General features: G+C 32.1%; 3 protein-coding genes across 4 annotated transcripts; 1 reads left to right on the top strand and 2 right to left on the bottom strand.

Moving 5' to 3' along the window:
• Positions 1-53,409: 53,409 nt before the first annotated feature.
• LOC127721636 (hepatoma-derived growth factor-related protein 2-like) lies at positions 53,410-88,337 on the bottom strand. The gene is made up of 20 exons (XM_052228409.1): positions 88,008-88,337; positions 86,909-86,985; positions 85,751-85,886; positions 84,818-84,919; positions 81,918-81,974; positions 80,874-80,981; positions 79,854-80,055; positions 77,223-77,304; positions 75,377-75,466; positions 73,868-74,012; positions 71,648-72,010; positions 70,582-70,673; positions 69,980-70,012; positions 67,806-67,879; positions 66,217-66,293; positions 63,435-63,536; positions 62,217-62,327; positions 61,148-61,226; positions 57,645-58,453; positions 53,410-56,276 (listed from the first exon to the last, which is right to left on the bottom strand). Exons 1-20 carry the CDS (start codon positions 88,080-88,082, stop codon positions 56,004-56,006), a joined length of 3,087 nt encoding a protein of 1,028 aa, XP_052084369.1. The 5' UTR covers positions 88,083-88,337; the 3' UTR covers positions 53,410-56,003.
• A 231-nt stretch (positions 88,338-88,568) lies between these two features.
• On the top strand, positions 88,569-100,848 carry LOC127721635 (guanosine-3',5'-bis(diphosphate) 3'-pyrophosphohydrolase MESH1-like). Its single transcript, XM_052228408.1, has 4 exons — positions 88,569-88,690; positions 94,394-94,449; positions 95,037-95,118; positions 97,667-100,848. Exons 1-4 carry the CDS (start codon positions 88,570-88,572, stop codon positions 97,957-97,959), a joined length of 552 nt encoding a protein of 183 aa, XP_052084368.1. The 5' UTR covers position 88,569; the 3' UTR covers positions 97,960-100,848.
• A 19,129-nt stretch (positions 100,849-119,977) lies between these two features.
• Positions 119,978-142,440, bottom strand: LOC127721634 (transmembrane emp24 domain-containing protein 7-like). 2 transcript variants are annotated; one of them, XM_052228406.1, is made up of 3 exons: positions 142,134-142,440; positions 133,330-133,578; positions 119,978-121,690 (listed from the first exon to the last, which is right to left on the bottom strand). In XM_052228406.1, the coding sequence occupies exons 1-3, from the start codon at positions 142,281-142,283 to the stop codon at positions 121,451-121,453; spliced, it is 639 nt and encodes a 212-aa protein (XP_052084366.1). In that variant the 5' UTR covers positions 142,284-142,440; the 3' UTR covers positions 119,978-121,450. The 2 variants fall into 2 exon arrangements, with proteins under 2 accessions (XP_052084366.1, XP_052084367.1); XM_052228407.1 differs by lacking the exon at positions 119,978-121,690 and adding an exon at positions 127,957-130,447.
• Positions 142,441-143,853: the final 1,413 nt, after the last annotated feature.

The raw sequence follows: 143,853 nt of genomic DNA, 5'->3' as shown, positions 1-143,853 counted from the left end.
TTATATATATAACAAACGTGTGATCCCAATTTCATTGACTTTTTTTTTTAATTTTCTTAACAAGTTATACTCTTGACTTATTCTCTAGGTAGCTACATGCGTGAAATATTGAAGGGGTAAACATATATTGTACATAAGTAATCGTTGGAGATCTTTGCATCTAATATCAACACCATTTATTGTCGGTATTCGTGTTGTTCAGTAATCACTGTATTTTAAGGCGCTAATAACACATAAGCAAGTTAACTCTTTAAAAAGCAGCTGAACGTTTTAATCGCATACAATGAGTAAAGAGAAATGAAGCTTCTCAATGATCAAAATTAGTGTTTGCCAAACTGCTATATATTCAATAAAATTATTCCTGTAAATTGTGTGGTTCAAATTTCTACTTTTTTTTTTGTTAACAGTTCAAAGTAAATATTTGTTAAAACTTGATGAAAATTAACGAACCAAATCCATTTTAGTCAAAGTGCTCCCTTGAGGGCGTTTTTTTGTTGTTGTGTGTTTTCATTTTTGCATGGTACTGTCGGGTTTTCTCCGGCTTGTAATTTCTCTATTGTCCCTGAAATTTGTTGTATTCGGCTTCTTTTTAAAACATATATTCTGTTATTTGCAGAACGAACACCTGGTGCTGTGCGGAATACCCAAGCGACTTTTGCGATGTCTGTCTCTATAACAGATACAACGACGGAAGATTTCAACGGCATGTTAACCAGCGACACATCTCCAGCAATTGCAACGCAGAGTACGCCTTATACTAGAAGGGAAATATCCAGTTCAACTTCTACAAATGTTAATTCTGCAATTTCAACTGTGATTACTAAGACCTCAACACGAGCAAAAACAGGTATTGAACATGTTGCAAAAAATAAATACGATATATAACTTATTTAAAAAAAATATCAACGCTTGAATGATCAAACTTCAAGCAAAATAACAGCGCCATCATATGTCTTAATCATATGTTTATAAATTTGTTACAGAGTTCTCCCTTCGCTACAAGATCATGACAAAACCCTACTTAAATATAAGAATATTGTAATGATGATAATAATATTTAATATTATTATTAATAATACATAATGATATTAATATTATTAATAATAATAATAATTATGATTGCAGATATGGCATTACAAAGGAGTACATTTTGGATGTGCTTATTTTAGAAAACGCAAGTCTATTCAGCGCTTATTATGGTCTCACAAATTATGGTACAAATATTGATTTTTTTTATCGGTAAATTTAAATGTTCTGTACTTATGCACATGCATAACACTGCAATCTGTTGATACCTGTATCTTAGCATTCTACAAGGTCATGTTTTCTCTGACTGTTAATGACATTACAGACTAAATGACATTGAAATTAACTAAAGGTCATTTGACGACATTCAAAATTTAAAATAAAACTAGTTATTATTGGTATATACATAGCATACTGGGACATGGTCTGATAAATCATCAGCATTCAAATCATCAACATCCTCTTTGTCTGACATTGGATGTCAGGCATTTATTGGAAGGGGATCATAAACCATGGACTGTTAGGGAAGTTGAATAATGCTACCTGATGGGCCATTTAACAGGTAGTCATCCAGGTGTGATATTTTACTGCCACAGGTTGTCAATTTTCTTTCCTATTTTGTACCTTTATAGGTTCATGCTTACCTTTCTTTTACAGTCAACTTTGAATAGAAAAAAATCATTAAAACATGATGTTAAAAAAACTATATTTTGTATAATTCCAGATGATTTTGATTAATTATAAATTTTCAAAAATTATATGAAGTAAATTGTAGGCACATTGTGTAAAGGCTATCTTTATTTTTTATGACTATCAAAATTATAGCAATTATCATCAATTAAATTATATTCATTTGATCATGTTTATAATATATCTCAAACGAAAGGGTAAGGATAAAGGCAATCAGAGAATTAGCTAAATGCCATAAAAGTTAATCACATATTTAAACACAAATGCTGTTGTCTGTTGTACAACATGAAATTTTTGCAATTCTTGCTATCCTTTTATCTCAAAAAATAATTATATCACATGACAAATGAGAATATTTGAAGTCAAGTTTAGAAACATTTTCATTTTATTTTTTTTTCTTCACTAATGTAAGATAATATACTACTGTTTAATATATGAAGAACAGAAAGTCACAAGACAAAACATCTCTTATCAGAAATTTTTTTTATGGTGAAAAAAAGTCTGTTCCAAATAATATTTCTCGAATAAAAATAGATTATACAATTATCAAAATTTCAAAAAAATATATAATGATCATATTATTTTGTTACAAAACCAGACTATCAACATGTCTTCTAAAAATTTAGAATTTTTGTTTCCCATGTCAATTTACCTTTTATGTATGATTAAAAGTTGATAGTTATCCATTTATTAATGCTATTAAATGAACAGTTTTCCTACAATGGATTTTACAACAACAACAAATATTTCAAGATTTTCTTTTTTATGTACAAACGATAATAAATAAATTAACTGTAACTTTTTTCCTATCAATTCTTAATCAAAACCGTAGTTTTTTGGAAAAAATAAAATTATTTATATAAATTGAAAAACTGAAACAGTATATCAAAAGTTGGTCAACTTTATTTTTACTTTTATCACATGTTTATGTTTGTTTTGGCAAATGTCCCTTTCTATTTATATATATAAATGTATTATAATTTCACTGTTCACTTTTAAACTATTGCAAATAATAAGATAGTTTGATTTATATAACATTGTTAAAGTACCATGTATACCAAAAAAGAGTATGAAATATTAATGCTCACAATGTCAAGTTAGGAAAATAAAATCTAACAAACACATCAAAAACAAAATCATGAAAATATTGGATTTTTATTGAGTGAAATTATAAGCCTTACGGCGTTTTTCATTTTTTGGTGTTTTCATTTTTGCGGTGGTACTGTCTGGTTTTCTCCGGCTTTTAATTTTTCTATTGTCCTTTAATAAAATTTGCTATACTCGGCTTTTTCTGAAACATATATTCCGTTATTTGCAGAGCAAACAACTGAAGCTGTGACTGTGCAAAATACCCGGGCGACTAGTGTAACGTCTGTCTCTAAAAGGGATACAACGACGGCAAATTGTATGAACATGTTAACCAGCGACACATCTTCAGCAATTGTAACGCAGAGTACGCCGAATACTATAAAGAAAATATGCAGTACAACTTCTGAAAGTGTTAATTCTGCCATTTCAACTGTGATGACGGAGACCTCAACACGAGAAAGAACAGGTAAAGAACATGTTGCAAAGATAGATGCGGTATATAACTTATTTAAACAAAATATCACCGCTTTTTCATAGCTTTGTTATCTTAAATTACATGCCTTCAACTCTGATAAAGAGCTTTGACCTCACTGCTGGATCATGACAGAACCTGCTAAAATCTAAACATATAGTTATATTGATAACAATGATAATAATAATAATAATATTGATAAAGATATTAATTATTATAATAAAAATAATGATAATAATTCATAATAATAATCATTATAATACAATTTGAATTGTATTTAATGAATGGTTCTATTAAAGTTCCTTGTTAGACGGAACATAATGAGTTCGTTGCAAGATCTCATATGAGTTGAATCTTGTATGTAATTTGTGTAAATAATTGCAATGTACGACCTGTTGTGTAAGTCGACGATTAAAATCGTACGTTTAAACGATAGTCTTTAATTCTATTGGTCTAGCTTCTCGTTTGATTAAATACTTCGAGTAGTAAGTATACACTTTATAAGGATTACGTTCTTGACTGAACATTTTTTTTGTTGAAAATAATACAGATCTTATGAACATGTTAACAAGCGACACATCTCCAGCAATAGTAACGCAGAGTACGCCGAATACTATAAAGAAAATATCCAGTACAACTTCTGAAAATGTTAATTCTGCCATTTCAACAGTGATGACTGAGACCTCAACACAAGAAAGAACAGGTAAAGAACATGTTGCAAAAATAGATACGGTGTATAACTTATTTAGACAAAATATCACCGCTTTTTTATAGCTTTTCCTTTCTTAAATTACATGCCTTCAACTCTGATAAAGAGCTCTGGCCTCACTGTAAGATCATGACAGAACCTACTAAAATCTAAACACATAGTAATATTGGTAGTCATAATAATAATAATAATAATAATAATAATAATAATAATAACAATAATAATAATAATAATAATGATAATAGTTATAATTATAATAATAATAATAATAATAACAATAATAATGATAATATTGATAAAGATAATAATGATAATAATAAAAATATTAATAATAATTCATAATAATAAGCATTGTAATACAATTTGAATTGTATTTAATGAATGGTTCTATTAAAGTTCCTTGTTAGACGGAACACAAAGAGTTCGTTGCAAGATCTCATATGAGTTGAATCTTGTATGTAATTTGTGTAAATAATTGCAATGTACGACTTGTTGTGTAAGTCGACGATTAAAATCGAACTTTTAAACGATAGTCTTTAATTTTAATTGTCTAGCTGTTCGTTTGATTAAATACTTCGAGAAGTGAGCATACACTTTATAAGGATAACGTTCTGAACTTTGTTTTTGTTAAAAAATAATACTAAACATTGATAAGTACCATATCTGGTTATCTTATTTTGTTTACATAGTTGTGCTAAAAACCAGCGTACCATGCAGGGTATTATTGCTTCTACAACCACTACTCAAATAATAATGATAATAATACTAATTATTAAAAAAATAATATGATAAGAATATTAATAATACCAAAAAATAATATCAAAATTATTAATGAAAAAAAAAATTTCATTTTAAAAATCTAAACAGTTTGGGTTTTAACTGTAAATGACACTATAGTATTATCATACTTAACCATATGTTCTAGTTAGAGTGTTTAGATTCGAACTGAAGCTGAATCTTGTCTTTGGTGCTTCCTAAAAATATAACAACTGCAGAAGCACTCCACCGTGCATGATTCATTGTTTACAACTAGCATATTCCCGAACAGTTAGTTTAGATTGGCTCAATATTAATGATGATGCTGCTGCTGCTGCTGATGGTGATGATGATGATGATGATGATGATGATGATGATGATGATGATGATGATGATGATGATGATGATGATGATGATGATGATGATGATGACGATGACGACGACGACGACGACGACGATGACGATGACGATAACGATGATGATGATGATTTAACTGCAAAACATCTTGTCGACTTTACTTATATAGAGTGTGTTCTTGATGTTACTTGCGACAAAAAACGAAAATTGAAAGTGAATACAAAAATTAGGTTTGAATAGTTATTGGCTTTAATGCAGATAACTTTTTTCAAGACATATTTTACTTTGTTCTTGTTAACAATAAAAATCTAGGTTGATTGCTTACAACGACTCTGACATTTTTAAAACTGTACACACGTTTACGTAAGTATTATTCTAATGAAGTCAGTATACATTTTTGATATCGAAAAATGTATATTTGAAATAGTTTCGTTCGTTTTTGTAAGATTTTGTTTACTTGTGTGTTGTCTCATTGTGATACATCGAAATGTCATTTTATTTATATCGCTTTATTAAGACAGGCTGGTTACGTTATTTGACTATAGGGAACATTGATGTCTTATTGAAAATAAAGAATCATTAATAAAGATTGTTATGAACAGCCTTTGAGTTATCTTCCGAACACATCTCACATGTTTCGGATACGTAAATTCGACTGCGAGACAATCTGTTATAGTATCACTAACAATCGTCGCGTGTTCATTCCAAATGACATCATAAAACATTAAAAAATAAACAAGTAGCAGAAAAGAAATTGGGATTCTAAAACACATCTCCGCATGCACGCTTTTACATACCATTGATATAGTGTTAAGGTTGTACTTAGTTGAAATTAAAAAAAAGATAGAATTTAAAATTGATGCTATAAGTCAGAAGAGCATTAATTTAGGAAATAAATAAGCTAAAAATATTGATAGGTTATGGAGCTTCTTTTTGAGATATTTTTTTTAACGGCGGAAAAATGCTGACTCGGACTTTTACCTTATATTTTCATTGGTATTATTTGGGTCTCAAATCGAGAAAAAAAAAAGAAATCTAGAATATGGTTAAATTTTGGTAAAAAGAGGCGAAAGATTCCAGAGAGACATTCAAACTCATGCGTCGAAAATAAACTGACAACGCCATGGCTAAAAAAGAAAAAAGAACAACAGACAAACAATAGTACACAAACCACAACATAGAAAAACTAAAGTCTGAGCAACACAAACCCCACCAAAAACTGGGGATGTTCTAAGGTGCTCCGGAAGGGTAAGCAGATCCTGCTCCACATGTGGTAAATGACCTTTTATGAGCTATTGAAGTCTTATATGAAAAGAAAAATGGGTGTTATTGGGCAAAATATTTACCCTGTATCGTAGGAAAAAACCAAGAAGTCCAAGCATCTGACAAAATTTCTTCAACCTGACCTAAGTACATCCTTACGAAAAGACTCTTAAGACGAGAACCTTACAGTATTTTTTGTTAGGTTGTTTGTCTGTTTCCGTATTCGTTTTATTTGTTTTTAAAGTAAACAATTCTTGGCTGTTACATCACTTGACCAATATCTCTAATAAATTTATCTTTTGAAACACTAAAATTCATCCGGAATCAGGTATAGTTTTGTAAAATTCTAAGTTATCAGCGTTATGTTTTAGACAACTGTTATTTGCTATATTCGTTTTTAATGAGTACAATTATTGCTTTAACATTGCCATAAAAGCGGGAGATTTGGCTAGCCACAAAACTAGATTCAACCCAACATTTTTTCTTAAAATGTCATGTACCAAGTCGGGAAATGGACAGTGTTATATTATAGTTCGTTTCTGTGTGTGTTGCATTTTAGTGTTCTGTTTCTGTTGTGTCGTTGTTCTCCTCTTATATTTGATGTGTTTCCCTCAGTTTTAGTTTGTAACCCGGATTTGTTTTTTTCACAATCGATTTATGAATTTCGAATAGCGGTATACTACTGTTGCCTTTATTTACATGTACTGTTTTGTAATTTATTTCGTTATCTAGATACATTGTAGATAGAAATATTTTAATTTGATTGTATTTACCAAATAATTCACAACAAAAACTTAAAAGATAAAGATGCATTATATATGTTATTTCAGGTAAAAGACCAAAGAAACTGTTGTGTAGATGTCCAAAGAAATTTTGTAATACCAAATGGCACTTTCTTGACGGATTGGATATAACAGATTCCGAAGTTATGAAAATAATCCTTGAAGATTTTTACAAGAATATACTATCGGAAATCACTATCGATAAAACATCTGTAACAAAAGAAGTGCGAAAGAGGAACTCAGCTGTTAACAAAACAAAATCTGCAAAATCCATTGGATGGGGATGCAGTGTTTTTCTCATTCTCCCAATAGTTTTCTTGATCGCTCTAGACTTACTAAACTGCTGTGTTCAACCCCGGAAACGCTCTCATCACAGAAGACGGGACGACCCATGTTAGAAAAACAGAATGAATCTTTTGTAGTATACGTAACTCATTGGAACTTGTTATCCATGCATATCATATTTGAAACATAAGTCATCAAAATTATATTCAAAGTCAGTACTTTATACCCTGAATGAGTATTACAGAAAACTTATGAACAAAATATATGTAGTGCTTTTTACTAGGAATATTTAATTTAAAAATAATGATTCATTTTTCAAATTTCTATAGACATCTGTCATATCTCTGTAGAATGTGTAGTTAAACCCTGTGTTTGCCATTATCATATATCTGTATCTGTATAATGTGTTGTAGAACCCTGTATTTTGCCATTATCGAATCTCTGTATACTATAGTAATGTTTTGTTGAACCCTGTGTTTTTTGCCACTATCATATCTCTGTATAATGTGTTGTTCAACCTTGTGTTTTGCCATTATCATATTTCTGTAAAATGTGTTTTGAACTCTGTAATTTGCATTATCACATCTCTGTATAATGTGTTGTTGAAGTTTGTGTTTTTGCCATAATTATATATCTGCATAATGTGTTGTTGAACCCTGTGTTTTGCCATTATCATATCATTGTATATTGTGCTGTAGAACCATGTGTTTTGCCATTATTATATGTCTGTATAATGAGTTGCAGAACCATGTGTTTTGCCGTTATCATATCTCTGTATAATATGTTGTTGAAATATGTGTTTTACCCTCTAGAAGGCTTTTTATAATTTTGTTTTCTGTTGCTGTATCACTTGTATATACCTCAAATAAATGATTTAAATGTTCCTGTTCATAGTCATGGTAAGGCGTCTTGCGAAAAGATAACTGATACAACGAATCACAATACTCTAACAAGGAAAGTACGAATGGGTGTGCCATCGTGACAGATGAGTGATGCTTGCATGGTCTGAAAAGCAACAGAATAGACAGTGAAAAATTTAAAAAAAATCACTTTAAAAAAATCACATGATGATAAGTGACTTTGAATTTACCTCCAATATACACGTCACACTTTTATGTGTGTTATCTCATTTGTGCTCTGACGACATAATCCTACAAACAATTGAATTGTTTGATTTACTTATACTATATAAAATGATGGGTTTAATTGAACTTACGTCATACGTCTTCTTCAATCATCTGAGAGAAGTTGATGAAAATTTTAGCGACCGAGGAGCGAAAATCTGCAATTTCATGACTAATTATGCTTTACCATTATAGTGTTTACATCTTTTATCGGATACAGTCGTGCAGAGGTTTATCAAACAATGAATTGAACTGATTATATATGAACAAAAAGGATTATCAGTCAAACTAAATGGAATGTTTTGCTTTCTCCATTATTCATACTTAATACGTTTAGACCAGGTCCAAACATTTAATGTTATCCGGCTTTAATGCCTATGGTACAGCATCCTACGTTATCTTTCATCCACATATCTTTATAAGAACTCATAACTATTGCAGCACATTTTGTTTTATTCAACGTTTGCCTACTATTTATAACACATTATGTGTAAACTGGCTATATTGCTATCTCAGTAAACAGCGTTTCGATGTTTTTGTGTTGAGTTGTGGTGCCTGTAAAGTGATATATATCTTTTGCATAACATAAGGTTATACTTTTCTCAAACTTCTTATTACATCTTTACAATAACTGAGTTTAAAATCTTGATATGTAAGTCTGAAAAACATAGTATATTTATAATTTGAAATTATGTTAAGCGCTAGTTTTCAGCTATTACAAGTACTCTTAAATCGGTTCAATATAGCAATCATACGAGTCAAATCCATTTCAACTTACTTTTTACAGTTTGTTCTGAATAATGCTGTGCTTTAAATCAAGGACTTAAGTGTTTACAAATGTTAAACACCTTCTACCTTCATGTGCTCGCCTTAAATCAGGTTTCCAAATGTATGTATGTCCATGACTGCTGTTGGTTGCAATCTTTGATATCTGCTCTTCGTAAATGTTATTAGTCTAAATTTTTCACTTCATTCTCTTTTTACTGGTTGATACTTTGGTATACAGAAAATCATTTCCAGTTACTTTCAAATGTTTAAAGCCTGGTCATATGAACTTTTTAACCCTTTGTAAGACAGTGCGTATCGTAAACGGACGATACACACAATGCCTCACTTGCATACGGACTTAGTAATGTTTATTTTTTAATCAGCCTATTTGACAGTGAGTGAACTGCGAAAGCTGTTTTGTTTGTTTTATATCTTTAAATTTGCTGAAAGGGAGAAAAGGGGGATATGTTACAAATGTGTTAATAACAGAATTAATTTTACACTGTTCGTAATGTTGGCCTTGTGCATTCCTATCGTTGTTTTGGTTAGTGATGCGCGCACAGACTACGCACAATGGTACGGTAACTTCTTTGATCAATTAATCATTTCGAACTGTTAAAAAACAATATGGATATTTCTTAGGACCGTTCTTTTTTTGTCATTTTTCGTATTTTGCAATGACATTGTCAGTTCTTTTTCGACTTAGGAGGTTAGATATCCTTTTGGTATTTTCCGGATTTCTTTTTCATAATATGATATCATACTGATAAATTCGTAGTAATTATATCTAAACAGTAAATCATCTATATTATTAAAGGAAGAATTTTGTAATACCTCTAACAGGTGTCATCTTAATAAAACAAAACATACAAAAGAAATCAAATCATCCCGTGTCAAGAGAAGTAAGAAGAGATCGTCGGAGGCTTTCGAATGAACAACATTTTTTTATATCTTTAGATCAGCTGGAATACATAATCCCGAATAAATGAAGATCTGACAGAGAGATCCCTGATTTTTTTTCCCATATCATATTTGCCAGCGAAGTTGCAAATGGATGAAAAAATATTCACTGTATTGTGTATTCTGCATTTTAAAAAAAACCGGCATCTGTTTCCAACATATTCTTCATACTTTGAACCTTGTGATCTTAGTTTTTTTTTTTTCATTTTACATAGATATTATATTTTTAACATATAATACAACGACTTTTTTATGTTTTTATTTCCTCTTTTAAAAGTTCAAACATTATCTCGAGTAAGCAAAAACAAATAAGTATGAATTCTTTTGTTATCTGAAATGTGTTTCAGTTGAATGAATATTACTAACTAATATTAGTGGATCTATCACGTAAAGCCTAACATGCCTAAGGAATGAGGAGTTGTTCTGTTTAATCAACCAATCACTGAAGACAATTCGGAATAGTCAACACTTCTGTGCTAACATGAATATCATTGATGCCATAATTTTCTCTGAATTATCAAAATCAAATTTGGAAATACCGGTGCAAAGTCAGGGATATTGTTTTCCATTCGTTTGATGTGTTTTAGCTTTTTATTTTGCCATTTGATAAGGGACTTTCCGTTTTGAACGTCCCTTTGAGTTCGGTATTTTTGATATTTTATCGTTTTACTATTTATGAAATGTTTAATCATACGGAAAGAAAGGCTTTCTAACCCTGGAACATATAGCTTAGCCCAATTCGGCACAACTGTTTGTCCAATGTTTGTATGTATAAGCTCTGCAACTTTGATTTGAGTGTCATTGATTTGTCTTATGTACCTGATAACTTCAGGAGTTCGATTGATTAGGTTTTGAATTGGAATGGAAAGTAGTTATTCATTTTATTAATTTAAACATCTGGACAAATATTAGAACGAAATAAAAGATCACCACAAAAACAAGAAAAACTCGCAAACTTTTTTTGTGAAGGAATCAGTTGAGCTGTGTTGTTATAATTGTTTGAGACAGCATCTAAACGACACAACAAAACAAAATATTGTACAAGGTCAACCTAAATTTGTAAACATTACATTCTTCCCGAGATAAATTGACAATAAATGTAGATAATTGATCGAAAGGAAAAGGAATAATTATTAATATTTATTGTTTGGTCGTCTCTCCTTCACTCGAGTTAACAGTTTTAAAAAATAGTCTATCACTACACTTATTTTGCGTTTCAAAACGTACGTGACCCTTTGTCTTCTGTATTCCTTATCTTAAAGATTATATCAAAATGCTTAAAATAGCTTAAATGGCTTGACCATTTAGAGTTATCGCTCCTTATTCGGAAAATCTTTTTCTGGATTTTGTCTATACTATTATGCATATTCATGGCAATATCAGATTAGTATTTTAAGATTTAATTTTTAATAACTTCCGTTAGATTTTTTTCCCACTTGGCTCGGCTGACAACTGTTGAAGAAATTGCTGTCATAGTTGAAACTAATCTTTCCAATAGTCAATGATAATTATGCAAATTTCATTCAAACCCCTTATGCACTATTTAATATTCACGTGTTGAAATTAAAAATCTGTAACAGGAAATACCGCTGAATAGGATAATTGACATCTAATTGTTTTATCTAATATTTCTAAAATTTGTTCAAAAAATTGAAAACAACACGTTTAATAATTTCATGCGTCCGAAGTTTAATAGATGCAGTTTTAGTGACTTGAGAATTGAGAATTGAGACAAAAAGAAACGAATGAACAATGCTTTTCATGTATATCGCCGAATAAACTACAACATATATACCAAGAACGGCATTATGTTTCAACCAATACATGCAAAAATAGAAAGTAACACATAATAAGGTATTTGTTAAAATAAATCTTCATCTACGGTATTTTGATCTCTGATGGATAGTTGTCGAATTGGCAGTTATGCCATTTTTTTTCTATACTTTTCACTTGTTTTAGAAAACACTATGGCAATAGAAAATCGATTGAAGGTCCATTAAATTATTAATTGTTTGAGTTCTGTTGATCGCAAACGCTGCAAAAAGAGCTAATTACATTTAAATATCTTTAAATCTTTAGAATAAATTTCCCTTGGTACAACTATTTATTAGGAATGGGATTGTGAATACATTTCACCATTTGAAAATAGGTATTTTTCCTTTAATATGTTGAATTTACATATTATGTATTATTACTTTAACACGAAATTGATAGAAAACAGTTTAATAGCAGTTTGATAGTTTTGCTTTTTCATTTTGTACAATTTAATTTCAATTGAAGATTTGAAAAAACAGTTTTAGAAATAAAAGTTGAGTATAAAAATGCATTTCGGTTATCAGAGTAAAATGATTTCACCATTATGGTCCCAAAGTCATGAGACATATTCCCCTCTATACCTGTACTTCTATTAGCGTTCTATAACTTCACGGTTATACGACTCTCAAACGATGAAATAATGAAAGCACAGTACCTCATATTTGATACGACTTTTAGCATTGGCTGTTTAATATTCATGACAAAATTACATTTCTCAAGATATATGCTATTACGATATACTGTATATTTTATATGATCCGTTCATCCTAATTCGACTCTTCAAAATTCAAGAGTCTATCCTCCAATGAGGTAAATTATATGGCCTTTCAAATATCGTTTCGATTCCTAACATCGTTGAAGAGACATTATTTGTCGAATTCCGGTGTACTAATTTTTGCACCTTGTGTTTTCGGTATACCATCTATTTCGCAAGTTTATTGTTTTCTGTTTGATATTAAATTAAAAGTTAAGATCCATTTTGTTACATCTAGTGATCCGTTTATTTGGCAATCGCCAATGGCAGTCAGCAGGGTTTAAGAACATCCGTTCTTCGACCTGCTAGTCAAATGCATTTTGTTAAAATATACTTTTTCACTTTTTCACTTTTTCTGGTCTTTTGGAAAATGTTGTTTGTGCTGTATTTAGACACTCTACCATGAAACTTGTTTTACATGCACACGTACAAAAATTGCGGTTTTTATCCAACGCAATCATAGGTTTGAACGTTGTTTTCAATTTAGACTTGTTTGTATTTTTTCGTTTGGGCTTGTATTATATTTGACTTCGGGTTTATATGATCCGTTCATCCTATTTCGACTCTTCAAAATTCAACAGTCTATCCTAAATTGAGATAAATTATATGGCCTTCCAAATACCGTTTCGATTCCTAACATCAGTGAAGAGACATTAAATGTCGAAATTCGGATATGGTGTTCTAATTTTTGAACCTTTTGTTTGCGGTATACCATTTATTCCTCAAGTTTATTGTTTTCTGTTTGGTATTAAATTAAAAGTTAAGATCCAATTTGTTACATATGGTGATGCGTTTTTTTGGCAATCGCCAATGGCAGTCAACGGGGTTTAAGACATCCGTTGTTCGTCCTGCTAATCAAATGCGTTTTGTTAAAATATACTTTTTCACTTTTTCTGGTACTTTGGAAAATGTTGTTTGTGCTGTATTTAGAACCCTTTACCAAGACATTTGTTTTGCATGCACACGTATAAAAATTGCGGTTTTTATCCAACGCAATCATAGGTTTGAACGTTGTTTTCAATTTAGACTTGTTTATATTATTCGTTTGGGCTTGTATTATATTTGTCTTAGGGTTTATATGATCCGTTCATCCTATTTCGACTCTTCAAAATTCAACAGTCTGTCCTAAATTGAGGTAAATAATATGGCCTTCCAAATACCGTTTCGATTCCTAACATCTCTGAACAGACATTTATTGTCGAAATTCGGATATGGTGTACTAATTTTTGCACCTTTTGTTTGCAGTATACCATCTTTTCCGCAAGTTTATTGTTTTCTGTTTGGTATTAAATTAAAAGTTAATATCCATTTTGTTACATCTGGTGATCGTTTATTTGGCAATCGCCAATAGCAGTCAGCAGGGTTTAAGAATATCTGTTGTTCGACCTGCTAGTCAAATGCGTTTTGTTAAAATATACTTTTTCACTTTTTTGGTCTTCCGGAAAATGTGGTTTGTGCTGTATTTAGACCCCTCTACCAAGGAATTCGTTTTGCATGCACACGTATAAAAATTGCTGTTTTTATCCAACGCAATCATAGGATTGAACGTTGTTTTCAATTTAGACTTATTTATATTTTTTCGTTTGGGCTTGTATTATATTTGCCTTCGGGTTTATATGATCCGTTCATCCTATTTCGACTCTTCAAAATTCAAGAGTCTATCCTAAATTGAGGTAAATTAAATGGCCTTCCAAATACTGTTCGATTCCTAGTATCGGTGAAGAGACATTAATTGTCGAAATCCGGACATGGTGTACTAATTTTTTGGACCTTTTGTTTGCGGTATACAATCTATTCCTCGAGTTTATTGTTTTCTGTTTGGTATTAAATTAAAAGTTAAGATCCATTTTGTTACATCTGGTGAACCGTTTATTTGGCAATCGCCAATGGCAGTCAGCAGGGTTTAAGAACATCTGTTCTTCGACCTGCTAGTCAAATGCATTTTATTAAAATATACTTTTTCACTTTTTTGGTCTTTTGGAAAATGTTGTTTGTGCTGTATTTAGACCCTCTACCAAGAAATTTGTTTTGCATGCGCTAGTACAAAAATGTCGGTTTTTAGCCAACGCAACCATAGGTTTGAACGTTATTTTCAATTTAGACTTATTTATATTTTTTCGTTTAGGCTTGTATTATATTTGTCTTCGGGTTTATATGATCCGTTCATCCTATTTCGACTCTTCAAAATTCAAGAGTCTATCCTAAATTGAGGTAAATAATATGTCCTTCCAAATACCGTTTCGATTCCTAACATCTCTGAACAGACATTTATTGTCGAAATTCGGATATGGTGTACTTATTTTTGCACCTTTTGTTTGCAGTATACCATCTTTTCCGCAAGTTAATTGTTTTCTGTTTGGTATTAAATTAAAAGTTAAGATCCATTTTGTTACATCTGGTGATCCGTTTATTTGACAATCGCCAATACTAGTCAGCAGGGTTTAAGAACATATGTTGTTCGACCTGCTAGTCAAATGCGTTATGTTAAAATATACTTTTTCACTTTTTTGGTCTTATGGAAAATGTTGTTTGTGCTGTATTTAGACCCCTCTACCAAGGAATTCGTTTTCCATGCACACGTATAAACTTTGCTGTTTTTATCCAACGCATTCATAGGTTTGAACGTTGTTTTCAATTCAAACTTGTTTATATTTATTCGTTTTGGGCTTGTATTATATTTGCCTTAAGGTTTATATGATCCGTTCATCCTATTTCGACTCTTCAAAATTTAACAGTCTATCCTAAATTGAGGGTACCGTTTCGATTCCTAGCATCAGTAAAGAGACATTAATTGTCGAAATCCGGACATGGTGTACTAATTTTTTTGACCTTTTGTTTGCGGTATACAATCTATTCCTCAAGTTTATTGTTTTCTGTTTGGTATTAAATTAAAAGTTAAGATCCATTTTGTTACATCTGGTGATCCGTTTATTTGGCAATCACCAATGGTAGTCAGCAGGGTTAAAGAACATCCGTTCTTCGACCTGCTAGTCAAATGCGTTTTGTTATCATTTGTTCTACAATATATTACACCATATTTATGTCGGTCGACTGATAAAACAAGTTCTGATGTTTAAATTTTTTTTTCTGCAACTAAATGCGGGATTAATTTCCTCAAACTGTCAAATTCACGAAAGTATTTTTTAATCCTTTTTTGCATGAAACCAGATGCGACATATTATGTGTTGGTGGTATTACACCTAACAAATGCTTAGTTATCGCTATATTACATGTAGTTGAAACGAAACCTCTTGCCATCAGAAGACATTTTAAGTGCACTATAGATGTTACCCATAGGTTGCCATGCACGTGTCTCTCCTATTTAATGACTTATTGAATATATCTAAATAATTCTGCTCTGATTCATTTTCCTTATTATAGATGAAATTATAGGATAATTTTAAAGTCTTTGTAACATATATGTAATTATCTTAATTCATAAGTCCGGTGGTCTATTTTGTATGTATCATATATCATTATGAATAATTGTCCTTCACAAATACATATTTTATTATCAATGCTTACGACACAAAATATGGAAAATCTTGTCCACTTTTTAAATGACATATAATTACTCAGAATTTAAAAAAGAAATATATAAATCCAAATGGTGTTTCTTATTTTATTTCATATCAAAATCTGAAAACGAAAACACTTCCGCTTTTAATTTTCTTCTTTTAATTGAAAGAAATTAAAAAAGGCTACGTACTTCGGTATTTCAGTTTAAATGTTAAGATATCACAAAAACGAAAAAATAATTTTGTTTTTTGTTTCTGATCCCTTAAAACGAAAAATGAAAAACGAATGGACGCCAATATACACACGTGCTCATTTTGTAAATCTATTATTTCTATACCATGATTTTAATACAATAGGGAACTCTTCAGTTTGTATCAGGCATGGGGCGAATTACATTGCAATGTAATGCATTATATTACAATTTCTTTGACAAAATCATGCATTAAATTACAATTACAATTACATTCATTAATCAAAGTAATGCATTACATTACAATTACTTTTGCAAAGTAATGCATTGAATTACACATTACATTTGTAAATTTTATTATTAGGTGAATAGAAAAATCTAAAATTTTGAAAAACAACACAAAGTCACAAAAGATTCTACCATATGCAGTTACTGTTCCATCCATTGAATTTAAGTATACATGTAAACAGACTATTTAATTCGGCTATTACATTTTTGTCGAGCCTTCGACTTTTGTCTAAAAAGCGAGACATAGCGATCCTATATTGTGTTGTCGTTGTCGTCGTCGGCGGTGTCCACAAATATTCACTCTGTGGTTAAAGTTTTTGAAATTTTAATAACTTTCTTAAACTATCCTGGATTTCTACCAATCTTGAACAGAAGCTTGTTTATGGTCATAAGATAATATCTATCCAGAAGTAAATTTTGTAAAAAAAAATCCATTTTTTCCGTATTTTACTTATAAATGGACTTAGTTTTTCTGCCAGTTAACATAACATTCACTTTGTGGTTAAAGTTTTTAAAATTTTAACAACTTTCTTAAACTATCCTGGATTTGTACCAAACTTGGACAGAAGCTTGTTTATGATTAAAAGCTAGTATCTAGAAGGAAATTTTATTAACATTTTGTCCCATTTGTTCCGTATGTTACTTATTAATGGACTTAATTTTGCTTCCAGTTTACATAACATACAGTCTGCAGTTTAAGTTTTTAAAACATTTATTAGATTCATAAACTATCCTGGATTTTTACCAAACTTGGACAGAAGCTACTTACAATCAAACGATAGTATAGAGAGGAATATTTTTATTTATATTTTTCCTCGTTTTTGTTGAACCTGCGATTAACAGCAAACGTAGGCGAGACACTGGGTTCCGCGGAACCCTTACAAATTTTTAAACTTAATGTTGACTTTACTTGTAAAAATATAATTTTTTTTTTTTTTTTTTTAATTTCAATCAAAATATTTAATTACTGAGAATTTCTTTCCTAATTATATAATAAACATAGAGCTTAATTAATGAACAGTTGTCCAAATAATGAAAATATTGATTGTAAAACAAACTTATTAGTGTTTTATAACAAACTTCAATAATCTTTTATTTAATCAAAACAAGGTATTCTTTGATCTCATGACAACAATATAGTAATGCTTTTCAAATATCAATCTTTTTATGCAGGAAAATGTATGAAATAAAATGAAATAAAGAATATATTCAAATAATTAATATATTCTTAGTTAATCAAGAAATCTTAAATTCTGGTTTAGTTAAATCTCCAACAATATTTTAAAGCTGTAGTATGTGAAAAAAGTAATGCCATGTAATGCAATGTAATGCATGAAATTACACAACTTTTTGCTAAAGTAGTGCATTATATTACAATTACATGTAATGCAAAAATTGCTGCATTACACATTACATGCAATTACTTGGAAAAATGAAATGCATTACCACATGCATTACAATTACATGCCTGGTTTGTATTGTCTCTTTAATTTTTTTTTATTCATGTTTTATTTCATCCATTTGTTTCAGTCAAACAAATGCCTTTGTCGAGAAACACAACCATGGATGGATGACAAATCAGAATTTGAATGCACGAACCCTTTCCAATGTAAAGGTGAAAATTTCGGGAGTTTGTGGAGATGTTTACATGCATATAACCTCGAACACCGTGCACATGGATGTGCTGATTACAATTTCAAAAATAAGTAATTATACCAGAAAACGTACACTGAAGTACATAACAAATGTATGGTCAAAGTAAAAGTAAGAAGATATTTGCCTCCCACTGTTTAGGACTAGGTAATATAACAAATATTGAATATGTGCTGAACTAAACAAAATATTTAGTCCTTTAGACTTTTGGTCAGAATATTTATAATTTCAAAGTAAAACATTACTGGCATTTTTCAATTTGATAGGCATGTTCACTGATTTGACTTAAATTCTCATATTTGATTTATAGCATACTAAAATATATATTGAAATTACAAAAAGTCTCAAATAAACCCTTAACAATGCGTGGATCTATGATATGTATCATCATTTCGTGTGTATTTTTGTTTGGAAGTCATCTAATTAACCATCAAGATGACATCCGAAGACTGTTGACGGTCATATAAGCCAACATAAACATAAATAAAGATATAAACAGATTGCGTTCACGTGCAATTGCAATTTTCTTCGTAATGTAGGCTAAAAAGAAGGTGTATCATTGTTTTCACTATATAAGAATGTTTTTTTGTGGATTGAATCAGTCAACCAAATGGTTCATCCTTGATTCACTTTCAATGTTGAAATGCCTTTAACTATAAAGGTTCAATACAGGCGTAACCTATCTCCAGCTTAGGGTGAAATGGAAGGTCACATGAATACGGATTCAATGATGTCAAATTATTCACTTGCAAGTGAATAATTCATCAGCGATGTTTCATAGGTTAAATTTATTAGAACTTCTTTACATGTATTTCCATTTAAAGAAATGCATGCAAGAAATCTACCATCTTAAAACAAAGGTACATGTTCATGTTCAGACACTTGTCTCTGTTAATTTACTGGAAATGTAAACTTGTATCATAATAACAATGTTAAAAAAAATCTGTTTAAATGCTTTAAAAAATATCTATTAAGACTCCGTAATGGTTCCTCTTTTATGTAGAAATAATAATGAATCAATTAACCGTAACTTTTGTCCTGTCAATTCTTAATCATTTCTTTTTAGATAATAAAATTCAACAATTAACAGAAAACAAAGTCCAAAGAAAAAAATGTATAATGGTAATGAAAAATACAAAGCTAACCAATAATACTTAAACTAATATACGTTGTATTTCATTGTTAAAAAATATTTTAAATTGTACATGTACATGCTGTAATTTTTGTGTTATTATTCATGCTGTACTTTATAACACTTAATCAATACCTGAGGATTTAATTACACTTGTTTTGTCACCTATTTCCCTAATCACAACAGGTGGTCTGATCAAGGACATAAATGACCCAGAATGTCAGGCGAGCATTTTCCAGACTATGTCAAAATATGAACCTGTATCTTAACATTATACAAGATCATCTCTTTCTCTGACTGTTAATGACGTTTTTATACTAATTCAATTGCAAGTTTGATGTGTACTGATTAATATTTTAGTTTAAGATGCATGATTTTTTGTAAGTTGTTATTGACATCGAACTAGTTGTCTATAACTGCAGTTACTCTTCGAACTGTACGTAATGTCTGTTTTGTTGTGGAGGGTTTGGCGTAAGCAAAGTAGTTTAACCCCGGCACATTCTGTGTGTGACTGTCCCAATTAAGGAGCCGATAATTTAGTAGTTGTCGTTCATTGTTGTATATCATTTTTGTTTTTCGTTGATTGTTTTGATCATAGATATGGCAGTTAGTTTTCTCGTTTGTCATTTCGGGCCTTTTCATATCTCACTATGCGGTATGGGCTTTTCTCATTGTTGAGGGACATACGGTGACCTAAAGTTATTAACTTCTATGTCATTTGGTGTCCGAAGGAGAGTTGTCTCAGTGGTAATCATACCACATCTTCTCAGTTTCATATTAACAATAGCACATTGAAATGTAATGCTATTTCATGTAGTTCAAAACGAATTTGTATTTTATTATAGCTAGCCTAAACAATGAAATTGCTACAGCTACTTTTCTATTGCCACTTTGTTTATAATTTGTGTATTTGTTTCATTTTTTACCTGTCCGATTATACAAATAATGTGTTTTCGTCCCGTTATATACCGGTCTGATTATACAGATCAGTGTGTATTTGTCTCGTTATATACCGGTCGGATTATACAGATCAGTGTGTATCTTCTTCGAACATTAACCTGAATGATGTATTCCACCTCGTGTCTTTATTGAAGTCGTTATTGAACTGGCGTTTATATATATAACAAACCTATGATCCCGATTTCATTAACCTTTTTCTTGAATTTTCTAAAAAAGTTATACTCTTGACTTATTCTTACGGTAGCTTCATGCGTGAAATATTGAAGGGGTAAACATATATTGTACATAAGTAATTGTTGGAGATCGTTGATGCATCTCATATCAACAGCGGTTATTGTTGGGATTCGTGTTGTTCAGTCACTATCGTGTTTAAGGCGTGCATTACACATAAGGAAGATAACTCTGTAAAAACAGCTGAACGTTTTAATCGCATACAATGAGTAATGAGAAATCAAGTTCTCAATGACAAAAATATAAGTGTTTGTCAAACTGCTATATATTCCTAATTAAACTATTCCTGTAAATTGTGTTGTTCAAATTTCTTGTTTGCATTTTTTCTTTTTTTTTTTTCTTTTTTTTTTTGTGAACTGGTCAATTTAAATAATTTTGCCAAACTTTGATTAAAATTATCGAACCTATTTCATTTTAGTCAAAGTTTTCCTCAAGGGCGTTTTTTTTAATGTATTTTCATTTTTGCCTTGCGGGTTTTTTTTTCAGGCTCATATTTTTTCTATTGTCTATTCGGCTTTTTTTTAAACATATATTCCGTTATTACAGAACAAATAACTGAAGCTGTGACAGTGCCTGATATCCAAGCGACTAGTGCAACTTCTATCTCTATAAATGATACAACGACGGCAGATTTTAACGGCATGTTAACCAGCGACACATCTCCAGCAATAGTAACGCAGAGTACGCCTTATACTAGAACGGAACTATCCAGTAGATCTTCTAAAAATGTTATTTCAGTTATTTCAACAGTGATGACTGAGACCTCGACACGAGAAAGAACAGGTGAAGAACATGTTGCAAAAATAGATACGGTGTATAACTTATTTAAACACAATATCAAAACTTTTTCATAGATTTTCTTATCATAAATTACATGACTTCAACTCTGACAAAGAGCTTTGGCCTCACTGCAAGATCAGTCAGTATACTTTTTTTATATCGGAAAACTTATTATTGTTTCGTTCGTTTTTATTTTTTTTTTTTGGGGGGGGGGGGGGGGGGGGGAGGGAGGGGATTTTGTTTACTTGTGTGTTGTCTTATTGCGATACACCAAATTTTCATTTTATTAGCATCGCTTCATTGACAGGCTGGTTACGTTATTTGACTTTAAAGAACATTGATGTCTTATTGAAAAGAAAGAATAATTTATAATTTATCATGTTTATAAAAATTGTTATGAACAGCATTTGAGATATTTTTCGAACACATCTCACAAGTTTCAGATATGTAAATTCGACTGCGAGACAATCAGTAACAGAAAAGAAATTGGTATTCTACAACGTATCTCCGCAAGCACGCTTTCACATACCATTGATATAGTGTTAAGTATGTACTTAGGTGAAATTAATAAAAAAAATGAATTAAAAGTTGATATTATAAGTCAGAGGAGCATTAGTTAAGGAAGTAAAAAACTAAAAATATTGGTAGGTTATGGATCAGCTCCTTTTCGAGATATTTATTTTTTTGAAATGGCAGATAAAGGCTGATTCGGACTTTGACCTAATATTAGCAATGGATTTATTTGGGTCTCAAATCGAAAAAAAAAAGAAATCTAGAATCTGTTAAAATTTTGGTAAATGACCTTTTATGAGCTTGGCAAGAAAAATGGGGTTTAAGGGGCAAAATAGTTTACCCTGTATCGTAAGAAAAAAACCACGGAGTCCGAACATCTGACAAAAATTCCGAAACCTGATATAAGTAAATCCCTAAGAAAAGACTATAAGACGAAAAAAAGCTGACAGTATTTTCTTGTTAGGTTGTTTATCTGTTGCCGTATTCGTTTTACTTTGATTTTACATCATTTGACCAATAACTTTCATAACTGTATGTTTTGAAACACTAAAATTCAGCCGGAAGCAAGTTTAATTTTGATTAATTTTAAGTTATCTTCGTTGTTTTAAACAACTATTATTTGCCTTATTTGTTTTTTAAATGAGTACAGTTATTGCTTTATCTCACTTACATGTACTGTTTTTCCATTGATTTCGTTATCTAGATAGCTAGAAATATTTAAATTTGATTGTATTTACCAAATAATTCACAACAAAAACTTAAAATTCAAAGATAAAGATGCATTATATATGTAATTTCAGGTAAAAGACCAAAGAAACTGTTGTGCAGATGTCCAAAGAAATTTTGTAATACTAAATGGCACTTTTTTGACGGATTGGATATAACAGATTCCGAAGTAATGAAGATAATCCTTGAAGATTTTTACCAGAATGAATTGTCGGAAATCACTATCGACAAAAAATCTGTAACAAAAGAAGTACGAAAGAGGAACTCGGCTATTAACAAAACCAAATCTGCAAAATTCATTGGATTGGGGTACATTGTTTTTCTCATTGTTCCAATGGTTATCATGATCGCCATAGACTTACTCAACTGCTGTTTTTATTTCCGGACGCGGTCTCGTCGCATTCATGGTAAACGTAATCGAATTAATGCCATTTCTGGCACTAAATATCATGGAGATAGCGATATGCCTCTGCAAGAAAATGTTCTATTACGCCAGTAGATGCGGCAATAATTTCCATCCAGACGAAATGAAACAAAAGACGGGAAGACCCCTGTTAGAAAAACAGAATGAAACGTTTGTAGTATACGAATCTCAGTAGAGCTTGTTATCCATGAATATCATATGTGAAACAGAATTATGTTCAAAGTCATTACTTTAAAAATATAGTTTAAAGATAATGATTTACTTTCAAATTTATATAAACATCTGTCATATGTTGTGTTTTGCTATTAGCTTATATCAGCATAATGAGTTGTTGAACCTTATGTTTTGCCATTATCATAGCTCTGTAACCCCATAGTTTTGCCATTATCATAAATCTGTATAATGTGTTGTTGATCTCTGTGCTTTGCCATTATCATATCTCTGCATAATGTATTGTTAAATCCTTTGTTTTGCCATTATCATATCTCTGTATAATGTGTTGTTGTACCCTTTGTTTTGCCATAAATACGTCTTTGTATATTGTGTTGTTATACCCTGTGATTTTTATTATCATGTCTCTCTATGATGTGTTGTTGAACCCAGTGTTTTTTATCATCATGTCTCTGTATGATGTGTTGTTAAACTCTGTGTTTTGCCATTAGCATATATCTGTATTTTGTGTTTTTGATCACTGTGTTTTGCCATTATCCTAATTCTATGTTGTGTGTTGATGGACCTTTTGTTTTTCTATTATCATATCTCTTTATAATGTGCTGTGGAACCCAGTGTTTTGTCATTGTTATAATTCTGTATAACGTGGTGTTGAACTTTGTGTTTTGCCATTATCATATCTCTGTGTAATGTGTTGTTGAAACCTGTGTTTTGCCATTATCATACATCTGTATGATGTGTTGCAGAACCATGTGTTTTGTCATTATCATACCTTTGTATAATGTGTTGTTGAACTTTGTGTTTTGTCCTCTAGAAGGCGTTTTATCATTTTTGTGTTTGTGTTGCTGTATCACTTATAATAAACGGGGGAAATATATTTTTGTCTTACGTTTATATTGAAACAATAAAAACAAACCGGAAATTATCAAAAATGGATACAACATAATATATCAGAATCAAATATCATTAAAGCTGAAGGGGGTATCAATATATCACTGTTGTAAATAGTACATGTATTCATGTCTATCTAATGTCAGTAATGAAATTCTGGTTACAAAATGAAATATTAGATAAGAAACTAATAGAAAAATGGCGGAAGACACCAAAGTGATAATGAAACTGTAAGTCTAAAACAAACTGACAGCTACATTACCAAACAACAATACAGCGAGACGAAAAGACAAAATACAGGGTACAAAACACAACATAGAAAACAAACTATGCAACACAAACCAAATTACAAAAAGTTCTAATGTGATCCTGGAATGGGAAGCAGGTCTTGCTCAAAACGTGGCACCCGTTGTTTCATTCACACAAGTACACATTTTGTGATAAGTCTCTTTCGTTGATGACACATTCGGTGATGACACATACGGGAAAAGGGGACGGGGTTATGATTATCACAACTGAAACATATCTATCGTCATTTATAAAAAAAACAGTTATTCCATTACTGTCAGCCAATTTGTGATGGGTTCTGAAAAATGTCCTCCAAAGAGACGACTTCATCTGTACCACTTATAACCATGGTTTAATTACTGTTGCTTTTATTAAACAGCTTTCATTTGTGCAGCAACCATGATTATAGGAAAGGAAAACTCTGGAATATCGTTTTAACTGGTAGATAAAAAAAAATACACGCTGTTGAAAAAATTAGCTACATACACACAAAAAGTTCACAATTGGGTTCTGAAATCATCTTTTTGTCTAAATTTCTGTTAACTGACACTTAGAAATTCAGCAATTAGTATTTATGAATAATAAACGTACCGACCGAGAACAGGTAAATACATGCATGGAGTCAGTCAACAATTTCCAAAGTTTTGAGATGAATGCATCAGTGTACTTCGTGTCTATCACAATGAGGCTTCACCGTTGTCTTTGTTTTCAGTTTTTGGTTCATGTACATTTATAAGACTTCTAAATTTGATAGTTTTTTTTTTTTGTTTACATAACTTCTGATTACCATGAGGAATGTTCTGAATCTGTTATTCTCCTTTTGACCATCTGAGAAGGTTTACACTTACCTGAATACGTAACTGTGTTCGTTCTACTTTTTGAATTTAATTGGGGTTTTTTTTTGTCATTGTGGTAAAATCTATAAGGGTAATTATTAGAGCCTAAATGATGACCTCCCTTAAAATCAATTTATATAGATAAGTATTGATTGATATTTTTATGACCGAGTGGTCAATACGACATGCATGTTTATAATATAACACAATGATAATTGATATATATCTAGATATGTTCATTATTATAAAGTATATATTGATTTTCTAATTCAAAATATAAAAAATAATTATTTGGTTATATTTTTCCATATCCAAGTTTAAACTTTACATATTTACGAGAACATTTTAAATTATTCATCAATCAATAGAGTCGTTATAACCGTTCTCATATAAGAAAAAAGGCAATTAAACTGGATGAGAGTTGAACAGAGAATAAAATGTGGCAAGTTTGTGATGACATTTAAGTCCATAAAAATTGATGCCCAATCATTTTTACTAGGAATTATATATCAGACAGAAATCCATACCCCTTGCGAAATGCTGTTCAGGGAAACTTCATACTCCCTAAACCAAATATCGAATTGTTCAATAAATATATCATGTGTTTATATCAATTATTTCATCATGTTTGGATTTTTTCATAAAATTTTATGTCGTTGTATTGAACATTATAATTAAATTTTGTATGCTTTGCATATTGTTGCATTTTTGTTGTACGATTTTTGTTTGTTTACCTTTATGCTTTTTCATAATGTGTGCCTCAGGAAAGATTAGTGATATAGCTAACTGTGTAACTCTATTTAAAATAAAGTATTTGTGTTGTTGTTGTTGTTGTTGTTGTTGTTGTTGTTGTTGGCCAATAACATAAACGATTAAAATTTTAAAGCACATGATGCGCATTTTGACGATTTATGTGACTTCAATAATGCTCGTGGGCGAAATATTTGTATATTCAAAATCTTATACAAAATATTGAAAACCGGATCAAACCATAAAAAGACATAAAATAAATCAAAATCCGGACAAGGAATCAGAGCTTTGCAACAGAGAGATATATTCCTAAATTTAAAATAATTCCAACAATTTTATAACAGGTAAATTTAATAAACAATTTCTCCATTTTCATGCCAGTATCGATGTTCTTGCTACTGGGTTTGTGAAACCATCAGGGAATAACAGTCCACCAGCAGAGGCATTGACCTAGTGGTAGTAATAACATAAAAGGTACCAATTTTAAGGCACCAGATGCGCATTTCGACAATTAATGCCAACATTAAATGGGAAATTGTAGTTCGATTTTAAAATAATGAGGAACTTTCTAAATATGAGGCTCGTTCTTATGTTTCTGTTGACAAGTAAAACTTTAAATGTACAATGCAATAATATCTGTGGTATCTGATTCTCAGTTATTGACTTTACAACACCAATCTTTATTAACTCAAACAACTTCTGGCGAGTAAAAGATAGAAACAGAAAGGACTATGCTTTTCACAACTTTTTAAAACACAAACACAATTTCAATAATTTACACACTACACGAGTATCATCAGATATTCTTCTTATAAGGTGTGTTTTTGTCATCATCTGTATTGCTTATTGCATATAATATGTATGGCTTCTAACATTTTTTATATCCCTTACTTTCAAACGTTAGGCGTTAAGCATTTCTGGTGAAAGTAAATCCAGAATAGTACCTCAAACTAATGTTATAATACAGTTTTCTTTTCACAGATGATCCTTAGTGTACTTTCTTGTTCCTAAAACCAAACCGCTAGTGAGAGGACTCCCAATATGCATTTCCGCGATAACTACCAGGAACGAGAAAAAAAGCAAGGGCTAATCAAAAACCATAGGTCAGATAACAGAATACAACACAATAATAAGAAAAAAACACAACGAACTAATAAAAAACCAAAAATGACACAATACATCATAGAATAAAGAATATTAAGCAGAAACTCAATTAAAACTGGGGGTTGACTAAGATTCTCCGGGCTTTTAGTGATACAAAAGGAAACGATTTTGGTGAAGGTCATGATATACTATATTAAACGTATTCACATTAGGTGAACACATGTGTGAAGAATTTATAGGATACAACCAATCCTTGGAGGCGTAACTGTTTGACGTGACTTTTACTGATCGGTGAAGGATCGGTGTCGCAAACTTGGGAGGTTCTTGAATGATCGATGATCGATACAATATAGTTGTTTAACTTATCAGACGGATTCATGTGAGAGTTACTGTGACAACCGTAATCGATCGATCATTCAATTAAGTATATGCACGGATTCGATCGATAAATATATAATTAAAATTGGTATATGTAACGTACTCCACAATATTTATAAGCGCGCGGACCTTGACGATGATATTTTTACCGATCAGTTGTAAACAACTTAGTCGCAATGATGTATGACAAAAAATATAAATTACTTTTCACGCTTCAAATGTCTTTGATAACTGCATCTATATGACAAGTTCAGATTGTTTTCTGCATCAATCAATAGCGCCAAAATGTTATCATTTGAAATCAGCACTCTAAGTATCTCGGTTTTTTAGTGAGTCTTTTTAATACAAATGTACAAACATTTCTTCACATTGCTCGAGATTACAAACATGTCTTCACTCTAATTGAAATCGGCAATCGTCATGTGGGGCCTCGTTGGACAAGTGGTATAAGTAGTCAAACTACGGGCCTGTCAACACTGAGGTTTTCAGTTAAATATTGCTTGTGGCAAGTGTGCTCGACTCCAATCTTATTTGACTAGGATTGTCAGTTTTCCTACTGAATATATGTGATTCTTTCCGGGCTCTACAAATTCCTCCATCAATACAAACTGATTTCCTAGAAATACCACAATAGTGCTGAAGGTGGCGTTAAACACCCATTCATTCAATCAACCAATCAATATGCCGTCATGATATATGTGTACTGTGTTACTTATGATAGAGAAGTGGTTTCATTTAATAATGATCACATGGATCGAGAACATTGTTCAAAAAAGTAAAACAAAACCGAATTACATCATGTACATGGCAAATTCAAAAAATGGAAATCAATAAACAATGACAAAATCGAAAGCTATCAATCAACAAAACAAGTGAAAAACTGACTTATTCCTTACTTGGTTACGGCATTTTGTGACGACAATGATGGGTTTAACCTGGTTTTATGGTTGGCTTAAAGTCTCACGCGTATGACAGTTGTATATATAGTCCCGTTATATTGCTAAACGCACTAGTTACAGAAGTTCATTTAATCAAACCATGGTGCAGATTTTGTATATAATAATCCTATTCGGTTCTGTTTGAATTTGCTACTAAACATTGAACATCCGTCTTACATCAGGTTTGAAAAATCCATGGTAGGATCAAATCTCCATGTGATGCATTTCTCTGTCAATATCTTTTCAGATGCTACACGTTTAGATCAACATTATAAAACATTTATTTTTCAATTACCAAATATATAAAGTACATCACGAGAGTTCATTTAAAAATAGGAAAACAAGACTTTTAAAATGGTTTCTATTTACTATCTGGACAGAAGATTACACAGTAAAACACTTTTAGAGAAACGAAATAGTTGAGGTTATAAAGTCTTTAAAATATTACTTGATAGGTTTACTGTATATGTTTAAAAAAAAAAAAAGAAGAAAAGAAATGAGAAATTTTTAAAATATTTTTATGAAAATCTTGAAAATAGAAAAGACAAATTGTTATACATTTTCTATTTTCATAAGTTTACTGACATTATTTCTTGCTTTTCTGTGGTAAAAATTCATGAAACAATAGAAAAAAACTGGGCACCCCTATTGTTAAGTAAATATACTGAATTACCAAGCAATTTGTATTTTTCATACACAGAAACATTTCATTTGTTTCTTGCTTATTGTAATGTTGTTTTTTAGTGTATTTCGACATTTGTTACTAATGTTTATATCTAGATAACTGAGTTTAATTCCATATTTGAGACGTTGTGCGTGGTTATACAATAACAGATTATCCCATTTTAATGTCATCGGTAAAATGGGATACATTTTTCAAATCTTTGCAGAAAATAATTTGGTTTACGGAATATATGTTAGCAAATGCAGATTTTAAGGTTTGCATTTTCGTATAACACACCATGTGGTGTCAGATTTGTTCAAAGAACGGTATCCCCAGATTTTGTATATCATTTTGTCAATCCTGATACCCCTTCGATATGTTATACGATAAGAAAGACCTTAAAATATGCCTTATCAATCACTGAATGTAATAAATGTAAAAGGGTCAATCTAAATAATTTAAGAAAAATATGATTTTAAACAATAAATGATTTACTTCAAAGTAGATATAATGAATTTCTTTAGTGTTGACTACAAGAATCGATAATAACAAATCAGTTGTAGAATGTATTAATGGGTCGAAACAGTCAAAGCACGTGGCATTATAGATGATGATATACTTTTTTCTGGTAAGCATGTCTATAATTTGCAGAAAGTTATGAGAATATTTATCACATTTCATATTACTTTTTATATTTCATGGTTAGATACAGATGTATTAATAAAATATATATCATTTATTTTTGTTATAATTTTACTTTTTAATTATGAAATAAAAGCAAAATGTATAAACCTTTTTCAAATGTCATTCCTAATCAACCATGCACTCGTCAATCTGTTTACCAGTATATCAATTCCGCGCATATTATTTGTGATGTCCACTGTCATTTTTCCTTCTTTTTTTTCTTTTTTTTGCTATTGACAGAGGTTAAGTTAACTTTAGAATGATTTGGGTTTCATTTTATGCCCCTTTTCGTCATATAGCTAGTCGAGTGTTTAGGTATGTATGAATCCTTAGCTTTAAAATCAAGGGGTATGATCATTTGTTATTAGACTAGATTCAAGCAATACTAACAATTAAGCATGCAATATGTATTAAAATGAAATGTAATAAATCAAGAATTCATCTGTGATTCCAAAATACAAATATACGACACATGTTTCAGAATATTGATTGAAAGTCCATTAAGTCTATTTGTTTTAGTTCTTTTAATAGCAAACGATGCAAAAAGAGCTAATTGCATTTAACCAATATATTCTTTAATTATGTATTACCTTTTATAATATATTTCCCTTGGTATATCTGCTAATAAACGATGGTATTATTTATTTCCACATGACTTTGTCTTTTTTAATAAAGTTTGTTCGCATTTTAAAATTATTGTTTAATGTGCTTACACTATCTATTCAATTTTACCAATTATACATCATAATCATTTATTGACAAATTTCAAGAATCTAATTCAAGTTTGTTTTAGTTTTCTCTTTTACATATTAATTTGAACTTGAGATATAAACATTTTCATACTTAGCAATATAGCTAGCATGTTTGAAAATGTATATTCATTTTAGGTTTATCGGTTATTTGTCCTGAGGTTAGATGTATTTCAATTTTACTAACAATACAAAACAACATCCCGCACATTTAACGTTTTTAAACTTGGTATTATCATTGGTGCATTACGTGTCTTCAATATGTTGAAATTTTATAAAAAAAAAAACACACACTTTTAGTTGTATATTGTTTTATTTATTTCATAGTAAGTATTCGCTTGCAAATGTGTTGTATACAGGGAAATATTTGTTTTATTTTTCCTTCATGGTTTTCTTTGAAGTACCTGGGAAATGCGCTTCGACGTTGAAACGAACATACCAAAACGAAGCGAAGAATTACATGCGGGCATGCAGACATACTTTTAAATGAAAATATTGAGTTTTTGTATGATTCGCCGGCCTCACTCAGAAATTGTGTGTCGAATAACAATTAAGGGTTTGTTTTTTGTTTGTTTAAATGAATAACTTTTATAATCATTAAGTTGGGCACTATCAAAAATAAAATAAACGATAGAATTATACACTTATAATATACATTCTCACTAACCATAAAATCAATTGTTGGTTCAAACCAACCAGGAGGTAATTTGAATGTTAATACTCATAACACTTTATGTAAGTAAAACAGTGATTGTCATTTACTTAAAGAAAATTACAAAAGAAACCAAGGAAAAAATGTTCCTTTGTTAAAAACAAATTTCAATTAAAGAAAGGACAAGTATTGCAAATAATAGTTTTTTTTTACATTCACATTACTTGAAATGGACCAGGAATATTCCGTATAAACTTATAAACGAAAGATAATCATTTGTCTACAAGTTCATGATATATGATTACGATATTAAAATCAATTCTTTACCCCAGCATTATTGTATGGCTTCCTGTGTAATTGTGTTATATCATCTATAATATTGGTTGGATAATTTTTATTTTTAAAATGTTTTACCATATTTTTTTCGGGGATTATGCGGTACATTAAGGCTTAGGTATTCTGTGCTTAAGTTCTGAATTTTTATCATAGGTAGAATATATTTATTTATTCCTCAATTAACATGATTAATGAAGACTGTTAATGCATTGAACGGCGGAGAGTCCATTATTAATTGCTGCATGTTATCAAAAGTTATTTATGTTTATTTTTGTTGAATTTTTCAACACTTTTTGTTCGGTTCACTTTGTTTTTCTTCTTTTTGTCAACCGTAATTAGAGTCCTTTTTAAATAATTTAACGAAAGAAGGAAATTAACAAAATGTCATAGAAATTGTATAGATATATATCAAAATGAATACATATATATATTCAGATAGTGCAGTTTTTTATAACTGTTATTACTACAGCAGAGCATATTGGGACAATGGTATTCAGAGTAATGCCGTTACTAACATTTGGTGTGAAAATCATTGTACAGCTGCTGATGCTGTATACAAATTTTCAGGGACAATTGTAAGTTCGTTTTTAATTATTATAAAAGTTTGATAGCGATTTTCAAGCGTCTTTGCGAAATAAACTTTTCTAATTATCCAATTTTTGACAGTCAAAACAAGCAAAACAGAATAGCCAGAAGATATAACGTCATAATTAATTAAAACTATAGAAATGGATAAGGACCTTTTACGCAAACATTAGTTCTACAGTTTCTCAAAATTGTTTTTTATCTGAATTCTTTGAAATTCAACGAGGTTGTAGACAAGGGTATACTTTATCACCATACATCTTTCTTTTATGTGCAGAATTCTTGGAATATTAATTAGGAAAAAAAGGAAATCAAGGTAATTAAAATAGATGATATTGAATATTTGATCTCTCAATATGCAGATGACACGTCAATTATTCTTTACGGTACGCTAGAATCTCTAGATGCATCTCTCCGTTTATTACATGAATATGCTGAAATGTCTGGTCTCCATGTGAACTTGGACAAGACAAAGGTGGTGTGGATAGGTAAGAAAAAATATAGTCAAGACACAATGTGTGTAAAGTGGGGATTTGAATGGGGTTCCAGTAGGTTTACACTACTAGGTATAAACTTTTCGGTGTGAAGAAATGGAATTCTTAAATTATTATCATAAAATACAAGAAATTGAAAATATAATTAAAATTTGGTCTAAAAAACACTTACTCCAGTGGGAAAAATAACAATAATCAAGACACATATAATTTCAAAATTCAATCATCTGTTTTTAACATTACAAGCACGATGCTACACTACTCTTACACAACTTATCAGTACAATATATTCATTTATTTGGGGAAACAAGCCTGACAAGATTAGAAGAGAAATATTATGTCTGGATCATAAATACGGAGGACTGAAAATGCTAGATATTGAAGAATATATTAAAGGATTAAAAGTAACATGGGTCAGACGGTTGTTAAAAAACAATACAAAACTCAAAAAGCTAGTAGAAAGCACAGAAAATATAAGAATTGAAAACCTATTATTTTTAGGTCCATCAAACAGATGTAAAGAGGTTTTTAAAGCATGGACAGAATTACAAAATAAACTTATACCAAAAAATGAAGAAGAATTTGTACCAGACTGTCTTTGGAATAATGCAAATATTAAAATAAGAAACACATCTGTTTTCTATAAAGGTGTAATACCACCATTGATTTTCCCCTATTAGTCTTTGTTAAATTTGCACTTTTCAAAACATTGTGCAGAATATATCTTTGTTTCAAATAAAGAAATACTTGGCATGAGTAAAGTTTTATCCTGTCCAGTAATATAGAAAAAATTTCACATAACATTTCATTGCATATAAGAAAATAACCATCACTGGAAGTTAACCAATCAAATTTTCCCCCTTTTTTAACCTGTGTACAAGCTTTAGTAACCATGTAACCTCAAGTTTCCAAAATATTTTATAGAAACCCCAAATAAAAAAATAATGGTGCTTTGAAATACCCAAGATATATGTTTATGACCCAGAAATGTTTTACTGCAATGAAATGTAGGATCAATTACCTACAACTGTCAAATTCAAGGGAATATTGTTTTAGACCTATTTTCGTATGCAACCGGATGTGACGTACTATGATTTGGTGGTATTACACCTAAAGAAGACTTTTTTGTTAAATAAACTGAATGTGACTTTTTTCCTTTGTAATACGGATTATTTCAAGCATTCCTGTCAAGTTTTGTCATAATCAGTTCAATAATTTGAGAAAAATCTAGTATAATGTTAGACGACATCAACAGCGATTCGAGCAAAATTTCTTCTAAAAATCCAAACCCAGCCGCATCATGATAGAATATAGTGTGGACCAATAAATGATCAAATATTTATCTCATCTGCCTACAAACAGTTGAATATGATACAAAAGATGACTTTAGGATGATAAATAGTACTAATGGACCTCTTTGTCTTCCTCATAAGGTCTCTTTTGGTCCATTTATACCTCTCATTTCCTCAAAATTTCTACTTTTTAGGCCAATAAATAAAAATTCTGGGGTAACTTTCACTCATTTATGATAGAAATGTTATAATAAATGATTAATTGAAGTATTCAAGCTGAATGAACTATCCGTATAAAAGTTTGCTGTCTCCAAGGAGGTTTCAATAAGTCCTTACGTAAAACTTAAATTTACGCCGCGTCCCAGAGAGGGACATAAAAACTTCTCTTTTGGTGAATAATTTGTTGTTACTGCTTTAAAAATAATTTCATTTACTTAAAACTATATATTTATTTAAGTATTTCCTAGGAAAAAATTTCTAGTATAGCAGAATATAATAAATAAGGAGAAAAAGCTCACCCAAACTCTAAGTATGGCTTGTTCTGTCAACTAATATTCATGGTAAAGTCCTATTTCAAGGAAATTTTCTTATAAAATGTGTTTTGGAGACTCAATCCACTCAGAATATTTCATTATTTGTAATATTTCACTTAAATAGCAAGAAATTTTAACACATGAGAGTAATCACAAGGTCAAAAGTGCATGTACAGCTTCCCATATTAGGTGTAATACCACCATTGATTTTCCCCTATTAGTCTTTGTTAAATTTGCACTTTTCAAAACATTGTGCAGAATATATCTTTGTTTCAAATAAAGAAATACTTGGCATGAGTAAAGTTTTATCCTGTCCAGTACTATAGAAAAAATTTCACATAACATTTCATTGCATATAAGAAAATAACCATCACTGGAAGTTAACCAATCAAATTTTCCCCCTTTTTTAACCTGTGTACAAGCTTTAGTAACCATGTAACCTCAAGTTTCCAAAATATTTTATAGAAACCCCAAATAAAAAAATAATGGTGCTTTGAAATACCCAAGATATATGTTTATGACCCAGAAATGTTTTACTGCAATGAAATGTAGGATCAATTACCTACAACTGTCAAATTCAAGGGAATATTGTTTTAGACCTATTTTCGTATGCAACCGGATGTGACGTACTATGATTTGGTGGTATTACACCTACATACTGGGCTGAGAAAGGTATCTTATGAAAAATTGATCAGCTACACAATGAGAGTAAATTAATGACTATTGAGCAGTGCCAAAATATTAAAGAAATTAAATCTAACTTTCTTGTTTATAATGGGGTTATATCAGCATTAAAATCATACCAAAAATCTCTTAAACATAATATCTCTCTAGTCATACTGTATTCAATTCATGGACCAATTCTTCCAAATAAAAATAGAACATTTTTTTATCAAATAAAGGCTCAAAGGATATGTATAATGTTTTATTAGAAAAAAAGGTACAAGGCAAAACTGTGAAGATAAATGGACTCTGAGATTAAATAAAAATTTGGATAGGAAACAAATTACAGTATGTCTTTTTACATCACAAAAAGCTCAAAACTTCATTGGTTCCAATATCGAATAATACACAGAATCATAGGCAGAAATTAATTGTTATTCAAAATTAAGATAAAACAAACAGATAAATGTACTTTTTGTAATGAAGCTGTGGAAGATATTGAGCACATACTTTGGACATATAATGAAATATCAGATTTATGGTTTAAACTTAGTTATTGGATTTATAACCAAACACAAATAATAATTCCGTTTAATATTGATACTATTTTATTTGGAAATTTAGGAAAAAATCAAATAACAAAAATAACGAACTCCGAGGAAAATTCAAAACGGAAAGTCCGTAGTCAAATGGCAAAATCAAAAGCTCAAACACATCAAATGAATGGATAACAACTGTCATATTCCTGACTTGGTACAGGCATTTTCTTATGTAGAAAACGGTGATTTAAACCTGGTTGTATAGCTAGCTAAACCTCTCACTTGAATGACAGTCGCAGGAAACACAGGAAATAATAAGATAAAAAACTTAATAATACTCCTGACAAAATTCTATATTTATAGAACAAAACTTTTTCAAAATAAGGTTAATATTACAGGACTAAAAAATTACCTCAAATAATCTCTTACACTAAAGAAGAATATATTTTTTTAAAGTAACCCTTTTATCATGGCCAATATCTGCTGGGACCCCTGGCTTCCAATACTAGAATAATTTCTATTTAATATCATAGGTACTTTTATACCTATTTTTTTTTCTCTTCTTTTTCAAATATACGGTTCATTCTATATTGATATATGTATTATTTGGATATATTATAATGTAGAAATGTGTATATTTCAGAAATAAGTAAACTAAAAAGTTCTAACAAAATTATTATATTCTACTCACGGTTAACGAGCCCGGGATAAGGTACCGATATTTTCTGTATCCAACTAACAAATGTTAAATTTATCAAATATGATACACATTTACACAAAAAAATAAAATGAAAAAATATATAGAAATCTATTTACATGATTTAAGCTAAAAGCAAAGTGTTGAAAATTATTTTGAAACATACAGCATCTTCATTTTCTGCATTTGAAGCATTTTCTGGATTACCGTTCACAAGAAACACTGATAGACAAACGTTTTAGGTATTTGAGATACACATTTTCTGTTTTTTTCTAATCTTAATCTTAAATACAATCTCAACAAAAATCTGCAGGGTTTGTTACTCGTGCAGTGTTGGTGCAGTAGAATGTGTCCCCGTGCCTGTAGTTTATGCCCTTATATTTTTACAGTTATGGTTTTTTGCTTGTGAGAGAGCTGTCTACATATTCCATTATATTAATGTTCTATTAGGTCGCTCGTGGAGAGTTGTCTCATTGGCAATCATACCACATCTTCTTTTTTATAACTCAATACTGAATTCACATATTAATTGTTCATTTAGTTATCTTCATTTATTTTTTTTTTAATTAATTCAAATATAATTTTTTAGTTATCTTGAAATATGTGAATATATGCCTATCAGGAGTCTTTAATCTCGACAGTTGTTAGTATTAAATATGTTTTCTTCTTGTTTTTTGTTTGTTGTCTTTTTTTAATGATGCTGATAGTAAGAGTTAGGAAGTTCGTTTTAAATTGTGTGTATTCTGTCTTGACTCTGAAAGATGTGTGGCTTGACGTATGATATACACAGATATACATTGACTCTTATTATACCTTCAAGAATAAAACATACAGCAATCATACACAGTAATGTTACTTGAACTATTGAACTTTAAAAAATGCACCCTTAAAGGGCCGTTTATTTGGGTTACTGGTTCTACTCCTTTGAAAAGAGATAAAATTCTTTACCTAAAGAAACGACCCGACACTTTTAGTTAGTGAAAATGATTCCTAACATTATGTTCGCCGAATTTGAATGACTTCACTTGAATTGTTAAATTAATAACTAACGATGTCAGCCTCTGGTTTCCACGGCATTATATTCTATCGTTAGTAACTGAGGTTGTCACTGTATAGGTTATTTTAGGAATAAATATTCAAATCATATGTTAAATATTGGAAATTAGAAAAAACCAAAAATGCTTTAAAAGATAAATATAAAACACATGTGTCATTCAATCCTAATTTACAAATTCTTACTTTTAATCCTTAACGAATATTTCGGGCCTCTTTTCTAAAACCTGTAAAGAATTTGTATAATAGGGACAATGTAGTTGCTAAACATTACGGGTATGTTTTAGATTTATAATACAGTTTAAGAAATTTTTTAATATTATCGGCTCACATAAACACAAAGTTGGAATTAAATTTTTGCAAAGGCCCTCAATTGGTTTTACTGTCCTTTTTAATATGAACGGAAACCTTAATCAATGTTTTGTTTTTTGTCAGTCAGACGTTTGTTATTGTCGAAAAACGACTCCCCATCCGAGTTCCAATTATCAGTATTCAGATAATGAATGTACTAGGATAGGAACTGTCCAGGTAGTTCCTTAGAAAGATGTGGAAGGGACTTCGACCGGATTACAGTTTCTACAATAGGTAATTATAAATATGTAAGTCCATTAACGTAAGTAAGTAAATAATTAAATAAGTGAATGGTAAAATTAAGAGGTATGATGACAAAATATGAAGGTCAATTGGAAGCCGAGCATGGCCATTTATTGCAAAACACGTCGTTTATGATATGCCGATGACGGCACAATGAAATTAAGTAATGCATCTATATAAAAGCTGGTCAAATCGCTTAACCCTATACATTTGTCAATAAAAATCTTAATGTCCAATTGATTAAAGATTGATACAGTTTTTTGCTAATTCAGAGAAACCAAAAATAATATATTGTAATAAACACGTCTATTTTGTGTTCTAGTGGTTAAATTACCCATTAATCATTAATAGCATCGTTGCACATTGTCACGTTTAGATAGCAATGGAAATGGTAATCTTGTCGTTTTAGAACGATTTTTTGATAATACTAATGGCATCTTAATTGTTTTGTAATGGTGGTCGAATGGTACATTTCACATTCTATAAGTATTGATCTGGTATGTCTGTAGTATATAATAATCTAATGCGCATGACAGGTAGTGTGATAACCTTAAATCATTCATACCTAGACAAAACGTTTCAGGAGCTAAAAACAGAAAAATAGTGAATAAAAAGAAATGAAAAGAGCGTTATTAAGTCAGCATTATCGGTGTTTGAAGTCAACCTTCATAACGAAGTTGCAACCTTAGATTTAATATATATTTCTGTTTTCACAAATTTTGCCGAGGAACGACTATAAAGTTTCCATAATTATCGTCCAATTGCAGCTACGATTTATAGTACAATTTTTAGTGGTTAATGAGCGCAACAATAATGGTTGTTTAATCGTATTCTTAAATGCACACCTTTCAGTAAATTGGCAAATTATTCTTTCTAAACTAATTTAACTCATAATTCCTTAATTTCAAGGAAATGTGATGTTTAACTTGTTTGTTTATTAAATGAAAATTTAAATCTTGACAGATCGCTTAACTTTTTATAATATGCTGGTAATCAATTATACCTTTTCACAGAACGGATTCCTGACAAAGTTACTACTAGAATTACGCAAATGACTAGTGTGATGTCTGTTAGGGAATTGCCTACTGCAACATTCATGGACATTATAACCAGCGACACGTCTCCAACAATAGTAACGAGCAGTAAGCATTTTTAAAACTATAACTAAATGTTCCAGTACAATGTCTGAAAATGCACAAAACCATATTTCTATTCAAATGTTTGAGATTCAACAAGCAAAAACTGTTATAGCCACTGACAGTAAGTTACTTATTAAAAAATATGGAATATGTCGTATCGATTGTTCATAGAAAATGTCTTCACAGTTTTTGTTATTATTTTGTACAGTTCAAATAATTAGATACATTCACTTATTATGCCTTTTTCCTATTTTATTTTATGTTAATGTTTTTATTACGAGGTAAAACTATGATTCAACCAGGTGGAAGCGCAGTTAAGTTAGAAAAGGTAGCTGGGCATACAGTTTGTTTTTCAATAGGTCTCTTAAAAGAGCCATCCACATTTTTATTCTATGCTAACAGGGGTTGCATCTTCTCTTCACAAGGCATTAGTTTCACGTTCTTCTTATGACTTTGGTACGGATTTAAGAATATTGTACCACATATTTTAAAATTTTCATCGGCATAATTCTTCCTGCAGGTCAGGGAATTACGCGTTATAACATAAATATCAATTTTTAATGCACCAGATGCACATTTCGACCCATTATGTCTCTTTAGTGTTGATCGAAGCAAAATAAGTTTGAATATCTAAAATCTGATATAAATGTTGAGGAGCGGATCAAACCAAAAAGGACCTAATGTATAGCCAAATCCGGACATGGTATCAGGAGCAACCTGGTTGTTTGTGATGTGCTTATTATGTTAATTTAACACAGTATGATTTGAAAATATCAAAACGAATATTGTAATATCAAAATATTTCCTTCTCTTTAATTTTCAATAGTTTTTCCTGAATTGACATGAAATTACAACATAATCTAACAGAATCCCCATGTTTACACAATAATTCTTGGAATGCCAACATTAATTTCCTCGATAGTTTACCTAATATATATAAGATGCAAAGTGTTGGAATGGCCAGAATAAATTATCCAATATAAGGTGTTAATTGTTTGGTTAAATATAATTGTCACTTGTCACTTAAACGAGTTGTTTTTACAACTTTATAAAATAAATGATCTGAACAAATTGAAATGTGTGCTTTGCGATTGTTTTACGACCTTGTGTTAAGCAAACTTTAACTTTAAAATTCAACTTTGAATGATAGACTGGATAATAAAGCTGTTTATCTTAACTAAACATCTAAACAAATAAGAAAACGAATTCCAACCTTCTGATGTTTTGAATACTAATATATTTACAAAACTTCGAAATCCACAGTAAGGGGACGCTAACTTAAAAGAGAGGCGAAAGATACCAAAGGAACATTCAAACTCAGAAGTCAAAAATAAACTGACAACGTCATGGCTAAAAAAGAAAGTTAATATTCTATGGATGACGGCTAGTATGAACACAGAGAAAATACTAAGAAAATTGGGTTTTATGTTCTCCATTTTTTCTTGGTTTTTTGTTTTTTCGGAGGACGGGGTATTTTTGCTCGATGTTTTTCAAAAGTATGTACAGACATTTACTTATACTCGAATAAGGCAGTTTCTTGAACGTAAATGTACATGTATAACAAAATTTGGGGCTTTGTAGTAAATAGAGAATGGAGAAAGTGGAGTGGATGGACAAACTGTGAGGTTAATTGCATTCGAGAGGATACAACCGATGGTAAGCAGTGGAGATGACGAATATGTACAGATGCAGCTACAAACGATACTGGTTATAATTGTCCAGGCAATTATAAGGAAGAACGATCATGTTCAGTTCCGGGAATCTGCAAAGGTATATTTCATTATTCGATAAACATTGTACTTAATTTCATTCCTGGTATTAATACAGCAGCCCAATGAAACACTTTGATTTATATACCTTGTCATACGCCAATGCAACTAAGCCTTGCACCAGCATTTTGACTTCTCTTTTCAAACGCAGTAACATTAAAAAAATGTTCATACCGAGTCAGAATTATTAGGGATTGACTTGCTAGATTGTTATTTACTTCTGTCGTTAGGTATATGTGTGTCTTTCTTCTGTTCCAATCATTTTGTTGCCAGTCTTTTGATGCTGTAGGATTTTTGTATCATCAGCATGGTATATCTTAGTTAATTCTAAACATTTCAAACACTTTTTTTGGCTCCAATAAGCATATGTCTATTTATCTGTATCCTTATTTATCAGTACATTTAATAATTGTAGGCTATACCTACTGTACAATCGTTACTTCAAATAATTATGTGATTTTCAGTGTTTTTACTCAATTAATTAAAACAATAAGATATATATCACATATAGAGTCAACCACTGCATTAATGTGGTACGATATCTCACCACGAGAGACAATTACATTTCAAAATTTAAAAGGCAGTGGGAAAATGTCGTATAGCACGATATTTGGTGGTAGAATCTGTTTTTCATATGATTTAAAGACGATGTCTGATGGTCACTTTTTTGTGACGTTACAGAATAAAATTCAGAGAAAAGAGAGAAAGTTTTACCTCATAATAGAATTTTGACCAATGAAGAACTCAGACCAAACGAATCACACGTTAATTCATTAAAAATAATCAAAAAGTCAGAAAAAGGATAAATCGACTTAGAATCAGAGAAACAAAAATACAGAGTCTTTCATTTTGTTATTTTAGGAATGAGATCAAGGAAACTTTTATGTAATTGTCCAAAGAGATTCATCAATACGAAATGGCACTCCCTTGATGGAAAGAATATATCGGAGGCAGAGGTAAAAGAAAAGATTCTCGAAGATTTCAAACAGAATATAAAATCAGAGATCTCTGTAGACAAGAAGATTGTTTCAAAGGAGGTACGAAAGAAAAACTCGTCGGTAAAACAAGACAACATCTGCCCAGTCTATCGGATGGGGTTTTATAGTATTTCTTGTTCTTCCAGTGGTCTTCTTGATTGCCATAGACATACTGAACTGTTACAATCACTTCCGGACTCGTCTTGGTCAAAGAAAACGAATTACGGCAAATTCTGGCATCCAAGATCACGGAGATACTGCAAAGTCTATGCAAGAAAATGTCAAAATCACCGAAGAATATTACGCAAGCAGAAGACTCTTCCAGCACATCAATTCCTTCAACATTGTTTGTTCTTATGATTGCATAAAAATATAAAATACAATGACTTGTTTGTGTCTCAATTTTCTCCATTTAAGATTAAAATCATATCTCAAGTCAGCAAAAACAGCAAAGTAATTATTTTGTTATTTAGATCATTTTCCCTGACTTTCATACAAGTGAGAGGTTTAGCTAGCTATATAACCAGGGTTTTAATCCACCATTTCTACATAAAAAATGCCTGTACAAAATCAGGAATATGACAGTTGATATCCATTCGTTTGATGTATTTGAGCTTTTGATTTTGCCATTTGATAAAGGACTTTTCGTTTTGAATTTTCCTCGGAGTTCGGTATTTTCTTTTATTTTACTTTTTTCATATATGTTTGTCAGTTTTATTGTGAATTTACTATGCGTGTCTGGTGTATCAAAAATATAAGCGTTTGATTTGAAGTTTGATTAGGTTTTCCAACCACTAGGTTGATGCAACTGTTTATTACCTTTTATCTCCGAGGGTGTTACAAGTCCGGTATTTAGCACTACTGTGCTGATGATATTAAATCATCGAAACAAAAAGACTTTCTAACCCGTGCATAGACATGGCCTAAGCCAGATTCGGCAAAACTTTCTGGCAATTTAGTTTAATCAAAAAGGTCTTAAAATATGTTTATTTGAGTGCTTTTGATTTGTCTTGTGTACTTCAAGAGTAACTTTCAAGAGTTTTCATGCATTAGGCTTCGGATGGTAATGTTAAGTACTTTTTTTCAACTATATCAATTTAAACATCTGAAAAAATATGTGAACGAAATAAAAAAAAAGGGATTAAAGGAAAAACAAGAAATCCCGCATACAAATATTTTATGTAGGAATCAAATGAGATGTTTTAGTATATAATTTATTGAGGCAGCAACTAAAAGACACAACAACAAAGATATATTACGAGTCCAACATCAATTTGTAAATAGTTAAATCATCCCGAGATAGATTGACAATAAATGTAGATAATTGATTGAAAGGAAACGAGAAAATTATAATATGTATTGTTTCGTCGTCTCTCCTTTACAGTTTTAAAAAGAGTATATCACTGCACTTGCTTTGTGTTCCAAAACTCACGCGAACCTTCTCTTCTGTATAGTTTATTTTAAAGTTTATAACAAAATACTACAGCTTATCTGGCTTGATCGTTTAGAGTTATCGCTCTTTTTTTCGGAAAATCATTATTTGGATTTAGTCTATACTATTATGGATAGTTGTTTCCATGGCAATACCCGAGTAGTATTTGATGATTTCATTAGTAACTTAGATTTTATGTTTTTCTATTTGTCTGGGCTGAAAACTGTTGATTACGAAGTTGAAACTAATATTTCCATGGTCATTGAGTATGCAAATTTTATTCAAACCCCTTAAAAAGTATTCAATATTTACCTGTTGAAATAAAATATCTTCAGGAAATACCGCGGAATATGATCATTGACATCCGATCGTCTTATCTAATATTTCAAACATTTCTTCAGTTGATGCAGTTTTAATGACTTGAGAATTGAGAATAAAGACAGAAAGAAACGAAGAATGCTTTTTGTGTATATCGCCGAATGAACTACAAATTATATACCAACATTGGCATTATGTCATAAACAATACATGCGAAAATAGAAAGTAACACATACGAATGTATTTGGTAAAATGAATCTCTATCTACGTCATGTTGGTATCTGATAGATAGTTGTCCAATTGGTAATAATGCCATATTGTTTTATACTGTTCACTTGTTTTAGAAAACACTAAAAAAATAGAAAATCGATTGAAGGTCCATTGAGTTATTAATTGTTTGAGTTCTGTTGATCGCAAATGCTGCAAAAAGAGCTAATTGCATGTAAATATCATTAATTATTTATAACCTTTCATAATAAATTTCCCTTGGTACAACTATTTATAAGTAATGGCATTGTGAATACATTTCACCATTTGAAAATAGTTATTTTTCCTTTAATACTGTGGATTCATTATTATTCGTTGGATACCAATTTTCGTGGATTTCGTGGTTATATGTTAACCACGAAATTAAAAGTTCAACGAATGGCAAATTTACTAAAGGCTTGTATGCAGACATTGTCAAAAACCACGAAATTAAATATCCACGAACATGTAAGTTTTCCTTAATACACCGAAAATTGGTACCCACGAAAATAAATGAATCCACAGTATGTTGAATTTACATATTATGTATTATTACTTTTTAACTAGAAATTGATAAAAAGCAGTTTGATAGTTTTCCTTTTTTTCATTTTGTACAATGTAATTTCAATTGGAGATTTAGATGAACAGTTTTAAAAATAAAAGTTGAGTAAAAAAATGCATTTCGGTTATAAGTGCTGAGCTTTGAGGTATTTAGATTTAATAAACATAAAATCCCAAAGCATTGTTTACATTGTATACTTCGAATGCATAGAGTATTATTTGTTCATAAGGCGACTTGAAGATGTTAATTTTTAAAAGATTACTCCATTTGTAGATACATATTTCTCTAATATTTCAAATTTCATTGCAATTGTTAAGTTAGGTATCTACTACAAATAGCCATGGGCAAATAACGTGGCAAATTTTATAAGCAAGTTTTGGTACGCTAACTCCAAACGAAAAGTCCGACTACATTCGTGCATGCCTTTTAATAAAAACATTATTGAACATTATTATTTCTTCAATTATTTGTAAACGAGAGTGCACATGCTGAAATGTCTCAACTTTCTTACTTATTATTGAATTCCTGTTGAAGGTCTGTAGTATGAAAGTATAACTACAAGTATCTCATACACTTATCAATACCAATATTCTTTGAAAATGAGGTCACGGTCAGATGAACCATGCCAGACAGACATGTACACCTTACAATCATTCCATTCACCAAATATAATTGACCAATTACTTATAATATCTGATAAACTGATAACATTACAAAAACTTATCATTGACCAATGTACCATGAAAATGAGGTCAAGGTCATATGAACCCTGTCATGCACACCTTACAATCGTTCCATACACTAAATATAATTGACTTATTGCTTATAATATCTGATGAATAGACCAAACCATAAAAACTAACCCATTGTCCTATAAACCATGAAAATGACGTCAAGGTCAGAAAAGTGGCCCTTTTCATTATAGTATCTGAGGAATAAACCAAACCACAAAAACTAAACATTGTTCAATGAACCATGAAATTGAGGTCAAGGTCAGATGAAACCTGCCAGTCGTTCAATACACCAAATATAGTTGACCGTATGCTTATAGTATCTGAGATACGGACTTGATCACTGATCCATGAAACTACCCTGCTTTGTACTAGACCGACACGCTGAGCTGGATTTTTAATGTACTAAGGTAACAGTCCGCAGGAAGACATGTCACCTTACCCGGACACATTATTCTGACTCCGAGCCGACCAGTCTTTGCTCTTACTTCTTAATGCCGCGGTTGGCGGAAGAGCAGCAAATACCAATTTTAAAGTCTTTGGTTTGAACAGGCCGGGGTAAGAACCCACGACCTCCAACACTCGAGGCGAACACGCTACCACGAGACCACCGAGGCGGTCGACGTTGTAAGGAACCCATAGATCAAATATAATTATCCTATTACTATATTACTCATTCACAAAAAAAGTGCATTTTTTTTTCAAGCCGTCATGAACCATGGAAATGAGGTCAAGATAAATAGAAATATGACAGACAGAAACTTCGTAACATAAGGTATATGTATACAAGGAATGAAGCATCCAGGTTTTCTACTGTCTGAAATATAAAGCTTAGTACAAATAGTTTACCCCGTCGCAGCTGCCGCTGGATTGTAATACATATGTCTCGCATTCTGCGACTTTCATCGCAGGCGACACAAAAATTGCAAAATGTTTAAATCAATATATCTCAAAATGTACGGAAACCTTTTTTCATTTTCTTTTCAATGTGTACATATTTCTATTAATTCATAAAAAAAGTTTGTGTACTTACATGAGAAATACTTTTTTGTAATATTTAGAAAATTACGCCACCGAACGATCAATTAATAACCATTTCTAATTAACTGAATCAAATATAAGATGTTAATATTTTAGTTCACTTTTGTACTTTTCAGTTCTACAAAAAATGAATTTGACTGGATCAACCGGTACCGAAATCAGAGTAAAAGGATTTCACCAGGATCCCCAAGACATGAGACATATTTCCCTCTATACCTGTACTTTTATTAGTGTTCTATATCTTCACCGTTATACGACTCCCAAACGATGAAATAATGAAAGCACAGTACATCATATGTGATACGACTTTTAGCAATGGCTGTTCAATAATCACGACAAAATTACTTTTCTCAAGATATATGCTATTACGATATACTGTTTATATATATATATACTATTGCGATATACTGTAAAGTGAACATTTTGGCAATATTACAGCCTAGACTTCTCCCATATAAAGAGTTTTCAACATCGTAATTTATTTGCTTTTGTAAGTATTTGTATTCAAGAGCCATTGGTGAGGGTTATGTAGACGAAGTATGCATCTAACTTCTGTTTTTTTTTGTTTTTTTTTTTTTATATAGAAATCTCATTTTTAAGACGTATAAGCATAAGTTATTGTGTGTTATCCTATTTGTGAAATGAAATCAAACATAGATGCATCATATTATTTTTTTAAACACAGCAAAATTTAAACATTTGAAAAATATATTATTTGGACATCATAATTTGACATGTAACGTCTAATAATTTTTTCATCTAAAGTATGTGAAAGGAAAATACCGAAATGAAAAGAAATAGTATACCATTGTTGCTCAACATCCAGTTAAATGATATAATTCTCAAACATTCTAGCAAATTAAATAAACCATGGAATGAATATAGACATAATATATTAGCACGTATGTGTACCTTTTGGATTTGGTAGTGTCTACCTAATTATCAAGTTTTTGGCCTCTTTATGTACTTATTCAAGGTTTTTTGTGGTCAATAACGAACGGCAAGCTTTGCAGGTTATGGCTAACTGTTTCATTTGGTTTGATGGAAATAATGACTTGGTACTGGCATGTTCCAGTTCATATTGTTATTGAACCAAAACTAAGTTTGCAACTCCCTCAGACATAGTTTATATAGATGATGTTCTCTCACTAAATAATACAAAATTTGGTGACTATGTTGAACGAATCTATCCCATCGAACTAGAGATAAAGGATACTACAGATGCAGTTAAGTCTGCCTCATATCTTGACTTAAATCTAGAAATTGACAATGAGGGTCGGTTGAAAACAAAACTTTACGACAAAAGAGATGATTTCATCTTCCCAATTGTGAACTTTCCATTTCTATGTAGCAACATTCCAGCAGCGCCAGCATACGGAGTATATATCTCCCAATTGATACGATATTCCCGGGCTTGTGTTTCCTATCATGATTTCCTTGATAGAGGATTGCTGCTAACAAGGAAGCTATTAAACCAAGAGTTCCAAATGGTGAAAATGAAATCATCCCTTCGTAAATTTTACGGACGCCATCACGAGTTGGTTGACCGTTATGGAATAACCGTTTCACAGATGATATCGGATATGTTCCTTATGTCGTAACTACAATACTCTTCCCTTTTCACGAATGTGACTTACCGAATTAGATTATTTACCGGATTTGTAATAACATAAGCAACACGACGGGTGCCACATGTGGAGCAGGATCTACTTACCCTTCCGGAGCACCTGAGATCACCCCCAGTTTTTGGTGGGGTTCGTGTTGCTTAGTCTTTAGTTTTCTATGTTGTGTCATCTGTACTATTATTTGTCTGTTTGTCTTTTTATTTTTGGCCATGGCGTTGTCAGTTTGTTTTCGATCTATGAGTTTGACGGTCCCTCTGGTATCTTTCGTCCCTCTTTTTTTACCTTCAGCAGTTTTAATTGTTACATTATGTCCTTGGTTTTCTTGATTTATTTACATTTTAATAATTATATGTATATGTTTGTTACATATATGTTTTCATTAAATATGTGTTATGGTATTATCAAGCACTGCTGGACAATTTTGGCCTTACATACAGAATAGACTTTAAAAGCTAATTCTTTTCCAATACAAGATACGAATTACATTGGACACCAAAGACTTACCATGCTTATAGAATGTATGCATCAAAACTATTTTTAAACTTTATTTTAAAACCTCGTTGCTTTGTGACAGTCTGGTGCCACTTTCTCAGTTCTTAATTTTCCAGTTGGTTTCCTATATTCTACCTCAAGTTTTAAAATTTACTGCAAGTATTTAAATTAGAATGAAAGGCTTGTCTTGCAAAGCAAAACCAATTCCTTATTCAAAGTATTGGAAAACAGAAAATAGGTTTCTGACATATCTGAAATGCTCACACATTACAATTCCATCACTATCAATAACATAAATGGTACCACTTTTACTGCACCAGATGCACATTTCAGCAATTCGTGTCTCGTCAGTGAAGCTGGGAGCCAAAATATTTAAAAATCCAAAAATTAATACAAACTTAAAGAGTTGATGAAACCAAAACAGACCAAAAGAAAACCCTGTATCCCGGACGAAAACATCAGAACTATGCATGAGGGAGGCACATTCCTTAATTTCAAATCACCAATTATACTACACCAGATGTGCATTTCGACAATAAATGTGTCTTTGCCAGGCTATTGACTAAATATGAAGGTTTTCTGTTCCGTAGTACTTGCCTAGAGACTGTTTCGCTAACCTTGGTCTATTTGAATACTCAACAAAGGACACTCTCCAACATTGTCAACAAGAATAGAATATATGACATAATTAATCTGTGTTTTGTTGATCTTGTATTCCTGGTCATTTAATCGTTTTAATTTTTCTCTATCTTCTTTAGTTTTTGCTCAAAACACAAAAGAGGGAAAAAAAACTCATTTAAGGGCAACCACTCCTATAAAGAGTGACAGTCTACTAACTATATCAACGAAATTTTACTTGTTAGTAGATCTTGCCTTGCTGATCATTTTTGTGTCTAATTATCTATTATAATTTTTGTCATATTAGGCAAAACACAAAACAAGAGTGCACATGCTGAAATGTCTTGCCTTCTTTACTAACCATTGATTTTATGTTGATAGTCCTAAATATAAAGCTTTACTACAACTATCACATAAACTTAACATGATCCAAGAAAATGAGGTCAAGGTAAGATAAACCAAACTGGTTAATACATGTACACCTTACAATCATTCCATATACCAAATACGCTTTAAACATAGTTGACCTATTGCACATCTAAGAAACAAACTTAACCAGGAAAACTTAAGATTGACCAATGAACCATGAAAATAAGGTCATGGTCAGATGAAAATTATACACCTTACAATCATTCCATACACCAAATATAGTTGACCTATTACTTATGGTATTAGAAAAACAGACCAAAAAACAAAAACGTAACACTGAGCAATGAACTGTAAAAATGAGATCAAGGTCAAATAAAACAAACCAGATTGACATATGTACATCGTCAAATATTTGCATACACCAAATATAGTTGACCTATTGCATACAGTATTAGAAAAACACAAAAACTTCGCTTTAACCACTGAACCATGAAAATGAGGTCAAGTTCAGATGACACCTCCCAGTTAGACATGTACACCTTACAATCATTCCATACACCAAATATAGATCTATTGCTTATAGTATCTGAGATATGGACTTGACCATGAAAACTTAACCTTGTTCACTGATCCATGAAATGAGGTTGAGGTCAAGTGAAAACTGTCTGATGGACATAAAGACCTTGCAAGGTACGCACATACCAAATATAGTTATCCTGTTACAAATAATAAGAGAGAAATTATGAATACTAAAAATCTTAACTTTTTTTTCAAGAAGTCACTGAACCTTGAAAATGAAGTCAAGGACAATGGACATATGACAGACGGAAACTTCATAACATAATGCATCTATATACAAAGTATGAGGGATCCAGGTCTTCTACCTTCTGAAATATTAAGCTTTTTAGAAGTCTGTTAACGCCGCCCTGGCAACCACCGCAGGATCACTATCCCTATGTCAAGTTTTCTGCGACAAAAGTTGCAGGCTTGATAAAAATGGTAAAAATCGTCATTAGATAGCAATAATTCCAATAAGGACTCGTCGGACAATTTCCTCCATGTAGACTTATTTGTAGATCTCGCTTGCTGATGATTTTTGCTTCTTTCAGTTTCTATCTATATATTATAATTTTTAAGCTTTTCAGAAGTTTGTTAACGCCGTCGTGGCTGCCACCACCGGATCACAATCCCTATGTCAAGCTTTCTGCGACAAAAGTTGCAGGCTTGATAAAAATGGTAAAAAACGTCGTTAAATAGCAATAATTCCAATAAGGACTCGTCAGACAGTTTCCTCCATGTGGACTTATTTGTAGATCTCGTCTTGCTGATGATTTTTGCTTCTTTCAGTTTCTAACTATCTATTATAGTTTTTAAGACCTAAGGCAAAAATGCAAAAATTAGTAAAAATCTTCATCAAAGGGCAATAACTCTTATAAGGAGTCGACTGAAGATTTCGGTCAAGTAATATTTGTAGAACTTGACTTGCAGGTCATTTTTGTAATTTAAAGTTTCTCTTTATCTATTACAGTTTTCAAGATAAAAGGCAAAAATGAGAAAAAAATGGTAAAATTTGTCATTTAAGGACAATAACTACTATATGAAGTCGTCTGACAGTTTTGAAGTATGTGAACAATTGGTAGAGCTCCACATTCGGAACATTTTTGTTTCTGTCAGATTTTCTCTATTTATAATGGTTTTCAAAATAATAGACAAATATTGTATTTTACGCCTATGTTTTATTTTTAGCCATGTCGGCCATCTTGGTTGGCAGGTGGGGTCATCAGACACATTTTTATAAACAATATACCCCAATGATGATTGTGGCCAAGTTTGGTTAAATTTGGCCTAGTATTTTCAGAGAAGATTTTTGTAAAGTTTAACAACAACGGACGACAGATGCCAAGTGATGAAAAAAGCTCACTTAGCCCTTTGGGCCAGGTGAGCTAAAAAGGAAATTTTTTTAAAGGTAATTCATCATATTTAAAAATTCAAAGTACCTGCATATAGGAAACAGGTATCTGACAGATTTGAACAGTGCTCACATTACAAGAATTCATTGCCACGTTTCAGACAAAAATATGGTGTCATTCTATTCAGTAGAATAAACATCTGTCAAACAAACAGATAGAAGGAGAGACCCCGTGGAATCAATATTACAGGGGAACTTGTTCCTTGTGATTTTTTTCCAAATATTGTAACAAGGCTATAGGGTCTACTAATTTGAGTCTTTCGTGATTTGTGACTTTTTTCTAAATATTGTAATAAGACTATGAAACTAAATTTGACTTTTAAAAAGATGTGACTTTATTTCATCAACATCTACAAAATACAACGTCATTGACTGACACAGATAATAATATACAGCAATATGATCTACAACCAGTTCACATTCACATATATTCCTCATTACGATTATGATACAACCAGTCATACAAAACTTTTAGATTTCAGAATCACAAAACAGACATGTATAGTATATTGTTGAAACGTGATAATTTTAGTCTGGTTTGGAAAAAAGTATTTCAATTGGTCTTACAATTGCAGAGGTTATTTATTTAATATCAGAAGAAACATTTTAAAAACTTGAGAATATTTAACAAATAACAGATGACAGATGATTACACAATTATTCATAGTAGCTAATAGACATAACATTCTTTTTAAATGTAAAACAATGAATATAAATCTAGATCAAGATATTGGAATAAAAATTCTATTGTTGTGCCCACTTCTTTTAATTTAGCTAATTGATGAATAAGTTCTTCTCATTGATTACTGTTATACAACTTATTTTCGTGGATATTCTAGCATTTAAATCCTCTTGCCAAATTAATGATGATATATTGTTAGTTCTCCTAAATTTGTTGATGTATTCTTATAAGAGAACACCTTGTTTTGTTATATTTGCTACAATTGTTTCCATTGTTTTTCTACTTGCAAAAAATTTAGTTGGTTTACAAAATATAGCAACAAGAGTAATAATCAAAGATAAACTATTAACACAGAGAAATGTCTCACCTATTTGTTATTTTGACAATGCAATGTTGAAATTAAAATAGGAATACTTTAACATGTAAGTTATGCAAATATTTAAAGTCAATTAACCATGACTGAAGGTACAGGGCTAAACAATCTCCATAGAAATGAGATGTGCCAATGCTATTACAACTGCATACCAAATACCTTTGACTTTTCATAAGTAGTTCCCTTTAAACAAACCTAAACACAAACATTAACTTGTAAACTATGTAAAAGTTTCAAAGTCAATAAACCATAATGAGGGGGTGGGGTTATATAATCTCCATGGAAATGAAACTTGCAAATGTCAAATATCATTGACTTAACATTAGTTGTTCATCTTAAACTAACCTAATCACAAACTAATACATGAAAACTAAGCAAAAAGTTTCAAAGTCAATAGAACATGACTGAAGGGGCAGGGCTAAATAATCTCCATGAAAATGAGATATGCAAATGTATATACAACTGCATACCAAATATCATTGACCTACCACTAGTGGTTCCCCATAAACTGACCTAATCACAAACTAATATATGTAAACTAAGCAAAGTTTCAAAGTCAATAGACCATATGACTAAAAGGGGGCGGGCAAAATAATCTCCCATGTTAATGAGATGTGCCAATTCTAATACAACTGCATACCAAATATCACTTACCTACCACTTGTGGTTCATCATAAACTAGACCTAATCACAAACTAGTACATTGTTGATGCCGCCGGACACAGCATTCCTATGTCTGGCTTTTTGACTCTGTCAAGGCGAGACAAATATTAGAATAATTAACCTCTCAAAGAATGATTTTTTGTTCAAAAAGAATTTAACTTTTAAAGATTTGTTTTCTCCTTTTTCTGTTTTCCCAGTATCAAATTTGTAACTGTTTTCCTTTTTGGAGATTGGAAACTTTAATATATAGTCTATGGCAGTAATAATTTGTGGCCAGCTCTTTAGAGTACATTTAATAAACACATTTGGACACTGCTATTAGCAAAAATTCAGTTATAACATATGATACATGAACAATTCATAACTCTTGATAAGATAGTATGGGAGTGTTCTGCTATTTTGGATTTCTATTCACTACAAAAGATCAGTTCAGATTTTTACTGAAAATAGCAAATGTTCATGCAGAAATGTAATTCACTGAACGTTTTCTTTTGAATGAAAAACAAAATATATGATTCATCTCAAAGAAATAGTTTGATTCAAAATTTTAAAAGATTGCTTTATAAGCATGCAAAAAATTTACAAAAAAAATTATTAAAAATTTCACTTTAACTTATGTAATTTTGATCATCAGATCTTTTTATGAAGAGTCACAGGCCTTGCCTGTTCTTAAATTAAAATTAAGGTAGTATAGATGTTTTTCCATAGGTAGTTTATTCTAACACTAAGATGTTCCTCCTTGTGGAGATAAATTTGACTGTACTCCTTAATTACTAAGACATCTCTGTACTCCTTAATTACTAAGACATCTCTGATTAATTCACTATCAAATGTACAGTCACACAGCTAATAAAAAATAATGGTTAATGAAATGGTTATGTACAAATGGATGAAAAATCTAACCATTGCATGAACTTCTGATAAAAGCAACAGCATTTTACTCACAGACACATCACATTCTAATTAATGAAGCAATTTTGGAAGCAAGCAGAAAATGTTAAGTAAATTGAAGCAAAGACATTCTATGGTCAATATATTGTGCTAATAGTATAAAACAGTATGCTCCATTTACAAAGTTATTCACAAAAATGCAATTTAATTTTATGGAACCTTCAAAACAAAATAAAATTGATAAGAAACTCAATCACACACCCTCAACACTTAAGTTATTTTCTTAGATTTACAAATCATTTCCCCTTAAACGATTTAAATACATAACAAAAAGATCCATAAATCCTCCAGTTCAGCTTCAGATAGACAGCTGTGAAACTGATGAGTTCAGCATGCAACTAAAATTCATTATTATATTTGATAGGTCAATCTCTTAAATTTTTATGGATATCCAGGACTACTAAAAGCAAATAAAAGGATAGAGTTCCAATGTTCCACTGCATTGCACATGTTCTATCTGTCCACGGGCAATAACTACACTGGTGAGGAGTGTTTTTTTTTTTTTTTTTTTCTCAATATAACATCTATATCAACCTGAGACATCATTATAATCCCAAGAGCTCTGCTCCAGTGATTATATAGGTTGACAGTTGATACAGGTCTGATATTGGAAAAAGCCATATCATATAAACCATCATATACCTCAAGTAGATTTATTTCTAGTGACATGACGTCTTTCAGATTTAGGGTTTAAGCCTTTGAAACAGTGACTGATATATATGATGTGACGTCATACAGATTAGGGGTTTCATAAAGCCATTGCAACCGTGACTGAGACCGATGACGTGATGTCAAACAGATTAGGGGTGTGATAAAGTATTTGCAACAGCGACTGTTATCGATGATGTGACGTCATACAGAGAAGGGGTTTGAGAAAGCTTTTCCTATCATGACTGATATCAATATCATAAAGGATGGCTGATACAGCAAGATTACCATTGATTGTATTACATATATAATTTACTTGTATTTTCTACTAAAGTATCTAATAAAAGAAATATAACAGTAATGTACCCAAGGAATCATAGATAATAAGGAGAAAGAACTACTAACTCCTGGTTCTTAAGGTTACAATACATTATTGAGTATCATGAGAGTAACAAAATGGCATGGATTGTAACTACTTATACAAAGGGCTTGTGACATCCCTATTCACATGAAGTCCCAAAAAGTAAACGTCAACTCAGTGGTAGTCATACAGTAAGATATCAGTCAATTTTTAAATACAATAAATTGTAAACACACATACAAATCAACTTTAACAATTTCTTAAACAACAATTATCACTTAATCAATAGGTTTTCTCATCTTCACTTTCATATAACACTTTAAAAATTTTGAACACAATGAAAAATTAAGAAAGCTTTGATTTGGTCCATTGTCATGATTATTGACAACCATTATTCCCATGCATCACATTCTCCCACAAATTCATCATGCTCAAACCATTATTGCAGATATTTTACAGTAATGGCATTTGTTTACGATTTAATCCCATCAATATACAACAGATAAAGTATACAGACATGACAGACAATTAAGTAATGGTTTTCTATTATGAATCCATCTGCACCATTTGGATTGTTCAGATCATTTTATTTTTTTTTTCAAATCAATAGTTGTAATACTTCAGTAATTAAAAAAAACATCTCTCTCTCATCACACACAATCTAATACATTCAAGAAAATTCCCACCAATCAGCTTTAAGCACTAAAATTATCCACCAATGAGATCCATCATACATTATCATTTTTTATCATCCTCCTTATATTATTCAGTGCTGAAAAATCAGTTCATGATGAAAACATCATATCATATCAGCTGTCTACAATTATTTACTGCACATATCTTGTTTTTATCCAATCAAAAGATTTACAATTATTCACTACTACACTCCAAGTAAATTATGCAGTTCATCATCTGACATAACCCCATCTGAATCTGACTCTTGATGTGGGGATTCCAATACAGCTGCAGGAGGCGGTACTGGGGCAGGTACAGGGGCGGGGACAGGCTTGGGTTCCTCCTCTTCTTTTACTGGTTTGATGGGTGACGAGTCCTTGTCAAAAACCTCCTGTTCAGGATCATAGGCTGCTACAGCAGAAAATGAATCCTGACTTTCTATAATAGCTTTAATCCTAGCATCTAAGTCTATTCTTTCCTGAAAAAATATGAGATCATTTACTACCTAAACAAGGTTTGTCTATGGTCTTATACAAGAAAATAATTTTCATAAGTACTGGGAATTCATAAATTATTAACATAACTTGATATAAGATAGGTGTTGCATTAGCTGCGAACCTTAGCTCTTATGGTCCTTTTTACAATTTTCAGATCTATGGTCTGCAAATTGTCAAAAAAAAAATCACAAGGTCCATAAGGGCTATGAGTTCCGCAGCTAGAGTTACCTGTGAAAGGGGACATAGTCTGTATTATTTACATGATTCTTTTTGGTAATTATAATCAGATATACAAATTTACTTGAAATCGTATGCTTTACAACATGTAGCATCTTTCAACAAGACAATGTGCAAGTTGCAAAAACAAATTTAACGATTCTAGATTCAGTAGTATGTTGATTAATTTCTATATTGAGTTTTCTCTGTGTCAATTTGCTTGCTGTTATTGAGGACTTCGTCCTTATACTAACTGAATGAATTGGTACAATGAATAGAAAGTCGAGTGAAAAGCAGTCAAATTTGTGAAAACCAGGCCTTGCGGTCATAAAACTTTCGAGCAAGATTATTGTTCTCAGTCTCAGAAATCAACCACTCAAAATACTGGATTTGGTGTTTCCAGCACAAATTTTATACTCTGAGTACTGAGCAAAGTTTTATGACCGAGGGCTCAGAAATGTGAGTTTTCATTCTTCCGTTCTTTTTTCTTCAATCATCTGGATCAAAAAGCCAAAATGAGCTTATGTGGTCTTAATAGCTGACTATACAGTATCTGTTTGCTAATTGTTGAAAGTGGAACAGTGGCCTATTGTTGCTTACATCTAGGACATTTTGTTTCTGGGTGACAGTTGTCTTGTTGGCCATTATACCACATCTTCTAATATATTGCCATCATTTGGTGTCTGACTTCTGTTGTAAACTTTTTAAAAAATTATCTCTTCTGAAATCACTCTGCCAATTGGGTTCACATTTGGCCAAGGCCTACATTACATCTAAAAATCATTATAAAGCAAACAAAAATGGCTAACAATTTATTGGTAAACAGAGTGCTTTCTGTATGATACAGACTATGGATTCATTTATTTTCATTAGCCCCAATTTCGTGGATTGAGGAAAATCATGTTTTCTAGGATATTTGAATTGAGGATTTTGTCAAAGTCTGCATTTAAGCCTATAGAAAATGTGTACTTTGTTGAACATTCAAAATTCATGATTCATCCAGACCTACGAAACCCATGAAAATTAGTATCCTACAATTAACAAAGAATCCAAAGTACAGAATTTCTGATTTAAAAGTCCCACCATATGACCATCCCTTCATTTATTTTTTCAATCTAGCAGTCAAGTAGTACCTGATCTTCCTGGTCCTCAACATCATCCACAAATTCTGGTTGTGCTTCATACTTAGCCACTTCCTGTGCTGCTTGCTGTAATGACTTGGATAGGTCATCCCCGGCTTCACTATCTACATCCATGTCCTCTTCCTTGGATTTATTACCATCTCCTCCCTTGGAAGGATTACCATCCCCTTCCTGGGAATGATTCCCATCTCCTTCCTGGGATTTATTACCCTCCTCTTCCTGGGAATTATTCCCAGAGGAATAAGGATTATATTCGGAATCATTACTAGTCACTTTCACATTAGAATCCATTTTTGAATTGCCATGGAAATTTTTGATGATTTCTAATTCCTCGTTGGTCATATCCACTTCGTTATCCTCATCTTCAGTATCTTGTTTCTCAGAGTCAGTCTCACCAGTTTTAACTGGTTTTTCCAACTCTTTCTCGCCAATTTTAACCTCTTTTTCTGAAGCCTTATCCTCTGTTTTTGTATCTTGATCTGACTGTTCGTTTTCACTTTTTTTCAATTCCAACTGATCCAAGTCTCCAAGTCCAGGAATTTGTGGCTCTCCTAAACCAGGGATTTGCGTATCACTCTGTAGACTTGGCAGTGATGGCCAGTCTGGGTGACTCTCTGCAGTCCGATTTGGTAATTTGTTATTTGGTATATTTGCCGAATCGACTGTGTCCTGCTTATTGTCTACATTGTCAGTTTTATCGTCAGATTTATCATTATTTATAACAGCCTGCTCTAAAACACTCGTTTCCATTGTAGAATCTAAATTCAATGAAACGTTTACATCTTCTATTGGTCCATTTTCTGAAAAGAATCGAATCAACAAAAATTACAGTAAAAGTAGAGATAAATAACTAGTATCTGTTAATTTACATAAAATTAAATAATTGTTCAAACAAAGGTATATTGATAGGTTTGGAAAAAAATCTGTGTAATGAAACCTATATAACCTTTAATGTCAATGAGACAGCAACTGAACTACACAAATAAAACAAAATACATTTAGAGCTAAAATTGGTACCAACAAAAACAAGAGGTTGTCAGAGTGACAGCAAACCGGATTTTCCTGCAGAGGTCGAACCCTGAACAGTTGAGCAAGTATGGACACTACATTTAAGCTTAAAACTGCTCTGAATTTGGATTGTGGTTGAATATTTGACACAGCATAGGTTTGTGATGCAAAATGAATGTGGTCAAAGAACTGAAATATTTGAAATTGGACATTTACCTATTATGGTCCAATATCCAAAATATAAGTACATTGTCAGAATCAGCATATCAAAGAACTCCAAAAATTCAATTTTTGATGAAATCAAACAAAAGTTTAAGGACCCTTTGGACCACAATGTGGACCAATTTGATAAAGGAGCTCACAATCCAAAATCTCTCAATACATGGTAAGATTCAGCATTTCAAGGAACCACATAAATTCAATTTTTGTGAATCAAACAAAGTTTAATTTTGTACCCTGATTTGGACCAACTTGAAAACTGGGCCCATAAATCTAATATTTAAATACAGGTTTAGATTCAGCATTTATAAGAACCCTATATATATTTAATTTAAGTTGAAATGAAACACAATTTAATGTTATCCATATATTTTCTATGCAAAGGGAAATAACTCAAACTGGATAAATAGATATGATTATAATCAATAAACCAGTGAAGTGATGACTAAGTTCTCTAAAGTTAGATATGATTTAACAATCAAACATTGTTAAAATCAGCATATCAAAGAACTCAAGAATTCAATTGTTGATTAAACAAAAGTTTAATTAAGGACCCTTTGTACCTCGATGTGGTATTATCTAACTAATAATGAAAATAAATACAGGTTTAGATTCAGCATTTCAAAGAACCCTATATATATTCAATTTATGTTGAAATCAAACACAGTTTAATTTTGGACCAACTTGAAAACTGGGCCCAAAATCAGAAATTCTTAGTATATGTTTATTAATAGACAATATAAGCTAAGTTTTGATAGTTCACCTAATCAAAAATATATATATATAGCATTCAGAAAACTAGTTTTAACAGAATAACAAACAATTTACAATTTACCAAAGAAAAGAAAAAGAAAAAAAATCAAAAATTTTATTTATCATTAATACAATGTCTTAAAAATCGATAAAACTAATCTGTAATTATCTTCAAAATGTCTAATAATGAACTGTAAATTTCTAACTATATCTACTCCTATATAGCTTTTAATCATCAACACTTAGAAAACAGAACATTTTCAAATAAATATGTCACTCAAGATAAGACATTAACCATATGTTTAGTAAACTGATAACAGGACATATAAACAGGTGAAAATTATCTTTAAAGGCTTAGTGTAATCAAACTTTATGTATATAATTAACAATTTCTGTTCAAAAGAAAATAACTCAATCACAAAAAAATACCACTTATGGATATTAAAAAGGGTGATAACTCACAAATGAGAAAAGCTAAAATTGTGAAAATTGAACTCGACCTTCATTTAGTCGCAGGAAACAACATAATATCTAAATTTGAAAAAAATTTGTCAAAGGGTTTTCATGTTATTGAAGATACAATGTTAGGCAGCTGCCCGTCCTCCCACCCACTGTACATCCCCAAATCAATAACCGATTTTTACTTCGAAAATCTGGTTAATAAATCAATCACAGTAGTATAATTCCATCAAAATGCTTGTGAGCACTGAAGGGTAAAGATTGCATTCATTTTGCAATGGAAACTAAAAATTACATTTATTAATTAGCATTGGAAGGCATTACTATGAATTGGAGATATAATTGGACTTGTTTCAACTTCAATTATGAATAAAGGAAGATATCTCCAATTTTAAATATTAGTTTGACAATGAAATCATTGATATTTTTTAGAACAGATACTAGATTATAAATGCATCATGCATTATTTAAGTAATTTTCTTGACATCATTTTGTATCCGAGTATATTTTTCGCTGTTAAATGTTCATTGGTAGGATGTGTATATCAAAAGCAGTGATAAAATCTGGAAAATTGACAACTATAAAGGTTTTGATTGCATGAATGCAATCTTTACCCCAATAAGGACTTAAATGTAGAAGCATTTAACATGCAGAAACAAAATACCTTGATGCATAAGATTCATGTATTTACGATTGACCTAATTCCAAGTATTCTGGAGGTCAGTAAAATTCAGCAGATTCATGTTCTTTTAAGTCTTATAATTTTCTTGAGTATGAGATTCCCGAAAGGTAAACTAAATAAAAGTGGTTCAGTCTCGCCTGTATGTAATTCTGATAGAAAAATTATGATTAAATTAGAATAGCAGTTCTTTAACAAGTAAACTGCAAAAAAAAAATTTAGGTCAATGAACCATGACTGAAAACGATAGGCTGTACAACAGTTAGACAAACACACAAACAGATGGAAGCACAGACAAGAAAATATATAGCCTCACTATTAGTCAAGTCATAGCAAAGGTCACTTTACCTGCTGTCAATCACTAACAAACATATACCTGAGGTTTGTTGTATCTCATTTTCTTTATTCTCTCTTTTCTTATTTTCCAAGTTTTTATCTTTATGCTTTTCTTTTATCTAAAATAAACATTACCTTGAATATAAAGTCAGTGAAAGTTATAATGAGTGACAAATGATGAAATACATAGAAAATTAGTTTTGGTAGGTAGGTAAAAACATTTTTTTTAAATATACTATATAGGGAAATGTTCTAAGACTTAATAAGTGCTGAAGGTATATCAGGTGTCTTTTTCTGAGCATCCTTTCTGGGTATGTTTACCAAGCATCATTCAATATACAACAAAAACATCTACATATGCCTCGTATACAAATTTGGCAAGCCAGAAAAATAATAAAAGGAAAAGATTATATTTTCACAAAACTGAAGTGAAAATCAGTTATCACCATCAGCCTATCTAAAATAAAATTGCAATAAACAAGAATGTGTCCATAGTACATGGATGCCCCACTCACACTATCATTTTCTATGTTCAGTGGACCGTGAAATTGGGGTCAAAACTCTAATTTGGCATTAAAATTAGAAAGATCATATCATAGGGAACATGTGTACTAAGTTTCAAGTTGATTGGACTTCATCTTCATCAAAAATTACCTAAGACCAAAAACTTTAACCAAACACTTTAACCTGAAGCGGGACAGACGGACGGACGGACGGACGGATGAACGGACGGACAAACGGAGGTACAGACCGAAAAAACATAATGTGCCCCTAGGTGGGGCATAAAAATTACTAAGAACATAGTTTGTCATGACAGTACATGGGTTTTGCTCATTTTTGAATGCTGTTTATTTACCTATGGCTGCTTCCATCCACATTATTTGGTCTCTGGTGTATAGTTGTCTTATTGGCAATCATACCACAACTCCTTATCTTTATATGAAGAATTCTGTAGTTCTGTCCACAAAATATGTTATAAAAATAAGGAGATGTGGTATGATTGCCAATAAGACAACTATCCACCCAAGTTCAAAAGAAGTGGATGTTAGCAATTATAGGCAACCATATGACTTTCAACAATGAGAAAATGACTATATTTGACAACATACCACTGGTGGAGTTGAGCCAAAGTCTTCTCCTGACAGAAAGAAACCTTTGAACTTGTGGTAGATTACTTCTGCTTTCTGTTTAATTCTCTCACTGCCTTTATACTTCCTCAACTACAAAGTCAACATTTAAGGTTAAAGTTCAAAACTCATTAAAAGGACACATACAAATACTGGACCATTTGATTTTCAAATGGTTAACATACACAGTACAAATTGTTTGCAAGCAATAGATTTTTTTACCTTCATAATTACTTATAATTCATAATGAGTATTAAACTTGCAAAAGAATTAACAAATTATCTTTTCAAAGGAGTAGGCCCCGTAAGACCCCTTTTTGGCCCCAAAATATAGCATTTTTACAAATTTGTTGAAATTTAAACTTTTAGCTATTTGTATTATCATAGGAAAGTAGAACACTTTTGTTCCATAAATATGGACTGATTTTACCAATGCAATGCACATGCACCACATACTAGCAAATTAAATTCATGAAAAATTAATGAAATCTTCACAATTTTAGCTTTTGTGCTAATTTTAAGACGGTCTTTGTCTAAATTGGAAGTGGGCGCATTTGTGTTCAGTCTGAATATTCAAATATATGTTGTATTTGATGATAATACATAATATATATAAAGGTTGAGATTGATCACAAATGCGGCCACTTACATTTTAGACAAAAACCATCTGAAAAGTGACGTTTTATGGCATATTTGATAGATTTTTCATATTTAAGCTTGAATTTGAGTGTCTGTCATGACCAAATCAGTTCAAATCTTTTACATAAACTTATTGAATCAACTGAAGTAGACACTTAAGTGTTTAAAAAAGGTCAAAAATCTTTCATCAGATGTACTTCAAATTTTAGGCCAAAACAAGCCCTTACCGAACCGAACCTTCTCCTTTGTATGATTGTTGCTAACATTTACAAAAGAATTACAGAATCCATCTTTTTCTACTTCAAGACTTAGTAGTTTCTACTTGAGACAATAATGATTTTCTATGTGTTTTTTTTAATTGTACTTGATTGTCTCCTATTCTAGTTTTTATTGCATAGCCCATGATTATTTATAAATTTCTTTTCTTTAATTGTTCCATTTACTCTTTTCAACATACCAAATAAAGTGTTATTTTAAAATTGTTCTATTGAAGGTTTTTTTCAGTCAGACAGAGAGTTCGTTCTTTCAATATTATATCTCATGATAGTACAATAAGACTTACCATTTTAATTGTCTTTAAAATGTCTGGATTTTTCTTTAACATGATCTGATTGACAGGTAGAGCTTCTAAATCTTCCATAATGGCTATACATTTGTCTACATCCTTTACAAATACAAGTAAACATGTATGATAGTGTCATTCAGTGGGACTAAAATTCTCTAAATCAAAAACCACATAATTAAATATCAATTTACAACAAAATATTTCCATTGACATGTTCTTTTCTAATTTTTATACAAACAAGAAATGATTGTAACAGGATGCTGTTACGAAGTCTCCCAAACGAAGCTCCCATAATTCGTAATTCCCAGGGTCGCCTTGACATTTGACAAAGTCCAGTGAAAATTGGTTTGGTCCAGTAAAGTTATATGCATTAGTGATGCCTGGGGACTAACCCTGTATATCATTCAAATCATCTTGGCATGACAAACCAGAATATATATGGTTTAGGGGTGGGATCTCGACCATTACCAAGATACTAGAACATTGGGGGTGGGGGGAACCCCTGGGGACTGACCCTATACGTCATTCAAATGTTCGAGACATGACGAACAGGAATATATATGGTTTAGGGGTGGGGATCTCGACCATTTACAAGATATTAGAACTTTCTTAAATGGCAGGGGGTCGGGATGACCCCTGGTGACTAACCCTGTATATCATTCAAACCATCTTTGCATGACAAACCAGAATATATATGGTTTAGGGGTGGGGATCTCGACCATTTACAAGATATTAGAACTTTCTTAAATGGTAGGGGGTGGGGTGACCCCTGGGGAATAACCCTGTATTTCAATTGATGTGCTTTTATCATGACAAACCAGAATATATATGGTTTAGGGGTGGGGATCTCGACCATTTACAAGATATCAGAACTTTCTCAAATGGCAGGGGGTCGGGATGACCCCTGGGGACTAACCCTGTATATCATTCAAACCATCTTAGCATGACAAACCAGAATATATATGGTTTAGGGGTGGGGATCTTGACCACTTACAAGATATTAGAACTTTCTTAAATGGCAGGGGGCTGGGGTGACCCCTGGGGACTAACCCTGTATTTCATTTGATGTGGTTTATCATGACAAACCAGAATATATATGGTTTAGGGGTGGGGATCTCGACCATTTACAAGATATTAGAATTTTCTCAAATGGCAGGGGGTCGGGATGACCCCTGTGGACTAACCCTGTATATCATTCAAACCATCTTAGCATGACAAACCAGAATATATATGGTTTAGGGGTGGGGATCTCGACCATTTACAAGATATTAGAACTTTCTTAAATGGCAGGGGGTGGGGGTGACCCCTGGGGACTAACCTTTTGTTTCATATAATGTGCTTTATCATTTAGAACATTTTCAATTAAAAAGATTGTGTCTATCACAAACGGTTTTCAATTTATAATCATTTGAAAATTTTAAAAAATAAAATCCCATAGGGTTCTATAGTAAAACCCTCTTTTCTTTTTGCCCCTCAAAGTACCCCTTTATGTACCCCATTGCACAAACAAAACCCTGATTGCACCACTAGACATGTTAGTCTAACATATTGTGAAACCCTAAGTTAATCTGACAAGCGGTTTTGGAGAACGGGTGCGGACAAGTTCAAATTTAAAAGCGGCGGAAGAAGAAGAAGAAGAAGAATAATAATAATAATAATAAGAACTGAGCAAAACCAATAAGACTTCGTTTGGGAGACTTAAAAAGAAGGTGAAATAAAAAGACCCATTACCGGTATAGTGAAAGGGTTCAAATATACTTTAAAATATGAAAAGTCAAGGACCATTTGAATTTTCACGAGAAAGTCCGCTTTAAGAAAGTCATAGGTCCTGTAAAAAACCATCAATATAAATGATGGAGGGTCCTGGACTTTTGCAATTCAAGTTCTTAGAACAGACAGACCCAGATCTTGGACCCACACTAATCTCAATCCCATAAATGGCCTCTAATTTTTTTTAAAAATGCAAGTAAAAATGTAAGCTATTGCTTCAAGTATTCAGTAAACAGAGATGAAGTCTAAGGAATCTGTAAGTCATGTTCACATGAACATGATGAAGCTTGATAGCAAATATCTGATAGTTCTTATTTGTAGTTCAGTAGAATAATTCATACATGGCCAGTATGTGTTAGAATAATTTATAAATATTCGGTAAACAGGAAGTTGATTAATTATGAATCTGAAACCGTGTCACATGGTAGAAGATGCTGACATAAAGCCTGATAACAAATTTCAAGATGCTATTATTTGTAATTATTTCGAAAAAGTTAAAGGCATTTTAATAAAAGAACAGAAATCCAATGTCCCCTGCATTGCACATAATTTATCTATCCAAGGTACAAGGGCAATAACTAAACAAAGCACTTTTTTTTTGTTCTTTAAAACTCTTAATTAATATCTTTGAGAAATGATGGATCCAGAGCAAATGCAATGAGATTTCCATTATAATTAATATTTCCAAGGGGAATGACTCGTTAAAAATATTTGATCAGCACTTATTTTCGAAAGTGTCAAAGACATTGCAGACATTAACCTATGATATAAGTTTTATAAAATTCTGGCAATAATTGTACACATGAGAGCCGTGACAATGCAATTTTCCATATGATCAATATTTCCAAGGGGCATAGCTCTTTTAACAATAATTGTCTTTAAGCAACGCGCTGCGCAAGGGACAAAAACATAAATAAGAGGTGGTTGTATTTCTTATAGTTTTTTCAATGATTGAGGAAAAATTGTGGGAGATGTATTTAAATGTATCAATAACCTACGAAATACATACAGTTGCTTCATGGTCTTTCTGTATACATTTCTTTATTTCTTTGTCCATCTGCATTAATTTAGTTTCTGTCTGTACAACTGTTAATATAGAACAGAAGAAATTTTAGGAATCAAAAATATGTTGTTTCTTAAGAAGGTTGGTAGTTCTCCCAGGCTTCGTCAAAAAAATAAAAGCGGAAGGCAGTGATAGAGCCAATAGTGCTGAAAGTGGTGTTAAACACCAACAATCAATCAATCAAAATCTTCATGTTTTTGTCATTTTTGGAATTAAGTATTCATTCTCTTCAGATACTCTTTATTTACACCTTTTCTACAGTCCAGGTGATTTAAGAGCGTACTATATTATATCGAGAACTGCCTTTGTTTGAATATTGATGTTGAAGTTTAAGTCTTTATGGGTATTTTGTTGATGGGTTGATGTATAATTGATGTTTACCAAACATTTTATACTCGTATGTACTACATTTGCACCAAGAAAATTTCTACCCATAGGTAATACTAAGAAACACATGTCATAATACTCCAAAGCATGACAAATATTCATTCAAAACCACACAAGTACAATTTTTCCACATTCCATGAAAATAAAGGAATCCAGAGAGTCAGGGGTAATACAAGTCATGTTAAATTACTTGAAGATGTAAGTAATATTTACTTATATAAGTAGATTTTTTCCGGGCCTTTTATAGCTGACTAGTATGCAGTATGGTTTTGCTCATTATTGAAGGCCATAAAGCGACCTATAGTTGTAAACTTCTATGTCATTTGGTCTCTGGTGGAGAGTTGTCTCATTGGCAATCATACCACATCTTCTTATGTTTATATTGTAAGATTTTTATCTTATTTTCAAGGTTTGAATATTCTCCCCTTAATCTTCTCAATAAATTTACTTTGCATATACAAGTAATCTTTTATTACAACCCCTTAAATTCTAAAGTTTTGGGAGGTCAAAACAAGCTTAAACAGAATTTTTCTAGTTTGCTAAATATTTTTTTACAAGAGTTCAACCTTTTATCTCAAAAACTAAACGAAGAGATCTATTACACCCAGATGTTAAGTAACTGCCAAAAATTTCTCCTTGTAAATGAGCAGTATTTTGAAGATAACAAAGGAGATTTTCATTGTCCATGAAATTACTGTAAACCAACTAATTTTCGCGGGCGATTTATTTTCGCGACTTTCGTGAGTAAAGAAAATATCGCGAATATAAGTCATCATGAATATGTAAAACTTGGATTTTCCCTTACTTAACTACATCAAGTAAATCCGAGAATCGTGAAATTAAATCGCCGCAAAACAGGCTAGAAAGGGCTAAACGTGAAATAAAGTATCCGCGAAAATAAGTTAGTTTACAGTATACTTTTATAAATAGTAAAGACAACTAAAAATGACAGACAATAAAACACTCTATTAGAGTTATGTAGTCAAGATAAATTCAAGAAAAGAAGAAAATAAACTTTTTTATTTAAAAACGTAAAAAACATCTCACTGTCTAAGGGAAATAACTCTATCTCCAAAATAATTTACCTGTACTAGTTAATAAAAAACACTTGTATAAGTATTACCGTGACTGACAGAACATACACTTACAGCTTATTTTGTCTTTTTTCTTCTGTTCATACTTTTCTCTCTTCTTTCGCTCCTTTTCTTCCTCTTTTTCTCGACTAAAATAGAAATAACATATTTATGGCTTTCATAAATTGCCATTAAAATGTGTGCATCCATCTAATTTTTCATAATTTTTCAAAATCAATAACGCTTTAAATTTTTATCATTGAACTGTATTTAAATTCACTTTTAATTGACAATGTTAAGTCTTCTTTTTATGTATCATTTTATTTGTATATAACCATGTTGGTTTTAAAACAATATTTGCTTTAATCTCAGTAATAGACCTGGCAGAGCTCCAGATAAGAATTCACAAATTGGGGTTTTTACCCACCATTTTTTTATGTAATTGGGTGATAAAGTTTTTTAATTGCATTATCAATTCCAATTCACCCCTCAAGCAAATATCAAATTGGGTTTTTCACCACCAAGCTCCTTAATGTATTGGGTTTTTTCATCAACACAATATTGAATATTTAGGCATGTTATAATCACATTATATCAACCCCAGATGTGTTTCCATCTTAAATGTGTTTCTTTCTTTGTAGAATATGTGCTAGCTGTTTTATTTGGTTTATTCACTGACGAGCAATTGTACATTTAATTTGTGTCCCGTTTTAAACGTTCTGTCAGTTTTGTATTTTCTCAAAACTTATGTAAACTGCAGCTGGTGTCACTAGTTGGACAGGAACTAATTGCCTTTCTAGATCCCATATGATCACCCTACAGTTTAATTATAGTTGGGGTAGGTGTGGCTAAGTGTTTAGATTTTTGTGTAATATATGTGAAATTTAGGTGCTGTAAGAAAGTTTTGCCAGTCCTTTCACCTATTTGCCAGATATTCTTTTTAATAAAAATAAAAAGTAGTTTCCAGATTTAAGATATACCCCCAAAACCTTGAGGTTTATAGGGTGGTTTATAATGACGGAGACCACATTCAACTTAAATTTACAAATAATTCTGCAACATCAAGTAAATAAATGACAATGTTATACTGCACTTGCCAATAAGACATCTATCTTAAACATCTAGAACAATTAGACCAAAAACAAAGAAAGTGTCAAGCTGCATTGACGTAAAAAACGGATATATGTGTATTCACTCATCAACTAAAATGAAAAAAAATAATATATAAACTGTTTTCGTTTAATTCAATTTTCATAAATCTGGGTTAAGTTGTCCCTTATCAGAACTTTTGGTTTCTGATGCTTTCAAACTACATATCATGTCATAATTGATTTGGCCTTTCACTTTTTCCAACTGATTTCGTTTTTGACGGAACCCCGTGTTTATCGCTCTAGCAATGTTCTCGTTATGGTACGCAAACACGCCCGTGCGTTCAATGGCTTCCTAAAATCACTAGCTGAGTCTTGTTATCATCATAACTTTCCCTCAGCTATCAAAAAGAAGCCGAAAACATGCTTCTATTCAATATTTTTACCGGACATTTACTTTCGTTTTAATTCATTGTATATTAAGATAAATCCCGAGCAATCCGAAAAAATATGACAGCATGTCACACGCTAATTGGATAAACGCCGAGAAGATCGAAATGTTTTCAGAAACACGTGTACCTTTTGAGCAACGGAAAATTCCAACAGGGACCCATTACAGCTACTTGATGCAGGGCTCTATTTTTTAGAACAAAAGGACATTTCCAATTATAAATATTATAAAAATAGATTTACGCGACGACTGTAATCAAGTAAGGGTAAATAACGCAAACGATAGCGAATAAAAGCGTTAAGAACCCATGTTTTTGGCATATAATTGGGTTTTCCTTTGAATTAATTGGGTTATTGAACCCTGCAATGGGCAATTGCATTGGGTTTTTAATTATTTTTATTGCGTGATCACGCAAATACGCAGCTTATCTGGAGCTCTGGACCTGGTCTAATTATATCTTGCTCTCAAACTTTCTATTTAGTCCATTGTCAACTGCAGAATAGCACTGATTCTCAGTAATCTCCCTTGAATTCATTCACCACTTCAGGTTTGCAGTGATTTAGAACTGATTGCAAAGATTGTCCTCAATATAGATTGGTGTATGATGAACTTTAGACGTTTAATATTCTGTATGCTTTTAGTTTGTTATTTAACTCTAATATCATGAATATATCTTGTGATATAAAAAAAAATATTATTCAAATACTCACAATTTCCTCTCTTTTTCTTCTTCTTTTTCTCTTCTGTAATAAACAATTTTCTATATTCATAAGAAGTCTATAAATGCATTGAATAAATCAACCTTCTGATAATATACATTTAATAATTAATTCAAATACATATTAGAATCCATTTTTGTTTGCTAGGACATTAAAACAACTACAAGGTGACACAGTTGGTGCATATTAAGCATCTGAAGATAAATCTTAGGCAATTGTCTTATATCATGTATATATTCTTTTTTATAATGAAAACCCAAGGTCTACTTTTTAAATGTGCTCCCTGCCTGCTTAGCCCTCTTTCAAAAATGCCTTCCCCATGTACAATCAACATTTATCTGAATCATATTGAACTGTTACAGTCTTCACACTTGACCCCAGGCTTGTTACACTTATATAGGACCTGTAAGAACATATATACAAAATTTTATACTCGGGTGTCAAAAGTTGGTAATATGAAAATAGTCTATTCTAAATCGGCAACACTTGACCTAGAGATTTTGCAACACTTTGATGTCAAAATTGTACAGGTACATCTGTGATGGCCAGTATTGGGAACAAATAAAAATAAGGTGTTTTAAGCACCGACTTACTGTTTTCTAACCCTTTCTATCCGTCGTTGTCGCTCTGCCTCCCTTTCTGTCTCCTGTGCCTCCTTATCTAATACTGTATGACTACTCTCCTCCTAAAACAAAGCAATAATTCTTAAAATTTTGGGGATTCATAATTTTCATGGATTGAGGAAAAACGTATTTTCCTGGATATGACAATTAGTGGTTTTGCCAATGTATGCATTCAAGCCTTTAGAAAATTTATGATTCCTTGAATTAAATTCATGTGTTGATTTAGATTATACCCACAAAAAACCATGAAAATTGGTATTCCAAAAATAATAATAAATCTGCAGCATTAATTTTTCGCCATCTTACGACTGAAGTAATAGGGAACGTGGGGTATGGGGAAAACACTTAGTCTATTAAAGAAGGGTTGCTGAGGGGGTTAATTAATGTACAGAGTATTCCCTTTTTGAAAAGTTATTTTATAGTAAATTTGACTTGCAATTGAATAATTATTTTCTTGAATTCTGCTCCATTATCTTAAAACTTTCCTAGTGCCTCTTAAAAGATTTAACATTTTACTAATTTGGGAGTACTTGTACATGAGAATCAACAGGTTTACTAGTATCAGACTGATCCCCATGTGTTAATCTCATCATTCTTACATGAGAATTAACAGGTTTACCCGAATCAAATTGATCACTATGTGTTAATTTAATCATACTTACATGAGAATTAACAGGTTTACTAGTATCAGATTGACCATTGTTAATCTCATCATACTTGCATGAGAATTAACAGGTTTACCCATATCAGATTGATCACTATGTGTTAATTTCATCATACTAACATAAGAATTAAAAGGTTTACTAGTATCAGATTGATCACTATGTGTTAATTTCATCATACTTACATGAGAATTAACAGGTTTACTAGTATCAGATTGATCACTGTTTGTTAATCTCATCATACTTACATGAGAATTAACAGGTTAACCAGTATCAAATTGATCACTATGTGTTAATCTCATCATACTTACATGAGAATTAACAGGTTTACCTGTATCAGATTGATCACTATGTGTTAATTTCATAATACTTACATGAGAATTAACAGGTTTACTAGTATCAGAATGATCACTATGTTTTAAATTTTTAGAAATGTCATTATCACTTTCATCTTTGATCGTCTCTTCTTCTTCACGGTTTTCTTTTATAAATTCTTCTATCGTTTTACTCGGCTCTTTCTTTTTCACTTTACTTTCAGATTCATTATTTGATTTTTCTATATTGTCTTTTTTTAATTTGTCCTTCTCATGTTTTGTATCTGTTTTGTCCTCTGGATCTTTCCTCTCCGTTTTTATATGGTCCTTTTTATCCGATTTCTTAGAATGTTTTGATACACTGTCTTTCGGAGAATGGGATTCTCTCCTTTCTTTGACTAATTCAGACTTATCTTTGTTTACCTATAAATAAATGAAATGAATTAAAGAAAAGCAAACAATTTCTATGTATATTTAATTTTTAACAGAAACAAATAATGGTTTGTGAAGACAAAAAATTAATAAGATCTTGTTCACTGTAAGCTGAAAAGTCAGCACATGTTTAATAATTAAACATACTAAAACATAAGATAAACCATCTATGTGACACTATTCTACCATGCTTTAGTTGGAGTGAAGTTATTTCAGTCTGTAGAGACAATACTTTAAACCAACTTATTTTCACTAGCCATTTATATGAAAAATCAAGCTAAATTAAATTGTTGTAAATATGTAAAAATTGGATCTTCCCTCATATAAATACATTAAGAAAATGAAAAAATTGTAATAACAAGTGAAACTGAGAGCTACTGCTCACTGATGATACCCCCGCCGCAACTGGATAATTTTAATAGTGTAAAAATATGTAAGTGTTCAGTAAACAGGAAGTTGTTGAGTGATGAATCTAAAAACACATCACACGGTATAGCTGACTTATATAAACCCTGAAACCAAATTTCAGAAATCCTTATGATGTAGTTCCTGAGAAAGATGTGACAAAAAATATTCATGGGACGGATGGACGGACTGACGGATGGACGGGAAGACAGACAGACAGAGGTAAAACATTGTTGATATATACTCAGATGTCCTTTAATTCATATCTGTTAAGAAAATATTCTTTATAGGGACTAAAATTCTATCACAATTCTACTCATTTTCCAAATTTGAGATTTATTTTGCCTCTACAAATTTTGGTGAATTATTGATGTAAATAATGTTAACTATGCAAGATCTAACAAGTTTTAAGGGCTGTACAATAAATTCATTGGGTGGGGGATGGGAGAATTTCTGATTAAAGAATTTTAAGTAAAATGAAAATTTAAATATTATGGGTGGTCTGGTCATAAAAAAGTGCCTCCCATACCCCAATGCATTTAATAGAAATAAGAAGATGTGGTATGAGTGCCAATGAGACAACTCTCCATCCAAGTCAAATTGTGTAAAAAGTAAACAATTATAGATCAAAGTATGGCCTTCAATACGGAGCCTTGACTCACACCAAACCCTGGAACAGCCCTATACAGATTTTGGGTGTAAATCTAGGCTTTTTACATGTATGATGTACTATGCAGTGAAAATTGAAACTTCCATGTTTCAATTTGAGGTTTATCTCCACATAATATACATTAAACAATAATCCAAACTATTATCAGTAACTGCTGCTAAATCAAAACAAAGCAGAATTAAAATGAAATCACTTCAAGGTTAATACATTTTGTAATTGAGCAGGAAAAATATTAAAGCTTGTAAAGCACTGTTACATAGCAATGTCAACACCAAGCACAGGTCAGGACAGACATGTTATACCTGTAGCTTTGCAACTGGTAATTTCTTTTTCTCATCACCATGCTAAACAATGTATAATAACAATAATGTTTTTTAGGGGTATTCCATAAAAACATACATGGGACCAAGGGAAGGCACTTTGAAATCTCAACTATGGGTGGGTGTGAAAATTGAAGAGTAAAAATGTAAAGAGAAATTCTAAATTTCCTCTACAGTTGGTTACACCATTTTCAAAGTGCCTTCCCTGGGTACCATGTATGTTTTAATGGAACAGCCCTTATGTACTTTTGGTAAAAATTCTCAAAAAAAATAATATCTACGTTTATGGTTTACTTAATATATTTTTGATAAAAATGCGGAATAAATTCATAATTTTACCTTTTCCTAATGGATATTGTAAATTCTGAATTTTTGTATGAATTAAATAATGTGATTTCAGTTAATGCTGCATACAAATAATGCTATCATAATTCAAACTTCCCCCCCACTTACACCATCTTCATCAAAAAACTTTTTTCTCTTTCTTTCACGTTTTGGGGAAGTACCATCATCACTCTCAGAATCCTCTTTTTCAGCTTCGGCTTTTAATCTTTCTTCATGGATTTTCCTGATTCTCTCTTCCTCTTCCTTATGGGCTCTAAAAGAGAAATGATAACATTTACTTTAACCTTCATTATAACCAGTTGAAAATTCTTACTTCTATGATGAATGTCACATTTAAGTGTTTCAGTAGGCCATAAAAAAAAATTTTAGATTCTCATCCCCTTCAAGGACTTTTTCAGAGCTCCAATCTTCCTCCCCCAACAAAAAAAAAGTTTTGATTTTGGGGTATTTTTTGGCATTTAATAATTAGTTTTCACACAAAAAAATGGAAAACACATAATTAAGATATAAAAGTTGGATGAGAAACTAGATTTTTTTTTAATGGCCTAATACAAACTAACTGCAACTTATGGCTCTATTAGGTGCCTATGATATATTATGCTGTACAAGTTTAAAATGCATACATTTCTCCAAATTGTTTCCGAGGGTGGGTACACTGCATAGATGCCAACCCTCTTTTGTTGCAATCAGTTAAAAAAGTATTAAGATTTCCGTAATATGTGATTTTTTTCAGTCATAATAATTTTTTCATAAAATTTTATAATAATCTTACAAACTAGGCACACAGTAAAAAATAAATGACGTGCTTTATTTATGACAACTATGATTCAAAGTTGATGAGCAAGTGAGGAACACCAAACATCACGCTGAATAAAAGTCTTGTTCACTATATTTGCAAAAGGCATAATTTTCTGGTTTATGATTTTCTTGTCTAAATTTTCTTTCCTTACTGCAGAAATTCAATTGATTCATAAGATATCGTCAGACTTCCTGCATTCATTAATTATTCAGAATTACACAAGAAATGGATAGATTTTTTTCTACTATATATAGTCCAAAGAAACCAGAAAGAATTTAATAATCCAAATCACTCAAGCGCTTATTGTTAATAAATTATAACCAAAATTGAAGCGAAACAATGACCAAAATGATATCTAAACAGGGTAATGAAAGAAAATCCGTAACATGTAGAATGTTAATTGGAAATTACGGAAAAAAATCGTAACGGTTGGCATCTATAACCCTGCTTTTGAAGTACCTTTCCTGGGTACTATGTACGCTTCAATTTAACAGTCCTTATTAAAAATATGCATGAATTTCAATTTCCCATTTGACAAAGACGAAAAATCTATTTGACATGTACAAATTAATGTGGCTACAAAACAGTTACCAAAATAAGGGCCTACGGTCACAAAACTTTACTCAGTACTCACAGTACAATATCTGTACTAGAAACACCAAAACCAGTATTTAGATTGGTTGAATTCTGAGTCTGACTACGATAGCCGTACTCCAAATTTTTATAACTGCAAGGCCGGGTAGTGTTTGTTTTTTATGTATTGAAATGGTTTAAAATTCCGTTATGATACTATTTCCTATACTGCAACATGTACAAACCGTTCCTCTGCCTCTTTTATTTTTCTTTCCATTTCTTTCTTTTTCTCTAAATCTCTCTTTTTCCAGCTACTCAAACCATCTTCAGAGTCACTTTAAAGAAATACGAAACAATTACAAAAGATATACCAACATTAGTTGTGATTGATTGATTGTTGGTTGCTTAAAGTCCAGTGGCAAATATTTCATGCATGTTCAGGATAAGAACAAATTGTGTTTTAATTGATTTTATTCTCTGATGCATGATTTTTTATTATTTTTTTTTGGCTTTTAACTAGCTTTCAGTAACAGCAAGTACTCTCAAATTGTACTTTTGTATTAATTTGACCTGTTGACAAAGTTTGTAATGCATTTCTGTTATTCAATGTTTACATATTTTGTGTTATATCTTGTATTACTATTTTTAATATGTGCCACCTTTGATAAGTATTTAGTATGACGAAAAAAATTTCACTTCTGTACTCGTACTATGAATAACAAATTTATTTTGTAAAAAATGTTTCTGTACTCCTAACAGCAATATTATTATATTTAAATTTACTTGTGTACATTACTTTATTTAATGCTATTTTGTCCTAGTTTAAAGTTGTCTTTTTGACATTGATACATCTTTTTTATTTATATTTTGTCATAGATCAAACTTATTTGTTCAGTGTATATTTACTTGTTTTTGTGTATTGTCTTTTTGATCGAATTAAGCCATTTCAATTGTTATTTTATTGTGTGTCTTTTTATGTTGTAATGTTATACCGCTGTTTCAGGTTAGGGCGAAGGTTGGCACCTGTTAAAACCCGCTGCATTTTTATGCACCTGTCCTTAGTCAGGAGCCTGTTTTCAGTGGTTGTTGTTTGTTGGTGTGGTTCATAAGTGTTTCTTGTTTTTTATATAGATTAGACCGTTGGTTTTCCTGTTTGAATTTTACTTTTTTTGGGCCCTTTATAGCTTGCTGTTCGGTGTGAGCCAAGGCTCAGTGTTGAAGGCCGTACTTTGACCTATAATTGTTTACTTTTTACACATTGTGACTTGGATGGATAGTTGTCTCATTGGCACTCATACCACATCTTCTTATTTAAACTAACAATAATTACAATAGGTATTAAGTACTATAATAGTGGTTGCCCGAGTAGAAGGCCTGCCTCTGGAAAATGAAGGCATATTGAATAGGGACAGAATTTTGCCTGCAACAGGCCACCTACTGAACCTTTTTTTTCTGGACTGAAATCCCAAATTCCTTTTCAATCATTGGCCTTTCAGAACCATTTAGTCCGACAAATATGACTTTTTTCGGAACCTAGTCCATCACCCATAATGTGTATGTTCATTTTTAAAAGAATTGTATTTGCTTCCACTGTTTTTATCCACTTGTGCTTCTGAGCACTGAAGGGTAAAGATTGCTTTCATTTTGCAATTTTGTGAATTTCGAAACAAAACATTGATTTTGCTAGGCAAGTTAAAAATTTGAGTTGGAGTTATCTTCCTTTGTTCATGATTGTACATTTGTAGTTTTGAACCCATTTTTATAACATGGGATTCATGCATTACTTTTGTAATTTTTCATAAAAAAATGTTTTCTTAACAAGTATGGTAATTCAAATACACATCATATTGTAACATAAATATCAAAGTATAACATATCATCAATAAATTACATGACATTGACTAGATAGGGTCTTAATAATGATCACTTCACTGAACTATTTTGTTTTAACTATCAAAATTAGTGATCAACCTTGGAAGATATAGACCATAGGGTTTTGATTACATTTCATGCAATCTTTACCCCAAAAACTACATCATGTGATGTCCAATCCTCCCAAACCTTTTTCCTGCTGATTATACTATTATTTACCTGTCACTAGATAGACTGCTGATATCGCTGGATGCAAGCTTGGAAACACTTTTATTCTTTCCTCCAGTCGATGGTCTTGAACCTAAAATTTATAAAAATTAATATCAAAGTCATTTCAACTTGACCTTTCAATTCCCTACTTCATATTTTATTTGGAGTATGAATCTTATGTTTGTATTTTGATTGAATGAAGTAAAAATATTCAGACGGTAATAGGATGTACATGACTGATTCGCAGACATCATTTCTTATGAATGAAAAATCATTTTAATTGATAAATTCAGTCATCTTCATCAAATCATAAATTCTGTACTGATCTAAATACTGATTCATTCATCTATTTTTATTGGTGCTGATATTTGTGGATTGAGAAAAATTAAAGTATTTTGTTGAAAAGTGATTTCATGGTTTTGCAAAAGTCAGCATATAAGTTTAAAATATAATATTTACTTTGCTGAACATTTGAAATTCATGGTTGACTAAGCCTGTACCAATACAATCTGTGAAAATTGGTCCCACATGAATAAATAGGAATCCTAAGTATTTGCTTTCAATCTTCATTCACAGTTGCAAATATCAGTTATGTAACATTGAAAACTTCATTTTCCAGGGATCAATCTGTACTCATTCATCGTCTGAATGGCAAATTGAGATTTTTGTGTAAAAATTACAACCTGCTATTATTTTCTTTATCATGACAATAAGATAAGAAAATCTACCAGCATAAGCTTTAAAATATTTGTAAAACATCACAGCAATTAAAGCATTAGTGTGGGTGAAATTGTTTTTATTATATCAACGTTGATGGTCTGTGGACAAAGTAAAACCAATAAACCTTCCAACATTGTCCAAGTCGTGTATGTAGGACAATTTCAGATGTTCATATTTAAAAAATAGATCAGAGACTCCTATGGCCAGGTTGTGAGGAAGTTTCTTAAACACAGGAGAACGTTTTATACTGAATATTTAAATATTTGAAAAATGACTAATTCCCAATACCAAAAGTACCCACTTTTCCCTGCCCACACACCCATCAGCCAAACATCACCATATCATAAACCTGTTTTAAACTTCGTCTTAACTAGCAAGACGTTTGTAATTCTGGTTGGATATTGTGTTATGTCTTATCATTTTTGGTTTGAATTCTATTTTTATTTTCTACATGTATGTAAAAGTTAAGATATTTAATCAGCTAGTTCATTTATATGATTTTAGTTTAAAGCTACTATATTCACAGGATTTATTTGTTTTTACAGTTTTGATTTAGAAGAAAAACCAACATGGTTAGAAAATACAAATAGTTACACCATTACAAACACAATTCTATATTAATATCCTTGTAATGGTAAGATTTGATTTGATTTTTGGTGTTTTAACGCCACTTTTAAGCACCGCTTTTGGGCACAAGCGGGGTTGTACTCACAACCTTAGTGTTGACTGGCTAGTGATAGTAACTACTTAGACCACTCGGCCACCGAGGCCCCCTGTAATGGTTAGAAAATACATAAAATAACACCATTACAAACTCAATCCCAATTTTATATTCTATTTTTAGAAATTTACCTGTGACGTCACTTTTTGTGTTGTTGATTCATTCATGTGACGCGCAGTTCATAATTCTATTGTGGTGTACTTGTGTACTGTCGTAAATTAATTAGGTGTCCGTTGTTATTCTGTGGTTTACATGTTGTAATGTACTGTTATATTATTTATTTATGTATGTCTCTGTCCTGAGTGTTCTTGGGTTTAGTTGTAATGTATTCCTGTCACGTAATGTTGTCATTTTAGCAGTATTTTTAACATTGCCATATAAGTGGGAGGTTTGGCTAGCCATAAAACCAGGTTCAACCCACCATTTTGCCTTAAAATGTCCTGTACCAAGTCAGGAATATGGCAGTTGTTATCAAATAGTCGGTTTCTATGTATGTTGGCGTTTGTTTTTATAGCAGTTCAGTGTTTATGTTGTTCAGTTGTTTTCCTCTTGTAGTTGATGTGTTTCCCTTGGTTTTGGTTTGTGACCCGGATCGATTTATGACTATTGAACAGCAGTATACTACTGTTGCCTTTATCTAGCAAAAATGATACCATACATATGAAATAAGTATTATCATATGATAATCTTTAGACACAGAGATATGTCTCACCTGTCGGCATAAAATTCAGAAAAAGACAATCTGATGAACAGCAACATGATTTACTAATTCAGTCGCTGGACCATTATCTAGTAGATCGGATCAAACTGACATAAGCAGAAAACTCAACATGCTAATTAATTTTAAGTTGCTGGACAATGACCTAGGGGACAGGGCCTCGAAATAGTCGTCAAACTGATATGTACTGATAGTAATGCAACTTTGTATTAAATGTCATTGATCTATCACAAGTATTTCCTATCAAAATAATTTAAGGAGATAACTTAACATTGAAAATTGCTAATTAATTTAAAGTTGCTGGACAATGACCTAGGAGACAGGGCCACGAAATAGTCGTCAAACTGATATTTACTGATAGTAATGCAACTTTATATTAAATATCAATGATCTATCAGTTCCTATCAAGCTAACTTAAGCAGAAAACTTAATTTTCGTCACAGATGAGACAAAAATATATTGTGACATCCCTGATTTATACCTTTGCTTTGTCGCTTTTGTGCTGGTTTGGCTGGTGTTTTCTTTTTCTTCTTTTCCTGTTTCTCCTCATTTGATTTTTCTTTCTCCACTTCGTCTTTATCACTTTCATCTGAATCAACTGATTTTCTCTTTGATTTTGTTTTATTTGTCTTTCCTGGTGTTTTCTTCTTGCTTTTCTTTGCAGGTTCATCCATTTCAAAGTCCTGGAAAAAAATGTGGCATTAATTCTTGCCTTGATTACAATCCCTCCAAAAATACAAGCAACATTTATTTGCCATGTAAATGATGAGACAACAAAACAAGCTATCCTTGAAATAGCAAATTTTTGTTCCACCACAAAAATTGATACAAAAAAAAAATATAAACATCCACAGTATCTAGGAAGGCTGTTGGGAATTAAATGAATTTATTTTATCCAAAATTCATGATAAATATTCAATCTTTCATTACCACCCAATGTTACTTCTACCTAAAACTCAGATTACAATTATACCCTGCATGTTCCTTATGTTCAATTTTATACTAAAAGAAGGTCTTGTATCTAGCTCATATTTCACCAAACTGGTTAGATTCAAACACAAATAAGTCTTATATAGACATGTGCACAAAATTAAAAGCCTGGTGTTTTTTTTTTCTTCTTTAACCTACTTTAACTATTTACTGAAAATTCGGAGATTTTTGTGATGTTTGTGAAAAATTGCAATGAGATTGGCGTCACAAAAATAAAACCTTGCATTTTAAATTTTGATACCTTTACTTGTATTCATTTTCAAAAAATCACATTATGTATCTTGGTCATAAATGAGGGTGTTAAATGGATAATTTTGTACAACGTGTTTGCAATTCTTATTTCATGTGTGTTTTGGGCATGAAACTCACTATTCATTGTGTCTCATGTAAATTGTTGATGTGCAAGCTATTTCTTTTTTTTTTAGTTCATCATGAATTGGCTATTTAATTTCAAGTTTGTCAGTGCATATACCCCCCTTTCGGACCCTCTTAAATTAAGGCCTGTGTTTACCTCATCCCCTTCATCATCATTGTCAGGTGATTCTTCATCCTCTTCTTCTTCGTTTTCCACCTCTTGATCAGAATGTTCTTCTTTCCTTGCTTTCTTTGCTGGTTTACCCTGGATAAAGAGTTAGGTTGAAAAATAACAAGAAAACAAAAACTACATAATGATATCAAAATTACTAAAGTAAATGCAGTCGTCATAAATCAGGCCCTTGGTTTTCTTTCTTTAATTGTTTTAAATTTTGTTATGTTAGGTAGAAAAGAATATCAAGAAAACAACCACAAACATAATGATTTGTGAAAATTACTGAGGTAAATGCAGTCTTCATAAATCAGGCCCTTGGTTTTCTTGCTTTAACAGACAACTTTCAAGTTCGTTGCATTTCCATCAAAAACTTTGGTTTAAGTGAACATCATTTGTGCGTTTAGGGGCATCGTCACTTCATTTCCATGTTGAGTGGTTGAAAAAATATAATAATGTATTGCACGAATTTTTCGGCAAATTAAATTCTTATAATTGATAATCAGCACTGCTGTCGTTTTGGAATTGTGATTAAATACCTACGGAACAAACATTATTTCTAGTTTATCTTGCATAATGACAATCACGAATACGCTTGATGAACTATAATAGTGCAGGGATACAGGCAATCCCCTCTATCTGGTAAATGACATCATAAAGGTGCACATAATTGACAAACTTTTCCTGTGAAGGACACAACTGGAAAGTGGTATATTGTTTTACATTTTATAGCGAACTACGTGGTATGGGTTTTGCTTATCAAAGACCATACAATGATCGATAGTAATTTTTAATCTTTGTCCTTTATTAGGATTTGTCTGACAGAACGACATATTTTGAGAAGTCTTGCTACATGATCTATTTTTGTTTTTTACGCATTTGCTTGTATTTTTAACAAAAACTGGTGTTATTCTTTATTTAAACAAATATTTAAAACCAGATTTTTAAAATTATGGTTGACATGAACTTTTAGTATGTCTCATCCTTATTTTCTCCCTTTTAAAGCAAGAACGTTAAAGTGCCACTCACCCCTGATGTAGACTTTTTTCTTTTCTGTGATTCTTTTTTCTTCTGTGTCTGCGGTGTCTGAAGAAAAAAAAAATGAAATAAATATTATGTCAAATCATAACAAGAATGTGTCCATAGTACACATATGCCCAACTCACACTATCATTTTCTATGTTCAGTGGACCGTGACATTGGGGTCAAAACTCTAATTTGGCATTAAAATAAGAAAGATCATATCATAGGGAACATGTGTACTAAGTTTCAAGTTGATTGGACTTCAACTTCATCAAAAACTACCTTTACCAAAAACTTTAACCTGCCCACTCGCACTATCATTTTCTATGTTCAGTGGACCAAGAAATTGGGGTCAAAACTCTAATTTGTAATTAAAATTAGAAAGATCATATCATAAGGAACATGTGTACTAAGTTTCAAGTTGATTGGACTTCAAATATATCAAAAACTACCTTGACCAAAAACTTGAACCTGATGCGGGACAGATGGACGGACGGAGGGACGCACAGACCGAACAACGTAATGCCCCTCTACAATCGTAGGTGGGGCATAAAAATCTCACAAATCCCAATTCATTTAGTCTGAAGTTAATTCTTAAAGGTTTATTACTAGTTTTCAAAATCAAATATCGTTTCTGTTCTATAAAAATATTAATAATTTCAACCCCTTTCTTCTTTTTAAAATGATATGATCATGGAAATTTTTTTTGTCTACTAATTATCCAAGTTTTTCGTGTCCCTTTGCACAAATTGTGCCTTTTCAATTTTTATTTCATGTATAAAGAGAAAGGAGAAAGGCAGAATTTTGTTTATCAAACGGAAGCCATCAGGATACATGTGCTCTGTTTAGCGAGAACAGGAAATCCATTGGGAACAACTCTAATATGGGTATTTGTCAAATGAATTTCAGATGGTCTTATTCGGTGGCCTGATATGGGAAGTATTGATTCAAGAGCTTCTTCTTCAAGGATTTTCTTGTGCATTTTTTCTGTTCTTTTTTGTTACTTTGATCCGACAATCACATAAGTAAAGTATTTAGTACTAATAAACCTAAATCAATAAAAATACATGATAAATAGCCCTGTAAAAAAAAATCATCAAAGAAACCAGGCTTACAATCTTGTATGCCACATCATCCGACTCCCATTTCACTACAGTGACACTCAAATCAAAAAATCAAATAGCCAAAAAAAGAACCAAGCTAAAGGGCATTGATGACCCAAAATTCTATGGGTAACTCACCATAAGGTAAAAGTTAGAAGCTTCATCAATGATTTAATTTGTGTTTTGTCTTGTTTTTTTTCCACTTTCAAAATTAAAGAACCTTAGTGAGCGCGCTCACATACCCCACGTCCCCACATTGTCACTGGAGAAATAAAATAACTGTAAGAAAAAAAAATTGTATAAGAAAAAAAAAATTGAATCATAATTTCCTGTCGATATGCACATCTACATAGTATGTCCTTATTATCTACAAAGTTTCATGAAATTCTGTTGTGTGGTTTCAGAGGAGTTGCGATGACAAACTGTTGCAGAGGTATATTGAAGCAAATAAGTTCAAAGGGGCGTAACTCCTAGAAAAAAAATTGAATCATAATTTCCTGTCGATATGCACATCTACCTAGTATGTCCTTATTATCTACAAAGTTTCATGAAATTCTATTGTGTGGTTTCAGAGGAGTTGCGATGACAAACTGTTGCAGAGGTATATTGAAGCAAATAAGTTCAAAGGGGCGTAACTCCTAGAAAAAAAATTGAATCGTAATTTCCTGTGGATATGCACATCTACGTAGTATGTCCTTATTATCTGAAAAGGTTTCATGAAATTCTGTTGTGTGGTTTGAGAGGAGTTGCGATGACAAAAGGTTGCAGTAGTATATTGGGCAAATAAGTTCAAAGGAGCTTAACTCCTGGAAAAAAAATTGAATCTTAATTTCCTGTCGATATGCACATCTTTGTAGTATGTCCTTATTATCTACAAATTTCATGAAATTTTGTTGTGTGGTTTCAGAGGAGTTGAGATGACAAATTTTGCAGTAGTACATTAAGGTAAATAAGTTCAAAGGGGCGTAACTCCTAGAAAAAAAATTGAATCGTAATTTCCTGTCGATATGCACAACAACATAGTATGTCCTTATTATCTAAAAAGGTTTCGTGAAATTCTGTTGTGTGGTTTGAGAGGAGATGCGATGACAAAAGGTTGCAGTAGTATATTGGGCAAATAAGTTCAAAGGGGCGTAACTCCTGAAAAAAAAATTGAATCGTAATTTCCTGTCGATATGCACATCTACGTAGTATGTCCTTATTATCTGAAAAGGTTTCATGAAATTCTGTTGTGTGGTTTGAGAGGAGTTGCGATGACAAACTGTTGCAGTAGAATATTGGGCAAATAAGTTCAAAGGGGCGTAACTCCTGGAAAAAAAATTGAATCGTAATTTCCTGTCGATATGCACAACTACATAGTATGTCCTTATTATCTAAAAAGGTTTCGTGAAATTCTGTTGTGTGGTTTGAGAGGAGTTGCGATGACAAGAAACAGGACTGACGGACGGACAGACTCGTTGCGTGGGGTATAATAACTTTGAAATATTGGAAGATATTTAGATGCCTCTGTCACTCAATCCGTCTACAACAGTAACAACAATTTAGATCATGATTGATTGGTGTTTATTGTCACTTTCAGCACTATTGTGCTATTTCATGGCAGTGAGTTTTTATTGGTGAAGGAAAACTGAAAATCCTGGTCAATTAAGACTGGAGTCAAGTGCACCTGCCACATGTGGGATTCGAACTCGTAGTTTAAGACATCTCGACAGCCTTCTTTTGTGTTTTATTATGCTGTTAGATGCCGCTACAAAATGATGTATCCCCTCTCCCCCCTGTCATCTATTATTTTGATTTTTTAACCTTTTTTGGAGTTTTCTTCGTGGCTTTAACCTGATCTTCAGTCTCTGACTCCGGTTGTTCTTCTTGTTCTTCCTCCTCTAGTTCTTCGTCAGAACTTGGTTGCTAAAAAAGTAAAAACGGAAAAAATTAGTTTATTCATATTACATATTAATCACATTTTTATTTATATCTGGCCTTCTGTAACAATTGACAAATATCTAGTATTGTAATTATATCTAAGTGTAAGGATTGTTTTAGAATTAAACACATTGGGATCACGAGAGACACTTTGTAAAGATTGCAACCACCCATAAAATAAAAATTTACATTTGACTTATAATTTTCACAAAATTCTAAGGAAATGCAACCACCCATATTTTATTAATCTGAGTGCCTTCTATTCCCACACCCAATTAATTCTAGAACAGCCCTTATGAATCTGATACTCTTTTTTGCCTCAATTTCTGTTAATAGCAGCAGACATCTTGGTTGGCATATTTTAATTGAATTGGGAGTTTTATTATTACCATATTGGTGATTTGGTTGAAAAAAACCCACATATTAATCAAACAAGATATATAAATACAATTTGGCTTAACTATCACATATTTTTTCTTCAGATAGACAAATTCTTTTAATGAATTTTCTTATACAACATGTACAAAGTTGGTAGAATTAATTTTATAAAAAAAATGTGAAAAAGTCATCTTTTTGATGTAAATTGGAAATAAAACTTTTCAACAACATATCTTTTTGAAAAAAAGTTTAGTATAATATTTTTTTTCAAAATCAACATTCATTTTCTGCTAGTTTTGTTTAGTGTCTAACTTAACTCATTAGTCATTGTTAGTCACAATACTAATCATCATAATACAAATTCATCATTAGTTGTCATTAAAGTCATGTCCCTCTTTGTGTCAGGTTGATTTAAGATATCAATTGTTTTTTACTTACCGCACCGGAGAATTTAACTTTTGGATTATTTTCTATTTCCCAGAGTCCTTCATTAAAACCTATCCGTTTCTGGGGCTTGGCATACTTGTGTTTCCACTTTTCGTATAAAAATATATCTTTAGTGGCAAGGAATGCTCTGAAAAATAAATAATATTCAAAGATGCAAATGTGATGTTTAATGACATCCCTGTTATTGTTCAATCACTATGTCTTGTATTGTTGCGATAATATCAATTCAAAATCTTACAATATGCAGCCATACTAAAATGTTTCTTTTGTTTTTCTGTATACTTTGTTTTGACCATTGCACAATACTCTGTCTTTATGTACTGAAATTACTGTATGATATCATCTATGGAGTACAGCAACCAGTGTCAAGTGTAGGACCTCATGTTTTCTAATCAGCACAAGCAGTAGGTTATGTACTTTGAACTTGTATTGAGTACAGTGGGATGAACATAATCAGGAAGGATATGCATTTCATATTTGCATTTGTTCATTTGTTATTGGTTATTTCCTTTTGTTCTTTTTAAGTACTATTTATTCCCTTGGAACCTGTTTCTCATTTTCACTTTGGCCTTTCCTTTTAATTGATTATTTCATGTAATTGTTAAAGCTATCTGTCTAGATAAACCACCACCCATCAAATTTTTAATAAAAGAGCCTTCCGACACCCCTCCTATTCCAGCTATTAAATTTTGTAAAAAATGTTGAATTCCAAAACCTCAATTGTTCACATTTACAATGTATGAAGGGTTAAGTTTGTTTAAATCTTTATGATCATAGAAATGAAATGGTATTTCACTGGATATAGTGGGCTTGGTTTAATAAGTTTTGTCCACTCTGTGTCAACTCAAATCCTGGATGGTTGGAAATATCAAAATCCTGATGAGCTGTATTCTATACTTGAGAACCTGATATTTGATTTAGACAACAGTTTTAGCACTCAACCACAGGCCCACCAGCCCAGGCTTATAAAAATGCTGTTGGGCCTGTAAAAATCATTTCTACAGGCCAACAGAATCTAACTAAAAAATTTTGTAAAATTCAGCTTCAGGCCTGTAGATTCAAAAGTTTATCGTGAAAACTGAGACAATGAACATGATGAACAGAACATGGAAACAATATGGATATATTTGTCTCAATCTCTGTACATACGTTTCATGAGTCCCATAGAAAAAGATTGGAAACTTTCCTTTCGGTGCTTGCTTTCCACCCTCTGGAACTTCATCAATCTGAAAAATAAAAAAAAAACATTATAGTTACACAGGGCTCAAAATTTTCATTCTGTGGTTAATTCCCTGAGGAAGCCAATTAATTACATTACTTACACAGGGTTTTCAATAAGCACAGACACCCAGCGAAATTTCCGTTTAAAATTAAGGAAATCGCTGGTTCAAATTGTGTTTCCTATTAAAATGAAATAAATATAACTGTGCTATCGTTGGGTAAAACAAGTTGTTATCGATTGAATTGACTTTTGTCTTCGCTTGCGCTTTGTTTAAGTGTTCACGTCAAGGTCCGCAATATAATATATTTTATTTTGGTTGCATGTATATTTTAAATTATGTACTATATTAACCAGACTATTTTAGTCTTAGATGCATGATTTTTTTATTAGATGTTATTGGCTTTGAACTGCTGTCAGTAACGGCGAGTCCTCTCAGATCTGTACTTAGCGTCTTAAACTGTCTTTTTGTTGTGTGTATGTTTGAGTACCCTCTAGTGATTTTTTTAATGCTACAATGTACCACCAGAAAATAATTAGTCAGTCATACAGCCTGGAATACTCATGTAGCACCATCCCTGCACGTTAAAACTGGTAACGACCAGGGAACATCAGGTGTGTACATGTAGCACCTGCCAAATATACATATTTTGGTTTTTTGTCAGCCATTTGTAGACATAACAACTACACCGATGCACCAGACCAATAAGTAACATTTAATTTAGACACAGAAGAAAAATATCAGAATATTGGTCTTTGGACTAGTAGTCAGGAAAGATTTTGGTTAAGTCTGCATCACTGATGTAAAATTTTGTCCTGTCAACCAAGAAAGGACTTGCATCACACAATAAATTGATTGTTGTACGATGTCAATTGTTCAAGTGACACAAATTTAATTATTGGGTAAGGTATTGCAGTTTAAGAAACAGCAATCAGGCAATTAAGGTTTACAAGTGACTAAATTTACATAAAGATTAAAATGTGCATGCCAGACCAGACAACATGACATGGGACAAAAAATCTGCATACCCTTGCTGGCCAATGTGGATATCCTTTCATCTTGGCGAATATTTTATCAAATGGTTTGTAATCTTGCTGTGCCATTGTTTTTTAAACGTTGTCAGATACGAACGTGAACCTCTTTTAGATGTAAATGGCGACGACAATGCCTACACCTCAACTTTGTATTAGATTTGCTCCTTTTTAGATCTTTGAGTCGAATACTAGAGAGCAGATTCCACAGTTTGACAATGTTATGCAATTGTTAATCTGTATAAACACGATCGTCTTGTAATTCTATTCATGTTGCAAGGATTTTTTCTTCCGCTAATTTTTGGTCGTGTAGGCTGCCATATTAGATTGTAGTATCGTAATTTCTCGCGAGCATTAAAATTTGGCGGGAATTCAAATTTACGACTTTGCTTTCAAATTTATTTTGGCTTTAGCTTCTATTTTCTTCAGATATGTATTAAATAACATTGAAGGTTCTATTTGTATGCTTATTATTATATGCTTATTATTATTTATTTGTTGATTAAAACCATTATCAAACTCATTTTACGCCAGTCGTAGTTCGCTATAAACAAAAAAAATGGCTTCCGATGAAGCCTTACTCTCAGAAATTATTAAATGCTCCAATTTTGCGGCAATAAAACACAAGAATCAAAGAAGAAAAGACCCTGAAAGCACCCCTTACATAAATCATCCAATAGGTTCTTAACATTGCTTTGTACAGAGTAGCTAATTAAATATAAATAATGATGAACGGGTCCCGTGCGAGACAACTCGGACCTTCAACAAATAGACAGTTCGGACCTTCAACAAAAAAATCAACTCAGACGTCTATAAGACAACTCGGAAGGTCGATAATGCCAACTTTTCAACAAAGTATTAATAGTAGAATATTGACTATATATCAATGATTTAATATTGTCTTTGACCTAAAATAAGCGAGATAGGGCTCTTCACGGTTAGTTCGGCCATATTGGATAGGGGGCAGATTTTCATAATGGAGGTAAAAATGGTGTGAAAAATTCGGGAAAACCACATTAAAACAGAGCAGTTGCTTGGAAACATGCATAGGGCTCTTAATATACTTTCATACTATTTCAACCTCTTTCAAAAAAATCTGCCCCCTATCCAATATGGCCGAACTAACCGTGTATTGGTACAGTATCTTCAATGTATATATACAGGAATCCATGATATCTCGGCCTTTAACAAAATCGGACTATAACAAACTCGGCCTATAACATAATCGGCCTCCCAAAATCGGACTATAACAAACTCGGACTATACCAAACTCGGACTACTAGAAGAATATAAGTATGATGTTTTATTTTGTTTTTATTTGAAATTATTTATCAATACTTAATTTGAAATTAATAATGATTTACAATTAATTAAGTAATTTATTTTGAACATTTTAGAAGCGAGTAATATAAATGACATTAACAAGATATGTATAAAAAGAAAATTAAGAATACATTCATTTAATAATGAAAATCTACCACTGATTTGTATTTCTGTATTATAATTTGTAATAATGTCCCTCTCAAAATAATTTATCATATGCATATCTTAATTGATTCAACTGGAAATATGACATCATGCCACGTGTATTGTTGACACCTTTTTAATCACCATAATTTAAACTAACAACTGACACGTGTACTATTGACACCTATGTAATCACCCAAGTGAGAACAAAACTACCTGTAATTACATGAAATTGAATTTGTGAATAACTAAATATCCAATATCCAGTATTTTCGCAGTAACAGCTTGTATATAACTGATGTTTTCAGGTTCCTTTTTTTTTTGTTTGATTACAAATTTTATGTGATTATAGGACAGTGCAGTGAATTGTATGTTTCTGATCATACTTTGTTTGGTTGAATCTCAGTGTGATTTATCTGTACAATGTAACACTATATATATATATATATAATAAAGAAAACATAAGGTTTACAAATTTTATTTCAGCAGATGTCAACAAACATATATATAACAATGATTTCGTCATTCATACATACTTTGAAAAAAAAAACAACAAACACTCCATATATAAATTAAACCCTTATAAGCCTGTCTATAGGAAGCTTATACAAAGAAGAAGTATGCAAAATCATGCAATCAACTTTATTTTCCAAATGGTAATAAATGAATAATGAAGCAATACTTTTCTATCCATAGCAAGTAAAATATTTATCAATATCATTATGAAGAAGAACAATATATAGAAGCACTTACCAGTATTACAAACTCTGTGTTGCCATAAACTACACGAATCACACTGTAAGGCATGTTGCTTTGTTGTCACTTTTCTGGAACACTCGACGCAGTGGTCGGTACCCATGTTGAGAATGATATGGGAATTTTTTTTCCATGTTATTTTATAGAACTATATGGTAAGATCAAAGAAATCTCTGTTGTTTTTTTAATTTTACTCCACATCTATTTTTAGATATATGTATAATAAATGTTTGCCTCGGCTTGCATTTCTAAAAACATTGTATCTGTTTGATGTGACCATTTAAATATAATTACTTTTCAATTGGTGAACCCATTAATAAAGAATTACAGATTAGTGAAATTGTTAAGAAGCCATTCACTGTCAATCAAATTTCTCTTTGTTTGTATACTAATTATGAACACCAAGGATTAAACATAATACAAACACGCACACACGCCAATCATTAAAACATCTTTTGTCAATAAAAATAATAAACGAGAAAATCACAATAATATTTCAAAAAGAAGTTAATTATCCTCATTCAAACATATCAAATTCAACTCATATAACACATATCTAATATGATGGAGCTAAGTTTTATTTTAATACATTTATATACAATGTTTTTTTCAAAAATATTTATCATAATCTCAAAATTCGTATATAATTCTTATATATAAAGTTTGTTTTTTATTAAAGTGAGAAAAAAAACCCACAAAACAATCTACTAATCGTAGTCCGAGTTTGTGCAATATATTTCCGCATATAAATAATGGTAGGCCGAGTTTGTTATAGTCCGAGTTTGTGATAGTCCGAGTTTGTGATAGGCCGATTTTGTTTTAGTCCGAGTTATCCAGCAGCGATATACAGATACTAAACTTTGGTTGAATTAGTCAAAATAATTATGACATCTTGAAAGCCTATTTAATTTTTTTGCTGTGACGCCATCGTAGAAAAATAGAATAGGCTTTCAAGACGTCATAATTATTTGGACTATGGTTGAATAGAAGGTGGCCCAACTATAATGCATAGAATAAAGGGAGGGTTTTGACATCTGTTTTTACTTTATATAAATGACGAAAAAGACAACTTGGACAGTCTATGAAGAGACATCTATATAGACAATTCAAGTTCACAACTTATAGGCTTTGGACAATATTGAAGTCAACTTGAAGATTGAATGATGCTCCCTAGGAATATTTTTATTTCTGTTGTTTGAAAGCTGTATACATGGTATAAGTAAATAATGTTTGTAATGTTTTGGTACATGTAGATTCTTACATGTCTTAGTTTAAACAATATTTATTCAGATAAATCATCACAAAACAATATGATACAATATATTAATTGAAATAAATATTAAGGATTCAGAAACAAGCAAATTTGCTTTTACAAATCTGTCTCCTAGTAGATTCTTAATTTTTTTTTTTTTGATATATATTATATCCTCAATTATATTAAAGTGCTGTGCTATAAGTCCTAACATATTCCAACTTTAGAATGAAACAATAACTATAATATTATATTATATTATACATACATGTATCTTTTAATTCACCAAAGAAATAATTTCAAGTCAAATAACAAATATCTCATTTACATAAGAATTTTTGGAAACATATAATTTGAGCACTAAGTTTTTACAAAATGAAGTAAAACTCTAGACATATATGCTAAGGAAAAGTTATCTCATAAAATTCATATTTTAAAAGCACTGAAGTTAAACAGTATGATTCATCTCATAAACTAGAAATTAATAATTCATATAGCCATGCGCGTGCAAGCACTATAATTATTACTAAGCACAATGTAAAGTTAATCTCAGAACACCGACAAAACCTGTATTCAAATGGATGGTCAAAAAAATGAGGGAAGGAATGCCCTTTATCAGCAAGCCTCAAATTTCCAATTGTCTGATGACAAAATGGATGAGCCTGAATTTTTTATCGTCATTTGTCAAAAGCTACCATTAGCGTCAAATGGAGTAAAATGTTAATCGTTAACGTTATTTTAACAAATATTTACATCATTTGTCATGTGGGGTACCCCATTCCGTACCCTCATAAATAGTTGCACACTTTGACTGTCATGTCTGGTGGCATACTGGCGCCATGTGGTAAACAGCATCCCTTGTGTCTGTGTTGTGTGTTTCCTTTGATATCTACAGAGCTTGCCTTTGTTGACTAGCTTGCAGTCCATTGGTGTTTTCTTTGCTTGCTACAAGTACATGAGGTGATGGGGAATGTATAATTGGAGTTACCTTTCATAACCATGATAACATTTAATCATTTAAAAAGCTCAAATTCTCTTTTAATACTTTGTCTGAGTTGTCATCATAAATGTCATCATCGTTATACTGAAATGTTCATGACTTACAAGTCTTTTTATGCCTCTGCCGTAGCGGACATGGCATCAAGTTTTCCCTTGTCCGTCTGTACGTACGTCCGTACTTCCCAAAATTTGTTTCCTTTCTCTAACTTAAGTTTGCCTCAACCAAATGTTATGAAACGTATACACAATGCTTATCACCACAAAAAACAGATTAAGTTTGAATTTTGGTGGCGTCACTTTTACCGTTCTAGATTTATGCCCCTTTACAAATGGAAAAATTTCTGAATTTTTCGTTTCCGTTCTCTAACTTTAGTTTGCCTCAACCAAATGTTGTGAAACTTATACACAATGCTTATTAGCACAAAACTCAGATCAAGTACAAATTTGGATAGCGTCACTTTTACAGTTCTTGAGTTATGTCCCTTTAGAACGTTATATGCAAGTGGGGGTATCATCTGTGTCCCATGGACACATTCCCCATTTATTTCTCATAAAATCTTTTGTAAAATCAGTCACCTGCCTGCATTTCACAAAAAATCTTATGACGTTGAACTAATCATATTATGGAAAGGGTGATTATTTTTTTTTCTTTGATATTATACAATTTGCTCATTTTACCTGCAAATTTCAACTTGAAAGATGTATGATATCCATTTAATTTGGTAATTGAATTCTTTCTTAACATATGTGTCAGTTAATGATAAAGTTGTAAATGAAATACATAAATAGTCTATTAGTCAAACAACTAAAAGTAAAAATAGATATACCTACTGTGCTACTTACTTACTTTAAAAAAAGGGAGGGGGTGGTAATTAAATCAAATTATTTAAATTATATAGAAATTTTAAGCTTTAATGCTAAACAAGAAAAACGATCCAAGATAACTTTACACATATTATAGGTAGTGGGAGATGACTTTATAGACGATCAGAGTTGACTTATCATTCGGTCAGAGTTGTCTTTGGGATGAGTTGTCCTGCATTCACTGTCGTTATGGGGTTCTTCACAAAATATCTTACGACTGAAATTGATTGAAAGTTATACAAAAATGTTCATAACATTCAAGTATTTTTTCTTGGAAAATCTTTATAAAATCAGTCACTGTAACTATTTCTCCTGAGATCAGCCATGTAAATATTCTTGTTGGGTTAATTCCTAGTTCTTGAACATGTTTGCTATCCAGGCTTGGCTTGTTGTCCCTAGGAGCTATAAATATGATGTCACTCACCGGGTTCAGGGAAGTCTACTGCCTAGGACTTGAAATGAACAGATGCTCATACTTTGGCTCTAAGATATGGAACATTTTTCATTTGTTTTAAGGCAAAAAGTAGACTAGCCACCACCGTAGTTTTATATTTATTGTATGTAAACTTATGTTCAACCATATATATATCTTCTAAATAAACATCTTGTTTGTACATCTCTGTCATGTCTGTAGTTAGTCCACTATCCCAGAACTTGGGTAGACAACAGGAAGATAGCCAATTCAAGCAGTAGGAAATCACACTTGTACTTCACTTAATATCATTACTTTTAGTCATAAGATTTTTTTTGAAATGCAGGCCTTGTGATTATAGAATACACCTTATGTCTATTTGTTTGACATTGACTACTACAGTAGTTGACCAGAAATGGAGTGATTTTGATAGTAATGGTCGCTAAACATTTCAATAGACCAGTATTTCCCAGTACTTATACGGTAAATTCAGACCTTGTCATGCTTGTGGATGTGAAATATAGATATTTATTTTTTTCAATTTTCAGATAAATTTATTTTGCCAATTGTTTTCAGATGAGAAAAACCTGAAAATTTTAAGGATTGTATTGAATGATTTGTATGTATTTACAGGCGTAGCTTATATACTGACAAATGAAGGAAAGATTACAGACTTAAGTGTAGTACAGGTATGTACATAATAATTTTATAACAAACCATTGCATATTTTAGTAATAAAAACGCAAGTGTTACCATACACTTACAGGTAGAGTGAGTGGATCCCATACATGCCATACTCCTAACACTTCTAAATTCTAGGTAAATTCTCAATATAACGCCAGCAAAATTGAATATTCCTCCTTAATATTTTGAAATGATCTCTTGCACTGAAGAGACTTTATTGTAAAAATGTGCATCTGGTGCAGAAAAATTGGTACTGTTAATGTTATTTGATTACAGCTTAAAATCTTTAGATTTTTTTTATTATGATAGCAACTTCTCTCCCAGCACACAGAATTAATTAGCTTAGTTCCACAATCAGGGTATGGATGATCATGGGTAATAATCAGTTTTATTTCTGTGCGATATGGTAAGTTTTCAGCAACATCCAATTACTGTAAACACAGGTATAAAAATTATATTGTATATTTTTATATGTTCAATATTTAATTCAGGTAAACTTTTATTGAAAACCTTTCTTTGATTCAGTACTCATTCTTTCTTGTCACATATGTATGGAATAATAAAGTGTATAAAACATGTTATAAAATTTTAGGCTGCATTGTTACATGACACCGTAGAAGACACAGATACAACATTGGATGAAATCAGTGAACAGTTCGGAGATGAAGTGGCAGGTTGGTTTTATGGTCTCCAGGTGATAAGAGTCACAAAAGACAAATACATTGCCAATCTGATTAAAATACAGATCCTGTGTCTACACTTTACTTACAAGTATCTGACAACATTCCTTTCTACTTTTTGTTCTGGTAATTTTTACATCAGCAAATGAAATTTCAGCCTTCAATTTGATAGTTTGCATATTACAACAAAACCAGTGGATCGCTTAAGGTGTCTAAAACATAAAGTAGAATGGGGCATTGTCAGATCCCTGTATGGAAAGATCTTTATTTCAATCCCATTGATATATATTGCACTCATATATTTCTTTAACCAATGTTTAGCCTTAAAACTGTAAATTCTGCAATTTTGCATGCATTTATTATTAGGATTGATTATACTGATTTAAGGAAATTCTGCATAGAAATTCTGCTTTAAAATTTTAACTGCAAGTTTTTATTTTTACCAAACCTAACCCGTCAGTTTAACAATAATTAAACATTGTTGAAATTTTAGAATTTGAAATATTCAGCTTTAGAACCTAAAAATTTCATCTGTATAATTATTCTGTAAATTCAGAAATTAATGTGTACATTTATTATTGTGAATACTTGATCACTGTCAAAAATTCAAAATCTTATTAATGCGATTGCTAAAAGTTTTATGAAGGAAAATCACTACTGAATTATGAATGCAAGTTTTCATTATTACGAACCTGGTATTGTCACATTTTTTGCATTAATAAAAACATCGCAAAACTTTCTGAATTTACAGTAATTGAGTTATGCTTCTTTATCATCATAAATAGTATTAAATGTAATATATTGCAAAAAATATTTCAGATTTTTGTCTCGCTTTGACGGAGTCAAAAAGCGAGACATAGGTATGCTGTTTCCTGCGTCGGCGGCGGCGTCAACAATGTATTTGTTTGTGATTAGGTCTAGTTCATGGTGGACTACTAGTGGTAGGTCAATGATATTTGGTATGCAGTTGTATTAGCATTGGCATATCTCATTACCATGGAGATTATTTGGCCCCACCCCTCAGTCAAGGTCTATTGACTTTGAAAATTTTGCTAAGTTTACATGTATTAGTTTGTGATTAGGTCAATGATATTTGGTATGCAGTTGAATAGGCATTGGCATATCTCATTTCCATGGAGATTATTTGGCTCCGCCCCCTTAGTCATCGTCTGTAGACTTTGAAAATTTTGCTAAGTTAACATGTATTAGTTTGTGATTAGGTCAGTTCAAGGGGAACCATTAGTGGTAGGCCAATGTTAATTGGTGTTCAGTTGTATAAGCATTAACACATCTCAGTTCCATGGAGAATATTTGACCCCACCCCCTCAGTCATGGTCTATTGACCTTGAAACTTTTGCTTAGTTTACATGTATTAGTTTGTGATTAGATCAGTTTAAGATGAACTGTTAATGTTAAGTCAATGATATTTGGTATGCAAATTTATTGGCATTTGCAAGTACTGTTTCCATGGAGATTATATAGCCCCACCCCTGATCATGGTTCATTGACTTTGAAACTTTTACATAGACATAGTTTACAAGTTAATGGTTTTTTTTTGTGTTTATGTTTGTTTTAAGGGAACGACTTATAATAAGTCAATGGTATTTGGTATGCAGTTGTATTAGCATTGGCACATCTCATTCCATGGAGATTGTTTAGCCATGTACCTTCAGTCATGGTTCATTGACTTTGAATATTTGCATAACTTACATGTTAAAGTATTGCTATTTTAATTTCAACATTTGCATTATCAAAATTACAAAAAGGCGAGACATATCTCTGTGATAACAGTTTATTTAATTAGTTTGTTGTAAATTAGACTTTGATTATTTTCAACACAAACATATAAGTCAATCCTAAAGTAAAGTTTTTCACAACTCAAAGAATTGTTTTTATTGAAGGACATGTGATTTTGAATCTGTTGCTTTGTGGATTAGAACGTTGAAATTGTATCTAAGTGCATGGGTCTAGTACAAGGCAATCTTCATATTCCTATTCATTTCAGTGACCAATCATGTGATATTTGCCACTGGACATTGCTTAGATACCCATCCATCTAATATTAGGTGATAAAGATTTTTTTTTTCTGTTACTCTTTAATCATTCCTCACTAAATCTAGCAAAGTTCATTTGTAATCAAACCTGAAAATAAACACACACACATATATACTCTGAAACATATAAATGAACATAAAATTAAATAAACATACAAGACTAACAAAAGCCAGAGGTTCCTGACTTGGGACAGGTGCAAAAATGTGGCGGGGTTAAACATGTTTTGTGAGATCTCAACCCTCCCCCTATACACTTCTATAAGCTAAAAAAAATTGGTAGAAAGTAATATTCAAATTTGATATAGTAGATATATACTAAAATGTTATACTGTGTTCCTTGTGGACTAGCACATTGAAAATGCATTTTAAATGTGTGAGTCTAGAACAAAGCAATGTTCATATTTGTATTCATATCAGTGACAAAGCATGTGATATTTGCCACTGGACAAGTGATAAATTGTTTTGTTGCACATTCTTCTTTTTTACAGGTCTAGTTGATGAAGTTTCAGATGATAAAAGTTTATCCAAGATTGAAAGGAAAAATCTACAGATAAAGAATGCACCTCATAAAAGTTACAAAGCCAAACTGATCAAGTTAGCAGACAAATTGTACAATCTACGAGATCTGAAGAGAGCTACACCAGAAGGCTGGAGTGAAGAACGAGTCCAGGAATATTTTGTTTTTGCCTTTGGAGTTGTGGCTGGACTTAGAGGAATAAATGATGCTATGGAAAGAGAATTAGATAAATTGTTCAAAGAAAGGAGTTTATCAGATTCATAGTTCAATAATCTCAGTATTAGATACTATTATAAAATACAATTATCTCAGATTCTTTTTTCTCACCTAAGATGATTGTTGGGATGAAAGACTTACTGCTATTTGTTTGTCAACACCTGGGATATCGGTCATAAATCTAGTAAGCAATCGAGTACAAAATTTGTGCTTGAAACAACAAATCCAGTATTTGGATTGGTTAAATATTGAGTCTGAGTATGATAATTAAGTCTCCCAAACGAAGTTTGGGAAGACTTATTGTTTTTGCTCAGTTCTTATTATTATTATTATTCTTCTTCTTCTTCTTCTTCTTCTTCTTCTTCTTCTTCTTCTTCTTCTTCTTCTTCTTCTTCTTCTTCTTCTTCTTCTTCTTCTTCTTCCGCCGCTTTTAAATTTGAACTTGTCCGCACCCGTTCTCCAAAACCGCTTGTCGGATTAACTTAGGGTTTCACAATATGTTAGACTAACATGTCTAGTGGTGCAATCAGGGTTTTGTTTTTGCAATGGGGTTTATAAAGGGGTACTTTGAGGGGCAAAAAGAAAAGAGGGTTTTACTATAGAACCCTATGGGATTTTATTTTTTAAAATTTTAAAATGATTATAAATTGAAAACCGTTCGTGATAGACACAAACTTTTTAATTGAAAATGTTCTAAATGATAAAGCCCATTAAATGAAATACAGGGTTAGTCCCCAGGGGTCACCCCCACCCCCTGCCATTTGAGAAAGTTCTAATACCTTGTAAGTGGTCAAGATCCCCACCCCTAAACCATATATATTCTTGTTTGTCATGCTAAGATGGTTTGAATGATATACAGGGTTAGTCCCCAGGGGTCATCCCCACCCCCTGTCATTTGAGAAAGTTCTAATATCTTGTAAATGGTCGAGATCCCCACCCCTAAACCATATATATTCTGGTTTGTCATGATAAAGCACATCAAATGTAATACAGGGTTAGTCCCCAGGGGTCACCCCCACCCCCTGCCATTTAAGAAAGTTCTAATATCTTCTAAGTTGTCAAGATCCCCACCCCTAAACCATATATATTCTGGTTTGTCATGCTAAGATGGTTTGAATGATATACAGGGTTAGTCCCCAGGGGTCATCCCGACCCCCTGCCATTTTAGAAAGTTCTAATATCTTGTAAATGGTCGAGATCCCCACCCCTAAACCATATATATTCTGGTTTGTCATGATAAAGCACATCAAATGTTATACAGGGTAAGTCCCCAGGGGTCACCCCCACCCCCTGCCATTTAAGAAAGTTCTAATATCTTCTAAGTGGTCAAGATCCCCACCCCTAAACCATATATATTCTGGTTTGTCATGCTGAGATGGTTTGAATGATATACAGGGTAAGTCCCCAGGGGTCATCCCGACCCCCTGCCATTTGAGAAAGTTTTAATATCTTGTAAATGGTCGAGATCCCCACCCCTAAACCATATATATTCTGGTTTGTCATGATAAAGCACATCAAATGTTATACAGGGTTAGTCCCCAGCGGTCACCCCCACCCCTTGCCATTTGAGAAAGTTCTAATATCTTGTAAATGGTCGAGATCCCCACCCCTAAACCATATATATTCTGGTTTGTCATGATAAAGCACATCAAATGAAATACAGGGGTAGTCTCCAGGGGTCACCCCCACCCCTTGCCATTTAAGAAAGTTCTAATATCTTGTAAATGGTCGAGATCCCCACCCCTAAACCATATATATTCTGGTTTGTCATGATAAAGCACATCAAATGTTATACAGGGTAAGTCCCCAGGGGTCACCCCCATCCCCTGCCATTTAAGAAAGTTCTAATATCTTCTAAGTGGTCAAGATCCCCACCCCTAAACCATATATATTCTGGTTTGTCATGCTGAGATGGTTTGAATGATATACAGGGTAAGTCCCCAGGGGTCATCCCGACCCCCTGCCATTTGAGAAAGTTCTAATATCTTGTAAATGGTCGCGATCCCCACCCCTAAACCATATATATTCTGGTTTGTCATGATAAAGCACATCAAATGTTATACAGGGTTAGTCCCCAGCGGTCACCCCCACCCCTTGCCATTTGAGAAAGTTCTAATATCTTGTAAATGGTCGAGATCCCCACCCCTAAACCATATATATTCTGGTTTGTCATGATAAAGCACATCAAATGAAATACAGGGTTAGTCTCCAGGGGTCACCCCCACCCCCTGCCATTTAAGAAAGTTCTAATATCTTCTAAGTGGTCAAGATCCCCACCCCTAAACCATATATATTCTGGTTTGTCATGCGAAGATGGTTTGAATGATAGACAGGGTTAGTCCCCAGGGGTCATCCCGACCCCCTGTCATTTGAGAAAGTTTTAATATCTTGTAAATGGTCGAGATCCCCACCCCTAAACCATATATATTCCTATTTGTCATGTCTCGAACATTTGAATGACGTATACGGTCAGTCCCCAGGGGTTCCCCCCACCCCCAATGTTCTAATATCTTGTAAATGGTTGAGATCGCCACCCCTAAACCATATATATTCCTGTTCGTCATGTAATGAACATTTGAATGACATATAGGACCAGTCCCCAGGGGTTCCTCCCCACCCCCAATATTCTAGTATCTTGTAAATGGTTGAGATCCCCACCCCTAAACCATATATATTCTTGTTTGTCATGCCAAGATGATTTGAATGATATACAAGGTTAGTCCCCAGGCATCACTAATGCATATAACTTTACTGGACCAAACCAATTTTCAATGGATGTTGCCCAATGTCAGGCGACCCTGGGAATTACGAATTATGGGAGCTTCGTTTGGGAGACTTCGTAACAGCATCCTGTTACATTCATTTCTTGTTGAAATCGAAATTTTTACGATTATAACTTGGAAGTATATTCCAAACAGCTTATGTAGCAGTGGCGTTTATAAAATTGGGATGATATAAGAACTACTTGTTGTGATATAGATATTTGGTATAGAAATTCATACATGGATTGGGGCATTAGCTAGGAATGAGTCAAAAAATAAAAATATGAATATTTTTTGGTTTCAAACATTACAATTAAAGAGGAATATTGAAATAATATTTTGCTATTAGCAGTCAGTTTGGTTCAATTTCGCCAAAATAAGTTATAAAACATTGCTGATGTTTTATTAACTTTGTCAGTTTGTATTTCCAATACATGTATACCTTTTAGTATGTTATAAATCAAATATGAGAATTTTGGTCAAATCAATGAACATGAATAATGCTAATGCCCCTTTAATGATATTAAGTGGATACTGTAAACAAAATAATTTGTGTTCGCATTTTATTAATGTCTTTTTTAATAAGAAAAATAATAGGAATAAAATTAGTTGCGAATATCTTAAAATACTCTGAAGATAAAAGTTGTACAGCATTATTTTTTTTAGATTATATATTTTTATCGAGATGATCATGAAATATTTGCCACTGGACATTCAGCAAGCAACAATCAATTATTATATGAAGAAGAACTTGCTCAAAAGAAATAATATTTGTTATGCAGTTGTATTTCATTCATAAATCCTATTTGCTTGCAGCCAATTAAGCAAGTGACCTGAAATGATTTTTGTCCCGCCTTGACTAATGATAAGTCAATGTTATTTGGTATGCAGTTGTATTAGCATGAGCACATCTCATTTCCATGGAGATTGTTTAGCCATGTACCTTCAGTCATGGTTCATTGACTTTGAATATTTGCATAACTTACATGTTAAAGTATTGCTATTTTAATTTCAACATTTGCATTATCAAAATTACAAAAAGGCGAGACATATCTCTGTGTTAACAGTTTATTATACATATCCACTTATAATATTTTCACCATTTTTCTATCACCCTGCATAAAAACTATTGTCAAGCAACATTACTCCAAAGCACTGTAAATATAGAAATGTTTGCAATGTTTTTATTAAATAAAAAATTGTTCCAGAATAGGTATTGCTAAAATAAAAAAATGCATTTTAAATAATGATAGCAATATTTGTATACTGCATTTACTGAATACACATTAATAGTATACATGTATCTCACGTTTTTCTGTATTAGATTCAAATATATATATATGCACACCTAAATTTCAATTAACAAAAAAAAAATGAAAATAAAACATCATTAAACAAACAGATTGGAAATTACTGAGAAAATGAATTATTATTTAAGCTTGTCCTTAGGACTCTTCTCAATAATTAATGTCTGTTCAGTTTATTTGGCGATTCTAATTTATGTATTATTAAACAATTGGGGTAAGGGGTTCAATGGTATTTTAAATAAAATTTGATAAGTGGTTATATATTTTTAAAGCTTTATCATCTGTAAGAATCACGTAGAATTAAATGAAAGTCACTGTTGGTTGTTGGTGTAATAAGTGGTGCCTCCAATCCCTGCACAGATTAAATTCTGGAGAAGCATTCATTTTACTGCTGTTCATTTTACATACAAACCATTATAATAATATAATTTTTATATGAACTTTTTTTTGACAATTATTATATATTGAAGGTTGGAATTTATAATTATTAATAAAGTTTTGAAAATAAATTTGTTAAATAAGCTATTCAAACAAACATCAGTTCCTGCAATATTAGATCTTCCACTGATTGATCATATACTAAATCACTAGCCTGTCAACTTTGAGTTCGTGAGTTCAAACCTTGCACATGGCAGGTGCATTTAAATTTCAATCTTACAGCCGATTTCATTGAGCATGTGGGCAAATGTAATATCTTTGGTTAGCTTGCTTGTTAGCTGAACCGTGAAGTCATTATTAGGTCAGGTATACTACCCTCCTTTCGAAGTAGCCTAGTCCAACAGACAGATAGATTGGTTAGCTGTCGGACTAGTCTACACTTAAAGGAGGGTAGTTTACCTAACCTAATGATGACTTCACAGTTCAGCTAGCAAGCAAACTAACCAAAGATATTACCTTTGCCTACACACTCAATAAAATCGGCTGTAATTGACTAGGATTGTCATTTTTACTGCCGAAGGTTGGTGGTTCTCTCCTGGCACTCTGGCTCCTACCACCAATAAAATTGACCTCTACAATATAGCCAATAGAGCTGAAAGTGGCATTAAATACCAACAATCAATCAAGCCTCTGATTGATACGCATTCTGATTCAATTTGATTTTCTAGTCCTTGTATTTGAAGTGAAGATAGATTCTCTGAATTAAATATTTTGAAATTTCTTTGGATTTAAAAAATCATACATAGATATAAGAAGATGTGGTATGAGTGCCAATGAGACAACTCTCCATCCAAGTCAAAATTTATAAAAGTAAACCATTATAGGTCACAGTACGGTCTTCAACACGGAGCCTTGGCTCACACCGAACAGTAAGCTATAAAGGGCCCCAAAAAATTACTAGTGTAAAACCATTCAAACGGGAAAACCAACGGTCTAATCTATATAAAAAACGAGAAACGAGAAACACTTATGAACCACATCAACAAACGACAACTACTGAACATCAGATTCCTGACTTAGGACAGGTGCAAACAAATGCAGCGGGTTTAAACGTTTTAATGGTACCAAACCTTCACCCTTTTTCTGAAACAATAGTGTAACATCACAACATAGAAAGACACACTATAAAATAAAAGTACAGTTAATGTTATATCATGATAAAGACATAGCTATACATTTATAATCGGGAAAGTAGCACAGGAAAAATTAAAAACATATATACAGATCTCCATTAAATAGTTATTAAGAGTGAGCAAATCCTTCTTCTATGATTGAATATATCTAACAATACAATAAAGAGGAGCTATCCACCACAGAGTCACAGACCAAAGGATGATGATGTAAACAACTATAGGGTAGCTAGTGTAAGGCCTTCAACAATGAGCAAAACTCATACCATATAGAAAGCTATAAAAGATTCTGGCATGAAAAAATGAAAAACAAATCAAAAGAGCACACCAACAACCTGATTTATGCCAAAAAACAAACAAACGAAAAATAATATGGAATCCAGCCACCCACGACAAACACTGAATTACTATAAAATGACTAATTTTGTCAAACATGCTTGCCACTCTGTCGTAACTTGGTGTCTGTTGTCACCATACATTTGTTAATTTTTAAGCTGACATTGCCCATTACCTGGTTGCTGTAGACTATGTTGTGGGATGTCTATTTTTTGTTGTGGCTTTAATCGTTAAGAAACTAGAGGCCAAATAGGGGCCAAAAACAAGACTTTTCTAATACTGGCTAAGCTGGTTCTAACATAAGTTATTTCTGATCTATATAAAGAAACATCAAATACTGATATGACAGGAGATACACATCAAACGGGGTGTAAATTATTATACTTAGTTTGTAAACAGATTTACTAAGTATTGCGCAACAGCAAAGTATTGCACAACAGCAAGAAATCTTCAATTGAAAATAAATACAAATCTTTTAACTAATTTCAATGAGGATTAATTGAAAGTCTTGAATTGTTTGAGGTTTTCACCATGTATTACTATATTGGATATTTGGACATTTTTGAATAGGTCTACATTGAGGTCCAAAGGGTCCAAAATAAGGCTTTGTTTGATTTCATCAAAAACTGAATTCTTGTGGTTCTATATGCTGAATCTAACTGTGCATTCAGATTTTAATTTTGGGCCCTGTTTTCAAATTAGTCCATATTAAGGTCCAAAGGATCCACAATTAAACTTTTGAATTTTTACTAGATAACATTTTTGTTCGCTTTGGAGATTCCGTATATCGTCAGGTTATCGGAATTCCAATGGGGACTAACTGTGCACCACTTATTGCGGACCTTTTTTTGTATTGCTATGAGTTACAATTTATGACAAAAATCAGTAAAGACCCATCGAAACAACATCTGATACACAAATTTAATAATACTTTTAGATATTTGGATGATATTTTGGCTCTCAATAATGACGACTTCAGTATGTATACTAAAGAAATTTATCCTGTTGAACTTACTTTAAATAAAGCTAATACTAACAATGACCACTGCCCTTTCCTCGATCTTGATATCTATATCATTAACGGAAAGCTTAATACTAAAATATATGATAAAAGAGATGATTTTTCATTTCCTATCGTTAATTATCCATTTTTAGATGGTGACGTTCCCTTGTCACCATCTTACGGTGTTTATATATCTCAACTTGTACGATTCGCTCGTGTATGTAATAATGTTTTAGATTTTAACGAGAGAAATTTATGTATTACTGAAAAATTATTACACCAGGGTTTTCGATATCACAAACTAGTCAAAACATTTACTAAATTTTATCATCGGTATAAGGACATCATTCGTAAATATAGCTCAACATGCAGACTTCTTATACGTTCAGGTATTTCACATCCAATTTTTTATGAAAATATTCTTTATAAAGCACAAAAATGTCAGTATTCACCTCTGAAACTAACAAAACCTTTAAATAGACTTATTAAGAAGGGATATAGTTACGATACTGTTGTCAGGTCATTAAAGATTGCATATTTTGGCGTTAATATTGATTCACTTATAGAACACATTTATTTAAAAACCAGTTGTTGGCATGACACGGGTTATGTTCTTCTCGGTAACAAGACATTTCGGCACCCAGACAAATCGGCACCCAAGTCCAAAGACATTTCGGCATCCATTTTGGACATTTCGGGATCCGGACATTTCGGGACCAAGACAATTCGGCACCTCATTTTTTTAAATATATATATTAGGAAAAATAAAAGAATTGTTACAGTAATATTATAATCCGTAGATAAAATATGCAATACAAAATTTGAAATCATCATTGAATTAAATCCTAAATGATTGTGTAATAGTAAAACATCATTTAATTAAATCATAATTGATTGTAAGATATGACGGTGTTTGAATAAACATCATTTAATTAAATCATAATTAATTGTAGTTATGTATTAATCAGTATTTTATGTATAAATCTGAAAATTTCTCAATAGAGACAAATGAGAGATCAAAAGTGTATAGCTTGTGTTTCAGCTTGTGTTCTTGTTTGATCCTTACATCTGTAAAGACAACACAATACCTGAAAACTATATTTTATTGTTTTCATATAAAAAGCCATAAACATAAAAGCGCGTGCAAGCCATAATGAGTAAAAACCCAGAAACATATATAAGGGTCAAAACTTTTGAATATCCTTTTCTTACACAATGTCAGACGACAGTTGTATACAGTGCCACAATGTTGTCCGCCCTAGACAGGAAGCTTTACAATGTGGTGGCTGTCAAAAGTGGCAACATAGAACATGCAACACTGGTAGGTGGCTTTTAGAAATTTTTAATTATTATATAAATTGTTATAAAATAGTTAGCCCCAATTCTCCTTTCATACTTTTCATTTCCATACAGGAGCCAATTCCGATAGAGCTAGTAGCATTTGTACATAAGGGAGTATAAGGAAATTTTTCATCATTGCCAAATTAACAGTAGTATTAGAAATCCCCTTATAAATGCAATTAAATTATGTGTTGTATTGTTATAAATGTCTTGTATGTCGGTTAAAAGCTCATTAGAGCTTATGTTGTCCTTGTTTGTATACTTTGCCGACTCTTAATAAAGCTTATTTATTATTATTTATTATAATTATTATCTATAAACTGTTGAAAATATTTATAATAAATATAATAAATAAATATTATTAATATGCTACATGTATTTTATTGATTTAGAATAATATCGAAATAGAACTATGCATTACATTAAAACTAGTACATGAATGGTGAAATCTATAAAATAAATGTTCATGTATCAGAAAAAAGAATACACACAAATAAGACAGCTATCCAAATGACTAAGCTGCAATACAGTCTTCACAAATAAACAACAAAAAGAATAAACCACTTCATAAGATACTTCTTTGAAGATACCATATACAATATTGACAATAATGTCATAAATAGTGCAGGAATTAAATTGGTAATTTGTAAAAACAGTCCTACATAATCGCTATATTAACACTAAACTTGTAAATTGAGTTCATACCTATACATATATCAGTCCCAGGTAATTTTAATTTTTGGTTCACCATATTTTGATCAAGGATAAAATAATTGATTTTATCTTTATAAGGTGCCGATTTGTCTATGTTAGATGCCGATTTGTCTAGGTGCCGATTTGTCTGGGTGCCGAAGTGTCTTTCTCGGGTACCGATTTGTCCGGATGCCGATTTGTCTGGGTACCGAACTGTCTAGTTATATATATGTTATGATGGTATGATACTAAACCCCTAACGGGAGGATTGTGCCTGATATTCATATGATGAAGACATAATCTTTCATTCAGTTTAATTGAAGTCTGGAGCTGGCATGTCAGTTAACTGCTAGTAGTCTGTTATTATTTATGTATTATTGTCATTTTGTTTATTTTCTTTGGTTACATCTTCTGACATCAGACTCGGACTTCTCTTGAACTGAATTTTAATGTGCGTATTGTTATGCGTTTACTTTTCTACATTGGCTAGAGGTATAGGGGGAGGGTTGAGATCTCATAAACATGTTTAACCCCGCCGCATTTTTGCGCCTGTCCCAAGTCAGGAGCCTCTAGCCTTTGTTAGTCTTGTATTATTTTTAATTTTAGTTTCTTGTGTACAATTTGGAGTTTAGTATGGCGTTCATTATCACTGAACTAGTATATATATTTGTTTAGGGGCCAGCTGAAGGACGCCTCCGGGTGCGGGAATTTCTCGCTGCATTGAAGACCTGTTGGTGGCCTTCTGCTGTTGTCTGTTCTGTGGTCGGGTTGTTGTCTCTTTGACACATTCCCCATTTCCATTCTCAATTTTATTTGTTTGAATTCATGTTTTTTTTTTATATGCTGAATCTAAACATGGAATTAGATTTTGGATATTGGACCATTAAGTAGAATAAATGTCCCAATTCAAATTTTTAAGTTATATATCTGACCACATTTATTCTGTGTCAGAAATCTATAATTTGTCAAATACTTAATCACTATCCAAATTCAGAGCTGTATCAAGCTTGAATATTGTGTCCATACTTGCCCCAACTGTTCAGAGTTTGACCTCTGCGTTCGTATCCAGCTGCTACAGGCGGAGCGCATTTTTACTATTTTTTTTGCGTTTTTGACTTAGATCTGAAATATAATAGATAGATAGAAACTAAATAGGCAGAAATGATCAGCAAGACAAGATCTACAAATAATTTGAATAGTTGAAATCGTCTGACGACCCCACATTGGAGTTATTGCCCATTAATGATGGTTCTGACCATTTTTTTGCATTTTTACCTTATATTAGAAACTTAAATAAGTAAAAATGATCAGCAAAACAAGATCTACAAATAAGTCAAACATGGTTAAAATCGTCTGATGACCCCCTTATTGGAGTTGTTCTCTTTAATAACGTTTTTTATCATTTATTTTTTGCGTTGTATGCCTACTATCTAAAAAACTATACTAGATAGATAGAAATTTAGATAAGCAAAAATTATCAGCAAGACTAGATCAATAAAGAAGAGATTTTTTTAATGAATTCTATTCTAGTCCACAAAGATGGAGGTATCCATTGTCGAAGATGCACATAGACCTAGGTGAGCGACAAAGGCTCTTTAGAGCCATTTTTTGTTCTTGCCAATCAACCAATATGACTCCATTAAAAAAGGATTGAAAGTGAACTTCAGTTTGACAGTGTTTTGAATGACAGGATCGAATTTCTTTCAAATGTAGTTACAAAATATAGTACATTGCACATAACTGTTCGGTAGAAAATTCACCTAGTTGACTTACATCTAGAAATTGATAATGAGGGTCAATTAAAAACAAAACTTTATGACAAACGAGATGATTTCAGCTTCCCAATTGTTAACTTTCCGTTTCTATGTAGCAACATTCCAGCAGTGCCTGCATATACAGTCCCGATATTCTGACACCCTATTGGTTCGATACCCAATGGTTCGACATTCCATTAGTTTGACATCGAAATGTTCAAAAGAAAATTTTTTTACATTAGAAAGCCAAATAAGAGGTTCGTTCAATATTAAGAAGAGGGCAGTGTCCTTCGTTGGAACAGGTGATGCAAGCTAGGTTAAAGTATTAGTACTAAAGTAGCAGAATTTCATCACCACTAACTAAAAGCACAACATATTTAGTTAAGTCTTGACGAATTGCTTAGCAAATACCTCTAGATACAGGTTAAAAATGACGCAGTAAGAAAACAAAGGAACCAATGAAGCTTTGATGCGTACACGATTATATATGTGAATATGGCTTGATTGAATAAGACTGTTACGTTTTTCTGGTATAACTCTTACGACAAAAAGTAATAACGGTGCTGTAACTCAACTAAAACTTCTAATTTAATATTTTTTTTTAAAAGGGGAGCTACAATGTAACAGTATAATGCCATTAGCTGAAGAAGAACACCAGTTTAGTTTGCATATATGGCACCAATATTTAAGAAAGAGTGATATTAGGACAGAACACTCTGTTTTTCAAATAGTGGATAAGCTGGTTCAGTGATTACATTTCTTCCAAATAATACGCTTCAGTTATTGCCCTTATATAGAACTGAATTATTTGCCGCAAACTTGCGGTAGACCTGCTGCAAGTTTGTAGGAAAACAGAAAATAGTGTTTGCAGATGTTTGCCGCTAGCTGCAAACTTCCAGCAAACATTGCAGTTTTTTGCTGCAAGCTTGCGACAAGTTTGCAGAAACACCAATGTTTGCAAGAGAGTTAAGATGATAAATAATGTTTGCCGCAAGATTGCAGAAATCTTTGACCATTCTATATGTTTGCAAGAACATTGCAAGAATTACACAATATTGACTGGGCATTCCTAGTTGTCACTTCCTGGAAGCTAACAATTTGAAATTTTGGGCTAGGTCAGGTTGATTGTGTTGAGGCATTTTGGTTCATTGATATTGGATATTCAATATGTAATTTTGTAAGTACAAATTATTCATAGAACTGTAGATTTAATAAAATAATTAATGTCACCATCATACATAATTAAGTTAACTATGTTTGAAATACTCTAGCTATTATAAGTTTGGATTTTGTAACAGTTGCTGATTTAATATATATAATATTTAATATATATTTCATTTCAATTATGTAATGAAATTATTACCTAGCTAAATGCTTAATACACATTTGAGATTTGTCTGTTTTTATTTCTTTATATATATATTTACATTTGAGCATGAACCCCATTCAAAAATGAAATAGATGTATGTATTTCTTTAAATATATTCACTAAATCATAGATACGTTTGCAATTAAGTATTCTGTCAATAGCTGTATATGTGCAGGAAGTTCTTTTTTGAGGATTTTGATGTGTCATTTGAAAGAGATAAATTGAATGTGTGTAGGCACATACCATTGGTATATATGTGCAGTTCCTGCAAGTTTGCTGCAAACACGCAGCAGAAAAAAATAACTAGTATATTAAAAAGTTTGCGGCAAGTTTGCAGCAAATCTAATCTGCATAATTATGTTTGCCGCAAGCTTCATTTGCATGGTAAAATGGTTGCGGCAAGATTGCAGCAATTAAACATTTGCTGCAAAATTGCGGCAATGTTTGCAGCTAGTTTGCAACAAATGTTTGCCACAAAGCTTATTTTTCGGTAAGGGTGACGCGTTCGCCGCACAGGATCTCGGTATGCAGATCAACATTTGTTTGCCCCCTCCGTTATCAGGGGCGGATTCAGGCGGGGGCGTGGCGGGCTTGCGCCCCTCTAAAATTTGCAAAGCATGGGTTGTCCTCAGCTTTATAAAGAATATTTCGATAATTTTACCTCAAAAATTTAAACATTTAAATTTGCGCCCCCTAACCTAAAATCCTGGATCCGCCCCTGGTTATATAAGACAAGGGGGCATTAAGCATCCGTACATCCGTCCGTACGTACGTTCGTCCCAAAATTGGTTTCCGTTCTCTAACTTTAGTTTGCCTTAACCAAATGTTATGAAACTAATACCCAATGCATATTACCATAAAACCCAGATCAAGTTCGAATGGGGGTGGTGTCACTTTTACAGTTCTCTAGTTATATCCCTTTATAACGTTATATGCAAGCGGGGGCACCATAGATCAACATATGTGTCCCATGGACACATCCTCCATTTATTTTAATCAGGCATCAATATTTCGTTGTTTTCTAGCAATGTGTAGTTTACTATCCACATCAATATACTGAAAAGCCCTAAAGGGATCTAAGTCGCCATTTCGAATAGCCTACCCTTCATTAAAAATATGTCTATGTATAAATAAGAAGATGTGGTATGAGTGCCAATGAGACAACTCTCCATCCAAGTCACAATGTATAAAAAGTTAACAATTATAGGTAAAAGTACGGCCTTCAACACGGAGCCTTGGCTCACACCGAACAGCAAGCTATAAAGGGTCTCAAAATGACTAGTGTAAAACAATTCAAACAGGAAAACCAACTGTCTAATTTATATAAAAACGAGAAACGAGAAACACCGATGAACCACATCAACAAACGGTAACCACTGAACACTTTATAAAGGCATTCATTTACTTCCTAAATGATTCTTCGATCAGAAGCATGTATATTGTTTTCCCGATCAACGACTACCTTACTCCGCTATTGTTTCAATCAGGTCAAAAATTTCAAATTTCCCGGCGAAAGCAACGTAACTGGCAAACATGTCGTTTTTCAACAATATAGACGCAATGGGAGATACATCTGTCATTACATCCAGTGGCAAATATTTCACGCATGTTCAGGATAAAAACTAATTAACAATAAATCCAGTAATAGGAGTCCTCCAGAATGAAAAGCGGTAATATGAAGCAGTAATATTCACCGCAAGTCCATTCGGACGGCAAATGCCATCCGTTTTAATTAAGTTCAACAACCGTAATAAAGTATTCAATAAAGAACCAAATATTATCGATTGTTCAATTTTACTATGGATATTTTGACTTTTTTTTTTTTTTTTTTGTTATAAAGTTTCGATTTTTAATAAATTCAAGTTCGGTGGAGATGGAAACCAACATGCTTGGATAAAATCAGTTTTTGTTTGTTTGATAATGAAATCTTTTTAGTTTGAAGTTTCGGAGAGTATATCGCAGACTAGACATTTTCTTTACGACGAGAGACTGTTCTTCAAATTCAAAATTCTCCTCACCCCAAGGATGACTGGGGTATAAAACATGTCAATTTTTGGTTTTTTTTTCGATAAAGTAAACCCCTTGCAAAGTGGGGCGTCCTTTGGTTATGCTGGATGTATCAATATGCTGCCACGTTCGGTCTGAAAAAGGACATTAAAACCGATGCCTCGTGTTAAGAAAGTGACATGCTCTCTTCACTTTAAGAAACCTTGCAACAATATGGTAGGTCCGTAGGTGGTACCCAGACTTGTTTACCTATATTTGTTCCTCCTAATAGAAGTTCCCCTGGAAACTTTGTTATAAGCAATCCTATAATATCTCTTCTTTTTGCCAGGAACAAGTAACGTAATATTTTTTCCAGTGAAAATAATATTCCATATTTAGAACATATATAATAAAGATCGTCTATTCCATGACAGCCTATTGTCAGGCCAAATGTATATGCCTATCCAATATACCCTGATTTTCCCGTGGCAGTCCAAATTGTCCGCCCTCAATCCCGATCGATTCCTTATTACAGTACATACCTTTTGTATTAATTAGTTTTCGTCTTTAACATGCATGAATTATTTGAAACTGGACGTAAAGAAAACAGCAATCAATCAATCAAATTCCTTTTTTAGCGTAGCTAGGTAACACTTTGTATTTGTAAAGCAAAATATTGCAAGGTTGTCGATTGCCTTATAATTAGGATAATGGTATTTCTTACATACATGTACCAGTTGGGAAGTGCTGTCTTTTCCGTTTGTTTGAATGAAGTAGATTTTCAATTACAGCTTGTGTCGAACTATTAGGGTGTCGGACCAATGGGGTGTCGGACTATAGGGGTGTCGGACCAATGGGGTGTCGGACTAATGCGGTGTCGCACCAATGGGGTGTCGGAATAGCGGGGCGACCCCTATATAGTATATACGATATTCCAGAGATTGCATGATGATTTCCTTGATATAGGGTTACTAAATACAAAAAAAAAAACCAAACAAAAAAACCATTAAACCATGAGTTCCAAGTTGTGAAGTTGAAGTCATCCCTTCGAAAATTCTACCATGGTTATGTTCGTTCAAAGTTTTTATATTTTTGTTGTTGTCCATATCTGTTGTTATTCTGGCTTTGCAATTTGTTTTGGTTCCCCTAGACGACTTGTCACACAGTCTATTTTTCAGAACATTAGATAACCTATATATGTGGTCATCATAATTACAGACTAATTTTCTCTGTTTGTCCCGAATTGACAATGTCCATCTTGACACATCAAACATGTGAACACTATATTGTTTTAAACCAAAGTGACTCTCAGTGTTGTATAAGAAATGAGTATAAACTCAACTGATTACCCAGGGAGAATAGTATAAAAACAAATTGTATTCACGTTTTAGCAATGAATATTTAAACTTTTCCGTTATTTTACATGTAAAATGGAACAAATGTAGTTTTTAATTTTTGGCGCAAATGAAATATAACCCTGTGGCGCAAATGAAATATAACCCTGTGGCGCAAATGAAAGATTGGATTTTGTAAAAATTGGCGCAAATGCAATGCGCCCGCTACATCAGTACCAACATCCACAAGCAGCGGTATCGATCTGGGGCGCTTTTTTTTATTAACCTTCATCAGGAATGTTCATACCCAAACAACTAAAGCCAATGCTATAATTCATGTCAGTACATAAGAAGCGAGTACTGAGCTAATGTTACCTACAGGTATCACTACACAGTTGGTAGTTTGGTTTCGAGTTTTTGCCCCGGTGAATTTTTCAAGTATGCATGAAAGTTATTGTGCAATAAAATTGTGCAAAGTGGGTTTATATTAATACCAAAATTGTTTTTGCATGTTTTATAGGTCCTTTTCTGTTTTACAGTCCGTATTTTCTTATCTTATTATATCATATATACCCATAGGTTCAGAAATTATTGTAGTGTTTTCCAACAAATATTTTCCGCTCGAACTTTTCAACTTTTTTTTTTTGGAAAAATGAGGTGAAATGCATACGATTGTTATTTGACTTAATTCTTGATAGATAAATGACAATGGTTTCATGCAGAAAAGGTATCACTCAATATTTTGCAATATTTTGTACTAAATGGATGCAGATTGTTGCCATGGTTTCATCATACAAGGATTATATTTCACCATTTTAACTATTGGAAATCAAATCTATGAAAATTTTCCATGCATATACTCATAGTTACAGGACACAAACAGTAAACCTCATTAGCAAGGGAAAGAGGTGGTTAAAATTATGAGTTGTCTTTTTTCATTTTTTTCCGAGTTGTATATTGCTACATCAGTACTAACAGTCCACCAGCAGCGGTATCGACCCAGTGGTAGACAAATGAAAATAACACTTTATAAATGTGTTCCGTCCGGAGTAACTTTATAATTTATAAATTTATCAATAAACTCATCATAGATACCAGGATCAAAAATTGTACGTCAGACGCCCGTTTCGTCTACAATAGACTAATCACTAAACTGACAATTTACGAAATGTTATCTTAAATCATGCCAGTACCGAAGTACTGACTTACTGAGCTGATGTTGCCTATTTTTATTGACAAAATATTTGTTAGCTTTTTCAGGACGGATTTTCAACAAACAATCGGCATTTCTATGATAACCAACTTGTGCCCCTCTTTTTTACCGACTTGTTCCTGTATTCATATGTTAACTCTACATACAGGAGCTAGCATTAGCCTCTGACTTTTAGTTCCGCTATAAACATGATAAAGATGATTTTTTTTCTAACCGAATAACACTCAAGTTTGGGGACAGTATTGAACGCGTCTACGCCATTTAACCTGACTTGAAATGAAAGTGACCATGGATACAGTTATTATAAAAAGAGGATGTGGTATGATTGCCAATGAGACAACTCTCCACAAGAGACAAAATGACACAGATATTAACAGCTATAGGTCACCATACGGCCTTCAACAATGAGCAAAGCCCATACCGTATAGTCAGCTCTTAAAAAAACATAGTATTAAAACATTTGACTTTTCTACACTTTACTCAAGTATTCCCCATTCCAAACTAAAAGACAAATTGAAAAAGTTGGTCCTGCTTTGTTTCATAAAAAAGAATGGCAAACGTAAATACAAGTATCTTGTCTTAGGCAGGAATAAATCCTACTTTGTAAAAAATCACTCTGATTCTAACAAAAAATTGAAACTGAAACTGACATGATCAAGATGTTTGATTTCTTGATTGACAACATATTTGTTACGTTTGGAGGATGTGTTTTTCAACAAACAATCGGCATTCCCATGGGAACCAACTGTGCCCCTCTTCTTATCGACTTGTTCCTTAATTCATATGAGGATGACTTTATACAGAAACTTCTTAGAAAGAAAGAAAAGAAGTTAGCAGTATCCTTTAACTTTACTTTCCGCTACATAGATGATGTTCTCTCACTAAATAATTCAAAATTCGGTGACTATGTTGAACGCACCTATCCCATAGAACTTGAGATAAAGGATACAACAGATACAGTTAAGTCTGCCTCATATCTTGACTTACATCTAGAAATTGACAATGAGAGTCGGTTGATAACAAAACTTTATGACAAAAGAGATGATTTCAGCTTCCCAATTGTGAACTTTCCATTTTTATGTAGCAACATTCTAGTAGCGCCTACATACGGAGTATTTATCTCCCAGTTGATACGATACTCCAGGGCTTGTATTTTCTGTTATGATTTCATTGATAGAGGGTTGCTGCTCACAAGGAAGCTATTAAACCAGAGTTCCAAGTGGTGAAGTTGAATTCATCCCTTCGTAAATTTTACGGCCGCCATCACGAGCTGGTTAACCGTTACGGAATATCCGTTTCATAGATGATAGCGGATATGTTCCTAATGTCGTAACTACAATCACGTCCCCTTTTCCCGAATGTGACCTACCGAATTAGACTTATTACCGGGTTTGTACTAACATAAGCAACACGACGGGTGCCACATGTGGAGCAGGCAGGGGCGGGTCTAGGTGAGGGCGTAATGGGCGTACGCTCCCCCTTTAAAAAAAACACAAAACTATCGTAATCTGCTAATATTGTATTGATTATGGCAATTTATCATATTTTTTATTTTTTAGCAAAAAAAAAGGTTAAAAAAAGATTTGATTCTACGCCCCCTCTTTCAAATATCCTAGAAACACCCCTGAATATTACCGTGAGGGGGGTGCATGAGCGCTCACGAACACGTTTTACCCAGCCACATTCTTTATGTGCATGTCCAAAGTCAGAATCGAGCCTGTAACGCAGTGGTTGTCGTTGGTCCGTGTCTGTCATATTTGGTTTTTTTTTTCATAAATTTTATTGTTATAGATTAGGCCGTTAGTTTTCTCGTTTGAACTGTTTCGCATTTTTTGTTCAATTCGGGGCCTTTTATATCTGATTATACATATGGGTTTTTCTCATTGTTGAAAACCGTACGGTGACCTATAATTGCTTGCATCCATGTCATTTGAACTTTTGTGGATAGTTGCCTCATTGGCAATCATACATTCTCTACTTTATTTTATATTGAGTATCAAAAGATCTGCGAGCAGCACCAAATTCCTTATTATATACATATAGTTAGCATATTTTTTTGTTACAAAATTGTATGACGATCTGCTCTGCCGTTGTACGAGTACTTGTAAAAATGACTTAACTTTACTCAATTCAGATATAAAACGAAATTTGTGATGAATGATTAAAGAAGAGACGGAAGATACCAAATAGACATTCAAAACTCATGTAACATGTATAAGTCGATGTGAAACTATCAACGCCATAGCAAACAACGAAAAACACTACATAAAAAAATGAAGACTGAACAACATGAACCCCATCAAAAGCCGTCAGTGCACCGCCATGTTGATCCCGAAAAGTATAAATTCGGTGATAAATGAAAATAACACTGAATTTCGTGCGTTAGTCTATGTCGGGGATGTGTCACAATCGAGAAAATATGACAGGATTGTGGTTACGATAATTGGAACATTTGCGTTGCATGTCATTTTCGAAACAGATACTCCTTCATGGTGAACCAATTGATAGTGTCCGTAACATTTTCGAAATGATTTCAGCTTTACCAAGATATCTTCCATGGAAGCAACAACCCTCTTTCATGTAAATCGTGATAAGAAACGTAAGCTATGGAATGTCGAATCAATTGGAAGATATATATTCCATATGCAGGCGCTGCTAAAATATTGCTACATAGAAATAGAAAGTTCACTATTGTCGTGACGTTTTGTTTTCAACCCCTCATTGTCAATTTTTATAGCTAAAAGTCAAGATATGAGTCAGACTTTTAGTCTTAGATGCAGGACTTTTTTATAAGTTGTTATTGGCTTTGAACTAGCTGTCAGTAACTGCAAGTACTCTCATATCTGTACTTAGTGTATTTTTGATGTTAAGTACCCATCCACGTCTATTCTGTGTTTTTGTTAGATATATTTCTATTTGTATCCATCTGATGAGTTGAGCCTTTTTCAACTGATTTTATATAGTTTGTTCTTATGTTTTACTGTTACACCATGCACTGTCCCAGGTTAGGGGGAGGGTTTGCCTGTCCCAAGTCAAGAGCCTGTTATTGAGTGGTCATTTTTTTCTGTTTCTCATATTTGTTTTTGCATAGTTTGTTCTTCTGTTGTGTCGTTACACCACTGTCCCAGGTAAGGTGGAGAGTTTGGCTCCATCAAACTAGTTTAACCCCGCCACATTCTGTATGCGCCTTTCCCAAGTCAGGAGCCTGTAGTTCAGTGGTTGTCGTTTGTTGCTGTGTAACATACTTGTTTTTCGTTATATTGTACATAAATTTGGCAGTTAGTTTCTCTCGTTTGAATTGTTTTACAGTTGTCATTTCGGGGCCTTTTATAGGATAGAGGCGAACGATACCAAAGAGACATTCAAACGCGTAAGTCGAAAATATACTGACAACGCCATGGCTAAAAAAGAAAAAGACCAACAGAAAAACTATAGTACACAAAACACAACATAGAAAACTAAAGACTGATCAACACGAACCCACCAAAAACTTGGGTGATCTTATGTGCTCCGGAAGGTTAGGCAGATCCTGGATTATTGTAAAATTAGATACGATCTATGTGTTTCTTTTAAAGGTTATCAATTTAACACTGTAGTGAGATCTTTGAATATTGTTTTATCGTTACTAACATTTATTTTGTTTTTGATAAATTAAAACACAACTAAATATATATTGCTATATACGAACAACTATGGTCCTACGTCCTGTCGGTACTGTTTACTTATAGTTTGGCATTGTAATAGGTCATGCGTATCTCAGACTATTTATGACGTCATCACACTAATGTACTTGTAATACTTGATACTTTAGTCAAGGAACATAATTTATTAGTTGTAATTGGCATTGAAATAACTTTATATCGATGCATTTTGTCTTTATGCTAGTTGGTTTATTTGTGCTTCTTACCAGTTTATTGTGTTTAGCCATTTGAAAACCGATTTTTACAGTTTGATCGTATGTTGTGCTGTAACACCACTGTCACATTTTAAGGGGAGGGTTTATCGCCTTCAAACATGCTAAACCCCATTCTTTATGTACATGTCCCAAGTAAGGAGTCTGTAGTCGAGTGGATGTCGTTGGTTCATGTCATATTTGTTTTTGTAAATTGTATTGTATAAATTAGGCCGTTAGTTTTCTTGTTTGTATTGTTTCACATTTTCAATGTCGGGGTCTTTAAATTTAAAGCAGACTATACGGTATAGGGTTTCCCCATTGTTGAACATGTTGAAGTCCGTACGGTGACCTATATTGAACTATATTGCTTTATCTTCGTCATTTGAACTTTGGTGGATAGTTGTCTCATTGCCAATCGTACCACATATCCTCATTTTTATACAAGAAATCGTTGTTGTGTTTCATTTCTGCTTCCATATCTTTTTAAGCTTGCTTTGAATCTCAATTCATCATTTAATGCGATAGATGGTTTGGCCTTGCTTTACAGGTGGCGAAATCAATTTAGAAGTGCAGTTGCCGAAAGCTTTCAAGCCTTTAAAAATGTTGAAAAAATCTAAAAAGAATTGTTATTATTTCTTTTAACAAGTAGTCTTTGATATTTATTGCTTTATGAGTTCAGTAGTGTTAGGTGGAAGCTCACTATCAGTAATATCAGAAGTCCATTAATAGAACCCTTGTAATGAAATTCTGGTTATATATCGATGTCAGACCACCTATTCAAAATCCCTTTCTATTCAACCAAATTTTGCAATTTTCACAGCTTTCTTAATATTTTACCTTAAGTTTAACTTCATAGAAACCAGGTATATCCTGAATTGTACATGTATCACCTTTATACATACCAATTTTTAACCCATGTTTAAAATCTTCTAAGAAAAAAATGCCCATCACAAAATAAGTACTACTAAAAATAACCCCTGGTTTTCTGGAAATCTTAAATTAGTATACTATGGAGCGCATTGATCCTCAATTTTTAATGCAAACTCATAGACAAGTAAATTTTGGCTCAAAATGGTCTAAATATATTTCTCTTTCACCAAAAGGTTCATTTCTGTAAATTTGTTGGTTAGTTTAAGTAAACAATGACATCAAAAGCACTATTTTGTGTCAGAGTAGGGCTACTTTTACATACGTTCTAAATTGGAGGGAGTGAATTGGTGGTCTGACACCTATAGGTTGAACTTTTGTTTATCGGCTTAATTATATTATATCCACAGAAATAGATTACCTTAGCTGTATTTGGCAAAACCGTTCGGGATGTGGGTCCCCAATGCTCTTCAACGTCGTACTTTATTTTGGCTTTGATCATTTTTTTTATTCGAGCGACATTGACGAGTCTTTTGTGGACGAAATGCGCGACTGGCGTACAACATTATAAGCCTGGTATCTTTGATGAGTTTGTTTCATACAATTTCAAAGTTGATGGAATATAAACACAACTATAGTTGAACATATAAAATACGTTTTATTGGAGAAAAAGAAAACAACAAGTCTGCTACCAAACTTTCACATGATAGTAAGTTTGACGTTAGTACATAAAGGAATTGAAAGTGGCAATATCTATGACATTTGCGTGGCATTTTGAGCGTATCAGTCAGGCACAGATGGTTAAATTATGAGACTAGTAGTTACTGGTTTATAATTGTCCCATGTACATAAATGCACTGGTCTTGTTTGTGCACCGACATGGTATATATGAGGGTTTGGACAGGGGTCTTGAATCATTTTTGTATTCTTTTTGTCCCCAATTTTTGCCAAACATACTCTATTCTGTAAAAAAAAACACCATCTAGACCCTCCTATTTCTATCTTTGCCGATTTCTACATGTAATGTCCGCACCGATGTTTTAGATAACTTTTATAATACAAATCTAACTGCATATACTCTAAATAAGAAACGAGAAAAAGTTGTACATCACAATCCCCAACATACGAGGTATTTATTTCTCATTTGTTTGCATTGGCTTACATTAGTTGTTGTTGATGGGACTACAGCTACCCTGATTGTTTCATTCTAAGGCTCAGTAAAAGAAGTCAACACTTACGTCTTAATTAATAATTTAACAAATGAAAGAAGTTACTGTTCTATAAACCTACTGATCTTCGTTAGCCAGAGGTTCATGGGCATATCATAACCTTTGGCTAGCGGAGAAGAAATCTACTCAACTTTAATACAATTTCGTATATATATACATGTGATAATCCGAAGTCGATGGGTATTTTCAATTGAGCAAAATGTATTGCGTATCTGGACACCATGATCGTGATGGTGAGTTCTATCTACAAGTTGATTCTTTGAAAATATGTAAAAGGAAAATGAAATTATGTCAGATTAATAGATGAAATTTGTAATTTCTGAAATGAACGTCTGTTTTTTGTCCGAATAATGTCTCAATAACCCCTTTGACAGATACAATTTCTAAAGCCAGATAACGAAAACCATGTTGCAGGATTTGCACGCTACCTCGTTTTGCCATTTCAAATTCTAATATCACAGTAATAGTGACACAGTATTCAACTTTTGTTTTAATTTGAAAAAAAAATTCTGATATGTAAAAAAGTTAAAATGGTGACATATTTATAGATGAACAGCACATTTTTTTGCGAGAATACTATAACTTAGCATTATATAGTACTTTTTGGTAATTATACAATTGATTTAAGAAATTTGTTCGTTAGTACTTAATCTTGTCTACCCTAAGAGTTTTTCTTGTCAAGATTCTGTCACGTGAGAGAGATGACAGAGCAAAAAAGGAAACACCATGAAAAATATGGTGATTAATAAGATTATAAACCTGCAAAATAGTATGTACTTTTAGACCGAAAAATATAAAATAATCATCACTAGCATCATTAACACAGATTAGGAAAATATATACCAATTTGATATGGAAATTTGTTCCTATTCAGTACAAAGACTATGACGTAATTGGGGTCGAATTGTAACCTTTTTTCTCAGAGAAAAAGCTTCTTAGGACAAAAACTTGTCCAATTCCTAACAATAGAATAAAAAATGTCTGTCCTAACGACCAGTAGAAAACGCGATTGTTCAAATCTTCAGCGTATATTCGACCTTTGGCTTCCTTCAATCTGAAGTGTGTCTGGCTATCAACTACCTCTCTAAGTGATGTATGGATATCTTCAGACGCTGTCTCCATCTACAATGTAAAATATGCGCACCATAAGTTTGATATAGCGTATTGTAGTTAGGGGGCGATGTTATTGTAATCCATTCATGGTATGCCACTGAACCAAAAAAAAAACTTAATGGATAGGGTAAGAAATGTATTCCTAAAAGATGTCATATCCGAACTCCAATAAAGAATTGCAATTTCAAAACTACAAATATCATTTTACCACTGTTTCGAGTTTATGAAATCATATTCAAGTAAAACATACCACTCCCGGATTCAGGGGGGGGGGGATTGTTGGCAGCGTAAAGGCTTACTCTACCACCTTTAACCAAAAAAAAATCGTCAAAAAAATCTCAGCTGTTTAACCATTTCCCACAAATACACCCCCTTCTTTTCCATGGACCATGGATCTGTACCGGCACACACAGTATGGTAACCTTTATTTTCGTACATCCCTCAGTAATTTTTCCAGGAAAAGATTTAGTCGTATTACATAAATGCTACATATCTGAATGTTTACAGTGTAAGCCATAAAGCAAAATGAGGTATTGGTTTTTGCTATGGAAAACAATCTGAGAGATCTTAATTGTGTCTTTATTTTTCAAACATAAACTCAAAGGCAAATTCAAAAAGGGGAAGTCCATAAAAACTGACAAAATCATACGCTATCAATCAACAGAACAAGTGAAAACAACTGCCATATTCATGACTGGGTACAGGAATTTTCAGAAGAATATTGTAGGTTAAACATGGTTTTATAGCTAGTTAAACCTCCAACTTGCATGTCAGTTGTTTATAGTTCCGTTATATTGACAAAATTAGGGGAGCAACCCAAACAGACATTATAGGTGAATGTGACCATAATTGGGATCCAGCAGTCGAAACTGTGTGAACATACACCACAACTGACCAAAAAATGCATTCTCTTCCTTATCTGAAGGTCGTGATGTAGAAAACGTGCAGGGTTGTTCTAATCTAATTTAGTTGGTTTAATCTTATCATTGGACAGTAATCGCTACATGTTTGTATATATGGAAACACTATATTACCAGCTGTCTGTATATGACCAGCAGATGCAATAGATAAAATCTACTGTGCGCCATTACAAAATCCACTGTGTCGTAAAGGCATTCGGTAACATATATAGACAAACATATGCTGAACACGTTACCAATTGTTTCTTTTTAAATGGCAATTTGGAAAAAATATCCTACTGTATATGCAGCGGTGATTCAATGTCGGTATTAGGGGATAAGAAATATATAAAGTATTTTAGAAAGGTTGTTGCATTAAACGTCGGTTTCCAAGACCCGAGATCGTTAATCATACTGTTACCATTTCGCTCTTACTTTTTTAATTGTCATGAACTGAAGGTGTAAAAACAAGTTATTTTAATTATTTTGCATGTCCAAATTCAACAGTTCGTGGAAGAATTGGTTCAGCTGTTAAATGCTAGGTCGGCGAACGAACACAGCAGAGAAGAGACCCCATGCCAGCGTAGTCGATTTTAAATGTAAGTGGACTCAAAATGAGTATTTCTATTCCAATGTAGTCAAGTATAACGAATGCCTATGTACAGAGAAATGCAGAAGTGGAGGTCAATGCCAATGTAACAGCACCCTTGGAAATATACATTCCTGAAAAAAAAACACACATCTAGTAGAGATCACCGTTCAGCCTTCTATGATTGACAAGCTTTAGATCGACAAGCTATAAACCAGCAGAATATCGGAAAATAAAACCAAGAGATCATAAGGTCTTGTATTACTGGGACAGCAAATTCGATGAATACAAAAAAAAATCTGATTTCCAATAGGCATACAAAAATTTAAAGGTTGTTGAATTAATTTTGACAAATCCACATGTTCGTGTGCCTGTCCAAAGTCAAGGGAAACTTTTCATCGATTTTTTTTATTATGTCATGGTGTTGTTATCCTCCTCTTAATTTCGTCACTGGAAATCTCCAATAAATTTAATGACTACATATTTTGATTAAATTTTAGTTAAAGATCGTATATTCATTGATCCCAGACATTTCATTTTTTTTACTGGCATTGACATATACCCCACAGATAATTAAAATTGATTCTACTTTAAAACATGACAAAATGCTTAATAGACTAAACATCAGCACCAAAAATTATACGGATTGAGATCACACAAAAAGAGTTAATTCAAATCACATGTTTATGAGCCTTTCACAAATAAGAAACATCTTCATAGCTTCAGTATGATTTGGATTTTTATTTTAAGGAGTTATGGAACTTTTGACCACTTGTTTCTGTATTGTTACAATAATAGCTTGTGAACGCAACTCCTTGGAGTCATGTGTACAGAAAGCTCTCATACTTGGTAGGATTGATTGCCATCATGTGTAGTTGACCATATTATATCGTTATTTTTATTCAACGATTTTCACAGGAGTTATGGGACTATGGCTAATTTTGAAAGTATTGTGATAATAACACACTGTGAACACAATCTCATCGGAGATCATATGACAGAAAGTTCCTATACATTGTACTATTGTTTGCTATCATGTGTAGGTGTTCATTTTATACCGCCATTTTGATTTGACCATTTTCATCGGAGTTATGGAACTTTGACAATTTGTTGAAATGTTGTAACATCAGCACCTTGTTAAAGCAACTACTCTCAGACCATTTTACAGAAACCTCTTTCTTGGTAGGATTGGTTGCCATTGTGTGTATACGTAATTGACCATATTATACTGCAATTTTGATTTGACCTTTTTTATGGAAGTTATAGGTCTTTGGCCATTTATTAGTATTGTAAAAAAAAAGGCATCTTGTGAAACCATCTCCTCTGAGATCATTTTGCAGAAAGCTCTCATTCTTAACAGAATTGTAGTTGACCATATTTTACCATCATTTTGATCCAAACATTTTAAGGGAGTTATGGGACTATGACTATTTTTTTGGAGTATTGCAATAGTGTCACCTTGTGAAATCCACTCCTCTTAAGACCATCTGACAGAAAATTATCATACTTAGTAGGATTGTTTGCTGTTATGTATAGTTGACCTTATTATACCATCATTTTGAATTGACCATATTTATGAGAGTTATGGGTCTTTTTCCATATTATGACTTTCATACCACAATTACTCACAATTTAATTCCTCTTTATACAGGGTGAGGGACATTTTGTCATGGTGTAGAAAAATTGATCATTTTGAGAGTTTTTGATACAGATAACAAACAGTTTGACACAAATGGTTAAAATGTAGAAATTTATTCAGACTTTTTTCATAAATAAAAAAAACCTTAGGCAAATTATAAAAACATGTAATTTTTGGCAAAATATCATGAAGGCCTATACATGTATATTCAAAGCAAGTACATAGCCCAAAATGTTTGAAAAAAAATACAATTTACAAAAAAAAAAGTTTAAACAATTATTAGAAATTCAATGCTCAGATGCTTTCCGTACTATGTACAAATGGACTTGAATAAAGTACTGTCATTGATTTAATGTTAAGGGTTGAAAATGTTTGAATATAACAATTTATTTAGCATTACAATTACTATAGAATTTTCCTTGTACAATATTCAATGAGTACTGCAAAATTTCAAAGTATCAGCAAACAGGAAGTGGTTGCAAGACAGATGTAAACATTTCTTACATGCTACAACTTTACATTATCAAGCTGCAGACTAAATATAAAACCATTCCCTTTCAGAAAAGTCAATAAAACTTTTTAAGAAAGTTTACTACAGTACAGACGGGCTGAATGATGGACAGAGTTGAGCATTTACTAGACCACCTTTCACTATTGGCAATACATGTATATAAAGAGTTGAATCTAAGCATTTTATTCCCTTTATCTTTTTGTCAATGGAAAAAACATAACAAAAGTACAAAGTACTTTAAATTATATTATTAAATACTCTTTCATCATGATCCTTGACTTATTGAGTTATTACAAAAAATAACAATTACATATTTATTTCTAAATGGTATTCTACTTTAATAAAAAAATATGTTTTGGTTTAGAGCACAATTCAACAACAGAAATCTGAAGGTATATAATCTGGAATTAAAAACATTCAGATTGTCTCCAAAAATGGTCCCTAGGTTTACATTCTTCATGTACTTAACAATGCAGAGAAACTTTTTAAATTACTATTCATGAGAAGAAAAACAATAATAGAAAAACTCCAAATAAACTTCTGACAATTAGATTTCTAGATAAGCAAAAAGAAAAAAAAACCACAATAATAAAATGCTCCGCAGGGCGCAGCTTGATACGACCGCAGAGGTCGAACCCTGAACAGTTGGGGCAAGTATGGACACAACATTCAAGCTTGATACAGCTCTGAATTTGGATTGTGATTAAATATTTGACACAGCATAGGTTTCTGACACAGAATGAATGTGGTCTAAGAACTTAAAAATTTTAAATTGGACATTCACCTATTATGGTCCAATATCCAAAATCTAAATACATGGTTAGATTCAGCATATCAAAGAACCCCAAGAATTAAATTTTTGATGAAATCAAACAAAGTTTAATTTTGGACCCTTTTGATCTCAATGTGGACAAAGTTGATAACGGGGCCCAAAAATCAAAAATCTAAATACATGGTTAGATTCAGCATATCAAAGAACCCCATATATTCAATTTTTGTTGAAATCAAACAAAGTTTAATTTTGGACCCTGATTTGGACCAACTTGAAAACTGGGCCCATAATCAAAAATCTAAATACATGTTTAGATTCAGCATATCAAAGAACCCTATAAATTCAATTTTTGTTAAAATCAAACTAAGTTTAATTTTGGACCCTTTGGACCTTAATGTAGACCAATTTGAAAACGGAACCAAAAATTAAGAATCTAAATACACGGTTAGATTCGGCATATCAAAGAACCCCAATAATTCAATTTTTGATGAAATCAAACAAAGTTAAATTTTGGACCCTTTGGACCTCAATGTGGACCAATTTAAAAACGGGGCCCAAAATCCAAAAACTTAATACACGGTTAGATTCAGCATATTAAAGAACCCCAAGAATTCAAGAATAAAACCCCATTGAAATTGATCAAGAAATAAGCAATTTATATGAAGTATCTTCTTTTGCACAATACTGTGCAATTGAATATTTCTTGCTATTGCGCAATACTGTACAATTGACAATTTCTTGCTATTGCTCAATATTGTGCTATTGGATATTTCTTGCTATTGCGCAATACTGTGCAATTGAAGATTTCTTGCTATTGCGCAATACTGTGCAATTGAAGATTTCTTGCTATTGTGCAATACTGTGCAATTGAAAATTTCTTGCTATTGCACAATACTTATTATATAATAATTTACACATCCTGTTTGGTGTGTATCTCCTACCATATCATTATTATTTGCTTTTAAATATAAATCAGAAATCACCAACTTAAAATGGAAAATTTTAAAAGAAAAAAAAAAAAAGGAAAAAAAGAAAAAAATAAGAAACCCCCCCCCCCCCAAATTTTTTGAACCCCATTATGATTCATCACCCCCAAACTCAATCCCAGCCTTCCCTTTGTGGTATGGTACCTTGCAGTACAATTTCAGAGAGATCCATACACTTGAATACAAGTTATTGTCTGGAAACTAGAAAAATGCTTCTTTTTGGCCCCTTTTTGGCCCCCAATTCCTAAACGTTTCGGGCATTTACCCCCAAACTCAATTCCAGCTTTCCCTTTGTGATATGGAACCTTGTAGTACAATTTCAGAAATATCCAAACACTTACACACGTTATTGTCATGAAACTAGAAAAATGCTTGTTTTTTGCCCCTTTTTTGGCCCCTAATTCCTAAAATTTTGAGGCAATTACCCCCAAAATCAATTACAGCCTTCCCTTTGTGATATGGAACCTTGTGGTACAATGTCAGAGAGATCCATACACTTACACACAAGTTATTGTCTGGAAGTTACAAAAATGCTTATTTTTGGCCCCTTTTTGGCCCCTAATTCCTTAACTGTTTGTACCATAACCCCCAAAATCAATCCCAACCTTCCTTTCGTGGTATTGAACCTTATGGTAAAATTTCATGGAGATCCATTCACTTAAACTAAAGTTAGAGTGCAAAAAACCAATGTGTCTTCGGACGACGCCGACGACGCCAACGTCATACCAATATACGACCAAAAAATTTTTAATTTGCGGTCGTATAAAAATTAAAGATGAGCATGCACTGACTTTGCAGATTTCAAAGTAAACCCTAGAGTTAACCACAAATCAGATTTCCTGGGATCATGATACCAATCTACATATATCTATTAAAATCTACTGGAAAATATTTTCATTTACTAAATCACTATACCATACAGCTAATTTCTAAAACAAAAAGTTTTAATAAACCAAACCTTAAATATAAAAAAAACAACTAATTTTTTATACTTATTATATGGAATGATAAACATCTGTACAAAAACAACAAAATAAATATTCTCAAAATATGCACTTCACGACAACACAAATTTCTTCACATACATCATATAAAACAGAAATACAAATAGCACACAGTGATACAATATCCACACTACAATTAAATTACATGAAAGAGAAGAAATTAGAGATTTTTCATACTGTTACAAAAATCATAACATATCTAGTTTCTGAGTTCTGTGTATTCAGTTACAATAGTCAGTGCAATATTGTTTGAATAAGTTTGACATCCTGACATGCCTTGGAATCAGAACATTCAATACAGTTACCATGGTTACTGAACATGCATGTCATATATAAATGTATAAATATAGGTTTTTTAAGTTGCCTTCCAAATTTAGTACAAATCTAACATTAGTTTATAAGCAATTGGCAATGTTACATTAAAGGCATCTTCACTAGCCAAGGGTTACCATCCAGTCTCCTCCTCTCCACCCTTGGCAGATTTAGCCAACATTTGTTATGACAATGATGAGCCATCTACCAGTACATTATGCAGTAGACAAAAATCACGCCCATTCCGACTACATCATTCTTGACCAATGGTAGCACTTGAACACTCTTCAGTAGGGAGGTGTAAAAACGTTTGTCTCATATAGTGTTTACAAATTTCGTGAAGCAAAAACCGAAAAAAACATTGGTATTCCAACATTTGCACAAGAAACATACCCAGAAACTTCAATTAATTAGTTGATTAAGAACTTTAAGATTGTCACTAAATATCATTCTATGTTTTTGGGGTAAAGACTTGTTGCACAATCTTCACATGGCAATTGTTTATTTAAATTTTCTACATTTACATGTGATCATCTTAAAGGTTCTTTTTGATTGGATGCAGCCAGTTACAACTAAGACCAATGGAAATCATTACATCATGGATCCGAAATTCTATCTGAATTCTGCAATGGGTGGACAGGAGGGGACTGGATCGTAATCCTTGGCTAGCGAAGATGCATTAAAGGCATTTACGTAAAGCTAATTGTTAAATCTTATCAGGTATTTTCCAATGCATAATGGAAGAAACAAAAATAAGATAACGAGGTAATATTTTGACAAAAATTTACAGTTCCAATCACTTGTATTCTATTTGTCTCCCAGTCCTAGTTTACCAAATATTTCAATACTTTCATTCCTCTATTATGGTATGAAATGAACACGATGAATTGAGCAATGAAAATAATTTACAATGAAATATAACAGTCTAACTAAACCTGTTTTTTTGTTTTTAGTATGGACATGTACTTCATTATACTTTAGACCTGCCAAAAATATTTTTGAAAACAATGCTTTACAAGAAAAATTTTCAATTAACTCTCTAAAATATAATGATCTCAACATTTAAATTGCATTGCCCATTGAGTCTTTTAAGACCTGGGCCCTCGGTCATAAAACTTTACTCAGTACACGGAGAACAAAATTTGTGCTCGAAACACTTAATCCAGTGTTTTGATTGGTTGATTTCTGAGTCTGAGTACGAGAATCGTGCTAGAAAGTTTGATGACGGCAAGGCCTAATCTAAATTGACTAACTGTGAAATATATATACATCCTAAAATCAGGGGAAACTTAGTTTATCTTAATTAGACTGAACTTCATATTTATATCTTGATCATGTTGATAAGGCCATACTTAAAAATTGTTTACAGTTAACATTCTACTTCAAACCTGAGTAATGTGGATTTACTTATTTTTGTGGTTTTATAAATATAATTTTTTGGTTAACACTTGATTTTGTGAATTTTTTATGTCAAGACATTTTTGATGACATCATATCAAAACTAATTTAGAATGTATAGAGAAAAATTTATACATGTTACAAGCCTATGGGAAATTAGTATTCTGTTGAAGACACAAGTTTGTGTTTCATATTTACATAAGAAGTTCATGAAAATTCATTCCAAAAAAACAATAATAATTCAACAGTTTATGAGTAAATTTAGGTACATTGTGCAAATATTTTCCTTGCAACAATTATAATTTATATCCACTCCCAAAATTATTATGCTTTTTTATACTAGAACAATTTTGATTTTAAATCATAGCAAATTCATCAATTTTTAAGGATGGCCTACGTGAGATTTAGTATAAAAGCTAATAAACAATAAATTATGCTTTTCCAGTTCTCTTTTCTGTGAAAAAACTTCTTAGTACTAAAACCTGTCCTATTCCAACAAATAATATAATCAAAGACTGTCCTAACGACCAATAGAATACTCTATCGTTTAAATTTTCTGCAAATACTCTGCCTTGAGCTTCACGCAGACGGTGATGAGTTTGGTCATCTAATATGTTACGTAAGTCTTCGTGTATATTGACCGCTGAAGTCTCCATCTACAAAGGAAAAAAATAAGCCGTAACCAGATATACATCTTGATCTGACCTAGCATGCTAACAGTAAAATGCTTCATACATGTGACTGTTTATCAGGTTATGTTAAGTGTGTTGAATTTTTGCTATCTAAGACATTTTACCTCTTAATTTTCCCTTAAACATTTTACAGTTCATTTAAATGCATTGTAAAAGGCCATGAAACAAGAATAAAGACAATATTTTCAGCAAGGGTTTAACTGCACCATCTAAGACACAATCCCGTTACCGTGAACAAAACCTGATGCAAAAATAACCTGATATACAGTATTATATAACTTCAAATATCACCATGATCACTGGAATGTTTATTTCTTATCAGTACTTTTGGTGTCATGTTGGTCGGGGCAAAACAGAAAACCAGACCATTCAGATCACATGCATATGTAATGAAGGGTATTTAAATGTATTGGCTAATTTGATAAAGGTGCACTTGTTCTTTTTAACATTGGTATACAATGCAAGATCTGCACAAATTCATACTTATTACACTTTATTTAATAGAAAAGACATATTGTCGGTCATGTTTATCTTTGCACGGTTTCTTATGGTGACTTTTTGTTAACGGTCCGAGTTCAAGAAACTTTAATTTTTTTGTCAGACCAAGGACTAACAGGGTACAAACTTTTGCTGGTTCTTTAAACAATGTGGTGGTCTGCCATTGTTAGTAACTTTAAATGGTTCCAAAAATTATATTCAGGGTACACCAAGAATGAAAATCAAGGGTGGGGGGAGAAAGTTCATCAAATCAGAGATTTTGTGTTGCGTTGTCGAATCAATTCCTTGGAGACAAGAGCTCTAATTTGCTAAATATATCTGTACTATTAAGATTTCTGACTATTATGCACACAATCTGTTTGTGATTAAATAAATTATATTGACTAAATTACAAAAAAAAGCTTTATAAATTTAGTAAATTGTTATTGCCAGTCAGGTGTAATACTTATACAAGTGTTCTTTATTCACTGGTCCAGGTAAATTATTTTGGAGGTACATGTATAGTTTTGTCCTTTCGATATTCAGATTTTTTAACTTATAAGTTTTTTTTCTTGAATTTTCTACTCTACATTGCCCTTATAAATAGAGTGTTTTATTGTCTGTCATTGATAGAACTTGTCTTAAGTCATGTAAGTATTCATAAAAGTATAATAAGGGGAGATAATTCAATCCTTGAAAATAAAATTATAATCTTACAAATTTACTTGTGAATAAAAGTAAACATTACTTACATCTTCAAGTAAATAAACATGACTTGTTCATGTTGTTTAAGTATTAACCCTGACTGATTGTTAGTCAAAGGAAGTTTTACTGATTAAGTGTTCAGCATGGTCAGCATGTTTATCATGTTTATGATTATGAAATCTAAAACTATATCATGGCTATCATAGTATATTGATCTAACAATTTCTAATTCTAAAGAATATTTATAAAATAATTTTAATGATCTGAAGGTATGCATGATATAGCCATTTCTTCCGAAACTCAAATCTAAACAGAAAATCGCCAAATAAATTCTTCTTTCGATTTTGAAACCATAGTCTCCATGGTCTCAGAAATTTTAAACAATACACTAGAAGTATAATTTATATATATAATTTTATTTCATACCTCAAGTTAGCCACAAAAACTTGCTTAACCAAAAATAATTCTCTGTCCAGTAATGTATCAAAACTATCATACCATCTCCTTTTGTTTCAATTCATATCAATTTGTTTAAAATGCTACAAAATTATCAACCTTACTGATTTTGATAAATATGCTAATAGTCAGATCAAGATGATGCGTTCATGCTGGGAAAGTACAACATGCAGGTAAAGGTATTGTTCAATAAACAGGTTTTATCAACTTATAAACATGTACTGGTAAATTTTAGTACATTTTTAGTACCAGTCACAAGATTGATACAAATAACATCAATCAATCAATCAATCAATCAATCAATCCATAAATCTATCCCTTGTAAAACTACTTAATGACTACAATGGACTAATATATTGATGGTCACACTAAGTGTTCTACATGTATGTGGTACCAGAGGCGAATCCAAGAATTTTGAAAGGGTGCGTAATATCAGAAAACGAAATGTATACTGCCTGGCGTAGCAAGGAAAACAAATTTTTGGGCAATTTTATGCTACAAAATCATAGGAATCAGGTGTTTTTTGACTATCATGGGGGCATACGTTCTCTACAACCCTTAAAGGCCTATGCCACCAGAGACAAAATGATAAATAAGTTTGCAACTTTGTTCAGGTATTTCACATTTGAACAAGAGAGGATTCCTGTTTTGCATAGATATATTCAAAATGATTTATATAACAGAATTTTTCAAAACCCTGCACACCCCCCCCCCCCTCCCCACACCCCCTCCAAAAAAAAAAGGGCCCACCAACTGTAGCACTGTCTAGTAAATAAATCACTCTGAATTAAGTTGGTTAATGTTTTTTTTTAATATCAAAACCTAGTTTAAGAAAATCTTGTGGAACTGGAATACTTTCATATACCTGTGATTAAGTGAGCACACACTTTAGCCATTGTTTCAATTGCATTTATGCCTCTGTAACCCAAATCAAGGTGCAACTTCCAGTATTAACTAGATAATGGCATATAGTATACCTGTTTATTGAACAATGATAAGCAAAATAAATGAAAATAGAAATTTCATGCAATACTAATTACAAATAAAAGCATGCAAACTAGCGGCACGAGATAATAGACTCAAGATCACAAAATGTTCATAACAATATTCAGCTTGATCATATATCAACCCAAAATAAAAGAAATATATATTTATTTCAATTCATGCTAATACAATGTAATTAAAGAAAATATAAAAGTCCAACTCACCAAAGTCATAGCTGTTGCATGTTTTCCTTCTTGTTCAAAAAGTGGCTTTTCATCTCCGACTTGGAAATCAAAGTAGACAATCTTGTGTGTGAATGTAGAAAACTCATTACTAAAACAGAACTTGAAGACGCCGGTTTGATCTGGTGTCCAGGTAAAACTATCGTACTGCTTCTTCACGTCTTTGTATAATACTTGACCATTGGGAGCGGTCAGTTCCATGTCCACATCATACTGACCACCTGATATAACCTGAAAAATAATGCAAATTGAGTATCTAAAAAGTTAACTATATCTCATGTCAGCTAAATCCTGTCCATGATATAAAATATATATGAGGCAGAAAGATCAAAGGAAAAATGTACAAACAAATCATTAAACTAGAATACTGGAACAATACTAGAATACATGGGTACCTGCAAAGTGCAAAACAGGACAAATGCAGGATAAAAACATAACAGAGCGAAACAAAATGCAAACGAAATATGAATTATGAAGAAATGAACATTTTCATAAATGTTTCTGTTTATAAAGAAAACACAATAAAGTGATAAGAATGTACACCATTTGTAAACAGCTCTGTATTTAGTCATTTTTTTCACATGGAAGCTCACTCAGAGTGATATTATTATCGCATTTGTTAAGCTTTACAGCCAAAACAGAAGCCTTCTGTTGTCTGCATCATGCTAGGCTGACATATTCATAAAACTCCCTATCAGTATAACGTTTTAGTAAATAGAATAAAAAACGATGACAGAAAGTCCTAAAATCCAGATATTCCGAACAGGAACTAAAATTTGTAGAAAAAATATCAGGGTCAGAATTGCGATTCCCTTTCCATTTCCCTAATGTCCACAATGTATTTTGACCAATCATGATGTCAAATGGTCTACATGCATTTTCAATAATTCTTTTGTATGGTCTAGATTAATTAGACTTGAGATTACCTTTAATGTTTTGATTAACAATCAATTGTACAATTCAGGGGGAGTTGGGTTTGATAGAAAAGTTCCAGGATAGATGTTCTTTCAATGTTGTGATTGAAAAGTCTTTAGTATCCCCTGGGACCATTATACTAACGGGATTAGAATCTCGTAGGTTTTTCCTTAAGATATGATCGAATTACCATACTCCACGAGATTTTACGAGACTTGCGAGGATTTGGAGAGAAAGATGTAAATGGCTGTGTGAATTTACGGAATAATTTTAAACGATTGTCAAATACGTTTTCATTGTTAAGTATTACAAAATATAATTTGTTATTTAGAATGACATATAAAAGAGAGATGTGAAGTGATTTAAAGCGTTGTGAAGTAGTCACTGATTTATGGCCCCTGTTTTTATTTATTATCCTTTTACATTTAGACACACTTCTGTAACGCAATATATTCTGATATAGGGCCAAAATAAAAATATTGTATGTTTGCCCAAACGCGACCGACCCAAAAAAACCCCGCCGACTCAAATTCTTTTTTTGCCGTTTTTTTGAATATTTTTATTTTTTCGGACCTTTTTCGTGTCCGCTCCGTCATCGTATAAAACTTAATGTTCGTCGTCTTTGCGTTTGAAAGTAACTGTGAATAAGATTAAAAGAAAGCGTGTAAGAGACGCAGTTAATCGATATTCGATGTTCTCGGTTTTTATCTTCGGATTTAAAGAATGGTTACTTCTGCTTTGGCACCGGCTACTGCAAAATTGTCAAAAATAATATTTTCACAAAGTTTTCATTTTTTACCAAGTCGATGAAACATTGATAATTAAAGAAATTCAGACATAAACGATTCATTTTTCTGAAGAACAGAGATTTAAGCATTTACTTTACAGTGTGAAGCAGATTATTTAATAAAAAACAACTTTTTATCACTTCATTCACTTCCGGTACTTGTTACACGAGATCGTACATGTACATCAATCTAACTTTCGGCGACAAAATAAGTTTGTTACTTCATTTGAACGTGATAAAAATTGCCTCCAGTTAATGTTTAATCCATTTATTGCATTAAAAACGTTATATTCCTTTCCAAATAGCTTGTCAAACATCGTTTATTTTTGTAAATTTTCTTCGTCCGCCATTAACTGATTTCTAACTACGGATCGGAAACGGACCAGCTATGACCGAAATCCGTATTTTTACAATAATAACTACGGACGCATGAATGGAACAGCTGACAAGGAAATTGGTCCCAAATGGAAAAATTGCGTATTCCACACGCATTAACAGACTATTTATTAGATTTACTTGATTAATGTATATAATTCCATATATATGGATTGTTTCAAAATATTAATTAAACTTGCTTAATTAACTCTGGGCAAGGATTTGTATAGTGAGACTATACAAATCCTTGCTCTGGGACTATAATACTAATATCAATATATATGGCCCAGCTTAACTTTGTATATCTTTTGATGAGAAACACTGAATTTCATAAACATGATAAACAAGATAGTTTTTTAATTGAATTGTGATTTATATATTATAATTTCTTTATCTTTTTGTCATAAAAAAAAATCTTTTTAGTGCTAGATATTTAGTTGGTAGTTTCTCACAAGAACCTAAACTTAAACAACTTTGAATTTGAACTTTTACTTTAATTGTATACTCATATATGAATTGAACAATATAAAAAGAACATTATTTACATATGACCCTTTGTACTATAGGTAGTAAAAACCAAACATTGTAGCACAGTGTGCAAAGGAGCACTTCTCCCTATCAGTTTCAAAAAGAGAAGTCACTTCTGCCTATGATTCTGAAGTAGTGTGAGCCCTGCATGATTATGCATTTAAGGATGTACTTAGGTCAGGTTTTGGAATTTCTGTCAGATGTTTGGACTCTGGTTTTTTCCTACGATACAGGGTAAAATATTTTGCCCCATGACCCCCATTTTTTTCCCATATATAATACTTCAATTAATAACTCATAAAAGGTCATATACCAAAATTTAAGCAGATTGTAGATTTCTTCTCTTTCCATTAGTTTGCTTCTTAACTTAAATGCTCTTGAAGTCTTCTGACTTATAGTATCAATTTTAAATTCTACATTTTTTTAATTTCATCAAAGTACATCCTTAAAGAGTTCACCTTTTTGCCTGCAACAGTCCAATTCATCATTTGATTTATTGTAATAAGTATGTGAAATTATTAATACTGAGAAATAAAAAAAAATGTCTATGGGTTCGAATTATTTGAATAATTGCATGTCTACAGTTAAACTAAAAATATTTTCAACTAATAAGATCAAATTTGAATCTTTTCCTGAATGATCACCATGTCTTACAGAGTCATCCTTCATCATTTTCCTCAAACAACTTCCAACTACTTGTTAGCTGAAAGTCTTGTTATAGTGATAATAAAATTTATGTGATCAACTTTATAGAAAATATGTGACCATCTTGCTGCTCATTTACCTTATCATCATTAAAAAAAATGGTGTTTGATTAGGACTAAATTAGAGTTCAGGAGCCCCCAGAATGCAGGATTTTTGCACCATTTTAGAAAAAAAAACCTCGCCGTGATGGGCGACGAGCTTGCCTGCTACTTTAATTATTAATCCTGCTACTTCAAAACCTAGTGACATCCCTGTAAAGAAGTAAAACATGTGAAAATGGCAGACAGTTTTTCATGGCTTTTGATTGTCTCTACAAAGGTTTGACGGAAAAAAAAGATATACTGTTTTAATATTTTCATGCAAATTCTGATAAAAAAAAAAGAATTTGCCTACCTACCTACCCACACCCAGTCATCATGGGTCGGGTTTGGGCAAACTGAAATATTTTTAATTGTGGCCTAACTAAAATAAACTGCTTTGCCGAGCGCAGCTGGATACGCCCGCAGAGGTCCAACCCTGAACAGTTGGGGCAAAAATGGACACAATATTTAAGATTGATACAGGTCTGAATTTGGATTGTAATTAAATATTTGACATATTATAGGTTTCTGAATAAATGTAGTCAAAGAACTTGAAATTGGTTATATGAATTGAATTTATATTCAATTAAAGATTTCTTGCTGTTGTGCAATACACTGTGCTGTTGTGCAATACTTAGTAAATCTGTTGTCAGACTATAAACAAATATAGTTCAACTAATTCTCAATGTCAAATTAGAAATTTTTTAAAATCAAAAGGGCACTTACATCAATAGATATAAACAATTCACCAAAGTTTCATGAGAATTGCTGACAGCATTTTTTTAGTTATTGTCAGAAAACTGGAAAATCCCCCCTTTTTTAATGAATAAAAGCCCATAACTCAGATATGTAAAATGTAAAATTTATAAAATTCTAAAGGGAGCTTACATCATTAGATATAAACAATTCATTAAAGTTTCATAAGAAATGCTGAAATAATTTTTAGATTTTGTCCCGAAAACTGGATAATCCCCCTTTTTTATGAATAAAACCCTGCAACTCTGAAACGTAAAATCTCAAATTTATAAAAATCGAAAGGGAGCTCATGTCAATAGATATAAACAATTCACCACAATTTCGTGCAAGTTGGTGAAAGCATTCTTGAATTATTGTCCGAAAATTGGAAAATCCCCCTTTTTTTAATGAATAAAACCCCACAACTTGGAAACGTAAAATCTAAAATTTATAAAAAACGAAAGGGAGCTCACATCAATAGATATAAACAATTCACCAAAGTTTTATGCAAATTGGTCAAAGCGTTTTTGAGTTAATGTCCGACATGTTGACGACAGATGGACAAACAGACAGACGGACAACGGTATACCATAATACGTCTTGTAAACGGGCGTATAATAAGTCAACAAAGTTAAAATATATTGTTTTTTCTAATGAAAGAAATCAATTTAATGACATACCATCAATAATTACAATAATAATTGTCTTATAAGAAAACAATTTTTGATCAACACACATAAAATGTAACGAAATTATTAATTTTTAAGATTAAATATATTTAAAAGAAAATGGCAATTAATTTCTCATTGAATATACACAAGCATCTCTCCGAGACATAATTTCAAAGTATGACATGTAAATTAGGTGTGAATTATTTGATTACCAGGTAAATCACAACATATACATGTTCTAATGAGTTTAAACTGACACCTTGTACACAGGAAGTTGAATGGTTACTACATCACAGGAGTTCAAACTCTTTGAAAACAATTAAAATTCCCAATGTGAAATAAAATATAAATATCTCTTTAAATTTGTATTGTACATTTGTATAAATAATAAGGTTTTATCAAATGGAGGCTGGGACTATTATACTAACTGGTAATCATAAGCATAATGATTATAATAATAATTTCTACTAAGAAAACAAATCTGTGATCAAAACTATTTAATGCATACCTGCCAACCCTCCCGTTTTGAGCGGGATACTCCCGCTCAAATGGCGAAAAACGGTATATCTCCCGCTTGCCGGTACCCTCCCGCGCGGGAGTATAGAATCTCCCCCTTTGGGATATTTTAACCTTGAATGACAAGTCAACAGTAAATACGTTTTTGTCTCACTGATTAGGGTTGTAATTACCTGTAAATCACAGACCATGTGAAATTAAATGGCTTCACTTGACAGCTTGGGTGTCAAACATAGTACTAATTAACGATAATTAACGACTTTTGAAGCAAAACACTTCAAAGAAATTTCGGGTTACTTCCCCTGTTTAATCCTGTTTTAAGTTACCCTTCTTAAAATAATGTGAATTGATAAAACAATATAAACTAAATACAAATTAAACAAAGAATCATAAAAGAAGGGCAATTAAAAGATTTTGTATGCCTTAAGACAAAAAAAATAATAAAAGATCTATACTTCTATTCAATGTTTATCATGTTTATATTGAAATTAATAAGATATGTATTGAACCAAATTTTAATGAAATTTTTTATTTTTAAAACACAAGTTTTCTTTCGGATTCTGTTGAAGTGTTCTAAAAAAAACCAACACATTCGAACACTTTTTAAGTGCAAAATTGATTTTTTATTGTTTAATAAGAAGAAATAGAAACAAAAAGAGTAGAAAAGCTTCGCAATTGCTGTTTTCTTCTTTTATAAACAACTTAAAGTTTCTGTATAATTGTTTATGTCATCATTTTAAATATATTAGATATCACAGTAGTCATGGTAGTGTTTTAAAATATATGAAAATTTCCAATCATTATTTTAAAACCGTTTCAATTTGAATTCAGTTATAGCGGGTACATGATTTGACACATCTACCTTCCTGTACCATATCGGTAATTAGAACTGACCCGATAAGGTAATTGTCAAGTGTCAAGTCCCGTCAATATATTATGTCCCAGGTATTACATGACAGAATTCTAGTCACTTTGGCACCTGATTAAATCAGCACTTGGTCAAATCAGCAACCATTATAGTCAATTCTGCACCTAGTCAAATCGAGACCTGGTTAATTAAGCAACCACAATTAACATTATGTTTTGCAAGTAAACTATTGAAGACTCTGTTTTTCATTATTTTTTTAATATTTTCACTCGAGGTGTCAACATATGTTTGTTGTGCGTAACAGAATTTCCAATGGAAACTTTGTTATAAACAATGGGGCCATACTATCTGTTCCTATTGGAACTTATATAATAAATGAACCTCTATTTCATGACAACTGCACATTACTAAGTTATTCATTTTATACAAGTAGACAGGAAATGCAGGGAAAAAAAACACAATTTAAATTACAATATAGTATACAATGATAAAAATAGTTTTTATTCTCATCTGTGGATTAAAAAACACCTTGTATAATGCCTTCTTTGTTTACTTTTTTTTTTAATTATAAAAGATCAAAAACTTCCTGAAAATTGTTAAAACAACAAACTGGTTATTGTTTGTAATTGATATAAGTTCGTAAGTTTTTAAAATGATAACCAATCAAGACATTATTAATAAATATTGAGGAAACTTCAAACAGAAAGCCAACTGATTACTGTTTATTGCGTATTCTTACTGCTTAATTACATGTGCTGAGTTTTTAAGGATGTACAAAACATGCAAAATGAACCTCTGAAATAATTGTAAGTTTTGCCAAAAAATATATATATAGAAAAAAACAAAAAACTATTCTCAAATAAAAAGGAGAGAAAACGGTAAAAAAAATACTAGGTGCCAGTTAAATTATCAAAGGCTGAAATGACTTAAAATAGGTGCCGATTTGATTAGATGCCGATTTGACCAGGTGCATTGTACCAAATAGATTTTTTCTATAGGTGCCAAAATGACCAGGTGCTGATTTGATTTGTACACCCCTGATATTTTTCTATGCACATGCCTAAATTACACAGGAGAATTAAGCAAATGTAATGATTAAAACAGATTGCCACTTAAACAGTCAGGGGACTTATTGAAATAATCACAAAATCACTTTTTTTAATTGCAATTTCGAAGTTTTGTCACAAATTGTGATTTTGTAGTTTTACCAAAATTTTGTAACACATAAGTTTGGATAATATCTTTTCATTAGTAAAATTGAAAAAAAATGAACTTTGTGCTTCTTTTAAGCAGCACGGTTTATGCCTTTGATGCAATCATTTAGCTGCAAATTCTATTTTAGTTGAAAAAATGCTATAAAAATGGCTTTACATAATGAACTGATACTTTTTTAACAGATTTTTCCCAGCAGTGGGAGTATTTTTCCTGTAAAATTCAAGGTTTCATCTTATAGATTATGTAATAAAATTCTACTGTTCGCAATCAAAATTTCACTGTTCAGGGGTGTTGAAATTAGTGGGGGTTATTAAAATAATGATACTTCAGGAAGTGATTTTTTGGAAGGAAAATTGAGGTATGCTACTTAAACAAGTGATTTTTATTTTATTATCCTAGATTTAGTACAAGGTCATCACCTGACATGACCCGGTCATCCTATCAACACAGATGCTGGTTCTGATAATTTTAGCAACATAATTAGTCCCTGGATCATTAGTATTCTATATTCAAAGCTACAATAAAATTAAATCACTTAGTCTAGTGATTAATTTGTACTACTTAAATAGGTGATTATTAAAGAAAGACAAACTTCCAACCTTTATGAACATAACGTTACTTGAATCAGTGATTTAGAAAATCACTCATTTAAGTAAGTCCCCTGACAGTTAAAAAAGTCGACCATACTATTCATGTTTGACCCCTTACCTTGATGAAAACCTACATGTACTGTAAGGTGACATCGCCCATATGTTGATGTTTTCTTGCAGGCAATGCAGTGTATCCCAAACTGTCTGACCGACAAAATGTCAGACAAAATGTCATTCGATCAGAAAGAAATTTTCAGATTTTTTGTTGAAAATATAGTAGAGAAACGTCAAATTTCTTTTCAGTCAGACAAACCCTAATGCCATTTGGCACAGTCTGCAATGCTGTATTGATCCCAACACTGCATTACGCATCTATAGATTTCTGACATAATGATGTGACATTTGCGTTTAAAATGAAATCACACTGTTAAAACAACTATCTAGGAACTTAAGTATCCAAACTCAAGTCAACTCGACTAACCCTAGTTGGACAAAAAGAAGGTGACCAAGGAAATGATATTGTATCTTCTTCGGTCCTACCATTGTTACCTTGAAGTCTCTCAATGTCTTTGCAAATGAAGTTTGGTAGTCCGAACTTTCAAACAGTGACATCCATTAGTTCTTCTTTTATGAATTATTCATTGTGTCTGAGGACTTACAAACCTAACATATGTCATACATTTACAATGTCAATGTCAATGTGTTTTACACTAAATTGATAATCAATATGCATGTTTGCATCGAGGGTTGAACCCTTTCTGTTGTTTCATATATTTATATTTGTTATTGATGTTTACAAACCTGAAATTCAAGGGTAGACTGTACACCCTTTTCAATTTGTTCAAAGAAACACTGTCTTTCGTTATCTGGTAACTCAAATGTCAGTTCGCCGGCAAACACGACTGACAATAAACTAAGTAGTGCGATGATACCGATCAATTTTTCGCTCATTGTCAACACGGGATGCTAAATCTGATATTCAAAGTTCGTGTCAATCTATTCTTATATTAACAATACAGTTATTAAAACGTGTGCACCATGTGTTGTCAAGTCCTTCCTAATCGTCTTGTCGAAAGATGGCGTAGTTTAAAATTACGTGGCATACGAAAGATTTCCACTAAAGGGAACTAACCCATTTTTGTATGTCATCGAACCTGAAACATATTAGTTATACACGTTATAGCTATTGTTCACAGACTGAACAGAGTATTGCAAATTAGACAAATAAAGACTTTTCGGACCATTTAAAGAATTCGGAGACGCGAATAATGACTTCTTCTTCTTCTTTAATATAATAAGAAGTTAAACAAGGATTTAACTGGAATAGTCCCATGATTTAGATAGATTTAGATAACGTCCACAGGCACCTGTCTCTGAAAAAAATTACAAATATACCATAATATAACATGTTTAACCAGGAACATATATGTTAGATATACTGTTCCCAGGTTTAACATATGTATGTGTTATATTAAGGTATATAGGTGTATTGTCCACTGACAAGATGTTGCACGGGTTCCTCAGTTTTCAGAGAGTGGCACATGAGTGGCATTTCCCAAAGTTTCCTGATTTCAATTAAATCGGATGAGATACGGTTAACTGTTTTATCCTTACACTGGTGGTCAAGTCGCCCAACTCCGAAACAGAAGGAAAGTGAACAAAATAATTGTTCCATTGAAAATTTTACAAAAAAATAAATACAACATTGAGTTAAACATTTTTTTGTATGTTAGATAAAAATGATATATTGAAAATATAGTTTGTTTTTTTCTAATAAAGTCCGGGAAAAAACAATTAGCTAGGAGACGACCATTTGTTTATCTGGGAGTGGGGGTCAAATGACTTACTTGGCCTGGTGTAAGAGACTGAAAATAAATATCTTTGCACAAGAAAATACATTTCCGCGCAGCAAAGCCGCGGCAAAAATAAGCATGCGAAGAAACATATGAAATTTATACACCCGGAAAATATCATCCTCCCAACGAATATCAATGGTTGTCCCATTAATAACAATGATAATCTTGAACTTGAATGAAAAGTCGGGCTACACAAGTTACTCTACGTTCCCGGTGCGGCTCTAGAATGAAAAAAACAACATATTTTTTAAATCATCTTCAACAACAATTGTATTATATCTGATTTAAATGTACCTTATTTTTAACATATTGACTTTCAGTTTTTTTCGATTATTTCTTCTTCTTTTTTAAGGGGGGGGGGGGGGGGGGGGGTCTCAGTGTAGTTTATTAGAAAGTCAATGTACATTATATTATGAATTAAATTTGCTATAGGCCCTACATGTTTATTTTTAATCATTTCGGGTGTATAAATATAAATTTAACAAAGACAATCATAGCCCTATATATATTCCATTTCTATCATCATGATCATTGTGAACTTTGTTTTCAGTTATATATTACCTATATCAAAATTTACCTTTGTTATTTATTTTGCACGTAGTATTGTTTGGACACATTATAACTTCAAAACCAACTGACACCGATGTGGTCTATTTTTCAATCTG

This window comes from Mytilus californianus, unplaced genomic scaffold (genome assembly GCF_021869535.1).
Source record: "Mytilus californianus isolate M0D057914Y unplaced genomic scaffold, xbMytCali1.0.p SCAF_12, whole genome shotgun sequence".
NCBI lineage: Eukaryota > Metazoa > Mollusca > Bivalvia > Mytilida > Mytilidae > Mytilus > Mytilus californianus.
Note: the sequence above shows the minus strand (reverse complement) of the source record. Positions and strands in the feature narration are given on the sequence as shown.

Excerpts from the sequence above, each read along its gene's own strand:
- LOC127721636 (XM_052228409.1), bottom strand. The coding sequence starts at position 88,082 with ATGGCACAGCAAGATTACAAACCATTTGATAAAATATTCGCCAAGATG. Across the intron at positions 86,986-88,007 it reads ATCCACATTGGCCAGCAAGG|ATTGATGAAGTTCCAGAGGG; the intron begins GTATGCAGATTT and ends TTTATTTTTCAG. Across the intron at positions 81,975-84,817 it reads CGAAGAAAACTCCAAAAAAG|ACACCGCAGACACAGAAGAA; the intron begins GTTAAAAAATCA and ends TTTTTTCTTCAG.
- LOC127721635 (XM_052228408.1), top strand. The coding sequence starts at position 88,570 with ATGGCTTCCGATGAAGCCTTACTCTCAGAAATTATTAAATGCTCCAAT. Across the intron at positions 94,450-95,036 it reads CAGACTTAAGTGTAGTACAG|GCTGCATTGTTACATGACAC; the intron begins GTATGTACATAA and ends ATAAAATTTTAG. Across the intron at positions 95,119-97,666 it reads GTTCGGAGATGAAGTGGCAG|GTCTAGTTGATGAAGTTTCA; the intron begins GTTGGTTTTATG and ends TCTTTTTTACAG.
- LOC127721634 (XM_052228406.1), bottom strand. The coding sequence starts at position 142,283 with ATGAGCGAAAAATTGATCGGTATCATCGCACTACTTAGTTTATTGTCA. Across the intron at positions 133,579-142,133 it reads AGTCTACCCTTGAATTTCAG|GTTATATCAGGTGGTCAGTA; the intron begins GTTTGTAAACAT and ends ATTATTTTTCAG. Across the intron at positions 121,691-133,329 it reads ATGCAACAGCTATGACTTTG|ATGGAGACAGCGTCTGAAGA; the intron begins GTGAGTTGGACT and ends TTTACATTGTAG.